At 33.9% G+C, this 107,646-nt stretch overlaps 6 protein-coding genes and 1 long non-coding RNA gene across 13 annotated transcripts; 5 read left to right on the top strand and 2 right to left on the bottom strand.

Moving 5' to 3' along the window:
* The first annotated feature begins 46,447 nt into the window (after nucleotides 1–46,447).
* Nucleotides 46,448–49,067, top strand: LOC109167563 (RNA-binding protein 24-like). The gene is made up of 6 exons (XM_019316595.1): nucleotides 46,448–46,916; nucleotides 47,605–47,737; nucleotides 47,915–47,951; nucleotides 48,241–48,427; nucleotides 48,556–48,720; nucleotides 48,784–49,067. Exons 1-5 carry the CDS (start codon nucleotides 46,589–46,591, stop codon nucleotides 48,651–48,653), a joined length of 783 nt encoding a protein of 260 aa, XP_019172140.1. The 5' UTR covers nucleotides 46,448–46,588; the 3' UTR covers nucleotides 48,654–48,720; nucleotides 48,784–49,067.
* Nucleotides 49,068–51,312: 2,245 nt separating this feature from the next.
* Nucleotides 51,313–53,023, bottom strand: LOC109167570. 2 transcript variants are annotated; one of them, XR_002051874.1, is made up of 4 exons: nucleotides 52,271–53,023; nucleotides 51,891–52,095; nucleotides 51,617–51,815; nucleotides 51,313–51,524 (listed from the first exon to the last, which is right to left on the bottom strand). It is a non-coding gene; the product is annotated as an uncharacterized LOC109167570 (long non-coding RNA). The 2 variants fall into 2 exon arrangements; XR_002051873.1 differs by having other exon boundaries at nucleotides 51,617–52,095.
* A 3,548-nt stretch (nucleotides 53,024–56,571) lies between these two features.
* Nucleotides 56,572–63,156, top strand: LOC109167676 (trafficking protein particle complex subunit 11). The gene is made up of 9 exons (XM_019316763.1): nucleotides 56,572–57,058; nucleotides 57,220–57,287; nucleotides 58,343–58,457; nucleotides 58,554–58,668; nucleotides 58,931–59,011; nucleotides 59,125–59,463; nucleotides 59,835–60,001; nucleotides 60,105–60,937; nucleotides 61,483–63,156. The coding sequence occupies exons 1-9, from the start codon at nucleotides 56,718–56,720 to the stop codon at nucleotides 62,958–62,960; spliced, it is 3,537 nt and encodes a 1,178-aa protein (XP_019172308.1). The 5' UTR covers nucleotides 56,572–56,717; the 3' UTR covers nucleotides 62,961–63,156.
* A 5,360-nt stretch (nucleotides 63,157–68,516) lies between these two features.
* Nucleotides 68,517–83,553, top strand: LOC109167749 (MORC family CW-type zinc finger protein 3-like). The gene is made up of 18 exons (XM_019316876.1): nucleotides 68,517–68,650; nucleotides 68,773–68,820; nucleotides 68,975–69,040; nucleotides 69,318–69,365; nucleotides 70,103–70,184; nucleotides 70,700–70,853; nucleotides 71,191–71,329; nucleotides 71,472–71,802; nucleotides 72,006–72,189; nucleotides 73,417–73,518; nucleotides 73,628–73,957; nucleotides 74,034–74,117; nucleotides 74,196–74,354; nucleotides 80,153–80,236; nucleotides 80,959–81,096; nucleotides 81,678–81,790; nucleotides 82,858–83,021; nucleotides 83,222–83,553. The coding sequence occupies exons 2-18, from the start codon at nucleotides 68,781–68,783 to the stop codon at nucleotides 83,344–83,346; spliced, it is 2,343 nt and encodes a 780-aa protein (XP_019172421.1). The 5' UTR covers nucleotides 68,517–68,650; nucleotides 68,773–68,780; the 3' UTR covers nucleotides 83,347–83,553.
* A 1,931-nt stretch (nucleotides 83,554–85,484) lies between these two features.
* Nucleotides 85,485–88,967, top strand: LOC109167660 (AT-hook motif nuclear-localized protein 10-like). 2 transcript variants are annotated; one of them, XM_019316739.1, is made up of 5 exons: nucleotides 85,485–86,087; nucleotides 86,941–86,999; nucleotides 87,558–87,689; nucleotides 87,888–88,125; nucleotides 88,472–88,967. In XM_019316739.1, the coding sequence occupies exons 1-5, from the start codon at nucleotides 85,661–85,663 to the stop codon at nucleotides 88,495–88,497; spliced, it is 882 nt and encodes a 293-aa protein (XP_019172284.1). In that variant the 5' UTR covers nucleotides 85,485–85,660; the 3' UTR covers nucleotides 88,498–88,967. The 2 variants fall into 2 exon arrangements, with proteins under 2 accessions (XP_019172284.1, XP_019172283.1); XM_019316738.1 differs by having other exon boundaries at nucleotides 85,515–86,087; nucleotides 87,964–88,125.
* Nucleotides 88,968–93,278: 4,311 nt separating this feature from the next.
* Nucleotides 93,279–96,683, top strand: LOC109167659 (plant intracellular Ras-group-related LRR protein 4-like). Of its 3 annotated transcripts, none has more exons than XM_019316734.1 (5): nucleotides 93,279–93,322; nucleotides 93,747–94,410; nucleotides 94,605–95,518; nucleotides 95,601–95,758; nucleotides 96,223–96,683. In XM_019316734.1, exons 2-4 carry the CDS (start codon nucleotides 93,756–93,758, stop codon nucleotides 95,745–95,747), a joined length of 1,716 nt encoding a protein of 571 aa, XP_019172279.1. In that variant the 5' UTR covers nucleotides 93,279–93,322; nucleotides 93,747–93,755; the 3' UTR covers nucleotides 95,748–95,758; nucleotides 96,223–96,683. The 3 variants fall into 3 exon arrangements, with proteins under 3 accessions (XP_019172279.1, XP_019172282.1, XP_019172281.1); XM_019316737.1 differs by lacking the exon at nucleotides 93,279–93,322 and adding an exon at nucleotides 93,335–93,348; XM_019316736.1 differs by lacking the exon at nucleotides 93,279–93,322 and adding an exon at nucleotides 93,656–93,667.
* Nucleotides 96,684–96,946: 263 nt separating this feature from the next.
* Nucleotides 96,947–99,677, bottom strand: LOC109167661 (mitochondrial phosphate carrier protein 1, mitochondrial). Of its 3 annotated transcripts, none has more exons than XR_002051888.1 (7): nucleotides 99,251–99,677; nucleotides 98,221–98,576; nucleotides 98,078–98,121; nucleotides 97,760–97,974; nucleotides 97,548–97,672; nucleotides 97,176–97,443; nucleotides 96,947–97,097 (listed from the first exon to the last, which is right to left on the bottom strand). XR_002051888.1 is itself a non-coding variant. In XM_019316741.1 (7 exons), the coding sequence occupies exons 2-7, from the start codon at nucleotides 99,392–99,394 to the stop codon at nucleotides 97,395–97,397; spliced, it is 933 nt and encodes a 310-aa protein (XP_019172286.1). In that variant the 5' UTR covers nucleotides 99,395–99,397; nucleotides 99,429–99,677; the 3' UTR covers nucleotides 96,947–97,394. The 3 variants fall into 3 exon arrangements, 2 of the variants coding, with proteins under 2 accessions (XP_019172286.1, XP_019172285.1); XM_019316741.1 differs by having other exon boundaries at nucleotides 96,947–97,443; nucleotides 99,251–99,397; nucleotides 99,429–99,677; XM_019316740.1 differs by having other exon boundaries at nucleotides 96,947–97,443.
* Nucleotides 99,678–107,646: the final 7,969 nt, after the last annotated feature.

Raw genomic sequence — 107,646 nt, forward strand, 5'->3', positions numbered from 1 at the left:
ACATCAATCAATATGGTTGTCCATCAATAACAATGGTGGTTTTTCCCCTTTAAGTTTGAGTAAAGAAAAAAATATGATATATATAGTGTTTAGCAGGTACAAAAGAGATATCTGACCTGAAAATCAGATTAACAATAAATTACTATAAGCCTATAATATGTAATTTATAAGCAAAAAAAGACCATTGCTCTCCCTCTCCCTCCCCCCTCCCACCCAATTCAAGTGTTTATATGAAATCAATTATAACTCGGGAGTATAATTACTTTTTTTTTTTTTTAGATAATTGAATACTTAATTATGAGAAAAATCGGATGAAAGGACATTACATTTGTTCAACTTGCTCATTATAATACATTCATTATCTTGAGCACTTCATTTTTATTAATTTTCCATATGATCAATGATTTGTGTTGAATTGTTAATGGGTTGTTGATATTAATGGGTTTGAACCCTCCACAGTCCCCCCTCCCCCAACTAATTTAAAAATAAAAAATAAAAAAGTGTTTGACCGTTGATAAGTAATGTCGATTTGTGAATTAGGTGCATGTAGAATTTAATTTATATTTTATATATGACAATTATATTTTAAATTTTATTAATTTAATATCAAATATTTACGTTTTATGATAATTACTAGTTTTTTACGCGCATTGCGCGATTGGAATAATGCCCAATATTTTTCTTTTAAATAAGTACTTTAAAGTATATCAATGCAAGATTATATTGAAATTGTTCATGAATAGATAATTGAATGTTAAATTTGCGTATTTAAATAGGCAATTCTAAGTTTACAAATGCAAGATAATATAGTCAAGATTGATTATAATTGTCAATAAAATAATTGTATAGGTATGGTTGAAACCAAATACGGGACATAAGGGATAGCAAATAAAAATTAGGGCATAAAATATTAAATATATACTAATATTGAAGAGTTAACTGCTGATTGCCAAACAATAACATTGCGAGATAGTTGCCCACTTCAATTTGTTGTGTGATTTGAATACTCTTTTGTCAATAAATTCCCCAAGTAGTTAATATGATTGACTTAATTGTATTTTTTATTTTTTTAAAACAATTATTATTATTATTATTATTATTATTATTATTATTATTATTATTATTATTATTATTATTATGTATACCCTTAGGTCATTTTACATGTTAATCTAAACAGCTAAATTTTTTCAATTATCTTTTTATCAACCATTGATGTAATTCACTGGTCAAATTCGCTAATATGATCCGCTAACGCTAACCGCTAACTGCTGATTGTCAAACAAGGACATTGCGAGGTAACTCTCAATTCAATTTGTTGAGTGATTTGAATACTCTTTTTGTCAACAAATCCCTCAAATAGTTAATATGATTGGCTTTATTAATTATATATATTTTTTAATTTTTTCATTGTATTAATAAAATACTTGGTAAATAAATATATAGCATTATTTTGTATTATAACTTTGATATTTAATAGAAAATAGTGTACAAAAAAGATAATAGACAATGTAGTGAATATAATCAATTGATGAATTTTGAATGTAAAGAATTTTTACATGGGAGAACTATAAAGACAATATAACTAATAAAATTATTTCTCTTAATTAATTTATTGATAATAAATTTTTTTTTAAATAAAGACATCGTAGGGACAATGTAGCGAATATAATCAATTGATGAATTTGAATGTAAAGATTTTTTATATGAGAGAAAAATAAATACAATATAACTAATGAAATTATTTCTCTTATTTAATTTATTGATAATGAATAATTTTTGTTGAATAAAGACATTATAGACACATAATTCTAAATTAAAGAAATGCATATGTATTATTTTTTTGTTGTAGTTACTAAATTATTATTTTTATTATTTTAATTTAATAAGAGTAAAATAAAGTACTAATTATGTCAACTTTGATTGGGATGGGATTCGAACCTAAGACCTTTCTTATTGAAATCAATGAGTAAGTTAACGGTGAACTAACGGAAAAGATAATATTTAACGAAAAAGTTAACGGAAAATCATATTCATTAAGGATAAATTAGTAAATCTTAAGGAAAAATTTAAATCTGATCAATCTGAGCCATTCATTTGATTAAAAAATTATATACAATATTACTATCTTATCCTGTTTGGATATTTTTTTTGAATGCATCTAGCTCTATTAGAGTAGTATCTGTTCATATACTTTCTCAACCTACTGAAACACAAAGAGCCAATAACGCCTCCACTGAAGCTCGAACTCACAACCTTCCAAATGGAAGTCTAACTCGGATACCATTAGACCACATAGTCCTGGTATACTGCAAACATTTGCTTGACGAGAAAGCCCACCGCACAATCACTATCTGAATATACTTTATGAGTGAACTCTTCTTATGACCCTAATAGGCAAAGGATCACAATGAGATAAACTAGAAAGTTATCTATACCTGGTCGACTCAAACTGAGAAGATCAATAAACAGCTCTCAGAAAGTGTCGAACTTGAAATATCGTGATTACCAAGCTTACTGTCCAAAATGGTTGTCCAATATTATACAAATCCAAAGACCAAATTATGTTGAATGTGGCATTGACCTTGTGGTCACCAAGTTGCTCTCCCATATGGGATGTTATTGGTTCGAGTCTCAGTGTAGGAGATATTGACTCTTTGTACTTTAATAGATTGAGAAAGTGATTATGAACAATATTGTATTGTAACAAAGTCAATAGTACTTAAAAGAAAAAATGTTGAATGTATAATTAAAATATTGATTTATAAGTTATAACAAACTCAATAGTACTTAAAAGAAAAAATGTTGAATGTGTAATTAAAATATTGCTTTATAAGTTAGAGAGTAATTTCCTCATTATATTGGTCAAGGTCATTGAGGAGCACGACCCGAAGACTGGGTTACAAAGAAATATTATATATATATATATATATATATATATATATATATATATATATGTATATATATATATCATATCATATCAAATTAATTAATTAAATAGATAAAAACTTTGGACTATTTATTAATCCTTTCATGGGAGTGGGACATCTATCTTACCGGCCGGCCTCCATTAAATTAAAATGTCTTCTTTTTATTTTTAGTTTTTGGGTCACAAGAGGAATCTATTTCCATTATATTTGAGGGTGTATATGGGATAGTTATGCTGTGGGCTCGTGCCCAGCGTGCTTCATGGGCACGGATAACAGTGTCGTCAGGCACCATTATCTTTCCTTTTTTTTTTTTTAAATTTAATTTCAGACCGCTTCGTTATAGAAGCATATATTCACAGCTTTGTGTTCATAATTTCATAACTGTACATTCATAATTCCATAACTGTACATTCATAATTCTATAACTGTACATTTATAATTCCGTAACTGTACATTCATAATTCAATAACTGTAAATTCATAATTTTCGAAGCTCTATGTTCATAATTGTAAGTTCATAATGTCAGGGTTCTATGTTCATAATTTCATAACTGTACATTCATAATTCCATAACTGTACATTCATAATTCCATAACTGTACTTTCATAATTCCATACTGTATATTCATAATTCCATACCGAACATTCATAATTTTCGAAGCTCTATGTTCATAATTCCATAACTATACATTCATAATTCTATAACTGTACATTCATAATGTCATAACTGTATATTCATAATTTCATAACGAATATGCCGTTACAATTTTTTTTTATAGTTAAAACAGCGTCGTTTTCACGGAAAACGACGTCGTTTTAGCGCCGTGCGCATAGCATAATTTGCCGTGTATATGCACAGAATAAATTTCGCTCATATATAATAACTACGTAAATCATATAGGAGAGGTAAATCGCACTAGTAAAATTCAGTCCCATGCGACAACCTCAACCTATAAAAGTGTGTTGGCAAGAATCTAACTCGTGATCTTTATGTACAAGAATCATGATCCACACACTTGCTCATTCTTTTCGGAGCTTCTTTTTAATTTTTATTTTTAATTTTTAATTTGATGAGAAGCGGGATAATAAAACCCTAATTCATAATATATATATATATATATATATATATATATATAAAGAAATATATTCATAGGCTCAAACCTTGTAAAGTGTACATGTTAAAAAGCTCTAAGCTAAGCCAAATCCCGGTACTTTTTTTTTTTTTTTTCTTTTTTAGTAAAAGTCAAATTTTGCGGTCAATATGCTTCTCCATCTACTTAATAAGATAAATACAATAGAAGTACAAGAAATAGGACTAGACTGTGCCAAACCTCCCAAAACTAATGCTAACTTAACCAAAGCAAATAATATATTACGGCCAACTAATGCTAACTTAACCAAAGCAAATAATATATTATGAGAGATTATAGGTTCGATCCTTAATAAAGATGACTCTCTCTCTCATGTGGGAGATTATGGGTTAGATCCCTAATAACGATAGTATTGACTTTTTGTGCTTCAGTAACTTTTTTTACCTATTGAAACACAAAAAGTCAACAACGCTTCCACTGAAGTTCAATCTCATGACCTCCCATATGGGAGAGGTCACTACATGTCATTTAAGCACAAAGTGTTTGGCGTGCTTCAGTAACTTAATTGAGAAAGTAGTTATGAACAAATTATTACTCAAAAAATTATCTAACTTCAATTCAATATATATGTGTGTGCGCGCTATTTAATAATAATAATAATAATAATAATAATAATAATAATAATAATAATAATAATATATTTACACTATTTTTTTAACGTTCATTTTCATTTTTTTGGGGAGTATATTGTGTACATGATAGTGAGTTTTCCCTACTCTGCAGCAACAATAATAAAAGGACAAAATGAAAGCATCAATAGTAAGGCTTGTGCCTTATTAGACCTTGGAGTAGATGACAATTTGACTAGTTAAGTTGTCTTATTTATTACTGACTTGCAACACAATACCATTATTACAGTAATGGTATATTATGTCACTTGATATATGGCAAATTTTTTATTAATCATCGTCTAATATATAAGGTTATTATTATTTTTTAAATATCTATATATATGGTGGTTATAATATATAACTGTCGTATAAACCTTAATTTATTTTTTTATTTTTTAAATTGAAGTATATACGGCTGTTAGTCTTATAACCGTCGTATATACTTTTTTTTTAAAAAAAAAAATTAAAAATATTTATAGTATATATAACAGTTATACGCCTAACTGTCGTATATATAATATATGATTTTTAAATTTTTTTTTAAATAGTTAAAGTATATACAACAGTTATACGATAACTACGGTATATATCATATTTTTTTAATTATGAGTTAGAATAATGTACTTTGTATATTTTTTGGATTGTGGTCTACACAGCTAAGTAGACCATGATCCACACAATAATAATTACAAGAAGCAAATTTTACTGTGGATCATGGTCCAAAACGGTGCCGTTTCATTAAATGAAAAGAAATGACATCCATTTCGTCTAATTAATTATGTTTGTATGGCGTATTCAATTTTATTTTATATATATTGCAGTTTCATTTCAGTACAACTAAAGTATCATTTTGTTCAACTACAGTTTTATTTGACATTATTCGTGCACTCAATATGAGAGACATGTTATTGAATTTCATTTTATTCACACTGCAGTCTTATTACAACACCACTAAAGTGTGATTCTAAATATACTACGGTTTCATTGGACAATATACATTCAAATATGTGAAATTGTTATTCACTTTCAATTTATATACATTGTAATTTCATTACAACACAACTAAAGTATCATTTTGATATAATTACAGTTTCATTTAACAATATACACTTAATATGTGAGATTTCTTATTCAGTTCCACTTTATACATACTATAATTTCATTTCAACACAACTAAAGTATCATTTCAATTCAACTATAGTTTTATTTAACAATATACACTCAATATATGAGACATGTTACTTAGTTTCATTTTATACTTACTGTAATTTTATTTCAGCAAAACTAAAATATCATTTCAATTCAACTATAGTTTTATTTAACAACATGCACTCAATATGTGAGACATGTTACTTAGTTTCATTTTATACTTTCTATAATTTCATTTCAGTACAACTAAAGTATCATTTTGTTCAACTACAGTTTTATTTGACATTATTCGTGCACTCAATATGAGAGACATGTTATTGAATTTCATTTTATTCACACTGTAGTCTTATTACAACACCACTAAAGTGTGATTCTAAATATACTACGGTTTCATTGGACAATATACATTCAAATATGTGAAATTGTTATTCACTTTCAATTTATTTACACTGTAGTTTCATTACAATACAACTAAAGTATCATTTTGATATAATTACAGTTTCATTTAACAATATACACTTAATATGTGAGATTTCTTATTCAGTTCCACTTTATACATACTATAATTTCATTTCAACACAACTAAAGTATCATTTCAATTCAACTATAGTTTTATTTAACAATATACACTCAATATGTGAGACATGTTACTTAGTTTCATTTTATACTTACTGTAATTTTATTTCAGTACAACTAAAGTATCATTTTAATTCAATTACAGTTTCATTCGATAATATACACTTAATACATGAGACATATTATTCAGTTTCATTTTAAATACACTGTAATTTCATTTTATATTATAACCGTTGTGGTTTCTTTATGCTGTTTTTAGCATGTTCTACCGTATAACCATTGTATTCATGATGTACGGTTCAATAATTAAAATATGTGGGCTAAACTTGTACTTGGCGCAGTGCTTCAAACGCCTTTATGTCGTACTTTAGTAGATTTAGTTGTAATTTTCGCCTTTCTATTTGAGAATAAGTTATTATATATAGGTGTGTAGGTGTTATAACTTACACGGTATTTAAAAAAAAAAAAAAAAAAAAAAAAAATCTCGTGCAAATAGCAAAAATTCATATATATGCTTCTAGTGCATGAGAATTACGTGCTTGTATATAGTGATATTTATTTTAAAAATAGAACATTATATGTGTGTGTGTGTATGTATATATATATATATATATATATATATATATATATATATATATATATATATATATATTTAAGATCATATGAGAATATGTGTTTAGGTGAGAACGTGAGAACACATCATGTGCATCCATCTAATATTTTTTAATGGTTTAGATTAGATTAAGTGTATGCGAACGCGCATTAAATGTGTGCAAATGCGATTTAGTGTGTTTGCACACATTTAATACGGGTTCGCACACACTTAATATAATCTAGACCATTAAAAAATATTAGATGGATGCACATGATGTGTTCTCACGTTCTCACCTAAGCAAATGTTCTCACTGGAACCTTACCATATATATATATATATATATATATATATATATATATATATATATATATATATATATATATATATATATATATATATATATATAGAGAGAGAGAGAGAGAGAGAGAGAGGCGCGATCAAGTGCAACCATGTTGTTAGGTGTGGTCATATGGTCAATTACATGTCATTAGATTTTCGCGCACGTTCTCCTACCCAGCGAAATGCAAGGGTAAACTCGTCATAGGGCACCGGAATAAGGGAAATCACATTGTTGTGTGTTTTATTTGTGTAATTGGTGCATTATTAGCCTTACTCTGGTGTATACATAGATTCCCATTGGTGCCAAGTTCAGGTGCGGCAACGCCTTCCCGTGTGGTCAGTGCGGCCGCACCAATTGTTATACAAATATAAACCATCCATGTTATGAAATGCACATCAAAAAACATACACAAATTAGGTATGCATCACCAAAAACACGCCATTAGATATGAATAAATACACCCTACAGTGTTCGGGAATATACTATTGGTGTGTTTCATTGTGGTGTGTTTTATTACACTATTGGTGCATGTTGTCAACACTGTTGGTGTATTCGGGAACCAGGCCGCTATAAATGTCCACTATAATTACCATAACACCCCCACTTACCAAACCGCACGAAAATCCTCAGAATTAGTCACTGTCGTTAAATTAAACTGATTCAACGACACAAATACGATCACACCGCTACACCTAATGACATGACCACATATGAGCGCTCTTCTATATATATATATATATATATATATATATATATATATATATATATATATAATATTGTATTTTAAAATTGAGTAAATACTCAAAATGATCCCTCGACTATAGCTAAATTCATAAATTGGTCATCCACTTTTAATTTTAACCAATTAAGTCCTTAACTTTACAATTTTAACACGATTTGATCCTCTGTCTATTTGACCGTTTGTTGACTGTGATTTTTGAGGATATATATGTAATTTCATGATCCATCGTCGGTTTTTTAAGGTTCCAGTTGCATTTCTAGACCGCACTGTTACATTTGAATCCACTGCCAAAAGCAATATGCTAAATTCTGTCGCCTTTCTTCATCCTCCCTTTGGATTCAATGTAGTTGAGTTCGTACCAGAGCGAAGAAGACGACGTGTTTCCAAACCGGTGCAGCGTCATCCTGGAGGCCTCCACATGCTCCGACGAGAACTGCAGGTTCTTCTGGAGATCGTCGATGACGGTGCGGCCGCCGGCGTTGATGCAGAAGTGTTCGAAGGTCTGTTTGAAGTTGGGAATGTAGGGTTTCCATTTTGGATTAAAGATTTTCCGGTCGATAGACTGTGTTACGACAGCGAATGAGGGCGGGCGGTGATGAAATTACATATATATCCTCAGAGATCACGGTCAACAAACGGTCAAATAGACGGATGATCAAATCGTGTTAAAATTGCAAAGTTAAGGACTTAATTGGTTAAAATTAAAAGTCGAGGACCAATTTATGAATTTAGCTATAGTTGAGGGACCATTTTGGGTATTTACTCTTTAAAATTTATTTGTATCTAATGTGATAAATATACACAACACTATGGATTAACTAATGAATATAATATAGCTTGAATAGCGTACGAATAAATATTTTTATTTATAATAAACAATATGATACACTATGGAGAGTAATACAAGTGGACAAGCAATTAATACGAGTGGTTAAATTATTAGTGGTTATATGGTTCGCGATTCATGATGATTCGAGAAAGGAACGTTAGCCTGTGAGATAAAGAGAACAATATTTGGTCGGTTGGTCCTGTTGTTTAATAATAGTATTGTTAGAGTTTTAGGGTCATTATTTGTTGAAATTTATTAGTTTAGACCAAAATTAAATGTTGACTTTTAATCAAAATTAAATGTTGACTTTTAATTTGGAATTAGTCTGCCCACTCGTCACTGTATGTATGCATCATTACATTTATAGTGACATGTTATCAACCCATAATACTTGTTGGGTTAATAAGAGCATATCATTGAGAAATTTTTATTTATTTATTTATTTATTTTTGAATGCTACTGATTCTATTACAATGTAGTATCTATTTATAAACTACTTTCTCAACCTAATAAAACAGAAAAAGTTAATATCGCTTCTATTGAGATTCGAACTCACAACCTCTAATATAGTGTAAGCTTGGTGTCAATAGAGAAATTTTTATTTACTTATTTAGTCTAAAAAGATGGCATGAAAGCAAAAGGTGAGGAAAGAGAAAATTCAATGTGTTCTACAAATTCTGTTTTGTGCATAATTTTAAGAAGAAACAAAAGTGGTTGCGGTGAAGCCACTCTCACTCCTAGCAAGCGTATGCATTTCACGCACATGTTAAGCGTTCTAAGAATATATATATATATATATATATATATATATATATATATATATATATATATATATAGATTTTGAATCCGCACACTCCCTAGTCAGCTGAGCCCGTGAGCACACTTCTTGATCGTTGATTTTAATTTTTTGACGATTCAAATTGATTACCACTTGGATCCCATGTTATACTGATTTTAGATGAAGCATGGGTCTTTTTGTCCTTAAGCACTATATTTATTACTTTCCATTTCATTTATTTCCATGTTTATAAAGATTTGTAGCGTTATTTCAGCTCTCCTTAATCAATATTTCTCTCTCTCTCTTAGTGATTTTCTTTGAAATTTTACGGCGATGTGTGCGTGGGTGTGGAATGGTGTGTGCGTTTTACTGTAACAGGGCTCGTACATCATGGCATGCTGATTTTTTCATAAAATTATGCGTTTTGGTATGTGCGTTTCGTGATACAGGCATGTACATTGTGGTTTGTGTTTTACTAGTTTCGAGCGTGTGCGAAACATAGATATAGTATGGGGCTTGTTTTTTTTTTTTGTTTAATTGTGGGGAATTTTACGATGGTGTGTGCGCGGGTGTGGAATAGCGTGTGCGGTTTTTTGTAACAGGAGGTGTACACCATGACAAGCTATAAAACGCACACACCATTCCACACCCACGCACACGCCGCCGTAAAATTTCCCATAATTTAAAATTTCAGATGTATAAAATATAATTAATTATTACCATTGATAGAGTCCCTAATAATTTAAAATATCAATTTTCATTCATAATCTCCCTAATATAATGCTTAAGATTCCAATTGAATTATATTCATTTTTTTTTTGAAAACAACTGAAACGGTTTATATTAGAGATATGCTGAAATATTGTCAGGTGGGAAGTCATTCCAGTACATAATAGTAGAGTGCTCGAAAGCTAAAGATGCTAAAGTATGAGCTACTAAATTATCTGATCTAGGTACAAAGCTAATAAGACTGTAATCAAACGAAGTAATAATAGACTTGCAACTATCTATGGCATAGCTAACATACGAGCGAACTGGTGCATTGTTAGACGATAAATAATTCCTTAGGGTCAGGCAATCCATGTAGAGGTGCACACCCCGTTGTCCACGATCCCTGAGCCATGATAGAACCTCTTTGCATGCATAGGCTTCTGCCATCAATGGCGAGAAACAATCCGGCAAGGTGGTACTAAGTGCTGTAACATACTCTCCATTCTCCTCGCGTAACACCGCCCCAGCAGAGTCTCTGTTCGTTGTGGGGTGTTATGTCGCATCGAAATGGCATGATCGGATCCCAGTTGGCGCACCGTTCGCGGGATCGGCATGCAGCGGTAACGGTACTCCAGGATTGGGCAGGGCAGCTTGTGGCGTTCCAGCGTGGTGGACAAGTCGCCACGCGTGAATAGCATTCGTGGCCATTGTTACTAGCTTCCTCGGAGTGGGTAGATAGGCATCCCAAACGGCTCTATTCCTGGCTCTACAGAAATAATATAGGATTGTTGTTGTAAACATAATTCCATCAATATCTAGAATACTCATCACTTTATCAAACCAAGAATGAAAAACATTTGTTGCAATAATGGGGATTGGAAGGTTGGATTTTTGCCATATAGAACTTGCAAAAACACATGTAACCAAAGCATGCATGGTATCCTCATGAGCAATACCACACATAGCATATGTCAGATAAATCTCCACTCTCTTTATATTCAGATTGGTGGTAGTAGGCAAAATATCACACAAAGCTCTCCATAAAAATGTCTTCCATTTTGGGGGGATTTTGAGGTTCCATAATGTTCTCCATTTATCAAAGGTACCCTGTGTTGGGACATAATTACCAACAATAAGCCTCTACACATGCTTAGCAGAGTAACATCCACTTATGTCTCCATGCCAATACCAATCGTCTTCATAATCTGGTGAGATAGGTATCTTTAAGATACGGGCCACATCAGTAGGTTCGAAAATATCTGTTAAAATTGAATGGTCCCATTGACCTGTGTCCTGATCAATTAATCCTACCACTTTTGCTCCTGCAAGTTGAGGGGGCATTTCAGTGTGTATCATTGGGTCCTGGTCATCCTGGAGCTATGGGTGGTCCCATATTAATGTTTCCTGCCCATTCCCAATCCGGCGCTGACCCCATTACATATCAAATCCTTAGCTGCCATAATACTCCTCCAACAATGGCTAGGATTATTTCCCAAACATGCTTAATACTCCTCCGACAATGGCTAGGATTATTTCCCAAACATGCTTCTGAAAAAGACTGCTTAGGATAATACCTGGCTTTGTATATCCTGGCTACCAAAGAATCTGGCCTTGTGAGAAAGCGCCACGCCTGTTTTCCCAACATGGCTAGGTTGAAAGCTCTCAAATCTTTGAAACCCAAACCACCATGACTTTTCGGGATACACAATCTATCTCATGCCTTCCCGTGTATACCACGTTCATCCCCACTACCCCACCAGTATCTATTCATGGTTCGTTCAATGGCCGTGCATACAGAAATAGGCAATAGAAACACACTCATTGAAAACGTAGGCATAGAATGAGCCACACTTTTCAACAAAATCTCCTTACCAGCTTGGGAAAGCAATTTTGTGTTCCAAGACCCTATTCTCTGTCTGATTTTATCCTCTATATATGCAAAGACTGCTATTTTATTTCTTCCAATAAAAGAAGGGAGGCCCAGATATTTTCCAAAGTTGGTTCCTGAATTACTCCCAAAAGCTGCGCCACTGCCTCTCTCTGGGCTTCACATGTATTCTTGCTAAAACACATACTAGACTTATGGTAATTCACCATCTGTCCAGATAAACTCTCATACCTTGATAGACAATTTTTTATTTCCCCAGCCTCCTGTATGTTAGCTTTGAAAAATAAAAGACTGTCATCCGCAAAAAATAAGTGAGTAATAGGGGGGACTCCCCTTACCACTCTACATCCATGTATAGAACCTCTAGTCTGTGCCTGCTGTAATAATAATGACAAACCTTCTACACAGATAATAAACAAGTAGGGAGATAAAGGGTCTCCTTGCCTCAATCCTCTCGTTGGTAGAACCTGTTCACTGCGATTACCAGTTATCAAAATTTGTTATAATAATAATAATGATATTATTATTATTAGTAATATATTAAACCAAGTAGTTAGCAGTTAATTTGTTAAAAAATAAAAGGAGGTGTGTGAACGTGGATGCATGCATAGCACTACGTGAAATGGAGTACATGGAATCATGGCCTCTAATTACTTCCTAAACTTTAGCATTGTTGCTTTTCTCTTTCACTATAAATATGTGGCTTTTGTTTATTCATAATCATCAAGTGAAGTAATAAACATTTACTTCTATTCCTCTCTCTCTCTCTCTCTTCTCAATATATAAATATAATATATAGATATATTATATTTAATATATATTATAGATATATTATATTATATTTAATATATATTATATTAAATATATTATATTTAATATATCTAACATTTGGTATCAAAGCCAGTCAACCTTTCAACCCCGAGATATTTCCCATAGTGAAATATGGCTGCAAATTTCAATATTGTATGGACGGGTCCCAAATTGGACGGGAAACTCGATTACAATTATTGGCAAATTATGATGTCCACACATTTGCAAGCTCAAAATCTTTGGAGCTTTGTTGATCCCGGTCTACCCGAAGGAGCTGAAGCAGCCGCTATACGGCGAGATAAATTGGCCTTGGGTCAGATTCACCAAGGTGTTCATTATTTCATTTTTGGGCAATTAGCTCGTGCTCAAACAGCAAAACAAGCTTGGGACATCTTAAAGGTGTCACACAAAGGAGTCGATCGGGCACAGAAGTCTAAGTTGCAGTCATTGAGAAGGTTGTACGATAATTGTGAGATGACCTCTACAGAAACAGTAGATATGTATTTCACTCGTCTTATTGATATGGTGAATAAGATGAGGTTATACAGAGATACGATTGAAGATGGTGCAGTGGTTGAAAAAGTTCTTCGAACTATGCCGATGAAGTATGACCATGTGGTGGCTTCAATAACAGAGTCACACAAAACCGAGCTCTTATCAATTGCAGAGCTGAAAGGTATGGTAGAAAGTCATATTGACAGGATTGCGTCAAAATCGGAACCGCTAGCAGAAGAAGCTTTGAAGAGCCAAGTCACCCTTAATGTGACTGGCACTAATCAAAGAGGTGGAGGATCTGGTAGAGGTCGTGGAAGAGGAAGAGGAGGTTCTAGTGGAAGAGGTCGTGGTAACTTCAACCAAGGAGGAGGACGTGGTAACTCCAACCAAGGAAGAGGTGGAGGTAATACCAAACAAGGTAAATATCCATTTCATTGCTACAATTGTGGCAAGTATGGCCACAAGATTGCAGATTGTTGGTATAATGAGGACAATAATCGTGGAAATCAAGCAAACATTGCTGAAAATACTGCTGAAAAGTCTGGTGAGAATTCTGAAACCTTACTTTTGGCCAGTGATAGTTTTTCTGCTGATAAGAACATATGGTTCTTGGATACTGGGTGTAGTAACCATATGTGTGGGAAGAAAGAATTGTTTTCCGAACTAGATGAATCAGTCCGGTCTGAAGTAACGTTTGGCAATAAGTCAAAGGTGCCAATTTTGGGAAAAGGTAAAATCTCTATTCAGTTGAAGGATGATACTCACAATTTTATATCCGATGTGTTCTATGTTCCTGAACTACACCAAAATTTGTTGAGTTTGGGTCAGTTGTCAGAAAAAGGATATAAGATACATATTGCTCAAGGGTGTTGTACCATTGAAGATGCTAAAGGAGTTTTGATTGCAAAGGTAAATATGTCCCAAAATCGACTATTTCCTTTGAAAATTAAGCATACTCTCCCCGATTGCTTTAATTCTGAAGTTTGTGATGATAATTGGTTATGGCATATGCGGTTTGGGCATTTTCATTTCTCTGGATTAAACTATCTTGCGAGAAAGGAACTTGTTTCTGATTTACCTGTTGTGAATGTCCCTGATCGTATCTGTGAGATTTGTGTGATTGGGAAGAAGCATAGAGATCCCTTTCCCGTGGGCAATTCAAGGAGAGTTACAAAACAGTTGTAGATTGTTCACTCAGACCTATGTTCGTTGGAGGTTCCCTCACATGGAGGTTGTAAGTACTTTATTACTTTCATTGATGATTTCAGTAGGAAAACATGGGTTTACTTTCTGAAGCAAAAGTCTGAAGCATGTGATGTTTTCAAACAATTTAAGGCTTTTGTTGAAAAGCAAAGCGGTTATGAAGTAAAAATCTTGAGAACTGATAGAGGTACAGAATATATTGCTTGTGATAATTTTATGAAAGAAAAGGGTATTCAGCACCAAATGACAGCTAGATACACTCCACAACAAAACGGAGTGGCTGAGAGGAAGAATAGGTCTATCATGGATATGGTAAGGTGCATGTTGAAATCCAAGAATCTGCCTAAACCTTTTTGGGCAGAAGCTGTTGCTTGTGCTGTCTATGTGTTGAATAGGTGTCCAACTAAGAGTGTCCATGATAAGACGCCCGAAGAAGCTTGGAGTGGGAGAAAACCCTCTATCAAATATCTCAAGGTTTTTGGATGTTTGGCATATGCCCACGTGCCGGATCCATTGAGAAAGAAGTTGGATGATAAAGGTGAGAAATGCATATTCATTGGTTATAGTGACGCTTCAAAGGCTTATAAACTATACAATCCTGAAACTAAAAAGGTTGTTATAAGTCGTGATGTCACTTTTGATGAATATGGTGCCTAGGATTGGTTAGCTAAAGATGAAAGTTCAGTTGTTATTCCTGCTGTTGAAAATATTATTGAAGAGCAACCGATTCCAGATAATGTCAAGTCTCCTTCACAGCCAGAATCGTCAGTTCGACGATCTCAGCGCGAGCGCCACTTACCAGCTCGCTTGCAAGATTATGTTTTGGGTCAAGATAATGACCTGTTTGATGAAGAGATTATTCAATTTGCTCTCTTTGCAGATTGTGATCCTTTAACTTTTGAGGAGGCTGCTACAGAAACTCATTGGCTTAAAGCGATGGATGAGGAGATACGAGCCATTGAAAAGAATGGTACCTGCGAGTTAACAGATTTCCCTCCTGGGAAGAAGCCAATTGGAGTAAAGTGGGTTTACAGAACGAAATACAAGTCAGTATATCCAACTTGAAGACGAAGACATTTCTTAAATTGAAGAAGGAAATTGGGATGACCAATATATCCAACTTGGTTTAAAGGAGGCAATGTTATAATAATAATAATGCTATTATTATTATTAGTAATATATTAAACCAAGTAGTTAGCAGTTAATTTGTTAAAAAATAAAAGGAGGTGTGTGAACGTGGATGCATGCATAGCACTACGTGAAATGGAGTACGTGGAATCATGGCCTCTAATTAATTCCTAAACTTTAGCATTGTTGCTTTTCTCTTTCACTATAAATATGTGGCTTTTGTTTATTCATAATCATCAAGTGAAGTAATAAACATTTACTTCTATTCCTCTCTCTCTCTTCTCAATATATAAATATAATATATAGATATATTATATTTAATATATATTATAGATATATTATATTATATTTAATATATATTATATTAAATATATTATATTTAATATATCTAACAAAATTCTATAGGACATAGTTGTGACACAAACCATAATTAATTCAACCCATCTTCTGTCAAAACCCAGGGCCAGTAACATGCCACGCAAAAATGACCATTCCATTCAATCGTAGGCCTTAGCCATATCCAGCTTTAGAGCACCCCCAACCCACAGCACCACATGATTTCCTGTTTTAAAAATGCCCTGCCTCAGCAGCTATTAGGATATTATCTGTTATTAGTCTATCTGGTATAAAGGCACTCTGCGAGTCAGAAATTATCATTCATCATTGGCTTCATTCTATTAGTCATCATCTTGGCCATTATCCTATATACCACATTACTCAGAGCTATAGGCCTTAGATCAGAAACCAACTCAGGGGTTGATTTTTTAGGAATTAGAACAATATCTGTATCATTCAGTTTTGGAGGCAGCATGCGTGATTCCAGGCACCCAATAACAAAGTCCGAGACATCCCCTCCTACTACCTCCCAGAAATGCTGATAAAAACCCGGATGCATTCCATCCGGGCCAGGCGCTTTATCAGGGAACATGGAAAAGAGAGCTGTCTTAACCTCCCCCAATTCAAACGGACGGAGCAAAGATTCATTATGGGCTTGTGTAACCCGTGGAGTAATATTTCCAAAAAAGTCATCCCCATTCTCCGGCATATTAGATTGAAATATCATATTAAAATAATCAAGAATAACCTTTGACATGACATTTCCTTCCACCCAATCCCCAGCATCATTCATTAATCTAGATAATGAGTTCTTTTTCTTACGGTGAGAGGCATACCTGTAAAAAAATTTCGTGTTCATGACTGCGTCCTTGAGCCAGTGCTGCTTAGCTCTTTGTTTCCAGTATGCATCCTCCTGGGTTTCAAGGCGACCCAGGCGTTCCTCGAGCCTCTGATATTCTGTAAGGGAGGCCGGATCAGAACTCCCTCTCAACCGCAACTGCTCTTTCCTTAGATTCATAATCTGCTTCCCAAACTTATGGAAACGGTCCCCTCCCCACTAGGCTAGACGGCCTCCACAATAACCAATACAATCCTGCAACCCCATACCCCTTCCTTCATCCCAAGACTTTTCCACCACCTCCCTACACCCCTCATCATGTAGCCAGACTATCTCAAACCGGAAATCCCTCCTCCCATTCCTTCCCTGATTAGGACCATGTATACTCAGAAACAGTGCCGAACGGTCAGCTTTTCGGGTGAGTAGATTAGCTACCCGTGCCTGTGGTACCGTACTACGCCATTCTTCTGTAACTAGGACCTTGTCCAATTTTTCCTCAATCCAATCCATCGTACTTGAGCTCTTTTCCCATGTAAACTGGTATCCCTCCATATGCATTTGAGATAAACCACATTCCTCAATAGTATCCCCAAAACCGCGAAGGAGACTATTCGGATGCGGATTTCCTCATCTTTTCTCATACTGATAGAGGAGATCATTAAAGTCACCCACCATAACCCACGGGAGATTTGAACGTGGTGCAAGCGACTTAATAAGGTCCCATGACTCTACCCTTCTGTCACGTTGTGGAAAGCCATAAAAACATGCCATTCGCCAATCTGCAAAGCCATCCATGGTCACCTGAATATCAATATGATTCTTCGAATAACTTAAGAGCCTTGCCGTATTATTCTTTCTCCACAACAAAGCCAGTCCACCACCTGTACGCACTCGATCAACATAAAACAAACCATCAAACCCAAGCTTGACCGGGACACGTTCAGCATGTATCCGTTCCACCTTGGTTTCCATTAGAAAAATAAAGTCGGGTTTCTTACGGGACGCTAGGTCCAAAATTTCTCGAACTGTCCGTGGATTACCCAAGCCACGGCAGTTCCAACTCAAAGTACTCATTGGGTTGGGCGGGTCTGGCAACCAGATCCCGCCATATGCAAGTTTTTTGACCCATCAACCATAGACACATCCCCCATACCTTCATGCGGCACTCGGCTATCAATACCATTACTTCCCCGGCGTCTCTTAGCCACCGCCACCACTCCGGCCTCTTCCTCATCCGCCATCAAGGTCACCGGCTCGGGTTCATCACGCCCCCTCGTCACCATACCGCCATCCACATCTTTCGGCCTCCCCCCTACCGGGATCAACCACGGCGCACCCACCTCTCGAGGTCCACGGTTTCCCCCTGCACGTATCGCATTAGAGTATGGGAATTGTGCTACCGGTAAAGCCGCATTCCTGGCCTTCAAACAGAATTTATACGAATGTCCAAGCATGCCACAATAAAAACAGAACGTATGCAATCGCTCATACTTGAAATTAACCCAACATGTTGTCTTGTCTCTCTTCAAGAGATTCATTCGTCGCTTAATAGGCTTTGTAACCGGTATTGTCACACGAATACGGTAGAACGATAGCTATGGTGCCCCCGTGAACCGGTCATCAAACTTTACAAATGTTCCAAGGAATCCCCCAATCTGTTCCAAAATCGGTTGCGACGTATATCCCATGGGAAGATCATGAACCTGGACCCATATATCAATTGAGTCTAAGGGTATATTCAACGGAAGCACTCCATCCAGAACCTGTCTGCATACTAAGGTATGATTCTCAAACGACTAGGGCTCCTCCTCCAGCACATACTGAACGTCTGTGATATGATAGAACACGAACAAGAACAAATTAGGTTGTAGCTCCGAAACCTGAACACCCCGTACCGGCTGCCACACCGATGCAAGAACTTGTCTCATATACTCCAATTTGATCAGCTTGGTTGTCAGAAATCGCCCGACAACCCCCCAAGACTGCTCGGCCTCAATATGTTCGTCGTCATCCCCCCCACCGGCCGTGGGGTCGAATGGCTACTCATCCTCCTCTTCCAGCGCCAAGTCAGCCCATCTCGCCGCCAAGCCTGCTACGTCGCTACCCTCCATCAGGGCTGCCTTAATGATCGATCAGAAAACCAGCAAAATCTCGCCAGAGAAAGTTGATGAATGCCGAAACCCTAGCAAGAATGTCTAGGAGAGAGAAAAACCCTAGACTTTAGGCTAGAGAGAAAAACGTGTTATAACTCATTTATTTTATAAAAACTTTTCAATTGAATTATATTTATAATTAAACATATATCTACAATTACTATTTAATCTTTTTAATTTAAATATATCCTTAATTACTTTCACAATCTCTTATAATCTCAACCATTTATGGAAAATAAATCAATGGATATCATGAGATCTCATGATCTCATCTAGTATAGGGGTTGCACCAGATTCGAAGCATATATATATACTAGTTTTTTACGCGCATTGCGCGATTGGGATAATGCCCAATGCTTTTTTTTTTTTTTTTAAATAAGTACTTTAAAGTATATTATGGCAAGATTATATTGAAATTGTTCATGCATAGATAATTGAAGGTTGAATTTGCGTATTTAAATAGGTAATTCTTCTCCCAAAGGTTGAGTCCCCAACCCCAAGGGCCCCCCACACTCCGACCCGACAGAGCATTGTGGGAAGTTGTAAATCACAGTGACTCAATGGTTCAGCAGACAGGACCAAATGCTGATACGCACAAGGAATCTGCCCACTTTGGACATAATTCCCGCACTGCCGCTGCCGAGGTTCAAACCTTGGCCTCTTCTCCCAAATACTACCCACTAAACCATTGAGCTAAGCCCGTGCGGGTTAAATAGGTAATTCTAAGTTTACAAATGCAAGATAATATAGTCAAGATTGATTATAATTGTCAATAAAATAATTGTATAGGTATGGTTGAAACCAAATACGGGACATAAGGGAAAACAAATAAAAATTAGGGCATAAAATATTAAATATATACTAATATTGTTTGAGGAGATTCCGACATTAGGATTTGTGGTTAAGTTCTATTAAGACTTTAATATTAGAATTAGATTAATGGTGTAGTTATAATTCTATATTAGACTTTAATATTAGAATTAGACTAACGGTGAATTAACGAAAAAGTTAAATGGATAATCATATAATTAAGGATAAATTAGAAAATCTTAAAAGAAAAAAATTAAAACCTGAACAATATGAACCATTCATTTGATTTAATAATTTGGCGGTCATTTTTTCTACCCAATGTTAATAATTAAATAAATTCGCTGGTCAAATCCGCTAACACTAACCGCTAACTGCTGATTGTCAAACAAGGACATTGCGAGGTAGTTCTCACTTCAATTTGTTGTGTGATTTGAATACTCTCTTTGTCACAAAATCTCTCAAGTAGTTAATATGGTTGGCTTTATTAATTATATATATATATTTTAATTTTTTCATGGTATTAATAAAATACTTGGTAAATAAATATATAGCATTATTTTGTATTATAACTTTGATATTTAATTAGAAAAATAGTGCACAAAAAAGATAATAGATAATGTAGTGAATATAATCAATTGATGAATTTGAATGTAAAAATTTTTACATTTGAGAAAAATAAAGACAATATAACTAATGAAAATATTTCTTTTAATTAATTTATTGATAATTAATAATTTTTTTTCACTAAATAAAGACATTGTAAGGATAATGTAGCGAATATAATCAATTAATAAATTTGAATATAAAGAATTTTTATATTGAAGAAAAATAAAGACAATATAACTAATAAAATTATTTCTCTTATTTAATTTATTGATAATGAATAATTTTTTTTGAATAAAGACATTGTGGACACATAATTCTAAATTAAAGAAATAAATATGTATTATTTTTCGTTGTAACTACTAAATTATTATTTATATAATTTAATAAGAGTAAAATAGAGTACTAATTATGCCAACTTTGATTGGGATGAGGTTCGAACCTAAGACCTTTTTTTATTGAAATCAATGAATAAGTTAACGGTGAACTAACGGCAATTCTTAAAATTTTAACGGAATTAGTAACGGTGTGTGGGTATTTTAGAAAATTTTAGTGTAAAATTTAAATCTGATCAATCTTTTAATCAATTTGAGCCATACATTTGATTAAAATATGTGACCGCCATTTTTTCTACCCATTATAGCCCTAACTCTCTTGGGCTCTTATTAGTATAGTATAGTAGATTATTAGTATAGTAGATATATATATATATATATATATATATATATATTCTTAATTAATTAAGTAGTTTACTTAATAATTATTGCACTTACTTATTGACAAAAAAAAAAGTTTTAATATCTTGATTTTTGTAGTACTATTGACTCTGTTACAATGTAGTATCTATCTATACATATTTTCTCAACTTATTAATGTACAAAGAGTCAATGCCCCACTGAGATTTGAACGAATGACCTCTCATTTGGGAGAGTCACAGCAAGGCCGGATTTTGGACTATGCAAGCAGCCCAACAGCACAGGGCCCCAAAGTTTAGAAAGCCCCAAATTTTAGAGGCTCAAAATATAATTTTTATTTAACTAGTTACGAATTAAAAAAATCAAAATTGCATTTAATCACAAAGGGCTACACATGTAGAGATGGTAGAAATGCGTTATTGAAGGCTTTCTTAGTAGAAGGATCCTTGTTTCAAATCTTGCCATGCGCACAACAATTGTTTTTTAAAACCTTTTGCCTCCCACCTTCCATTTTACCTTGTTATTAAAAACCTTTTGCCTCCCACCTTCCATTTGACCTTGTTATTAAAAACCTTTTGCCTCCCACCTTCCATTTTACCTTATTATTGTTATTATTATTACTATTATTATTATTATTATTATTATTATTAGAAAAAATTACGGTATTGATTTTAGGGATAAAGTACAAATAAGCCACTGAACTATTTGGAAAAAAGCAATTAAGCCATCGAACTCAAATAACCCACAAATAAGCCATTGAACCCGGAAAAAAGAGCAATTAACAGTTTTAACAGGTTAACTCCAGGTTTTTGCTGACTGTATTGCCAAATGTTTATTTTATTTACATTTTTTTATTATTACAATTCATCTACATAGTAATATATTTTAAAGTAATTATAATCAAAGTAGTTTTGTATTGTCTAGATCTAATTTATTTATTTATTATTATTTTTTAAAACAAAAGATCTAGTGAAAAATAATAATAAATAAACAAGTAAAATCTCGACAAGACAAAACTATTTTGATTATAATTATTTTAAAATATAATACTATCCAAGTGGATAATATTAATAAAAATAATAATAAACGTAAATAAAATAAACATTTGGCAATCCAATCAGCAAAAACCTGGAGTTAACCTGTAAAAAATGTTAATTGATCTTTTTTTCAGGGTCCAATGGCTTATTTGCTCTTTTTTCCGAGTTCAATGGCTTATTTGAGGGTTATTTGAGTTCGATGGCTTAATTGCTGTTTCTCAAATAGTTCAGTGGTTTATTTGTACTTTATCCCTTGATTTTAAAAATTAGGCTTTTGGTAGGGCCTCATTCATTTACAAGAACGGGACCACAAAAATCTAAAAACCGGCCCTGAGTAATAGTTATCTCGGTTTGATTTGGTGTGTATAAATTCTAAAAACATAGATTTTTGTGCAGAGATAATCAATTCTAGATAGCTAAAGACAAGAACTAACAACCCATGAAATGAACTTGCGCAAATTTCTTGCCCACAAACTTGGTCAAATTTTAGAGAACAATATTTCACAATACCATACGTTGTACGAAAGCAAACAAGAATTTGATTTCTTTAGTTTGCATGGGAAACTGGTCGGTTGAAGAAGTTTAGGTTTAGACGGTAAGGAAATTTATTTTTAAAATAATAATTTTTTTTTCCAAAATAAATTCATAGAAAAATTACAAATAATAATGAATTCTTCAAATCCATGAATCAGTAATTTTTGAAAAAAGGTTAAACAAAGGCCCATGCTACACAGTTTTTTAAAATTAATTCAATATGCTAGGAACGTTGAAACGTCAGTTCCTCATTATTCAATGGTTTATGACAAGTATATTTTAAACACTTAAATATACTGTTTAGCGAAATTGAAAAACGGAAGAACGCTTGTAATTTTGAAGAACCGGGTGCATAATTTTTGTAGAGCGAGTATGGACAATACGTAGGAGAGGGAAACAAAATTTTCAAGTGTGCTCAAACCCTTCTTCCCAACACATTGTTGATAGGAATAATTCTTAAATTAATTAGCATTCAACATATTTATTTTATAATCGGACAAATTATAACCACCACATTGATTTAATCGAATGACATTCATATTATCATATATATTCGTAAGTGGATCATATACCCCTACATCATTCATTATACTATCCATTTGAGATGCATCGCCAAAAGGTTGAAATTTTCAATTTTGAGGCCCTTACTCGCACACACTCAGGCTCGACAGAGCATTTGGGAAGATGTAAATTAATGGTAACTTAGTGATTTAATTGATGATGCACACAAGGGATATGTGTAGTTTGGACATAATCCCCACAATGCAGTTATTGTGTTTCGAATATTGGTCTCTTGCCTTAAATATTGTATACTGAACTAATGAGTTAAGCCTGAAAGCATTTCGTTAATTAAATTCGTAATATATCATGTTAGCATCGATAAAAGTATTTATTTACTTTTTTTTTTTTATTTCATACCCGCCGCTCCAAAAAAAATAATCTATATTTAAAGTGAATTGAAAAGATAGATAACATCTCGAAAGAAGTGCTAAATGAATATAGCATGATTCTCGTATTTAGAAGTTATGGGTACAATTTTTGCAAACACACTCTTTGTTGAGTCCGTCACACGAATTTTTCCTAGTACAAACCTCTCTTATATAGTTTGCAACCTTTAAACAAAAATAGAGTTTACTCCATGCACATTTTTATATAGTATCTACAGGTTAATCAACAAGGATTGACAATTTAATAAACGCCAAATTGCAAAGCAACCATCAATGTGTAACTCGTGTATCACCATTTTAGCTAGTGATTTATCATAATGTTACAGACCTAACAATATAATGGATATTTTCCGTTAAAGAGATTTTCCACTTCTAATCTTCCAACTATTATGTTTCCCATACATTTAATTTAGTCATTGGCTATAAACTTTTTTTCAAATTTGATACATAATTTTTAAATTCATGTCACATTTAATTCTTACGATCAATTTTCTAATCAATTCTGTATGATCTTCATCAACGCTACCCAAGACCATTATATTCTACTGTGTCGTCTACATTATGTTCATATTCAAATATTTTAATTAACTATCATGTGGAATATTTCGACTAAGGTTGGCTGAAAAATTCATCAAATTCAATATATAAGACAATGTGGTAGGAATTTTATAGACATGTACCAAGTGTCAAATTCAATATACTAAGGACCTTGTGGTCCAATGGTATTCGATTTCTCTCTTAAGTAGGAGGTGATAGATTCGAGCCTAGTAAAGGCAATTAGTAGTTCGGGTGTCCCCATATCCTTTGTAATAATAAAAAAAAGGATAATTAAGAACTAAATATGGAAAAGGTTGAATATTCAAAAATTAAAAGTGGAAAATACTGTTTTCTATTTTTAATTTAAATTGTGTGTAGTTTAGATTGATCGGCGGCTGACTTGTTTTTTCCTCAATAACAAGTACGTTTGAAACAATGTCAATGAAACTTAGCTTGAAACCATAACCAAATTAAACAGACAAAATGTGTTTGTTGCTACAAAAGTAGAGTTGTGTATTAACCATACATTCACACACTTGATACTTGTTACGAGAGTACGTAATTCAGAGTTAAATTAAAGGAGATTAATTGCTTTATTTGTGTTCTTGTTTGGACAATTTTGGTTTGAAACAATGTTCTTGTTTGCTTTAATAATCATTTATAATTGAGTTGTAAACATAATCTTTCGTCTAATATAAACATCAATTTCCATTTGGAAATAGCTAGGATTTTGTGAGAGCATTTTTATGACTTTCAAGTTTCAAACTCTTCATTCTCAGCTATTTCCTTTGTTTTCCCTATTTGCAGTCTAATCCTATATATAATAAAGTCATATGGTCTTGTGAAAATTAAATAGTGATAATCAACATTTAATTTTCACAAGACCATAATAATATTGTTAATTATAATAACAATAACAATAATAATAATAATAATAATAATAATAATAATAATAATAATAATAATAATAATAATAATTGCAATAATAATAATGATAATAATTTCCACTGACATTTTCTTTTATATATATATATATATATATATATATATATATATATATATATATATATATATATATATATATAGTGTGAATGATGGTCCACATAATTGTATGGATCATGAATATCAAATACATTTTTAATATATTAAAAATGCATTATTTTTATATTGAAAGTACCTTACATACATATATAATGTACCTTTAGTATATTTAAAATATACGTTTTATTACATGCAACCCCAAAGTTCATAAGTTTGAAATTAATATATAGCTAAGCGGCCTAATATTTAAGATTGTTGATGTGCATATTGGGGACTACGGAGACAAAGATGCGTTATTCGTGGATTCAACGGATACTATCCAACAACACTATCCAACTTAATTGACGTGAAGTAGGCTTAGTAACATTAAGATCATATTCTCGAATTATTAGTTCTCATCTTTTATTGATTACACACTTAATTCGATAGTATTTGGAAGAAAAAATCAATTTTCGAACTAAGATTGTGATTTTGGTCTTTAAAGGTCAATTGTATGTTGCTACATCTAGAGTTAGAAATCTCAAAGGTCTACAAATTTTGATCCGTGATGATTCTAAAATTGTAATTCAATTACTATTGTAGTTTACTAAGTCCTTAAAAATTTGTAATATTAAATACTATGTACTAAATTGTTAATATAGTTTAAGATTTGTAGTAATCACCCACCTTAAATATTATTTTAATTGTAAATATATTTATGTTCATAATTTTATCATAGGAATTCACACATAATAATTATTAAATAACAAAAATTTTATATATTAATAAACCTCATATAGAGTATATTTTTATAACATATTTTTCGTGCATCGCACGGGACAAATACTAGTATATATTCTAATTTCATATATACCAAAATAATACAAATAACATGCAAAAACCCTAATCTCAGAATTCAGTTACGAACGTATTTAGTGGCTTATCCACTTATTATTTCATTTATTGTTAAAGTAATCAACTTTATTAAAATTAGTCCAATTATGTTTGAAAATATATATATATATATATATATATATATATATATATATATATATATATATATATATACAGGCAAATTAGATACTAACACAGGTTTAATACCACATTAGATACACCAAATTAATATATTTATTAGACTTAAGTTGTCAACAACAACAAATGCATTTGTTTCTATCTAACACAGGTTTTTCCAATCACGGTACACTAAAATGAGTAAAATCTCACACACCAAGTCTTTAAGTTGTACGTCAAGTCGTCAACAACAAATGCATTTGTTTCTATCTATCCAATTATGACCTCGAATGGTGGTAAAGCACTCCCTAATGAATTTTAAGGTACCTGGATTCTCAGGGTACGAACTCAAAACCTCTAGTTAAGCTTGAAGAGACGACATTTCATCCACACCCTATATTAGCCATCTAGTTAAATTATTACAAAATATTTGTTTTTTTTTTTTTTTTTTGAAAAACCTAAAAAAAAAAAAAAAAAAAAAAAAAAAAAAAAAAACCTAAAGCCAACCATTTTAATAATGAAAAAATGCTAATTATGTAAAATTTTAGACATTAATTTTAATTTTAACTTTACCAATACCTAAGATTTTGCTATATCATGCATGAAGCGATTGGTTTGTTGGTTTGTAAATGATGATAAAATTATGCACGTAAGTCACTAATTCAACAATATAATGTCTCATCACTCTTATCACAATATTAATGAGTTTCATATGCTTGTAGTCTTGTCTAAGTTGTCTTGTTAATAAGGTAGTGTGTATTATGTGAGTTTTAATTTCTAAAAGGAGCAAATATCAATTTTAGTCCTACAAGTATTAACAAAATGACAGTTTTAGTCCATATGTTTAATCCCTATTGATTTTCATCCACGCCTATTGTTTTAGTGTCAAAATTCATCATGATGGTAACCCCCCTGTTTAAGACATGCCAAAATATAATCTAAAAATTTTAAGGGTATTTTTGTCCTTTTCAACTTAAGATCCCAATTTGAGCATGAATAAATGGATTTAAGCCCTAAGATCGATCACAATTCGCAGTTCTCCTCCTCATCTTACCTTAACAATAGGCCACCAATAGATTAACAAAACTAGAAAATAATGCATGCACGAATGGCTCGGCCTTGCAAGCCCAACCAACAGACTAATTAACCCACTTGGAAACTGGTTGGAAAGTGCAAACCTCAATCCCAAAGAACGAAGACCAACATTATCAAACAAGGTAAAGATGTCAAGTTGAAAATGATTTGGTTTGGGAGGGAAATACCCCTTCCTCTCCCACCACCTTTTATACTACTCCAAAAGGCTGAAGGCCTAGGTAGGTTTATAGACCTGAATGTCCAACAAACCACACCCCACAAGAGCCTTTACCAGTTGCCAAACTTCCAACTAAGTTGCCACATAGCATAAAAAACTCGAAAGGTCACAATCTGCCAACCCTACCCCGTACCCTCCTCCACCCACGTTCACCTCCTCTGGCTAACCTGACCGTGGTTTAGTTAAAGTCCTAGTAGGGCACCTTATGACCCAATCGGGCGCTTGACAACGACCCATCGCTGGCAGAGTGGCAGGCTAAGGGGCGATGGCGAAGCTGTCATTTGGTGTCTCGCCCTTGCTCGCGGATGGCAGCAGCCAACTCCAGACCACCGTGCTCATCGTTGGCTAGTTGCCATCTTACCACCCCTAGTCAGACTAGCACCCAGGGGTGGAGGTGCTAGTCTACAACCTTGCCGGCAAGGCGAAGGGCCAAACACTCTCCCCCCCACCTCCCCCCCCCCCCCCACGCCCCTCCACCTCCTTTATCCGTTTCCCAAATTTCAACCATTTCTTTTTTGTTTGCCAAATTTGTCATAGCTTAGTGCTCCTTTTCCCAGAAGTCTTTGTGCTTTAGAACCCTATACTTCTTGGTACACCTTAACCCCCAAACCTTTTTTCATTCCTTTATTTGTTCATCATCCTTCCAATATTTGCACCCCGACCCTATAACTTTACGTACTTCTTTGTGCAATTTGCACTCCCAATTTTCTTCTCTTCCAATTTAAGCTTCAAAAACCTTGCCCATATACTCTATTTATTTCTTAGATCCAATTAACTCTCACATCTTCACTATCTGGCCCAATTGAACTTTGGCTCAAGCCCTATGACTCCCATCAATATGTTTTTTTTTTTTTAAAGAAAGGTTAAATTAACACCACTAATAAATAAATAAATAAATAAATAAATAAATAAATAAATAAATATATATATATATATATATATATATATATATATATATATATATGGGTCACAATATAAATAAAAATTATAATACTCCAAACATAATTATAAAAAATAAACAAAAACACAATAACTAAGGATTGAGAAACTGTAAACGCCTTATATCTTTTACATAGCAATTTCCTCTACTCTCTCAAATCGCAATAGCAATTGGGTCAATTCAAAAAATTAGGAATCCAACTCTTTACCTTAAAGTAATCTTAATTTATTGTGTAATATTAGTACATTTTAGGTTAGATTATGAAGGTAGAAGCTCAAATTAAAGGTGAGAATTACTTCTTTTAATATTTTTTTATTGCTATTTTTAAATTTTATCTATAAGTTAGTATGATTGCATGAAATCTATGAAGAGTTCATTTCCAAATGAAGATATTTATCAATAAATGTAATTTATATTTATGTTTTTATGTAACTGAAATAATACTAAATTAGTACATTGACACCACTACTAGTTATAATGCTAGTTCTCCCCATATGAAGGACAGGATAATGCATCCTCTGTCAAGTCTAGGATGAAAGAGGTAATGCTACCCGCATTGGCAACTCAACTGATCATAGAGGTAAAAAGTTAGAAGAATGATTAGGGACTGAGTCTTACCAGCAGCAATGTGGGAGCTACCTTTCAAAGTGAGGGGAGCTCCTTGTGCGCAGCAGCCTCTGTGGCTCATGTTCAATTGAATTACCATGATTTACATCCTCCCAAATGCTCTGTCGAGTCGGAGTTTCGGTTCAATTAACCTTTTGGAAGAATGAATGAGGTAATGCTTCCTTCGTATCTGATAGATATTTACTATGTGAATTACATAATTTTTCTACGTATTCAAAAAAATAATAATAATAATTTTTCTACAGTTAAGGTGTCACTTATGTAACTAGCCAATACTTATGCCCTTTAATTTCTATAATCATGCATGTCTCCTATGTTTTTTCGAAGGGGGAGTTTGGTTGGAGATTTTTACACTCTATTATGAATTTTGATATTCATTATCATGTTTGTTTGTCTATATTTTTGTCATTTTATTATTGTATTTAAATCCTTTAGTATTTACAAAACTTATTACCATTTTACTCCTCTACTTTTGAACAATGGAATCAAAAATAAAGAGAAAAATGAAAAATAAAATAAAATAAAAAGGTCATTGTCCATACATTATGGAAGTTTAATATAATATAAGGGAAAATGGCACTTTTTCTCCCTTTGTTATATACTTATAGCACTTTTTTCCCCTAAATTATTTAAGTGGCAGTTTTTCCCCCTAATATATTAAATGAACATATTTACCCTTAAAATAAATATTTCATTTATTTTTATTCTCCAACAAATTATAACCACGATTTGAAAAAATAAAATACATTAAGTGTTAAATTTAGAATATTTTAAAAATAAAAAAATAAAATTTTAAAAGAAAGTTTGAACCAACCGTTCAAATTGGATCCAAAATCGTGAACCGACGGTTCAAAATAAAACTCAAATCGCGATTATATATACTTATATGTGAGAGTCAATATAAATGCGGAAAAAAACATACACTATTTGCAAATATTATAATTCTAATTTAAGCTATTGCTAGTAGTTGTTCCGATTTGAACCTCCGGTTCACGGGTCAGGATCCATTTTTTTCCAGTTCACGATTTTAATAAACGAAAACCCAAATATTGGGTTATGTTATGAATCATAACCGAAATTTTTTAATTTAATTGCTATAGTGTTTGGTTCAGTTCGAACCGTACCGTGGTCATCCCTACGTATAAGCAATAATTTGGTGAAGAAGAGAAATAAATAAAATATTTGTTTTAAGGGTAGAAATGTCCATTTAATATTATCAGAGGGAAAAACCGCCACTTCTATAATAATTGAGGGGACAAATGTGAATGCATGAATAACTCAGGGGAAAAAAGTGCTATAAGCATATAACACATGGGGAAAAAGTGTCATTTTCCCTATAATATAATGTGTGCTTGTGTGTGTAGATTAACCATCATATGAGAATCCATTTTTCATGAGTAGCTAGGTTAGAACTAATTGTGACCTTTGATCTTGTGTCTGTGGATGGTGGTGATTTGTTTTGTTCTTATTGGTTATTTATGTAGATGTAGGTTGGTAATTTTAAGTGTACTTAATATCTTTTAATTATTATTTTATGAGAGCTATGCATGATTTTAGGAGTAGTATTTTTGGTATATTGAGATTCTTCGGGTGCTTCCTACGTCTTTTAATGATCGTGTTCATTGTTGGTGTCAATAGTGTGCATTGTATTACAAAGACACGTGCATCATTAGATGTGTGCATTATTCTATCACTTAAACTATATGACGTAGCATGTTTACTTCCTATATATAAAGTCATATATGGGAAGGGAATCCCCCTTTTTTTTTTCAAAATAAAAATAAATATATGGGAAGGGAATCCAGTTTCCAACTTACATTATACTCCATTTCTAAATATTTTTCTAATACACACACAATCGGTCCATGCGTCAATAGGGGGTGTAACTGAACACACCACTTTAGTTGAATCAGTTTTAACTCAATCATACTTCATACGTACAAAATTAAATCCACCATCTTTTAAAATTAACGTAAGACGTCATACAATTAAGGTGTGTTTGGTTGAAACATGGGAATAGAAATTGAAATGTAAATTAAATATTTGATAATTAGAATAGATTTTGGTGAAAGTATTTTGTATGTTTGGCAGCAGGGTGAAATTGCAATGATTACCGATATTAATAGAGTTAATTTCAGCAATGGTCCTCTGACTATACTGATTTTCCAAAATTAGTCCTCGACTTTTAATTTGGACACTTTAGGTCCCTTGACTTTCAATTTCTTTCCAATTGAGATCCTTTCGTCAGAATACCATTAATTAGACTTTAAATGAAGGGGTAAACTCGTCCTTTCACCTGCCTATGTATTATTCTTCGTATAAATGGGGAACGGCGAGGAACATTCTAGGACTTCGACTGAGATTATCTTCATATATATCGCTTATACAAGGGAGAAATATGAAGAATAATACATAGGCAGGTGAAAGGACGAGTTTACCCCTTCATTTAAAGTTCAATTAATTATATTCTGATGAAAGGACCTCACTTAGAAAGAAATTGAAAGTCAAGGGACCTAAAGTGTCCAAATTAAAAGTCGGGGTCTAATTTTGGAAAATCAATATAGTCGGAGGACCATTGCTGGAATTAACTCGATATTAATATTTAGTTAGTTATGTATGATCCTATGATCAGAATAAAGGTTTTAAAAATACAAAAATAAAAAAAATCAAGGCAATTGATTTTAAGAGTGGTGATGAAGTGAGTAGACAATGCAGTGAGGGAATCAATGAAGTGGGGAGGCGACGAAAAGATGAGAGCTAAGGTTGAATTAATGGAATGATACATGATTTAAATCTCCAGGCCAGTTGTCTCACCCAAAAGATGTGCTTACAATTCAGCGGGGGATTAGTCACTGTGTCCGATGGTAGAAATCCTAGGTACACAAAAAAAAAAAAAAAAATGATATATATGTGTTTTAAAAAATTATCAACCAAACATTCATGTGTATGACTTTTATTCTCATTCCTTGTGTTTAATCTCATGAACCAAACTCATTTCAGGTTAGTTGATCAGTTAAGTTATGCCCCAAAATCTAGAGCGAAGTATAATGACTAGCTGAATGAATATCACTAAGTAATAAATAAAGTAGGATGATAAACTTTAATATAAATACCCTCCGATCCGTTTTCGACAACTTATATCGTGCACCGCGGTGCATAATTGATTATGCACCGAGTTTCAAAACGACATCATTTTGTTTAATGTAAAGAAACGGCGTCCGTTTCGTCCGTTCCGCGTTGTTTCGCAAAAAAAGTAACTCTGTTATTCAGTTTCATTTTGTACACACTGCAGTTTCAGTTCAACACCACTACAATTTCATTTCGATATAACTACAGTTTCATTCGATATTTATACACTCGAAAATGTTATTTAATTTTATTTTATATACACTATAGTTTCATTAAAACACAACTACATGATCATTTCGATATAACTACAGCTTCATTGCAAAATATACACTCAAATATGTAAAATGTTATTCAGTTTTATTTTATATACACTGCAGTTTCATTTCACCACAACTACAGTATCATTTTGATATAACTGCAGTTTCATTTGATAATATATAAAATAATATGTGAGGCAGTGTCGATTTAGATACACTGTAGTGTCAGCTTAGATACACTGTAGTTTCAGTTGGTAATTAAAACACACAAAAAATGCATTCTCCGTTAACAGTAACGGTGCGCCGTTTTGATCGTGTTGCACGTACACCGCAGTCCATGATATAACGACTATCTATTTTCGTGTGAGTCTATGGGTGTAAAAATATATCCGTACAAAATTTGATAGATTAATTGTTATTCAAGAAATCAAAATTAATAATGATATTTAATTTACAAATCTAATAATAGGGAACCTAACCAACTAGATGAAAACACTTTTTTGCACACCGTGGAAAAGAGAAAATCAACAAACTTCAATAAAGTGTGGACAAATCACTCTTACATAATTAACTGATATAAGCAGCTTAATCTTATTGGACAGATCCTCTAGTCCTTGTCATATTTATTGTCATCCCGTCTACAAAATATCTTATACAAATAATTGAACTATCACAATTGTACTTTCTTATTTAAAACTTGATTCACCAATGTAACGAAATTGAGTCAACCAATTGAGATACAATGCCACATTGTTGGAACAACTATATATCTAGCCAAAATAACAAGTTTTCAATTTAAAGACTTGTAAGATTATTAAGTTTTAATTGGATAGAGACTCGTTTCAAAAAAAAAAAATTGGATAGAGACTTGTAGACATGTGATACATGTGCTTTATTTTTATAACAACCCTACCTCTAATGTACGTTATATCATGGACTATATAATACATGTTGCTACATGTGAGTCATTTCTATTTTCTCTTTTTTATTTTTGTTTTTCTCTTATTTTTACAAATAAAATTAATTTAAAAAAAATATATCATTAAAAAATTATTTTTAATTAAGATCTTTTAAATGACAACTATATTAATATTTTATTTCAATTCTTTTTCTAAAATAAACCTATAGGTATATAAACTCACTACTTTATGTACATAAAATCAATATATTACTATTGATTTATAAAGTCATTACTGTTAATGTAGCTTCCATGTGTAACTTTATTTGTATATATGCATTCCATGTAAACTATTTTAATTGTTTAAAAATATATTTCTTTATTTAAAGAAAATTATAATTAAAAGTTATGTAAATGATGGCACTATGGGACTCCCAAGGTCCGGTGCATTTTATTAGGAAAGTCTTTATCTAAATGAGGGGTCCTTTTTTTTTTTTGCTAAGAAAGAAGGAAACTTGGTGGCCCAAAATGAAGGAATAAAAGGTTAAGCTAAAGAAGTGAAACCAATAGGATTCAAACTTGCACAGTTGCACCCTATGGGATAACAACACAAGCACCAACCATCCAAACTACCCAAATTTCGTATATTAAAAGGCATGATGCTCTACTTACTTATGTGAAAATCGTTGGCATCCAGGTAGTAAGGGGACACCTGTATGGCCAATAATGAAGGCAAGTTAGAGCCGTACATTTGTCAACCATCCGCAAGGTCCTCAACACTATCTAATAAGGGGCTTAATATCTCCCTTTAGACATCGCCTCTTGAACCATTATAACACTAATTGTTAGTGACTTGTGGTCCTAACCTTTAACCATACATATGGGTTTGATTCATTATCAATGACATATTATTTCTAGTTTACTGTTTTGAGTTATAGCTTGTATTATTTATTGTTTGGATTGCCATTTTCGATCAGTATCTCACCTAACCTCGTTTAAAAATCATCAGTTAACGTGACTTTCACATAGCATTTATGTATATAATAAAAATTACACATAGAAGTCACATCAACATAACCCAGAATAGTCATATAACTTACAAGTAAAATAAAATTAATTATACTTTTTTAAGAGTTCGAGTACTAATGTAAAATTTTATTATAGTTCAATAATGTAATTGAGTTTTCTTAAATAGTTCCATATCTTATTTAGTCATTTTCCCTTAATTATTTGACTACACTTTTAGGCAAAGCCTTTTTTAACAAGAAAAATATTGAAGCCCAGACCGATGTATAATGGGTTTCAGTGATGTATGGGAGATTGGGAGATTTAGCCTTTCACAGCGAATTCTTATCTCAGATGATAATTTATGAGTAAATACCTAAAATGGTCTCTCGACTATAGCTAAATTCACAAATTGGTCATCAACTTTCAATTTCAACCAATTAAGTCCTTAACTTTGTAATTTTAACACAATTTGGTCCTCTGTCTATTTGACTATTTGTTGACTGTGATTTTTGAGGATATATATGTAATTTCATGGTCCATCATCGGTTTTTTAAGGTTCCGGTTGCATTCCAGACCGCACTGTTACATTCGAATCCACTGCCGAAAGCAATCTACCAAATTCGGTCGCCTTTCTTCATCCTCCCTTTGGATTCAATGTAGTTGAGTTCGTACCAGAGCGAAGAAGACGACATGTTTCCGAACCGGTGCAACGTCATCCTGGAGGCCTCCACGTGCTCCGACGAAGCTGAAGGTTCTTCTGGAGATCATCGATCACAGTCAACAAATGGTCAAATAGATGGAGGACCAAATCGTGTCAAAATTGCTAAGTTAAGGACTTAATTGGTTAAAATTGAAAGTTGAGGACTAATTTGTGAATTTAGCTATAGTTGAGGGACCATTTTGGGTATTTACTCATAATTTATCAATCCATAGTCCAGCATGAATTTGGGCTCAACAAGCCCAATTCTGTAAATATATATATATATATATATATATATATATATATATATATATATATATATATATATTTAATGTGCAAAAAAAAATATCTAATATTAATACTCAATGTTAAAATTATAGTTACATTAAAATATTTTTAAAAAATATGAATATAATTTTTTTAATTCATAATTTTTTTTTTATTACAAAGGAAGGGGGATACCCATACAACCTATGCCTACACTAAGACTCGAAACCTAGACCTCCCACATAGGGGAGCAATCCAATACCAATGGACCACAAGCCACCGGTTTTTTAATTCATAATTGAAGAATTCATATGATATTACAAAATACAATTAATAATTTGGATAATAATTATGATATAATTAATAAATTTTAAGGTAAGAATTTTAGATATGATAAATGATCATGATAAAATATAATCTTGGTACTATTTAATACATATACATACTAACGGATTTTGTCATATGAAAATGATAGAACAATATATGTAATGCAATATATATATATATATATATATATATATATATATATATATATATATATATATATATACACACACACACACACACTAATAAGAGCTAAAGAGAGTTAGGCTTATAATGAGTAGAAAAAATGACGATCAAATTTTTTAATTAAATGAATGGCTCAGATCGATCAGATTTTAATTTTTCATTGATATTTACTAATTTATCCTTAATTATATGATTATCTGTTAACTTTTCCGTTAAATATTATCTTCTTTGTTAATTTCTGTTAGTTCACCATTAACTTACTCATTGATTTTAATATAAGAAAGGTCTTAGTTTCGAACCTCATCCGAATCGAAGTTGGCATAATTAGTACTCTATTTTACTCTTATTAAATAATAATAATAATTTAGTATCCACAACAAATACATATGCATTTCTTTAATTTAAAATTATGTGTCAACAATGCCTTTATTCAAAAAAAATTATTCATTATCAATAAATAAAATAAGAGAAATAATTTTATTAGTTATTTTGTCTTTATTTTTTTCAATATAAAAAGTCTTTATATTCAAATTCGATTATATTCGCAACATTTTCCCTACAATGTCTTTATTCAAAAAAAAAAAATTATTCATTATCAATAATTTCATTAGTTATATTGTCTTTATTTTTCTCCAATATAAAAATTCTTTACATTCAAATTCATCGATTGATTATATTCGCTACATTGTCCATACAATGTCTTTATTCAAAAAAAAATATTCATTATCAATAAATTAATTAAGAGAAATAATTTCATTAGTTATATTGTCTTTATTTTTCTTCAATGTAAAAATTCTTTACATTCATATTCATCAATTGATTATATTCACTACATTGTCTATTAACTTTTTTTTTGTGCACTATTTTTTTAATTAAATATCAAAGTTATAATACAAAATAATGTTATATATTTATTTACTAAGTATTTTATTAATATCTTGTAAAAATTAAAAAAATATATAATTAATAAAGCTAATCATATTAACTACTTGAGGGATTTGTTAACAAAGAGAGTATTCAAATCACACAAAAAAATTGAAGTGGGAACTATCCCGCAATGTCCTTGTTTGACAATCAGCAGTTAGCTAGCGGTTAGCATTAGCGGATTTGATCAGCAAATTATATCAACGGTGAGTAAAAAGATATTTGAAAAAATTAGTTGTTTAGATTAACATGTTAAATGAACTAAGGGTATACATATATTTAATAATAATAATAATAATAATAATAATAATAATAATAATAATAATAATAATAATAATAATAATAATAATTGTATTTAAAAAATAAATAATAATAATAATAATAATTTAATAAAAAATAAAACTAAAAAAATTAAAAATTAAAAATTAAAAATAAAACATATGGGGAGCCGAACGTTCGTCTCCCCTTAGTTTTGTCACTTTTTTCACACGGTGAAAAAAGTGGCATGGGAACCTTGAGGCTCCTATAAAAGGAGCCTTAAGGCTCCAATTTAAAAATTAAGCTTACCAATCCGTTGATGGACAAACAGTGAATTAGCGAAACTGGCTCTTGTTATTTAATGAGTCGAAATGGCTTTACAGTATACTTGTTTATATATATATATATATATATATATATATATATATATATATATATATATATATATATATATATATATACACTACAAGAAAAATGCACATAGACAACGGTTATTAACCGTTGTCGTAGGGGTATAATTTCTGTTGTTGAAGCCGGTGTTGTTGTAAGTCCCGCGCATAGACAACGGTTTTTTAACCGTTGTCTTTTCTAGAAACAACAACAGTTTTTTAACTGTTGTCTATTAAGTGTTGTTGAAGCCGGTGTTGTTGTAAGTCACGCACATAGACAACGGTTAATAACCGTTGTCTTTTCTAGAAACGACAACGGTTTTTTAACCGTTGTCTATTAAGTGTTGTTGAAACCGGTGTTGTTAAAAGTCACGCACATAGACAACGGTTATTAACCGTTGTCTTTTCTAGAAACGACAACGGTTTTTTAACTGTTGTCTATTAAGTGTTGTTGAAATCGGTGTTGTTAAAAGTCACGCACATAGACAACGGTTATTAACCGTTGTCTTTTCTACCAACGACAACGGTTTTTTAACCGTTGTCTATTAAGTGTTGTTGAAACAGGTGTTGTTAAAAGTCACGCACATAGACAACGGTTATTAACCGTTGTTTTTTCTACCAACAACAACGGTTTTTTAGCCGTTGTCTATTAAGTGTTGTTGAAACTGGTGTTGTTAAAAGTCACGCACATAGACAACGATTATTAACCGTTGTCTTTTCTACCAACGATAATGGTTTTTTAACCGTTGTCTATTAAGCGTTGTTGAAACCAGTGTTGTTAAAAGTCACGTACATAGACAACGGTTTTTAACTGTTGTCTTTTCTTTAAAAGACAACAATTATAAACTAATGTCTATTGTGTGTTGTTGAAATCGCTTTTGTCACACCCATAAACTGTTGTCTTTTGTAGAAAAGTCAACGGTTTCTAACTGTTGTCTATTGTAAAATAGACAACGGTTTTTAACCGTTTTTCACCTGCTTAAATTATAATCGTATAAAAAAACAATTTATCCATTCACCATATGTTGCAAAGTGTAGTTACATAATTGTGCACAAGCTAATTAGGTTCAAAATAACAAGTCAAAAGACTTCCATGACCAATTCTAATTATCATCCAAGTCATAATACTACTACACAAAAAACAATTCCACGAACCAATTCAAGTCCAAATGATCACAACGTTCTAATGACCAAATCATACCTACTCTATATGACTTGATAGAATATCGGTCCATTCAGATCGCACCAGATCAATAACCGCTTTGTCATAATGAACTTGTTGAAACTACATGTAAAAAGTAAGAAAATAAATTAGTATAGATATAAATAATTTGCAATGAAATGCAAAATAAGTTAGGAGTAATTCGGACTATTATAAGGAAAAAAATAGATAAATAAGTAAATGCTTACACACATGATAAGGTAAGATGTTGCAGGCTAAGCTTTAAATCCATCATGTGCAACAGGTATCGACCCTCAACTAATACATATTAAACAATTACATATTATTAAAAACTAAAATATTCACTGTGCAGGCAATTAATACTGTCTTAAACCCCTGTGCAAGAACTCTTAACAACCATTGGCAAACACATACTCAAAAGTGTATAAAAAACAGAATCAATCTTTTCTACAAACGAAACAGTAACAGAATTTGTAAAAAAAGAAAAACATGAAGGTAATTGAGAATGTCAACTGTGGTTACTCTTGATCCTCCCTCTTGTAGCCTCAAGATCCACTGGTACAACTTCTCCTATTATATATTTAGAGAATAACCAAAACAAGCTAGACTTAGTTTGGTTCCTTTACATAGTAAAAGAGAAATCTTTCATGATAGATTGAGAAAAAAAAAATTAAGAGTCAATTGACAACAGAAATAAAGTCACTTGTAGCCATGTGACAAGTTACCAAACTTCTCTTCAGGATCCAAAATTGCTAACAAACAAAAGGCAGAATGTGGGGCAAATATCATCGCTAAAATACATTCTCAAACCATCTTTACATAGAAGTGCATTCTGAAATCCAATCACAAAGCACAAAAACCCAAATGAAATAGGAACCAAATATCCCAATAGCACTATAAATGAGTTCCAATTTACAATCCATACTGTTCCAAGTATCCACTAGGGTAAACTTCCACGTTTGAACACCACAAAGTCAAAGATGACAGCTCCCTTAGGTGGTCATTGTCGTGCATCGTATGCTAAACATGTTGATAGGTTACACTAGAGGATGGTTTTATTCCCAATTATGCCAAGACCAAAATAAGGTTTAGCCTCCCCAAACTCTTATCATTATGCCAACATTTTACCTTCAAGAAGACAAGAAGTACAACTTGGCATGACAAGATAATTCGATTTCATATGACACCACACATTAGATGAATGTTGGATGCCAAATATGTTTTCTACATCTCAATCTCAATATAATAACAAAATGGGAGAAACTAAAAAAACGTATTTACAAGGAACTTCCAAGTTTAAAACAGAAAAAAAGGCTATAGTCAATCAATCAAGAACCTAAATGCAAATGTGCTCTAGTTCTTGCTAAGACTAGTTAAAACTAGAAGAGTGAAACTTGTCATATTACAAAAAGTTCCACCCCACATCTGGGTAAAACCAAGCTGAGAATTTAAAATTCCTCTGTAATGGTTACAGAAATTTCTAAGGGATAGCACTCAAAAACCCTATGGGATATGTGTCTGCAAGTACCAGAGAGCGCATAAAAACCTCAACTTAAAAAGAGGATAACATCCGAAAACTAAAGACTTTGTTCAAATATGAACAAAACGCCACAGCAAAACTAATTCAAATTAATAGAAAAACAAAGAAGTTATCATTTTTACTAATGGAGTACCAATAGAAGCACAAGTTTTGATAATTCCAACAAAAAAATATTAATATTTATTTAAAAAAAAAAAACAAATATAATCACACCAAATAATAAAGAAATCCCCCATAAATAATCTTTATCTTTATGGGGAGACAGAGGATTACCAGCCCTTCGCGTTCACCCGCTTGAAAGGAAAGCTTCTGTTGGTTCATGGATTGAGTGTAGAGCTTTGGCGATGGCGGAAGAGATTGGGCTTTGGCGACGGCGTCGAAGCTTGGACGCGGCGGCGTTACACGGTCGGCGGAGATGGCTAGTGGCGGTCGGCGGAGAGCACCCACTGCGGAGATGGCTAGTACCGGCCGGCAGAAACCCCCCTGACGAGAGTGGCGGTCGGCGGAGAACACACGGACGAGCAGTTAGCGGAGAGCGGCGGAGAGTGGCGGAGAGTGAAGGACGAGCAGTTAGCGAGCGGAGAGTGAATGAGGAAATTTTGGACTAGACCTAATTTTGACCAATTTTGTCTTACAGGGAAGATAAAAATTTCCCAATTTTGTCTTAGAGGGAAATTTTAATTGGTCTTAGCTTAGAGGGAAATTTTAATTGGTCTTAGCTTAGAGGGAAATTTCGTAACAAAATATTAATTTAATTACTCGAGTCGCTACATCCGGTCAATTAAAATAAAATCGGGTATATAGGTACAGAACACGAGATTCATAGATTTCTATAATGTAGATTCATAATTTCTATACATTATATTTCTAATTTAAATACAGTTGTATAGATTAATAATTTCTATACAGTAAATTCATAATTTCTATACTGCAGATTCATAATTTCTGTATTGTTGATTCACAATTTCTAAAATGTATAGTTATAAACACTTGGGAATATGAACATTGCAAATTATAAACACAAAGTTCTGTAATTGTGAATATAGATCAGAGTTATTTAATCATTATGAATATGCATTTCAATTCAAAAATTATGAATATATAGTTTGGTAATTATGAACATAGAGCTAATTAAGATCGCGGCAAAAGAAATGGGATATAGCAAACTGTACGGCATCGATCAACTACTCTTTCATATCCATTCTCAACGTGTCCCAGGCATGCCGGAGGGGTCGATTACCAACAGTTTCAACCTTGTGGCGCTAGCCAGAAGGGTCGATTACCAACATATAGCTAACCTTAGCTTGTTAGTCATGCGCTAGCCGTAAGGGTCAATTACCAACATATAGCTAACCTTGTTAGTCATGCGCTAGTCGGAATAGTCAATTACCAATCCCGGCACCTATCATATATACCGCCCTAAACCCCTACACATCATACCGCACCATTATGAACACCACCCCATATTGTTTTTTATACTTTATAATTATTATTATTATTATTTTGAATTCATAGATTGGTCTTTATTGTAATATAATTGAAAATAAAACTTTAATGAATTTACTTTGAAATTTTGGTGAATAATTTTATATTTAAATATGAACGAAAATATAACTATTTTGGTAATATACTAGATGTTGCGCTCAAATACATAAGTATTGTTGTGGCTTAGTGGATTTAGTTTAGTTTATTATGTTAGAGGTCTTAGGTTTTATTCTTCTTGGGGGGAATTCTTCAACTATTTTCTAAAATTGTTGTTTTGGTTTTCACAAACAACACAGAAGCAACCCAGTTATATACAGATGTTGCACCTTAAGATATAAGAGGTTGTGTTGTGTTGTTGGTAAAATCATGTACTTGTTAAGTATGAGGTCATAGGTTCAACTCTTTTAGTTAACATTTTTATTTTATATACCTGTTAAATAATGATGCGCAACGACAACGGTTTTTTAAAACCGTTGTCTTTATAGTGTTGTGTAATCAAATACACTTAAAGACAACATATCTAAGACAACGATTAAATAAAACCGTTGTCATAACAAATAAAGAACATGCAAAGACAACGGTTATATAAAACCATTGTCGTTTTAGTGTTGTGTATTCGATTGCGCTTAACGACAACACACCAACGACAACGGTTAAATAAAACCGTTGTCTTTTTTTTAAAAAAAAAAAGAGCGCACAAAGACAACGGTTTTAAACAACCGTTGTCTTTCTAGTGTTGTGTATTCCAGTGCGCTTAAAGACAACACACCAACGACAACAGTTAAAAAAACCTTTGTCTTATTTAAAAAAAAACGCACATAGACAACGGTTTTTAAAAACCGTTGTCGTTGTGGTGTTGTCTTTTCACAAAATGCACAAAGACAACACACTTATAACAACGGTTAAGTAAAAATCGTTGTCTTTGACAAAAGTGTTGCATCAAAGACAACAGTAACGGTTTTGGACCAAACTGTTGTCTTTTATACAAAAGACAACACTTTTCTTAAAAACTGTTGTCTTTCTAGTGTTGTCTATGTGCATTTTTCTTGTAGTGATATATATATATATATATATATATATATATATATATATATATATATATATATATATATATATATATATATATAGGTGTTTTGGGAAAATCATTTCCAAAAACGTTAAGTGAAATGCAATGTTTGTATTTTCAGTGGTTTGGAACAAATTGTTTTTTCAAACCGTTGATAACCAAACACTTTCTTTAGTATTTTGATCTTTGGGTTACATCATATTTTTACCAATCGTCCAATATATTTGGGTTACATTATAATTAAAATTTTTAAATTTTTACTACATCTAAATTTCTTAAATTAAGAATTTCTTTATCCATAATAATTTATTCAACAGTAATAGTTGAACTAAATGAACACGGGTACCGTTGATTCATTCATTAATCTTGTATATATGTGCATTCATTAAATGTATTAAAACCCTTTGCAACAAAAATACTTGGTTACTATTTTAAAAAGTTTAGTAACAATTATAATAAATATCATATATTACATTGTATTCATATAATATGAGTTACATATTCATATGCAGCAGCAAACCACACCCATTCACTCGTATGTTGGGGTCATGATTGACCAATGCAGAACTATTATGTCTTTATTTAGTTCTATTTCGTTAAGCTATGTTCCTAGACAGATTAATTTGCATGCTCATACTTTAGCTTCATTAGCTTTTGCTCAGGATCATTCTATGTATTGTGATTCTATCCCGCCTGACTCTATTACAGCTTTGATCAATTAATACAATCAGCAGATTGGTTTTTTCAAAAAAAAAAAAAAAAAAAAAAAAAAGAAGACAAATTCGACATTAAATTTCTTATGTATGAACTTCTCATATATAATCTTGCATTGATATATACTTTCAAATATTTATTTAATTATAAACATTGGGCATTAACTCATTCGCGCAATGCTCGTGTAAAACTAGTGTATATATATACTAATAAGAACCAATAAAATTAGGCTTATAATGGGTAGAAAAAAGTGTCCGTCAAATTCTTAAATAAAATGAATGGCTCCGATTATTTAGATTTTAATTTTTCCTTGAGATTTTCAAATTTATCTTTACTTATTAACTTACTCATTAATTTCAATAAGAAATGTCTTAGGTTCGAACCACATCATAATCAAAGTTGGCATAATTAAGTTCCTCATTCTATTTTACTCTTGTTAAATTAAATAAATTAGTAGCTACAACAAAAAAAATGATACATATGCATTTCTTTAATTTAGAATTATGTGTCTACAATGTCTTTATTTGAAAAAATATATTCATTATCAATAAATTAAATAATAGGAATAATTGCATTAGTTATATTGTCTTTTATTTTTTCCAATACAAAAATTCTTTACATTTAAATTCATCAAATGATATTCATTACATTGCCCATTATTTTCTTTTTACAATATCTTGTAATTAAATATCAAAGTTATAATACAAAATAATGTTATATATTTATTTACCCAAGTATTTTATTAATACCATGAAAAAAAAATAATTTGAAGCCAATATTAACTACTTGGGGAATTTGCTGACGAAAAGAGTATTCAAATAACCCAATAAATATAAGCGGGAAACTACCTCGTAATATCTTTGAACTACATCATATTTAAAATGTTCAAATTTTTGCTACTTTATCTAACCGTATTCCTTAAACTAAGGATTTCTATATATACAATAACTCATTCACACAATAATGGTTGAACCAAATGATCCCAGAGCAGAACACCTAAAGGACTTATATGCTTTTATGTTGATAATAATATGTAAATATTAATTATATCATTATCTTACGTAGCTACATTTAAAACTAATTATTAAAACTATCAATGTAGGGCAATAGAACATTGTAACACATTTGATGCAGTGAAAAGATGCCGAGACTACAACAATGTTGCAATCAATTTGGCAAACCTAGAAAATGAAGAAATTTCAAAATAGCCACCGTTGATTCAATCATTTATCATGTATGTAAAATACTTATTGAGCATTCATTAAATATATTAGAAGAGAAAATTACACATTTGGTCCTTGTGACTATTGTGGTCTTGTTAATTTGAGTACTTGACTTTAGAAACTATTAATTTAACCTCGTAACTATGCAATTTTTATCACATTTGGTCTTGCCGGCCAAATGTTGCCGAAAAAATGTAAATGCTTTTAAAGTGTTTATTAATAAGGGTAAAATAGTCATTCTACGTTAAAAAAAAAAAGTGGGGGGGGGGGGGGGGGTATTCCATTGTCCATTGTTTCTCCATTGCAGGTACAGTCTAAGCGAGCCTCGCTAGTGCGCATGTACTGGTGAAGCAATCTCATCAATCTCCCAACGCTGCAGCCCCGAGTCGAGCAGCTTGCCACGGTTCTCTTGTGGAAGGATTGTAAGATGTTTGATGGAGATATTGGACCCGACCTAAGTGATAAGACCTGGTGAAAAGAAATTCAAACAGGAGATGTCCAAAACTAAGGCGAGCGAAGACAACGATAAATGTTGATGTTGCAATAGTTATTGTGTGGATCGTGGTCCACATAGTTATGATCAAACGCGATTCGTTGCAATATACATGTTTATAACTCGTAATGTACAAAATTCTAACACATAATTATTTATGAGTAATTCTACATGAACTCCCAAATCATACTCCCTATGACGACATGACATGCCTTGATTGCTTAATTTAATCAGGGGTCATAATGTTTATCTATTATTTTTTTTCTTCCTCCAATCAAATTTGAACACAAGTGGGAGTAAAAGTTAGGAGTATGTTTTTGAGAGTACATTGAAGTATTTTTCTTTACATTATTTTACCCTCAAAAGTTTCATTATTCTAACATATAAAGTATATTATTCTAACACATAAAGTATATTATTCTAACACATAATGTACATTATCTTACCCTAAAAATTTAATTGTTCTAACACAATGTACATTATTCTAACTCATAAAATTCAGCACCGTTGTTTTGAACCGTGATCCACACAGCTATATGGACCGTTAATTTGCCGTTGATGTTAGGATCAGCCACGACATTAACTCGACCAAAAAGGCCGGGAGAGGCTCCGAAATCACGCTATGAAATTGTTAGACAACCATGTATAAATAGATAAGATTTCCAATTGTTATTTTGGGTTAATTAATTGGTTTCGTAATTTTGTCCGTGAGCAAAAACAGAAAGGAAATGGAAGCTAGCTTTCAGGTAGCGACAGAAAAGCGATCAACAAGAAAACCCAGCAGTTTCATTTATATACATATGCTGTCGTTAGCGGCGGTCGTTTTCATGGTGAAATGAAACGCAGCTTCCTCGTCATCCTTAATCCTTATCAACTTCACTTCCGGACTACGTTTTCTCCTACATCCCACGCTTCACCAACACTCTTCGATCACCATCAACTAACAATAACGAACATTCATGAAAACAACCTATTCCTATTCGTTTGAGAGACGAGCTAACGAGGGTAATCACAGCCACTATTCGAGGGTGTAACTTGAATAAATATGACATTATAAGCTGTGAGCATAACCAACAAAAGACCAGAATGAGTTTCAACTTGTCAATAACTGATTAGCTCAGATCAAGAAGGTCAATGGGTGCCCGGTGTTACACACTTTCTTTAATCCTTTAGTTTCATTTCATTCACATTCCTTTCTCCATACCCAGCCTGGATGGTCTCGATAGGTACTCAAACTGAAGGAAAGACGATGCGCAGGGCGTTGGGCGACACAACGTACACCAAAGTGTTTGTGGGAGGGCTAGCCTGGGAGAGTGGGAGCGATTCGTTGCGTGAATACTTCGAACAGTTTGGGGAGATTGCAGAGGCGGTTGTGATCATGGATATGCGCAGCGGCCGCTCCAAAGGCTACGGTTTTGTGACATTCCGTGACCCTTCAGCTGCATCCATGGCTTGTGCCAATCCAAATCCCACCATTGGTGGCCGGAGGACCAACTGTAATTTGGCCGCACTTGGACGCCCTCCACCATTTCCTCTTAATGGTATGTATAGTCTTCCCAGTTTTAGGGTGCTAAATCATTTTCTGAGTTTCCGTGTTTGACTAGAGGGTGAAAATAGAAGTCAATGAAAAATTGGAGTTTGGTCCATGAAAAATAGTGGAAATTTTTTGGAAAATGACTTTTTTTTTTTAAGAAGTCATTTTCTGTTTGCAGCAGTAGAGTAGCAAATCACCGGCCGCGGCCACCACCTCTACCATGGTATATTTTAAATATTTAAAATTAAAAATAATTATGCTCATTTTTCATAAAATGAACCAAACACACCAAGACAGTTTTCTGGAATGCCACCAAACACTTGGAAAAAAAATATTTTCTAAAAAATGAGTCATTTTTCATAAAACATTTTCCAAAAGTTATTTTCTTGTCTTCCAAACACACCCTTAGATGAAATGAAAGGACCATATACATACTATGTTTTTTTTTTTTTTTAATACTACTGACTCTATTACATACTATGTTATTTAGTTCATGTTTTTTGAGTAAACCCTGCCTTGCGACTCTGATCGACAAAGGAGGTAAATCATTCTAAGTTGTCTATAGCTAACCGGTTTAAACTAAGAAAGCTGATATTTGAACCCGTGGATTTATATGCTTAGCCATCTTGACTAGGGTTACCATCAATTAGTTCATGTGTTCATACAATATAATGTTGTTTTTAATTTAATGACAGGACATCTAACCTCAACTCTGCCCTACCTAGGAGTGCAGGCTTTGAGGGGGCTGTATATGGGAAGCCCCTTTTACCAGCTACTTCCAGCTCCTTATTATGGCTATCAATCTGGAACCCCATATCTTCCATATAGGTTAGTTAAATCACTCGGATTAATCATCTGATCTCAACATTTCTTGAGAAATAAATGAGTTTATAATACCATGAATTAGACAAACATATATGCTTTTAAGTGTCAGTTTAGCCTATGTGCATTATGATTTATGATCCAGTTTTAATCTTAAATTTTGACGATTCATTGGTTTAACAGGAACTCTGCATTTGCCACAGAAAATGCTTACCCTCAGGCAAGTTAGTTTGTACTTAATTGATCCCAAACTCATATTGCAATTAATATTTTTTTTTATGACAAGAGAAACATGTAATTACTATCAGAGGGTGTGTACTGGATAAATCTTATCTTGTCACAAACAAGCATAAATCAGGTTAATAAGCTGATCTCATTGAAAATCAAATTTGAAATATTGTAGTCCCAAAAACTACTAGTTTGGAACTGAAGATCAAAGGGTCCTATGTGAATGGTTGTTTTATGTTATCATATTCATTATGGCTCCTGAAATCTGAGATTTCCTTCAGATCTATGACATGGCAAGCACAGTTGGCACAAACACACTGTCATTTGGACACGTGGGCAGCCAACCTGGCAGTCCTGGGTATACAATGATGCGAGGCTATTTTGTGTCTTCTTCTCATATGGTGCAATATCTTAGACCTAATGTCAACGGAGCAATCGGTAACTACAACATAACACCATATTACTCCGGTAGGATTTCTTGAGAAAATATTTAAAAATTTACACGATTTGGGTTAATATATGAACGCAGAAGATCGATCTAATAACTGTTCATCATTCATAACAACGTTATTTAACTTACTGTTTGTTTTTTTAAGGTACGATCACACCATCTTTGGTGCAGTCACATACTGCAATTCCTGTTCATTCTCCCCGGTTTACTCCGAGCAATAACTCTGAACAAGCCTCGGATTGAGTGAAGGAATGTGAAGTTTATATCTCGATGTTAATGTATATTGGTGCATCATGCAACGTCTCAACGTTAATGGTGACTTTCTTCTTCATTACAGCAATTCAAGAAAGTTTAGGAACAGAAAATGCAGGTCCATCATGCATCATTATTGGACTACAGGCCTTCCAAGAAGTCAAGAATTACTGATCTGAATTGTTCGGAAGAGATCAAATTAAATCTGCTGTGATCTGATAAGAAACAATGTATAGCAATCCAGAAATTGAACCTATTACAACGTTGGAACAACATTGCCACAATCAAATTCAAATATCGATGCTCAAGGAAGATGCTACGGAGTATTTGAATCAAGGTTTTTTGTATCAAATGATGTGATTTGCAATAAATAAATATTGTATAAAGGAATAAGGTTCAAATTGGTTATTAAACGAAACCTGAAAGTGTAATTAGGTTACTCAACACTTTAAATGTATATAATTCCATTTGGTTGCAAGTTAACACTTCATCTAGCAAGTTGTATGTTGACGTGGACGATGACTTACATTTTTTTCTTCTAAATTTCGTTTTCATTTCTTCTTTTTATTTTTGAAAACCAGTTTCTTACATAAAATCTGTTGCAGTATATATTCAGTTTTTTTAAGATATATATTCAGTTTATATAATAATTAAAACGTTAATAAATAGAATGAAACACGATCCCATTGACAGTGCACTACTTTGGAGCTAAATTAAGCAAAAGGTGGACCAAACACTACTTGGGTGCTAAAACCTCTCTTCACAGTGCACTTCATATCATTACAAATTGCAAAAAAATCTGTTGCAGTACCTAGTTCTTTTGTCTAAAACTGCAAATTGATGAAGCTACGAACTGATACACTTCAAACTAACTGATGAAACTCCGAAGCAACAACAAATCAATAGGAATTTCAGTCGTAATTGTTGATTTGGGAATTTCTGATTGAAGCTTAGTTTGCCTAGCTAGTACATGGGGAAGAGAGAATGAAGAAACAGTAAAGAAAGAAAGGAAATGATCAGTGCGTACTGAACAGGGTTTTCAAAAAACTAGTAATTGTCCCGTGCGATGCACGGATACGTATTATAACTATTGTTTTAATACTATAGTAAATAAATCATTAGACAATTAAATTGTAGTTGTTTAGTGCAAAAGACATTTAAGTATTGTAACTGACTACATGATTTCAATCAGTTATTCCCAGTAGCTGATTGCACTCTTTGTCCCACAGCAGAAAGGGTGCATTTCCTTCGAGGTCTGCAACTCTGATCTTCAACCTGTACCTCAAATTTCATTCTCTCCAGCTCCAATCACACTTTTGACAGTAATATTGCCCACCTTTCAATTCAAGCTTCTTGTTGCAATTAGTTGTTCTTACGTAAATAAATACTATGTATGCATATAATTTAACTATATATATAATTATTTTTTTTTTACCATATTTAGAAGTTGGGTAACTATATATAACACAAATATATATAACACAAATATATATATACATATAATATGTATTTATATATATATATATATATATATATATATATATATATATATTCTGTTTTTTCGTATAAAATATACGGAGTATAATATTATATATTATATATTACATATAATACATACATATATTGTGGTTAGAAGGAGTTGGACTGCGTGGTTGATTCTAGAAACCATGCCACCTCTGCTCTCATTCCTCTGCATCTCTACTTACAAGCAAGTTGACTTCTCAGACACATTTATGGGTCGGAGAAGTGCTATTCAAAGCTCTATCACGCAAGAAATTGATGTTCCATTTCTCTGATTTTGAACACCGATCGTTGTTCATATACGTTTAAGGAGAAATTTCTGGGCGATTCAAGGTGTTTCAAAATAGCTTCGATTATGAGATTCATCTTTGAACTCCATTTCTACAAATTCCTAAAGTTTGTTGAAATTCATTTCCATATTATATGTCCTGTATTTCTTACAGGCAAGAATGAACCCATGCATGTCGGATCTGAGTACAGATCCGGGTTTTTGAACTGCAAAGGTCACCTAAGAACACATACGGAGGGAAGTGTGGATGATCTACGAAAAGGTAAGTATCGTTTAGGCTTTTTTATTTGTGTGTTTATTCACTGATTTTCATACTGATTACGCATGAATACAGAATTACTATTGTTTTTTTTTTTCTGTATGCTAAACTTAGTACTAAAAAGCATTATGTTTTAGTCAACTTGCCCATTAGTGTCTACATATTTATATTGGCATTATTTTTGTAATTAGCTTCATTCCAACTTCTTGATACTTACATAATTGTCGAGCTTGATACTTGCAGAAATGTAATTTTTTTGAAGAATGCAAGACACCAGTATGCATTCTATCACAGTTCTTGGTGCCAAGGTAATATGATCTTTATATTTTTAGTGGAGAAATTTTGAAATATGGACACCAGGTAACCTTTTTTTCCAACTTAACATATTTTGCTTTGTTTACAATGCTGGGTTAAATTTAAAACTTTTATACACTTATTTTTCATTTCCAATTTTGTGGTTGTAACTTGTTTTTTTCAGACTTCATTCTAACTTATTACCTTTTACAAACGATGAGTTAACATTCTGATTCACTATTTTTTTGAAAACAGCTTACTGTATTATTATTAGTAGAAAACCATATGAATACATTTTTTTGCTAACACGCATATTTTGTCGCTCATGCATGGTATATCACACTAACCTTTAGGCCCAAAACATCCTAAATTACATATTGTCCCTAGATCTTTACATGTAGACATCTGCACGTTGCCAATTTATAGAGGATTATGGTCATCTTCACTATGTTCTCCAAGTTTCTAGGCAACTACATCTGTGATTATCTTGCGTAAAGACCTGCAAGAGAAACATAAACCACAACAAAAACAATAGATTCATAGATAAGGCAATAACTACCAGGATAAGTTAAACATTCATAGATAAGTTACCTCAACCACTCTAGATTGAATCTTTTCTCTCTACTCTTTCAAGCTTAACACTGACCACTGTCTTGTTCTTTGAAGATTGAGTTTATGAGAACTCGTCCAGGACACGCCTCTTTACAACAGAACTATCCCCCACAACCACTTGATTGTCAGCAGCACCAATAGCGCGAGGGCTTTCACTTTCATCACCCTCGTCAAAGTCCTAAAACAAATATTAAGTTGATTATTAATAAACATAGTATTTGACATCGTCATCATCCACCATCTTATTTTTCACCTTAGAACTGAAATCCTTGTCGTGAACTACCAATAGCTCTGGTGCATGAATTTGGATCAATTTTTGGTCATTGTTTATCCTCATGACAGGAAAGGCATTGTGCAAGTTCTGAAATTGTTCTTTCCGAACAACAACCAAAAACAGCATGTACTTTGGACATTTAGACTTCAAGTCTGCAACAATTATTCCCAGTAGCTGACTGCACCTTCAATTTGGGATTCACTGTCAGAACCCTTCCAATATCAGTGTTACTCATTTATATTCTCTCTTTTCTTTCCCAATTTAATTTGCTCACATTTACATCAACACCAAGCACCAAGAAAAAGAAAAAAAAAAAAATTTCTGCTCAAGAAAAAGTGAAAGTGGATGCAAAGCTTTACCAAATCTGCAGCCCAGATTTTGCAGCAACAACTACTGCTGGTTAGACCTCCTTTGTGGACTTTGCGATTTCCATCATCCCCCTCCATTGTCAGCCTCCATTCCGAGCGACCTCGATGGCAATTCCATGCCCCCATCCACCAGATAATTCCAGAGAATTCCTTCGCCTACAACCATCACCTTCTCTGCCCTAACTCCACCCAATCCCCTCCTTCCCCTCTGCCATTGACACCTCCCTCTTATTTCCAGGATTACTTTCTCAAGCAAATGCTCTTCCATGTAATATTTGAGGGTCCAAGCAAATGCTCTTCCAAGTAAATTTATTGTTTATTTTGAAGAGAATTTAGAATACAAAAATTTATTTTAAGCTGTTTAGATGTATTCATTCATCTTTTGAAGCAGGGAATTGGGAATTTATAAAAACACAGTATAAAGAGATTAAATAAAACAATTGAAACAGTGATGAAGTGCAATGCTTTACTGGTAACATCAAAATAAAAGGTTAGATATCTTCAACATACCCTTATCTGATGTACTTTGCTTCCTCTTCCCTCCTATAATTGTTGAGCGAATTAATTTCCTCATTATGTTCTTGTGCTATATAGGTAGTAGATTGTTACTTATCATTCTTCTCCACTGATAGTTCCATTGGCTACCATGTGCTCCGATACGGCAGTGGAGTAGGTTCTAGACGTTTTCCCTTGGCCGGCTGCTTCCTCTCCGGCGACGCTTCTGGCATCTTGGGCTGCACAGCCTAATTCCAGACTTATTTATAGTGTAAGACTTATTTAGCTTTGATATCTGAAAAATATCTGCAAAATTGAAAAGACAGATATTATTATTATGAGTTAATACCCAAAATCATCCTCGACTATAGTGGTTTTTCTCAATTTCGTCCTAAACGACTTTGGTGACCTAATATCGTCCCAAACTTTTATGTTTCGCTCAATTTCGTCCCATACTTTTGTGTTTTTGCTCAATTTAGTCCCTCATTTGTTATTCTATCCATTTAGTGTTAAATAAATAGACAATTAAGTAATTTTAATATTGGCATCTCTTTACTCATAGACATGTGAACTGCAAAATCCTTTTTTTTTTTACGAATTAGTCACAGAATTACTCCTAAAATTGCGAATATAAAATTTAATTTGCAGGTTCGCGAGTAATTCTGGGTGTAATTCGTACAAGAAAGAGGAATTTCGCACTTCACAAGTTGAAAGTAAAGAGAGATCAATATTGACATTACTGAATTGTCCCTAAATTTAACACCAATTTGACGGAATAACAAATGGAGGACTAAATTGAGCGAAACACAAAAGTCTGGGACGATATTAGGTCACCAAAGTCGTTTAGGACGAAATTGAGAAAAACCACTATAGTCGAGGACGATTTTGGGTATTAACTCTTATTATTATTATGTATTGAATTCTAACTGGTGGATTCTCGAAAAGGCACATTGAATTCATTTGTTTAGTTTATATTTATATTATATGTATTATAATAAATAATAAATTCTAAATCTTGGATTCTCGAAACCACACATTCAATTCATCTGTTTAGCTTACCAAAAATCATCCCAAAACACTGCGTTTTTACTTGGCGGGAACAATAGGTTCTGCTTTATTATAATAGAAGACTATGAAATGAAAATGAATTTTTTTTCTTTTTTTTAAAGGATAAGGGTCAAATAGTCCCTTGAACTATAGGCAAAAGTGCAATTAGACCCTTTAACTTTTAAAAAGGTCAATTAAGCCATTCAACTTGTTATTTTGAGTTAAATAAGCCTAATTACATGTAACCAACAGGTTACGGGTAAATTATTGATGTTGACCGCCGGAAATCACCGTTGACTGTCGAGAAAAAAAAAAAAAAAAAACTTCTCCTGGAGAAAACGACGTCCGATCTTCTTCTCCAAGAGAGGCTGGTCGCCTTCTCCAGTGGAGAGGACGACCGGACTGGTCGCCTTTTTCACCGGAGAAGACGACCATATGGTTGTCTTCTCCGGTAGGTCATTCAAAAAAATAATAATAATATTGTCGCCGAATTTTTTTCACCGGAATTCTTACTGGAAATGTTGTCGGATTTTTTGACCAGTTATTGCAGGTGAATAACCTATTATTGGACTTATTTGACTCAAAATAACAAGTTGAAGGGGCTAATTGAACTTTTTAAACGGTAAATGGCCTAATTGCACTTTTACCTATAGTTCAAGAGTTTATTTGACCCAGTCGTTATGCTGTGGGCTCGTGCCCAGCGTGCATCATGGGCACGGTAACGGTGCCGTCAGGCACCGTTATCTTCCCTTTTTTTTTTTTTTTTTTTTTAAAAAAAAAAAAATTAATTTCAAACCGCTTCGTTATAGGAGCATATATTCACGGCTTTGTGTTCATAATTTCATAACTGTACATTCATAATTCCATAACTGTACATTCATAATTCCGTAACTGTACATTCATAATTCAATAACTGTAAATTCATAATTTTCGAAGCTCTATGTTCATAATTGTAAGTTCATAATGTCAGAGTTCTATGTTCATAATTTCATAACTGTACATTCATAATTTCATAACTGTATATTCATAATTCCATAACTGTACATTCATAATTCCATACCGAACATTCATAATTTTCGAAGCTCTATGTTCATAATTGTAAGTTCATAATTCCATAACTGTAAATTCATAATTCTATAACTGTACATTCATAATGTCATAACTGTATATTCATAATTTCATAACGAATATGCCGTTAACGGCGTTTCGAACAATTTTTTTTTTAGTTAAAACAGCGTCGTTTTCACTGAAAACGACGCCGTTTTAGCACATAGCATAATTTGCCTTATTTGACCCTTATCCCTGTTTTTTTTTTTTTTTTTTTTTTTTTTTAATTCCTTTTCATTTCATTTGTTCTTTTAAAACCCTATTCAGTACGCACGTGATCATTTCCTTTCTTTAGTGGTCCCACTTTCTACAAATCACTCGACTCTTGCAGGAGGATATTTTTCTCTTTCTTACCCTCTCTCTTCGCCAAGTCATGATGCACTCTATTATTCTCCTCAAAATATGCTCTGCTATTGATACTCTAATGGCCTGTTTGATTCACAGAAAAGGCCAGAAATGGCATAAGGGAGCAGTCGTTATATTATAGACCGCGGTGCATGTGCACCGCGGTCAAAAACGGCGCCGTTTCTTTAAGTAAAGAAACGGCCCGCCGTTAGAGTTAACGGAGTCCGCTTATTCGGTGTATTAAACACCAACTGGCACTATAGTATATCTAAACTGACACTGCAGTTATATCAAAATGATACTGTAGTTATAGTGAAATGAAACTGCAGTGTATATAAAATGAAACTGAATAACATTTCACATATTTGAGTGCATATTGTACAATGAAGCTGTAACTATATCAAAATGATCATGTAGTTCTGTTTTAATAAAACTATAGTGTATATAAAATAAAATTAAAGAGAAATTTTCAATTTTGGTTATTTGACTATAGGGGCTTTGTTAATTTCAGCACTTGACTTTCAAAAGTATCAATTTAGTACCTTGACTATGTAATTTTTATCAATTTTGGTCATTCTGGTCAAATTATCGGTCAAATTTTGCCGAAAAATTTTAACAGTTAAAAGATGAATTCGCCGGAAAAGATGAATTCACCAGAAAAAATACCCTCATTATTTTAACTGTTAAAATTTTTCGGCGAAATTTGACCGGCAATTTGACCAGAGTGACCAAAATTGATAAAAATTGCATAGTCAAGGTACTAAATTGACACTTTTGAAAGTCAGGTGCTGAAATTAACAAAGCCCCTATAGTCATATGACCAAAATTGAAATTTTCTCTAAAATTATATAACATTTTCACATATTTGAGTCTGTAAATATCGAATGAAACTATAGTTATATCGAAATGAAACTGTAATTGTGTTGAATTGAAACTGCAGTGTATACAAAATGACACTGAATAACAGAGTTACTTTTTACAAAAGGGTGTGAAACGGCGGAAACTAACACTGTTTATTTTCATTTAAAAAAAAAAAAGACGCGCGGTGCATAATCGATTATGCACCGCGGTGCATAATATAATTTGCCATAAGGGAGTTGGTGGGTTGGGCTTTGAACTGCTACAAACTTTTAATCTAGCTTTCTTAGGTAAATCGGTTACAGTTATACAATGGACCAAGGTGGGCCCAGATCCACGGAATAATTTGCCCACCAATTTAATCTGGGCCGCTGGTCCAGTACGCGGGCCTTACATTTCTTTATGAAAATGGGCGGTCCTTTAGAAACCCGACCCAAGATCTGATCTGAACCGGAAAGTCCCCCGAGTCAACTTGCAAGGATCCCATAGTCCTATCTTCACTGCATAACCAATCTGAATTCCGGAGTTTCATTTCATTAGCGCCACCGCTCCTCCGTCGTTCTCCGCCGCGCCGTAGTTAACAACCATGGAGGAATATCCAGAAGAACTCCGTACCCCACCGGTTGCTCTAGTATCTCTAGTGGGCTGTCCGGATCTGCACGCAACGATCACGGCGCACCTCCACGCGGAGCAGCCGCCGATAAATACGCTGGCACTGCCTGATTTCTCAAAGATCTCGGTACTCGCGAAGCCTCCGAAGGATAATCCGGCCTCATCTCAACCCGTGGGCGGCATCTTAAAGAGAGATTGGCTTCCCAAGCACCGGACTAGAGTTCCTGCCGTCGTCGCTGCCTTCTTTAACTACGATCACGTCACCGGAGACCCCGCTCAGTGGCTTCAGGTCTGCACCGATCTCGAAAACCTCAAGTACGATTCCTTGGTCCCCTTTTCCGTCGCTACAGTACTTCACTGGTGATAGAGCAATGCTTGCCTTTTGTCTCCACGTGAAAGTCTGTACTTGTGTTCGTATTAGAATGTTATTTTTGTGGCATTGGAATTACTTGTGATGATATGTGGAATGTGGACAGAGCTGTGATACGAGGAAGGAACAGCAAATTGGTGGTGGTGGTGGTTGTAGCTCATTCAAACGCCAAAGGCATGTTTGTTAGCGCTCTAGATTTCTTACATTTCTATGTATTTACATGTTCATAGTTGCGATAACTGAAAAAACTGGAGTTTTGTAGAGATCCAAATGATTCTGAGCTGCTATTGCATCATTCATTTTGCTAACTTGGTATAGCTCTCCAATTTAATGTGCATATATCTATCCAGGGATATTCTGTTTGTTCTTGACAGTTTTGTTTGTGGTGTATACCCAAAAATTCTTTTTACATTGAGAATATTGGTATATGTTGGTTGAGGCTTCCTTTGGTTCAGAAGTTTGTGATTGGTTCTTTTGGTGGTTATAGGCATTATGACAGAGAAAAAGAATGAATGTGAGCAGAATTTTCACATGAATGCATATCCCAAATCTTTATGGAGTTGTTGATATAATGTTTATTTATATATATTTATATATGGGAAACATGACAAATATGCCCCTACTTTTAGCAAAAATGCAATTAAAGTTTTAAACTTCCAATTTCGTGCAGTTAGGTTCCAATCTTGACAGGCCAACTATCTCCTTCCTAGTGGAAGATAGGCATCCTTCGGTCAAAATTGGAAATTTCTTGTACAAAATTTGTCAATATTGGAACGTATTTGCACAAAATTGGGAGTTTAAAGCTATTATTGCACTTTTTTAGTTGAGGTACCCGATTGCACTTGCACTAGAAGTAGGAGCACGTATTTGACCCCTTTTCATTTACATATTCTTGTTTGGTTCAGAGGTTGATTTTTGTATTACTCTTTGAGGTTTGTCGGTGGTTGTAAATTTAATAATGTGAGAAACCAAATACATGCAGAATCTTCAACACAGCACATATATTGATATGTTATTGCTTGCATTGGTCTAGTAGCTCTTCTTGTTGTAGTAAAAAAGTATTGGTAGAATTTGTGCAGCTGACTGATCAGTACTTGTGGTTAAACTAACCAAGTTTAACTGATTAGTAGCTTACCCATATGGTTATTCTGTTTTTCATTTTTTTTTTTTTTTTGAAAACCACCATATCTTGTGCTGCATTCATAATATAGTCAATTTTTTACATGCAGATGAACTTAGTGAAGATCGTATGATTGCCTTGAGAAAGCGTGCAGAATTAGACTCAAAACACCTTATCATTTTTGTCCCAAATGAGCCTTCGGAGCTTAACCAGTCCTTGAACAGGCATGAATTCTGTTCAGTAATACATCTTTACTTAATTGAATTTGCATATTTGTATTATGCATTCATGCATGTTCATAACTTATGAATCTATTACAGGCTGGGGACCACATTTGCAGAACTGGCAAATGGATATTACAGAGATGAAGGGCGAAAAGTTAAAGCACGCATTGAGAGGAGAAACTTAGAGTTAAATATCCGATACTGTTTCAAAGTAAGCTTTTCTCTTTTATTTGATTTGCTGCTGGAAATTTGTTGCAACTTGATTTTGCTAATTTTCATGCTTTTTCATTGACCAATTAATGATAATGAGCTTGCTTACTTTTAGGAGCTCAACCCATGTGTTAAGCCTTTGTTAGTGGGATTCTAACTAGTTACTTTAAAAATAAAAAATAAGAAGAAGAAGCACCATTTGCTTAGTTTTCCATGTCCCCTTTGCTTCTGTAGTTGTGATATTATCCTCTGTGAATTGCTAGGTCGCTGTATTTGCAGAGTTTCGCAGAGATTGGGTTGAAGCTTTGAGGATGTATGATGATGCCTATCATGTGCTAAGAGAAGTAAATTCTCCTTCTTTGTTAAAAATTACAAGAATTCTTTTGGTTTCTTCTGTACCCATTCTTATTCAAATACCTTCTCTTTCATATTAAAAGGTGTCCTTCATATAATACAGATGGTTGGTACCTCAACAAGATTGCCTCCAATTCAACGTTTAGTTGAGATCAAGACCGTTGCTGAGCAACTGAATTTTAAGATTTCGACATTGTTACTGCATGGTGGAAAAGTTTTAGAAGCAATTGCCTGGTTTCGCCAGCATAATGCTTCCTACAGGAAGCTTGTTGGGGCACCAGAAGTTACCTTTCTTCACTGGGAGTGGTTGAGCAGGCAATTTTTAGTATTTGCAGAACTGCTAGAGACAAGCTCTGCCACTAATCAGAACTTATCCTCTGCAGTTTCAGACAATGCAGAAAGGCCAACTATGTGGGAATTTCATTCAGCTTATTACTTCCAGGTTTTGGAACTCTTCTCATAAACCCCTTTTATTACAGCTCATTTATCTCCTTTGCGGAAATATAGGATGCTATCATGTTTATTGCTTCCATCATTTGCTATGCCTTAAATTTCTTCATGGTTCTCTCCCAATCCACTCTTCTCTGTCTCTTCCTCTTTTTAATTTTTCATAGAATTGTCCCAACCTTCTTATCTTAAAACTCTGGAACTCACTACTTATAAGCTAACCTGTCAATCAATGTTCATGTTCTCTCGTGAATTTAGACATATTTCAATTTGTAAATTGTGAGTGAATGTGTTCTGACTTGCTGTGCTATGGAAGTTCAATGGCCATCTATATTATGCTGAGTCTTAATATTTACTTTCAAACAGTTATCAGCTCAGTACATGAAGGAAAAGAGTTTGTCTTTTGAACTTGCACTATCTATGTCAGAGCATTCTGATGAGATAGATAGCAGTGCAGAATCTGTGACAGCTTCCACTTATATTGGTCAGTTTGGGAGGCTTCTTGAGCTTGGAGAAACACTTACTATGCAACCGTGAGTTTACTAGTTAAAGATACATTCAGGAATTCTTTTCCATATTCTTTTACCTTGATTCTAACCACTTCCCATCAACTATCATCTCAATCTGCTTTTGCAGTATTACTGATGAAGAATATGTCCGTTATACTCTAGCAGAAGGGAAAAGATTCCAGGATTCCTATGAAATTATTGCTCTCCTTAAAAAGTCATCGGAAGCATACAAAAATATTAAAGCCCTCAGAATGGCATCCTATTGTGAATTCCAAATTGCTAGGGAGTATTTCACTATGGGTGAATTTGATCATGCAAAAGAGCTCCTAGACAGTGTCACACGTCTCTATCGACAGGAGGGCTGGGTTACCTTATTATGGGATGCCCTATGTTATTTGCGAGAATGCTCAAGGAGGTGTGGAACAGTGAAAGATTTTGTAGAGTACTCACTTGAAATGGCTGCACTACCAGTATCAAGTAATGCTGCCTCTCAGTTGTTGAAAGATTGTGGCCCAACAGTGCCTGCAAGTCTTTCACAGAGAGAAATAATACACAACAAAGTCTTTGCAGTTGTCAGAGGGGAATCAGGAGGTGAATCTAGTGAAGAGAATGATAGACTGAGAGTATATGCTGATAAGCCTCTTTATCTTGAGATTGATGTAGTCAGTCCCCTCAGAGCAGTACTTCTTGCATCAGTTGCTTTTCATGAACAAATAATTAAGCCTGGTGCACCGACAATGATTACGCTGTCCCTTCTGTCGCGATTACCCCTTAATGTTGAGGTTGATCAGTTAGAAATTCAATTTAATCAGTCAGAATGCAATTTTATCATTGTAAATGGTCAAAGGTCCCATTTAGCTTCAATCTCTTGCGTGCAACCTGGTCGCCGAGTTGAGACGGCTCCTACCTTGGAACTCATTACGAACAAATGGGTACGGCTGACATATGAGATAAAATCTGGTGAGTTGGTTGTGTTCTTTAATACTCTCTGAGTCTGCAAGTCAAAGTAAAATGTCTTTAAAATTGTGCCTCTGTGTTTTTAGGTAAATTAATTTTCTTCCTACATGTGATCTGCAAACATGGGTACATAACTGAGTCTTCAATAATGAGATATAGTTTAGATTGAGGAAGCATTTAAAAAAAAATTCAACTTCTAACATAATAAATTCATGTTCATATTTGTAGGGTTGACTATCTTTGATATGAAAAGAGTGTTCATAATCAAATATCCATAGAACTTCTCTATTTAGAAAGAACTTTCAATATGTATTCAACCAAACATATTGAAAAGAAAATTTCAACAAGTTTATTACTAAAAAGCTCTTTTCAAAATAGATATTTTAGAGAAGTTGCAGCCCTAGCCAAACAAGCAAGTAGAGATACCAACTTGTGATTGATGGTTAAACTAAAATCTAGTCTTGTCTATTGGTTAAACTTAAAATTTTTAGTACTCTTTACCTTTTTTGGATAAAAATGCTGTAAGCTGACTTTCGAAAATGATACAGAGCAAAGCGGAAAACTGGAATGCATATATGTAATTGCTAGGCTGGGGCAGTATTTTACAATCTCTTGCAGAGCTGAAAGTCCTGCCTCGATGAATGATTTATCACTATGGAAGCATGAAGATAGAGTTGAAACTATACCAACCAAGGATCCTGGTTTAGCACTTTCTGGTCAGAAAGCTGTCCAGGTTGAAGAACCAGATCCACAAGTGGATCTAAAATTGGCTTCTTCTGGCCCAGCATTGGTTGGGGAGAGATTTATTGTTCCCGTGATTATTACTTCCAAGGGTCATGCAGTTCATTCTGGTGATTTGAAGATGAATTTGGTGGATACTAGAGGTAGTGGCTTGCTTAGTCCAAGGGAATCAGAACCATCTACTACAATAGATAATCTCCATGTGGAGCTTGTTGGAATATCTGGACAAGGTTGTGAAGATCAATCTGAAGCTAATTCTGAGAATATTCGGCAAATCGAACCCACTTTTGGATGGATCTCTATTCCCTTTTTAAATGAAGGAGACTCGTGGTGTTGTAACTTAGAAATTAGATGGAGTCGCCCTAAGCCTATCATGCTTTATGTGTCACTGAGTTACTGTCCCCATGGCACAGAAAAGAGTACACAGAGAGTTAATGTACATAAAAGCTTGCAGATAGAAGGCAAGAATGCTATTGTAATGAGCCATCGCTTCATGTTACCTTTCCGACGGGAACCCCTTCTTCTATCGAAGACCAAGCCAGGTTCTGATCCTGATCAAACACCGACTCTGGCTTCAAATGAGACTAATATGCTCGTCGTTACTGCTAAGAACTCCACAGAGGTGCCTTTGCTCTTGATGTCGATGTCTATTGAGGCAGATGAAGATGGCCCCCCGTCCCCTGTGCAAAGCAGGAATGAAGATGCCATGGAACCTATGCCTCTTGTTGCTGGAGAAGAGTTCAAGAAAGTTTTCGCAGTCACTCCTGAGGCAACTGTGTCAAAATTGAGGATGGGAACAGTGTGCTTGAGATGGAGAAGAGATTCTGGAACTATTCCTGATTCTACGAAATACCAGGTTTCGTCAAAATACAGCCTCCCAGATGTAAAAGTCGAGGTGCCTCCTTTGGTTGTGAGTATAGATTGTCCTCCTCATGCCATTCTTGGAAATGCATTTACGTCTTCCATCAGAATTAGCAACAGAACACCATTCCTCCAGGAGATTAAATACTCATTGGCAGATTCACAAACTTTCGTCCTGTCCGGTTCCCACAATAACACAATCTTTGTCCTCCCAAGATCTGATCATCTTCTCAGTCACAAACTTGTGCCACTCGCCTCAGGATTTCAGCAGCTTCCTCGAGTTACTGTGACCTCAGTGAGACACTCAGCTTGCTTTCAACCTTCAGTCGCAGCTTCCACAGTTTTTGTATTCCCTTCGAGCCCTCACCTTAAGTCGAATAATGCGGTGGAGGAGGCAAGAATAGAGTCTGTTGCAGCTGAATAGATTGCTATAAACAAGGTGATTGCGGGTACTTCTCCAGTTTTGTTAGTGTACACAACGATACAAAGTTGAATTACTCCTGTACTGGTGTGTAGAGATTCACATTCTTGTACCTCATTCATTTTGTTTTAACTTCATTGATCATATAAGAGCACGAAATGGACGTACATAAAAAGTTTGCTTATCATTCTGCTAAAAATGAAGTCATAGCTCCGATCAGGCGCCTAAACAGGGCATAAACACATTCGTTTCTCTTGTCGGCATATGAAACTACCTCGGTCAAGGCGAGCCTGATCTAAAACGAATGTGCTTATGCTCTGATGCAATATAATATACATTACGTGTTAGAATAATGAAACATCTGATGCAATATAATGTACATTATGCTTTATAATAATGTATGTTATGAATTATAAAAATGTATGTTGCAGTTGGGTGCGCGAAAAAATAAAATTAAACAAAACGACGTCGTTTTTGTATCGTGGTCCACGCAATAACTATTGGTCATTTTTTCTTCAGACGAGACATCATTCTTAGACATGAAAGGACATTTTTACCCTTCATTTACACAGTTCTAATGGAGGAAAGTAACGATAGGATTGCAGATGGTAACATTTTAAAATTCAGAGAATCACGGGTGATTAATTTAAAAGTTTAGGACTAAACATTGTGAGACCACCTTAAATGGTATTAACTCTGTTGTCTTTTATAGTTTTATTTGAGATGTTTGAAAATTGAATAAATGTTATTTAATTGGTTACTAAATATTTAAATATATAAAATTACAAACGAATTAAATGATTAAAATCATATATTCTATTTTTTTAAAAAAATTTCATGTAATCATGTCTTTATTTAAAAAACGGAACGAGGAATCACTGTCCTAAAAAAAATCATGCGGGAACGGGAATGGAGGTAATTCCAAATCTCCATCAGGGAATGGGGCGGTGACGGGGATGGAGACCCCACTCCCTACCCCGTTGCCATCCCTACACTCAAGTTTCGTATTCTGCTTCAATTTTATTTCAACAAACATTTCCCTTCTAATCACGTCATATGCTACACTACGGTAAAGGTTATGCATTTTAATTTTTCCCAACTCTTGACCATTGTACTCTTTTGGGAACCATATGAAGCAAGCTTTGGTTCTTTAGCTAAAAGAAGTAATCCCTTGCTATGTCCTCTACTGTGTTTGAGTTTTGAGAAGTATTGAGTTACATGTTAATTCTAAAATTCACAATTATTATCAGAATTCGCCTCTATATTATTGGAGAAATAAGGTTGATAATGTGAAATTAAAGAAATGCTATATTGTGGAATAACCATTGCCATATATGTGAATTTGCCGCTACAAATGTAGGCTCACAATAATGGTGTCACTCCATACGGTTAATACATCAATATAATCCCTATCTTTGTGCACGCAGAGCAGAGATTGAAACTTGGACAATATTCTTAAAGTGGGAAAAAGAGACAGTACAATAGAGATATCAGACAATGTTCTTCTGTTTGTTTGGACTCAATAATATCCCATTTAAATAGTATATGCCAAACGATACTAACTAACAAATCTTAACCACTCACCAACTTGTGGTGAAGATTGAATCACCAAGGTACTGAGAACCATATAAATGGTCCACTGGCTTGCATTTTCTCTAACACTAGCAAAACAAGGGTCGAGTTTTATTACCTCCCTAGGCTCACTAGTGTTGTGTCTCTATAATAAGGCCAGGTAGTTCCCAAGGTGTAGCTTTTTAGAGGTGGAGATTGGTCCTAACCCAAGTTATGCGTGTCATAGTGTATGAGCAACTTAAGAGTTCATGTAGAGTGGCCTTGCGAGATGTATAGGGGATGGAACGATAGTATTGTATCAACTAGAGCTTATGTTGGCTAGTTGGTTGATGAATGGTTGGGAGCTATGGAACGGCTAAGGGACATGGTGCAAACTTCATCTTCTACAATCAACTAGCTCCTTCCGCCACTTGGAACGCTTAATGTAATGTGATTGTTACAGTGTTTATAGAGCAAGGGGAAGCTGGCTCAATGGGTGTACAATGCTTAAGCGATTGCTTGCTAGGAAGCATTGTTTTGGCTCAAAGACAACTGAATGGGCAACGCTATTCTCGATACATACATCCTTGATTTTTTGTTTGAATTTTAGGGGGGTGTATTCAATCATGACTTTCATAGAGTTTTAAAGACTTTTATGAACTTTAAAAGTTTAGAGGTATTCAATTCAAACTTTTAGAGAGTCTTTAAAAGTTATGCGGTATTCAATCAAGATTTTTAAAGAGTCTTTAAAAGTTGTGTGGTATTCGATTAAGACTTTTAAAGAGTCTTTAAAAGTCATGTGGTATTCAAAAAGTTATGAACTTTTGTAGACTTTTTAATTTTAAGACTTTTGTAGACTTTTCCTTCTCAAATATAAATAATTGAAATCCAACCCTCAACCCCAAGATTTCAAATTTTCTTTCTAACAACTTTGAATGTTTTCTCTCTTTATTTAAACTCTATTTTTTCCTCCTATTTAAACTCTATAAACCTATTTAAATTCAATAAAATTATTTTTTCTTCATTATCCTATATTTTCGTCATACCTAAACTCTACCAATTTTTTTCTCTCCTAAACTTTAAAATCTTCATCTAAAAATTCGAAATAATATTATTTTTGCTTCATTATTGCTTGTTTATATTGGTTTTTATTCTTTTCTATGAATTTTTTATCCCTAACTATCTCTAATTCTCCCTAAATACATGAACAAAGCAAATTTTTCATCGTCAAATTTTAACATATGTTTCATAATATTCATATAAATACTTATATATTTTTTGATTTTTATTATTTTTCCTATTTTTTTATTTTCATATTTTTATTCAATGTTTTTCATGTTTATATTCGTAATATATATTTTTCTTTTTTCTTTTTAACAACATGTTACTACGTATAGCGAATTAATGTTTTGTAAGAAAATTGTAAATGATAAGAATCAAAATCATTGAAAGTTTGTAATGATGTATTCAATTTAGAATTTCAATGACTTTTGTAGACTTTTTAAAATAAAAAGTTGATAAAAGTCTATGAATGTTTTTCGTATAGACTTTTAGAGAGTCTTATCAAGTTTTAAAAAGTTTTGAACGACTCTATGAAAGTCAATCAAAGTTTATTAAAATCTATCATTTTAAAAGTCTTTAAAAGTCTTTAAAACTCTACAAAAGTCATGATTGAATACACCCCCCTTAATAATTGTTGGTCGAGCTAGTTGTACATTGGTTTCATAGTTGAAAGTTGTAAGCTATTGGTCGTGTCAATGGTTAATGCGTGTCACACATGATGGTCGATCAACGAATCAGGTAACCCACATGCTAGCTAGCTAGGACTTCTGATTCCTAGTCTGGTTCGAATGAGTGGGTGTCATTCCCCCACCCGGTGTTGCTAGTTTGCTAGCTTTGCCTTAGGGGGCGTTTGGTTCATGTAATTTTAAATTACAAAGGTAATATAACATATGTAATTTAAATCTGGTAATGTTATATTACCTTATTTAGTTCAAGTTATAAGATTATATTTAGTAGTGATTATATATGTAGGGATGTTAGCAAACAGAGCTTTCGGCAAACTACTCGTGTTCGGTAAGCGTTCGTTTGTTAAGGTAAACGAACCATTAACAAACAAAAATTAAAGCTCGGTTAATAAACGAACTATGCTCGTTTGCTAAAAGATCGTGAACAAGCTCGTTTATGTTCGTTTAATAATGTTCGTGAACAAGCTCCTTTATTGTTCGTTTAATAATGTTTGCAAATATGAACGTAAATTATTTCTTATTCACGAACGAATTGTGATCATGAACATATGCAGGTGTTTGATTATTAAAGGTTCACGAACGTGCTCATGAACGTAAACCAACATGTTCGCGAACGTATTTGTTAACGAACATGTTTGTTAACGTTAACGAACACGTTCCTGATGTTCGTGAACGTGTTCGCAAACATTGACAAACACGTTCATGAACATTAACAAACACTAATGAACGCTTAACAAACGAACACGAACATGATTTTAAAAAATCTTAACAAACGAACACCCCAAAATTCTTAACAAACGAACACGAACAACTTTCGTTCGTTTATGTTCGGTTCGTTAACAACCCTATATATATGTCAGCAATGAGTAGAAAATGGAGAATTTGAATTCGGAAATGAAATAATATATTAAAAAGAAAGTAAATTTAAATTTCAAACTTTAAGTCTTTTTCTGATTTTTAGATTTAGATCAAATGCAAACATATATTTAGAATATTTGAATATAAACAAAAGATTTTTTTTTTTTTTTTTTTTTTTTTTTTTTTGTTGAAAAACTAGATATAGAAAATATGAAAGTTTTCTATATTTTTCATATCTAGTCTTTCAAAAAATTTCAAATTTTTTGTTTACATTAAAATTGGTTCTTAGGTGATACAATTGTGGATTATAACATATGATTAAATAGTTGTAATATAGGTGCTTCACACTTTTGTAGAATTTATTATAGTACCATACACTAATCAACACACCTAATAATTTAGAGTAAGGAATTTTGCCTTAATGTGGCCACGTGGACAAGAAAATGTAAAAGTTTTTATATAAGAGTTAATACCCTATTTGGCATCTCGATTATTAAGATTTCATCATTTTGATTCTCGATTTTTAAACTTGTTAAATTTCATCCCAATTATGTAATTTTTTAAAATTTAAAATCGTCTTTTTTTCAAACTAAAATAGTTTCGATTAGGACCATTTTAGTTAATAATTGCATAGTTATGATGAAATTGAACAAATTTAGAAGTCAAAAATCAAAATGATAAAATCTTAATGAGTTAATACCCAAAATCGTCCTCGACTATAGTGATTTTTCTCAATTTCGTCCTAAACGACTTTGGTGACCTAATATCGTCCCAGACTTTTGTGTTTCGCGCAATTTAGTCACAGACTTTTGTGCTTTTGCTCAATTTAGTCCATCATTTGTTATTCTGTCCATTTGGTGTTAAATAAATAGACAATTAAGTAATTTTAATATTGGCATCTCTTTACTCATAGACATGTGAACTGCGAAATCCTTTTTTTTTTTACGAATTACTCCCAGAATTACTCCTAAAACTGCGAATATAAAATTTGATTTGCAGGTCTGGGAGTAATTCTGGGTGTAATTTGTACAAGAAAGAGGAATTTCGCACTTCACAAGTTGAAAGTAAAGAGAGATCAATATTGACATTACTGAATTGTCCCTTTATTTAACACCAATTTGACGGAATAACAAATGGAGGACGAAATTGAGCGAAATACAAAAGTCTGGGACGATATTAGGTTACTAAAGTCGTTTAGGACGAAATTGATAAAAACCACTATAGTCGAAGACGATTTTGGGTATTAACTCAAATCTTAATAGTCGGGGGAGTAAATCAGGTACCAACTCGTCTACATAACTAAACAGGTGCACACTCGCGTACTATATACTTCCCCACTTTCCCCCTCTTTCCCCCCTTTCTGCCTCACCGCCTCGTTCCATCTGTTATACGACTACACAACTTCTGAGTGCTGCCGCACGACGTCCAACGTTCTCTCTCTCTCTCTCTCTCTCTCTCTCTCTCTCTCTCTAAATTCTCGACTTCCGTTTTCCGGCGCCGGAGAAACTCCATTACTTTCTCCTCGTAGTTCGTCCGGTAAGCACTAAAACGCGCTCTGTTCTGTTAGAGAGTGTGTGTGTGTGTGTGTTTTTTTTTTTTTTTTTTTTAAATTTTTTATTTCTTTTTTATTTTTTATGTTCTGTTACATGCTCTTGTAGAATTTGTGATGGGACACATTGACTTCAAAGAGGAGCCTTCACACGAAGGTATTTAAATGTAGCAGTCTTGAGTTTCAACCATTGTTTTTGTTGTTATTAATGGTGAGCTTGTCTTAAGGACATTGCAGATTTTTAAAGATTATGAAAGAGATACCAATCTTTTTTGGGGTGTCATCCATCTTATGATTTTGGTTTTATGCAGTAAATTCAAATATTGCAGATTTTGTGATAGTACACATTGACTTCAAAGAGGAGCCTTCACACGAAGGTATTTAAATGTAGCAGTCTTGAGTTTCGACTATTGTTTTGTTGTTATTAATGTTGAGCTTGTCTTAAGCACATTGCAGATTTGTAAAGATTATGAAAGAGATACCAATTTTTTTAGGGGTGTCATCCATATTATGATTTTGGTTTTATGCAGTAAATTCAAATATGAAAATGATTTGTTAAGATTATTACACTTGTAGCCTTGTAGGAGATTATTTGAATAATTTTCTCAAAATTTAATGTTATTCTATTTTCTTTCCTCTGGCATGCTCCTGCAGATTTTGTGATGGGACACGCTGGCTTCAAAGAGGAGCCTTCAAATGAAGGTTTGTAAATGTAATGGTTTTGAAGTTCAACTATTGTTTTTGTTGTTATTAATGTCGAGCTTGTCTTAAAGACATTGGAGCTCCTCCATATGTATACTCACGGATAGAATGGAGTATTTGAATACTTGATATTCATTAAAATGGCTACTATGGGTTTACAAAACGATGGCTGATTTTGGGATTTGAGATGCTTGATATTATCAGCATTTGGTATGCATATTTTGAGCCTTATGCCTTCTACTCTAGATGCACATTTTCCTTTTAGGGTCCCGTTGGAAAATGACTTCTGGAAAACGTTTTCCGAGTTTTCAGTGTTTGGATGCAACAGGAAAATCCAGTCAACGGAAAACATTTTCCGATGACTAGGGAAAATGAAGCCATTTTGGTGGAAAATGACTTCAGCCAAAATGTTTAATTATACAAATTCTACTCATTTTTCAGAAAATAAACCAAACACACCAAGTTTTCCAAAATGCAACCAAACACGGGAAAGGAAAATGTTTTTTGGAAAATGACTCATTTTCCAGAAGCCATTTTCCTGCTTTCCAAACGGATAATTTCAAATTAAAATGAAAAATAATTTTCCTTTTTATTTGAATTTATTGTTGTTCCGATATTGATATTTTGCATGAAGTGCTATATAAACTCAGAGTCTTACATTTTGGAAGCCATTCCACTTCATTTCTCCAGTTTTGTTAAATCCTTCAGAATTAAAGGATGGTAATTATCTTTTGTAGATGGTTCTGGACAATATGTTATGCTTATGAAGGACAAGAAAATTATATGCCGAACACGGTGCAACAATCTGCCTGGTAAAATGTATGTTATATTTTGGAGTAAAATCTGTTTTCTTCTTGGTAGTATACTTTGCATTGTGGAATTTCTTTCTTTTTCACTTGTCATTGTTTTACAAATTGTAGGTTTATGCCCATTTTTCATCTCTTAACTGTTAATATCTCCATGATTACCAATTTTGGTTGCAACTGTGACCATTTGGATTATGAAATGTGTTGGTGGTTGTGATATCCCAATCCAAAATGGGAAGCTCTGGAATTGTTCTTATATTGTAAATGTTTTTGTTAGTATAAACATGGTTTATCACTTCTCCTTGTATACAACTATATATACACTATACAGTAGTTATTTTGATGAGAAATTCTAGGAGAGGGTATGACCATCCTTCACTGTCTTTTTAATCTACACTTTACAACTTTACAAGAGAGTTTAGGTCTGTTATTTCTCATCCTTGATTATGCTATGATCCCCTTTCTGGCTTTCCCTTTTTGTTTTTTAGTGTATATTTTGATGCCCACTAACTGTGAAATGCTTAGCAGTCCTGGAGTATGGAGTATATTAAGGTTTGCACGTCAAAGTTCTCTAGAGTTTCTCTCTGGATCATCACATTTCCTCTTGGAGTGTGATCCTGAAAATGCTGGTCAAAGATGTGAGTGGAGACGATTCATGAATTTCCTTCAGAAAAATGAGAGGGTAAAAATCTTTTGTCATAATGCATGAAATAAAGTGTTTCTTATATTCTTTCCATAACAGTGCTAGCCAGCCAAGCTTCTTTAGCTTTGTATTTCTCAACTGAAATGTAATATGTAGTTTAAATCATCTGTGCTTGCTAAAGAAACCAGTAATGGTTATTACCTTCTCGTCTCTTACTATTTTTACTTTTTTAGACTTTTAGTCTTGGTTAGTTGGTTTTGGAAGGGGACTAAAATAGAACATTGCATACTTTTTCATTACCTGAAGCCACTTTAATCTAGTTATTTGTTTATTTTTTGTTATTTCTAATGGTTTTTACTATTAAATGACTTTGAAGGTTGCTATATGCAAACTTGGTACCTATGATCTCTTCATAGTTGCTCCTCTACAAGACACAAATTTCAAGCATGCAGCTGTTATGTATCAGAGGGTGGAAAACCCTGCCTTTCATGGTAGTAACATGCATGATGCAGTGGGTTAGTTTTTCTTTCTAGTCACTTTTGGGAAAGGGAATTTCTGGATGTTTCCCTCATTCACATCTAGTTGTTTCTTTACCTTCCAATACTTGTATACAGTAAGGACATATGTCCTCTTTATCTTGATTCTCTTGGTCAACAGCTAGGATTCCACCGATGTCAAGAGAACAGGCTGTGAGTGCTCATAAACCAATTAACACTCAGCAACCTAGTGGGGAACCAGGAAAGAGTCACGGCCAGAGTAGACATAATTCTTCTGCTGAGGCTGCGGTATCAAACTCTGCGGTGGTTGAGGACTTGAAGGTCAGAAGTAACAGAAGTCCTGAAGAAGCAGAGAGCAATGGTTCATTAGTCAGAAATTATGTACGCACTGATCCTAGTTATTTGAAGACACTAGGTCATACGCATTCTGGCTGGATCTTTGGTGCGATTGCAGAGCTTGTTGATAACTCAAGAGATGCAAAAGCGACTAAGTAGGTGGACACAATCCTTTTACGTTTTGATGTTTGTTTATTTTCTTTTGATTTCATTTTCCCTTTGCTTTTAGCCTTTATGGTACTTGGTGGGTGATTATTATTAAAGGGAGAAAGATAAATGTTCCACAATGATTATTTTGGTTGATTTTATTATTATGCTGTGTTGTTTTTATTTATGCTTGTCATTCTTTTTGGTGCAGACTCGAAATTTCTATTGATTTGATATATTTGAAATCTGTTGGTGAAGAGATTCCTATGCTGTCTGTTATAGATGACGGATGTGGTATGACCCATCAGGAGATACTGCAAATGATATCATTTGGGCACCGTCAACCAGAGGAAGATGATCGTAATCGCATTGGGAGGTTTGGTATTGGATTTAAGGTAGCATATCTATACTTCTGTTTATTTTTATATAGTAAAACAAGGTTTTGTAATGCTTAGGTGGTTTTGTCTCATTGGTTAACAACACTTTTATTTTTCATCCAGCATTTAAAATTTCTTAATCATTTAGTAATTAAAAAAATTAAAATTAATACTTATTAGTTTAATAATTGAAATATTAATTCACTTGTTAGTGGGTTTATTATATTTTAGTAAGTTATTAAAATTGAGAGTTACATTCCAAGTAAGAGAGCTTCTACAATGCCTTGTTACCCTTGTACTACAATTTCTTTTTGTCAATGGTAGATGGTGTTCTAAAGTTATGTTGACATTGCCTCGTCTCTTGTTGCTTCGGTATGCCTTGCTACTCTTCTTGTTGCTTCGGTAGCAATGACCAGAGCTTCTGGTGTTGGTGTTGGCAGATGGTCATGGCAGTTACTGGCCGAGAGAGGAATGCAGTGGCGCCCTAGTTTGTCACTCATTCTTCTTGATGAAGAAGATAATTTTAAAATATATTATGGGTTTTAAATTGTCTAATTTCCAAATAGAGTAGTAATAATATTATTATTACTATTAGTTTTTTCACTTGGGTTTAGATTCCATGGTTGTACATATCCAACTAACAATTTCTGGTTCTCATTCTAGTTTCCTATCTGTTAAGAGTCGCACATTGGAAATATAAGCGAGAACATATGGGCTTATAAGGCCATGAGTTAGACTAGCTAATTGATTGGATTTAATATTTTAGTTTGGCCAATGTGCATTATAGTCCAGTTCAGTGACCTTGGCCCAATTTTAGACTACAACATGGTATTAGAGCTTCGGTCCACTTTGTGTTCACCTGGTTGTCTACCCGTGGTATTAGTGGCGTCTAAGCTTTCGTTTCAGGGGGAGGGTCCAATCACAAGCCTGCTTGAACGGTCCATTTTGGTGGTGTCCAGAGCTTTCATTTTAGGTGGACCCAAATCGCCTGGTTGTCCATTTGAGTGGGAGGGTTAAAAGTCCACATTGAAAATATAATCGAGATTATAACACTATCAAACAGAAATAGTCTATTTTTGCTAGAATCCATTCCCCTATTGCTTAATTTTTTTTTTTTTTGATTTCTTTGTTTGAGCCAAATGCCCCTTAATGTGGAGTTGTGGACTAGGCCAATGAGAATTGGAAAGGATGCTTTAGTTTTTGTACAAACTTATAATAACAAAGCTTTGGTTATTCTTTTTGCAGACAGGGGCAATGAGACTTGGGAAGGATGCTCTAGTTTTTACACAGACTACAAACTCAAGATCAATTGCTTTTCTCTCCCAATCCTTAAATGAAGGGAAAGATGTATGCTAAGAAGAATATTTTGGATTTCTTTTGGTCATATTACTCATGGAGTTTGTATCTTTTTGATCTAATGTTTTCACATTATCTTTCTTTGTTACATATGCTCTAGAATCTTGAAATCCCCATTATAAGTTACCGCAAAATTGGACAACTAATGGAGCTGGATATAAGTGTTCAAGATGAGGTTTCGGCAAAGTGCAATTTGAAGACCATAAAGAATTTTTCACCATTTGATAAGTATTTTATTGGTGAAAAATCAGGTCTTTTCAGTGACAAAGGCACAGGAACACAAATATATATATGGAATTTGGACAAGTGGGGATCTGATTATAGCTTGCAGTGGGATCCTGGGATGAGTGGTGGGAGTTCGTTCCATCAAGGTGACATCCTTGTACGTTCTAAACGGATCAGAACACGTCCGGGACAAATGACTCAAATGGTTTGTTATTGTGTTTCCTATTCATATGCAGAACTAAGATTTCCCATTTTATTGAGTTGTAATTATCTTTTTTCAGGTGCCATTGGACTATTCGCTTAGGTCTTATCTAGAAGTGATCTTTTTTAATCCTCGAATGAAGATGTATGTACAAGGAGCACAGGTATTCCTACATATCTATTTCATTTGATTGTGATTCTCTTTCTCTATGGTTGAAGTTAATCATTAATTTTTTAAATAGGTAAAGAGTTGCTCATTAGCACGGTCTCTTAATAATACTGTTGTAGAAAAAGATACTATTTTGGAAAAGCCAGTTCGACTTATCTTGGGCCGGAATCAAATAGAATGGGAACGAGCTAATTGTGGTATTTTTCTTTATTGGCATGGCCGCCTAATTGAGGTGAGTTTGAACTGTTATCCTTTTTTTCTTTGATAGTTGAGTTGTCTATAGAGGTTATAAATCTTTCAATTTTTAAAATTTGTATACACATGATGTGATGCAAACTCACTTGAGACTTACCATGAAAACTTGAATTGCATTTGGAACAACATAGAATCAACCCCAAATACACATCTATAGGAACTTGAACATTGTTAAACAATGAACTAAACTTGTATATTACTATATGTTCCGTGTAGATGTACAAGGAAATGTAGAGCTATTTATACAAGACAAGAGAGATCCTCTCAACTAACACCCTATTCTTCTAACACTCCCCCTCAAGTTGGAGCAACCAACTTGTTACATATGTATCACATGAACGATAGGACTCCACACCTAGACTCATAACTTCCAAGGCTAACGCCTAAGTCTTGAACCACTCGAACAACCTCCGAACCACGCTGTGCCAAACCAGTTCACAACGCACCTTGTCGCACCAACAACGCTTCTACGGAGCCAACAAAAGCTAGGCCAATCACAACAGCGCTGCACCTGCCTCTCACACCCCACACCCTTATCACCGCTGCCTAACACCACAGCCGTACCTGCCTCTCACTCCACAAACCATTAGCGCTGATAGACCACAGTGCACATGTCCCTTTCACCATGCACCCTTATCAACGCTGCCTAACACCACATCGTTTCCTTAGTGCATGCATGTAAACCGATTCACTCTGAATCGTTCTTCAGCCGTCGGCCTCCCTCGCGGCATATGCTAGGTCCGCCCCACTCTTGGCACCTGTGCTGCCCACTCCTGCAGTACCCCTGTTTACGCACACTGAACAAGCTGCACTTGACTCAACTCAGACCCTAGAATTGCTCCCATACCAAATTAACTTAAAGCGACAAACTATGATAAACAAAACACAAAGTTCAAGACTTATTAATAATACGATAAACTAAAGAACCTACTACCTAATTATTCCTTGTCCGCAGCACAAACCTAACCACACATTATGCTTCCAATCAATTTCCAGAAGCACTCATCAACTAGACCTCCACGCCATTTTATTTTGTAGCCATGAGACCACCCAGCTTCGTGGACCTCATACCACCCAGCTTTATGGACCTCCCCTACCATCCCTCTCGGTTATCTCTCTCTCGTTGCTTTCTCTCTCTTGACCAGCAGCAATCTTCAATTTTCCCAGCTGGAATTTTCGCACCACTTACGCAGCAGGAGATGAAGACATTGCAGCCATCAAAAATCTCCTCAACACCGGGCTACACCACCACTGCAGATGTGTCGGGCGTACAAAGATGAGCCCAACAGTGCAAGTCGCGACCGGAGAAGACGCCAGACCAGTGCGCACGCGCTGGCGCGTGAGGACTCCGGTGGCTACTCCTCCTCTCCCGACGGCGTCGCCTCCTCATTGCCTAGTCACCCATAGTTATCACGGCGCCCTGTTAAGTCGCGGCGCCCCCGGACCGCCTTGTAGCCGCCTAGGCGACAAGTTAAAAAATAATATATATATATATATATATATATATATATATATATATATATTACAAGTGGCAGGCAGTGAGCACTGCCTCTGCCCACAGCAAGCATAAAGTAATAACCCCATTGCCAGCCTTAAAGTAATAATTTTATTGGGTTTATAAACCCAAACAAAGACAAAGAATGCTCTCAAGTCAACGAGAAAGAAGACTGCGTACTGTGAAATGAAGAAGAAAGAAGAAACACCAGTGGGACGGCGACGGAGCGGGAGGGCGACGTTCTTCTTCTCTCTTCTCTATGCTTATTAGGGTTTTAGGTCTACCATTTTTTATTTTTTATTTTTTTTAAAAAGGTTTAGGTTTCCGCAGCTGGATGGCGGTTCGGCGTCCATGGCATCGCCAGGCGCTGGCGACGCCGGAGCTCGCCTTGCCACTTTCAGGCGAGGCGAGCTCTCCAGGCGTCCTATCTCCATCGACAGGATGCCAAGGCGTAGCCATGATAACTATGTAGTCACCTCAATCTCGCTTTGATACCATGTAGAACAATGAACTAAACTTGTATATTACTATATGTTCCGTGTAGATGTACAATTGTAGAGCTATTTATACAAGGCAAGAGCTAATCCTAGCTAGGGTTATCAATGCGCCGCCTAGGCGTCTGGGCGGTCACAGCCTTGCGCCTAGTCCGCTCGCCTCGCCTAAGTGCAAAATACAACCCAAAACCCCACAAAACATTCATGGGTAGAACCTACACACTAAGGCGAGTTGACCGGTGTAATTTTCAGCCGGAGAAGACGCCGAATCTGCCTCACGCGTCGGAGCAGCGACGCGTGGAGGCGCCGATGGCGGCGCGGTTTGAGCTCCGGCGTCGTCCTCCTGTTCCGAGCAAAGCCCAGTACCTCACCCTGACATGTTATCTGTTAGAAATTCTGAATTGTTTTTTCTCAATTGAAAAATACAAGCCCTAATTTATACAAAGAAGAGGATTGATTATAGGGAAGAGAATCCTATAATCAAGGAAAGTAAATAAAAAGATCACTAAACTAGGGAAAGAATAAAATCATATCACTAATTACAGATCCTAAGAATATATGCATATCAATCTAATATTTTCACATATCAATTCTAATATTTCCACATATCAATTCTAATATTTCCACATTATCAATAAATACTAGACTTCTCACTACTCTAGGAAAAACTATTTATCTTCTCAAAGATGACTTGAAGTAAATAGGGTTCAAAAAGGCTTCCCAAGACAAGATATTTCCAATATATACAATAAATACTAAACTTCTCATTATTCTAGGAAAAACTATTCATCTACTAAAGGCAACTTGAAGTAAATAGGCTGCCCAAGACAAGATATTTTCAATATATATGTATATATTTTATTTATTTAATACTCATCGCCTAGGTGGTCGACTAGTCGACTAGGCAGTTGGTGGCATCTCGCCTAGAAAGTCCGCCTTGATAACCTTGATCCTAGCCATAGATTTCAAACACCTAAACCTAAGGCTAAGAGAGATCCTCTCAACTAACACCCTATTCTTCTAACAAACATGATGCGTGATCTACTGTTGATAAGAATTTGAATTTGATGCACGATCTACTGTGACCCGTGAGAGCTCAAGGGTTTTGGAATTTTTTTCAAGAAAGATAAATTTTTTTAAAGTTGTGTTAGAATCTAAGGTTGAGGCGTTGAGCTGAGGTCACTCAACTGGGCTGCAATGCACATGGGCCACACCACACTAGAAGATTGAATCCAATCAACTAGCTAGTCTAATCCTTACCATATAAACATGTTTCTCTCTTAATTTTCAATGTGGGACTCTTAACGCTTTGCATTGGTTTTCATAAATTGGTTGAACAAGGTTTGTAGGGAAAAAGGCTTCTAAGGTGTGGTTGCTAAATGTCTTAATTGATCATTATAATTAAAAAACGGGTTATTAAAAAACAAAGAAAAACATAGGGGGCGTTTGGTTCACGGAATGTTAGATTACCTTAGGGAGTGTTAGATTGCTGGGAATGTTAGATTCATGTGTTTGGTTTAAAACTAAGGTATGTAAATAAGACATCGGTAACAAGACAAATTGATTAAAATGGCAAAAGTCCAAAATTAGTAATAAGACAAGGGAATGTGAGATTACCTAAGAAATTGGAGGCTATCATACATTCCCTTCCAATAGCTAAAAACTTAATGTGGAGGTTATGTGACATTCTATGGGAAAATTACATAACCTGAACCAAACATGGGAATCTTATATTCCCAAACAAATATAACCTTAGTTATCTTATATAACTTGAACCAAACATCCCCATTAATGTTAGTTTCTATTAGCACTATTTATAGCTAGCTATTAAGATGTAGAAAGATATCAGAAAGTAGTGCCATGTGTTGTTTATTATTTCATTGCTGGAATAACACTCCAAGCTTCTAGCATTGTAACTTGCCATAGTTGTCAACCTTGTTCTTTGGGCATTCTCACTTTATTAACTAGGAGTGTGTCTTCTTTGCCCAAGCACAATGCTTTGATAGCATTCTTCACCAATGCTGTAAAAATTACTAGGCACCGCCCGGGTGCGCAGTTAAAAAAAACCTCCACTTTATATATACATTTTCCTTCCCCCCTCCCAAATATGCTCATATTTGAACCCTAAACATTATTATGCAAACAAAATTACAGAAGTTGTAGCAAAACTTGGGAAATACACAAAAAAAGAGTTCAGAGTAGAAGTGTTACACATGTTCGCTATTGGCTTGTTGCGTCGGTGGAAGGGCTACTGTGAACAGATTCATGATGCAATGCTGTTGTGCTAGTCTGCAAAGGGTGAAATGAGGCTGAGAGTCGCGATCGGGGTTGCTGTGTTTGTCGGCTTGAATGGAGTCATGGTTGAATTGCTAAGGGTTGCTGTTGTTGTGCTTGTCTGCTCAAATGGAGCTGTGGTCAAAGTGTGAAGAGCTAATTCTGTGGGAGTGAAGATTAGGTTTTGTCGCTCAACTATATCATTTTGAGCGAAATAAAACCTAATAAAAAACGATTCGGCTGACTAGTTGGCCGAGTGCTTAAACTATTGATTTCCCATTATTTCCCTTGGCCTAGGGGTGTATAGCGCCTAGGCAGCCGCCTAGGCCTGATTCTTTCAACAGGATTCTTCACAGTTCAGTTTGAAAACTTATTTTATAGATGTGGGACTCTTAACACTCCCCCTCAAGTGGACAACCGGGTCATTTTGAATCTAACCGGTTGACCACTTGAAATTGGACCAGACCCTTCCCTGAAACGAAAGCTCTGGACGCGACCAAAGTGGACCGAACAAGCGGGCTTAAGCTTGGACGCCACCAATACCCATAACCGGGTGAACCCAAAGTGGACCGAACAGGCTCTGATACCATGTTATAATTTAATATTTGGGCCATGGTCACTCAATTGGGCTATAATGTAAATGGGCCAAACCACACTAAAAGATTTAATCCAACCAATTAGCTAGTCTAATCCATGGCCTTATAAACCCATATGTTCTCTCTTATTTTATAGATGTGGGACTCTTAACAGTGGGAAACCATAGCGCTCTTGTTTGGACTTGGTGGTCCTCTGGGCACACACCCAAGCTATTAACTCCTCAATGACAGTCTAAGAGTAACCTACACATTGGTTTGTATCATCATTCCCTTCTTTGAGAAGTTTTGCCTATGAATTGACCCCTACATCGAAGAGTGAAAACCATGTTTTCTCTACCATGAAGGTTTTTTTATTTTTTGAGAGAGATTCTGAGAAAAACCAACCAACGAACTGACTCTTTTCTTTTTTTTTACTATACACAAACAAGTAGCGAAACACGAGACCTTTTCTGGGTGCATGCATTTTGTTCAATTTTGTAAACAAATTCCTAGTCTAAAGAAAACATAAAAACATAGCATTTTTGCTTCATTGCTTCCATTTCCTCTTTGCTTTGTGCAAACCACAAAAACCCTTGAGGGAAAAAGGTAGTGCTGTTATGTTTTCTTCTGACTAGGATTTGTTTACAAACCTGAACAGACAAAAATGCTTCTCAATGACTCAATTATTTTCAATTGCCAATGTATTGATGAATTTGAGTGAGTCTTATCCATATTAATGGTCATAAGGACCAAAAGTGGCAGAAATATGATATTCATGCACAAAAAATGGCAAGAGTGGAATAGGGATCAAAATTGTCATGGGTATAAAAATCGTGTGACCAAAAGTGGAAAAAAAAATTATAATTTGTATGCACAAACTGTTTTATTGAACATCAATCTAGTATGTTTAGCAGCTTACATTCTTAAGTCATTACAGGCTTACAAAAGAGTTGGAAGCATGATTCACAATGGAGATAAAGGTCGTGGAATAATTGGTGTTATCGAAGTTATGGATTTAATGGTACACCTGCTTTAAAGAATTTTGCTTCTACTTGCTAGTTTGTTTGAGATGTTTACAAAATTATGGTTTTCCTCTTGTGTCTTGATTCTTTATGATGAACTTTAGGTCTATGCTGCTTTTGTGATGCTTTAGTTTCATAATCTCCGCCAAACTTGTATTGTTCTTAATATGAGCAAACTATAGACAGTTTTGCTTTCAATTGTTTTCAAAAGTAGGATTTTGGTTAAGTTCAAGTAACATATTATCCATTCTATGTTGTAGTCGTCTTTCACAATGGCTAATCAGAGATGGTCTGTTTCATATGATGATGAGCAACTAATGCTCTTAATTCTGTCTGTCTATTGGTACACTAATCATTTATGAGTGAAATGGATTTCCTGTATTGGGTTCATAGAATGATGAGTTGGAATACATTGCATCTGAAACTGTTTTGGAGGACTTGATTTTGTGCTTGTCATGTTATAAAAAAAAAAGATGGTTGAAATTTGCCTAGTTGCAGTACTTCATTGCTGGAATGATCTCCTTGGTCTTGTTTGTGTTGCCACTTGGTTTGTGTGTTTTGTGAATTATCTTCATTTTGTAGTGATGCAGTACAATACTACAGTTATAGATCAATAATTAGCGTATACAAATATACAACCTTTGCTTATACAATTTCTTTGTGTTTTTCTATTTTTTACTTCTAGGTTTGTCTTAATCTTGTGTTCTTTTCCCTGTTACAGGATGATGGTTGTGGCCGTGTTTCGGTGCATAACAATAAACAGGGATTTTTAGATTGTGAAGTCTATGCTGAACTGGAGAGATGGTTGGGTGAAAGAGTTGACAGTTACATTGATGATTATGTAGATAAAGTTGAATTGGTATGCTACTATTTTTGTCACCAGTTTATAAGTTTAAAGTTATCTACATTTACTGATCTTTGGTACCTTTCCCTCATTTAATGAGTTCTGTATGACTAGCTGATGAGTTGGATTTTACATATGTTTTTCTATTACATAACATTATAGTGTTTTGCTGTCACCTTATTCCTTTTATGTCTCAGATTTGCGGTTTACTTGAAATAGAATGTATCACATTCTCTTTCTTTTTCTCGTCCTTTGTAACTTTTTACTCTGGTGATTCTTTACTAAATAGTGATTTACTTTTTGATATGGAATGTGAATGGACTTGAGCCAATGATTCTGAGATGCATTTTCACAAGCACAAGTATTTAAATGTGGTTTTGGGATACTTCCTGACTTCCTGTTGCATTATTGTATCACAACACATTGGATAGAAGTAATGATTTTAACTTGCATATTTCCTTTGATTTTTAATTTGGACAAGTGTTGGAATTCTTCATTTGAGTAACTCTAAGAGTCAATAACAATTATTAAACTTTATTTCTTTGAAATTGATAACGTCATCCTTTTGATTAACATGGATTTTATTTTTCTAACAGAGAAAGGGTAGTCGTTTTTACAAACCTGATCATGATTGGGTTCAGTGTTACAAATGTAGAAAGTGGAGAATGCTGCCTTCTGCCTTCGACATCAGGGCTTTACCAATAGAATGGTATTTCTTTTATTTTTGCATGTGTCTGGATTTATCTGCTGATTTTGTCACTGCTTTAAGTGAAGCTTATGAATGAATATGTGCTACTGTCTATCATAATTTAATTTCTATCATGTTTGTGAAGCAGCTACATAAAAGATCTTTACAATTTATTTATTTGCGCAGAGTACATGTATTTAGCATTTTGAAACTCAATAATTTGCATATGCAACCTATTGCCATGCATAATAACCAATTGTTTTAACATGAACGGAACTCAAGGTAGTTGTCTGCAAATATGTTGCTGATGTTTTTTTTTTTTTTTAAAAAAAATTGTTTAGATTTTTATAAATCAAGATAGAAAATTCCTTGCTTATAACATTGGCTTATTGGTGAAAAAAACTTGATCCTTTGTGGTAATGATATTTATATTCAAACTTAAAATGTGGTATTTAATACCAAATCTTTGTATCATGTGACAAATATAGCCAATGTTATTATTCAACCCTAGAAAACAAATTCAGCCTTCTTGAGTTGGTTATTAGTAGGTTGCTATAATGTTTCATTTTGATTTGATTTTCTGTGGAATGTATTTTGGAATTTTAAAGTTGTATAAAGTTGAAAGTTTGATACATTATGTTGGTCCAGTTTTTAAAATAATTTCCAAATTCTAAAGGTTTGGATATTGTTATGCGCAATTGGAAATAATTGTCTATGAACACAAATGTTTTGGATACAATTGTTAGGTTCTTTTTCCACCAAAGCCAAAAGTATTATTATTATTATTATTATTATTATTATTATTATTTTAAATCTTCTTCACGGAAGCTTGTTATCAATCCATTCCATTTATCTCTTTTTAGGTAATAAACTAATTGTGCACAACTTCTGTATTTACAAGTTGAAATTGCATTATTATTATTATTATTATTATTATTATATTATTATTATTATTATTATTATTATTATTTTCTTGTAAGTGCGGTTGTGTTTGAAGGTGCGAGTATGTGGTGCATTTATCAGGGATTGTTATATGTTTCTTACTAAATAATACTACTAAATTTGATGTTAAAATTAATGCCTTATAGGTTCTGCTATATGAAACCATACAACGGAAACTGCGAAATGGCTGAACAAATGGTTGAACATGGTGTGATAACAATTTCTTCAAAACGTACTGAATTTGAATCCAGAGAGGATCCTTTGAATGTTCCACATGGACTGTCTAGAAAAGGCACTAATGCATCAAAAGGTTATGATTATGATTTCTGCTCTTAGTTCTTTTATTTACTCTTTTCTTTGGTGACCAGCCTGTACAGGATGGAATGACTTATTTGATAGATAATAGATTTATGTACCTTAAAAATGAGTAAGCTTGTAGTGTACCGTATATTTAGTATTACTTTTCAATCCTCATTCCTCACGGTTATCGTCTTGCCATGTCAAGTGCAGATGCAAGCAAGAATCGCAAGCATGATTCACCCGACCTGGCATTGGACAACTATGATGAGCAGCTGGAGGCAGTCTCCTTCAAGAGACTTAGAAGAGGACCTGCAAGGAGTTGTCGAAAATCTTGAGTTTGGTACCTTGTTTAGAAAACACAAGCCCAAAAAACCTATGTACAGAGTTATAATTTTGACCCTTTTTTGTCTATAAATTAAAGAAAATGTATTCAGAAACCAACTTTCGTGATTGTGCATGGTGCTTCCATGCTCTCGAAATCAAGCTTTCTGTAGGAGAAATCAAATGATAAATGCATTTTTTGTTTTCCCAGAAAAATAGAATGTTTTTCTTGTTAGCTATAGTAAGCTTTTCGTTTGTGGTAAAATTATTGGAGAATTGCTACTCACCCTTAAAATTGTTCTCATTATTTTCCCTCTTGGTATGGTATTGTTTGATTTGCTGGTTTATTTTTTACTTTTTAATTAATGGGACGGTTAATTCATGACACTAAATAATTATAAGTTATGTCATGGAGAGTGATGTGTTTAATTCTCTCGTATGCACAAGTTAAAGTATACTTCTCTGATTAGAAATTATGGAAGCAAAGTTGGGTAGGTTTGGTCCGGATTGACAAGCTTTCTAAAGTCCTCACAAATTCACAATAAATGTGCTTTATATAGGCGAGTCTAGAGACACATATTGAGGATCTAGCATGTCCTCTACGTGGTGGGTGTAAGTTCTTCGGTCAGAGAGGCATTGTCAAGTGTTTGACTAAAAAGTGAAAAAGGTAGACGAATAGGTAGAGAAGTAGTTCGCTTATTCTAGTCAGTCTAACTAGAAGATTGAAAAGTCTTAAAGATTACGTAATTTTTTCTTTTTTCGGTAAGTAATCGGCGTTGTCAATCCCGGTCTTGGGAAGGAAAACATTAGAAGGGTAAGAAGGATTTTCCAAATTATAGAATAATATTTTATTTGTTTTATGTAAATTTTAATTTTAACTTTTTTCTTGTGTCTATTTTTTCTTTAAGTTATTGTTTAAATAAAAATAATATTATGATAAAAAAAAATACGAATATATTAAAAAAAAAAAAAAACAGAATTGTTTTGAAAATTGAAACCTTTTCCCTCCCTCTTGGGGCGCTACCCCGGCCTTCTATTTTGTTTTATTTTTACTTTTTTTTTTTGTTGGTTCGTTTTCCAATTTATTACTATTCCGTAACACTCGTGAGTGGTTGTTTGATAGGGCATCTCTGCCTAATTCATCATAGGATTCCGTTTTTTTTTTTTTTTGGGAATTATAACCTTCTATCCTGATTAGATAATCTCAATTAACCAAGATTAATATTTAATTTATCATACGTAATTACGAAAAAAATGTTATTTACATATAAAGTTACATACAACTGATATAAGAGTTAATGTCATAACAGTATAGTAATTTGTCATGTTTAATCCTAAACTTTAAGTTGATTACTTGTGATCTTTTGATTTTAAAATGTTATCATTCGTGGTTCAAATTAATCACTTATGATTTTTCAACTTTTAAAATGTAACTAGTTTTGATCCTCTTAGAATGACCATAGGGGTTTAAAATTAAATAATTGAAAGACAATGAGTGATTATATTAAATCGGGGATGGTAACAATTTAAAAGTTAAAGAACCACGGATATTCAATTTGAAAATTCATAACTAAATGCGATAAAATTACTATACTCGAAAGATTCTAAATGGTATTAGCTCATTGGTATAAAATTATACCGACTCTACATCCCGATCATCATAATTACTATGGCCCGGTTTTGTAAAATAGTTAGCTTATAGACCAATTTTGACTTATTTGACCACTATTAATTGTTTGACTTGGTTTAAAAATAAATATAAATATTTGGTTAATTAGATTTTTGTACTCCAAAATGCTAAAATTCAAAAAACTACTTAAAGTAAATTGTTCAATTAGCTTTTTGAGAAAAGAAATCATATCAAACAACTATCAGCTAACAACTAATTTACCAAACACCTCTCTACAATCAAGGCATAGTCGCCTCATAATTACAAGATCTTGGTTTAAATAGATATGGATAAGAACCACAAGACTTTGGTTTGAATAGTTATAGATAATTTATGTTAGTTTACCTCATTATAATCTTTTGTTGACTAGAATTACAAGATTGAGTTTATTCTAATTACTTCAGGATTTGATAATCACTGTCGGGAGAAAACTAGATTAAGGAGAAAGATTAGTGATAAAATCCTGTTTAATGTTTGATTTACAATCCCCAAATCCGAACCAAACGTGGAGAATTACAGACCTAGTACATAACCTGCTTCTTGCTCCTTAATCATCAGCAGTAATAATAATAATACTAAACTACTCGTAGTAGAGTAGAGGAGCATCACTGTATCTTTTTCATCCCAAAAAAAAAAAAAAAAAAAGTAGAAATTGAAGGATGTCACTGGGGGAGTCTAATGGAGTTCATGGCCTCGGATCAAGCTTCCTAGAAGATGGTACGCCTATGTACAACCTTATGATGCCGCCGCCGGTTTCCTCTTCCCCCTCCTCTTACCAGCTCCCCGCCGGAGGAGAACCGCCGCTGATCACTTCAGCTCAGCCTTCCCTGAACCCTAGCGCGCCGGAACCAGCGGTTAAGAAAAAGCGAGGGAGGCCGCGGAAGTACGCTCCCGACGGCTCCGCCAACGCTGCGATAATATCCCCGCCGCCGCCGCCGCCGCTGGCTGTGCAGTCTGCTGCCGGTGGATCTTTGTCGCCCACCGGCGCGGCGGCGGCGGAGACCGCCGCCGCGTCTCCGAAGAAAAAGGGGAGGGGCAGACCTCCCGGTTCTGGGCGAAAGAACCAAATGGCTGCTGCTTCTTTAGGTTTGCTTGCATTCTCTGCCCCCATGTGCTTTATATATATATATATATATATAACTATTATAAGAATCCATTTTTTTTAGTTACTAGGGAGTTGTAGTAGTGTTAATTTAACATTCTCCTAGGATTTTCTTTTTATTTTTTTTAAGTGAATGCCTTTTTAAATTAGTATAAATTTATGTTTGTTTATAATAATGCATAAAAAAATATATACCACTAGTTAAATTTTTTGGGGAAAATTTAAAATCTTTTCATCTGGCTGCTAATTTCTTCTTTCTAAGTCCTAGTAAATATGCTTTTCCCATTTCCAGTAAGCTAAATTTGGATTATTGGGGATTGGGGAAGTAGATTTTTCAACATTTTTATCCAAGTTGGCAGCTTTTATTGTCCCAGAAAAATATCTGCTTCTGTCCCAGTTCAATATTTTTGTTTGCATCTTCTTCTTCTTCTTCTTCCTCAGGCATTGTTCTTGACATCTTATTAGCTCAATTATAAAAGATAGAAAGAGTGTAGATGAAGAAGGATGGTTTTTTTTTACTCAAAAGATTACTGATTCCTGCAAAACCTTCTGCCATGAATTTGAGTCTGGTGTTTCTCAATACAGAAGAGTAGAAGAGTAGAAAGAACAAATTTTGCTCATTTTCTTGATCAGATTGGGAGGATATTAGCATACCATCCAAATCATGAAAGCATGTGAGGGAAAACTAGGATAGTCCTTTGTGTGAGAGACACGCGTGATTTCCCATGTTACTTGTATTTGATTGACAGAAAGAGTCCAGCTGCTTGCAATAGTTTATTGATGGCGTTAATTGGTATTGTCTCTGAAGCCGTCACTTATGGGATGCAAAATGTGCAGGATCTGCAGGGGCAGGGTTCGGATTTAAACCGCATGTTGTCACGATAAAAGCGGGAGAGGTGTTAGTCTTATTACTCTCGTTCCTACCCCACCCCCCACCCCCCAACCTATCTTTATCATTCGAAATTTGGCATTCTTCATATCGTGCCTGCATTTCCTATGCCATATGTTTTATAATTCTTGAAATCTCGTGATAATTCAACATATTTCCTACATTATGTTCTTGTATGCGTTTTCTGTGCCATATGTTTTGATTATGAATTCCCGATGACTCATTGGTGCTCTGCTCATAATTGAACAACTTATTCTCTACATTTCGTTCATGTTTGCATTTCCCGTGCTGTATGTTGATAATTTGCACTTACTGCTATAACACGCTTACTCTGTATTATTCTTCTTGCAATTTATCTTAGAGATATCTTTTCCAGAAAACTACAACAATCTTTAGAATTAGGAATGCCCGAAGTATGCAACTTTGTTGAACAGTATGAATGTCCAATAATTTGCACTTACTGTTGCCTATAACACGTTTTCTCCGTATTATTATACTTGAACTATGCTTCACGTTGCTTTGTGTTTGAACATACAGCTAAGTATTTATCGTTTTTGTTTGACAGGATGTGCAGGCAAAATTAATGTCGTTTTCTCAGAATACCTCGCAAGCCATCTGTATTCTGTCAGCAAACGGTGCCATATCTAATGTAACACTTCGCCAAGCAGCAACGTCTGGTGGGACTGTGACCTATGAGGTTTGTATTTATCGTGTATAGTTAGATTCCAACAACTCATAAAACAAAAATCTTAAGTTCTTTCATTAAAGAACTTCATATGCCTTCATTAAACGTGTTTATGTTTTGGTCTGTACTAAGGTCTTAAGGGAATAGAGGTTGATTAGAATTGCATTGTGTTCCAATAATTTTTCGTGTTCAATAAATCACTACAGACAGACATATCCTCTCGTGGTTGAAGGGCATTGGGTTATTGCATTGCACAAGGAGGTTCATTATTTTGATGGTTGTACAGGGACGATTCGAGATCCTGTCTCTATCGGGATCCTTTCTACTCTCGGAACTGGGTGGTCAGCGCAGCAGAACGGGTGGTTTGAGCGTGTCCCTAGCCGGACCAGATGGTCACGTTTTAGGCGGTTGCGTTGCAGGTCTTCTAACCGCTGCATCTCCCGTTCAGGTCTTTGTCCACAACGCGATTCTCTATACTTACATTACAAACTTCGAATGCCTAAGCTGATAGTTGGATTGCACATTTGTGGTTATGTTATATTATATGCTCAACACGCCCCACGCCCCCCTCACGTGTGCGGGCTAATACTTTTGATGGGCTCCAAGCAGGACCTTTTTTTATTGTGTGGCGCTGGGCATGGCTCTGATACCAAATTGAAGCATGTGCTCCATCCCAACTAAAAACCTAAGCTGATAGTTGGATTGCACATTTATGTTTATGTTATATTATATGCTCAACAACAACAACTATAAATTTTCTCGAGTTTTTCTTTGACATCTTTTATCGGTTCCAGGTTATTGTTGGAAGTTTCAGCATTGAAGTTCATCAACAGCAAGCAGGCAATTGTGAAGGGCTAGCCAGTCCAGGCATGCTCATTTCAGGAGGAGCCGCCAAAAGCCCACCTTCGCTCGGAACCCTAAGCGCGTCCAGTGGTGGCGGCCCCGTCAGCCCTCATAACCACCACCTCGAAACTTCAAATAGCAGTCCGTCTGGAATCGCGAGCATCCAGTGGAGGTAGAACAACTCAAAATGTAACTCGGGATCGCCCCCCGGCCCCGCCCTCCACCCCACCCCCTCCTAACTCTGTTCTAGGAAAACCTGTCATCATAATTCTCTAGGAACCTTAGCAATCTAGTTTATTATGTAGTATGTAGGACTCAGCTTTGTGTGTGTGTGTAATGAAGTGTGCAATTTAGGTTAAGTGACACCTTACAACTGCCTGTGTGATTTGCATTTTACAATGTCAAACCACTTATATGTTGTTATATGCTATTTTTGTTTCTTTATAACATCTCTTGCTATTTTAATTCTCATTTTTCACTTACATACCAAATCAAACTAATTATCCCTACCCCTTAGCTTACACAATTATAATATCATCGGATGTAGTCTACCTTGCAAAGTAAATTACTGACATACATGTTCATTTTTAGTATATTATATATTATTTTCTGTATAATTTTTAATACATTAAAAAATGAATGTTCAGTATATTAAAATGAACATTTATCAAGAATTCATTTATATGAACTAATTTGTCTGTCTAGCTCACATGACTCCATTCACAAATTAATAATAATAATAATAATAATTTTTAATTCAAATTTAACGAAATAATCGAATAAACTTTTTTTTTTTTGATACATTAAAAAATGAATGTTCAGTATATTAAAATGAACATTTATCAAGAATTCATTTATATGAACTAATTTGTCTGTCTAGCTCACATGACTCCATTCACAAATTAATAATAATAATAATAATAATTTTTAATTCAAATTTAACGAAATAATCGAATAAACTTTTTTTTTTTTGAATGTTACTAGCTCTATTACATACCTACTGAAACACAAAGAGTTAATAACGTCTCAACTGAGGCTCGAACTCACAACTTTCCAAATGGAAATCCAACCTGAATACCATTGGACCACATAATCCTGGTCAAATAAACTTAAAACTTAAAATAGATAATCTCTTTCAATTTAATAATAATAATAAAATTCAAGTTTAACTGCCTTAAAATTTGTTCTACCCAAAGTAGCAAATTATATCGTGCACCATGACGTACAATGTATTGTGTGCCCTAATCAAAACGACGTCGTTTTTTATTTTTGCCGTTAACTTCTAAAAAAATAATCTCTATTTCGCATGTACAGAATTGTATAATAGAATACACACAAACTCATAACATAATATATAATACACAAACTCTTAACATAATACACATGAACTCTTAACAGAATATACATAAACACAAGTGTTAAAAAAATTGTAACGAAATCAGACAGACATAATAGTGTTCGTCGTGTTAACTCCCTGCACAATTTATAAAAACGGCATCGTTTTTGGTCAAGATGCACAATACATTATGCACCCTAGTGTATGATATAACGATTGACCCAAAGTTACCAATTTACGATTAAAGAATATAAGTTAAAATGAAGGAGTGTTGGGGGCCTATGATTTCGCAAATTATGCTGTGAAAATGTGTTCACTATGCGCATGGTGAACACAGGGGTAGATTCATAATTTATATACTGTAAATTCATAATTTTTTTTTTTTTTTTGAAAACGTAGATTCATAATTTTGTTTTTCATTTGTTATTATAGAAATTATAAATCTACAGTATAGAAATTGTGAATCTACAGTACAAAAATTATGAATCTACAATATAGAAATTATGAATTTACAGTATAGATGTTATGAATCTACAGTATAGAAATTATGAATCTACAACTTAGAAATTATGGATCTATCCCGTTAACAACAAATGAAAAATAAATTTATGAATCTATGTTTTCAAAAAAAAAAATTATGAATTTATCACTGTATTCACCATGCGCATGGTGAACACGTTTCCACAACATAACTATTGCTATGATTTGAAAACCAGCTGGTTAGTAATGGGCTAGAAGAAAAATGGGCCTATCAGCTAAGGGCCCAAGGGTAGGGACGGGATGCAGCATATTATTAGAATAGTTGGCATTACCTCTCTCAATCACCGAAGACAGCTCAAAGCACTGCCATGTGAGCCAGCCTATTTCCAAAAACTCCCCATAACCAACTATTTCCACTTTTACCCTCTTTGAGTTACATCTCATAATTTTATTCTTTAAAAAGAATCACTTCAATTTAAAAAAATATATATTTTCTTTAAAAAAAAAAAAAAGTCTAAGTTAATAGTGAGATTGAATTGAGTATGCATAAGTCGATTCAAGTGTGAATTAGCATTTTTGTAAAAACTGTAGACATGCATCCCACAAAATTATAAAATATATCGGTTCTAATATGAATGTACTTTTATATATCATTAAATGTACTTTGTAATTTTGTACATCACACTTTTAACATTTAAAAGTTTATAAATATTTATCAAATTGTGAGCGGTGCATTTTCTCTTTAGTTTAGAGTCACTAATTATCCTTACATTACTCCATAGTTTCAGACTTTCTGTCACATTACTCTAGAGTAAATGTAGTATTCACCTTTGGATTTTTTATTTTTTATTTTGTATTTATTGGTTGTGTTAAATTTGAAAATAATGTATAAATTACCGAAAAATATTACGTACACTTTTACTTTTTACTTTCAACTTTTATTTTCGTTCACAAATTCTTGATGTAAATATTTTTTTTGTGACTCATATAATGAAAATATCCTATTATTGATTGTCACATCATAGAGTAAAAGTGATTGAATAAAATTTGAGAGTACATGTAATATAACTTTAAATTAATATATTTGCTTACATTAATTTTTATAGCAGTGGAGAGATTATTTTTAAAATTAACTTTTTAAATTAATAAATAATTCCTAGTAACAAATAATTTTTTTTTTTTTTTGAAAAAAATAAAATAAAATTACAGTAGCAGCCAGAAGGGGAATTTGGCATAGGGAGTAGAGAGTCTAGAGACCCAATACCAGAAAACTATAATAAATAAATAAAGTTCCAGAGGAAAAAAAAAAAAGAAAAAGAAAAAGAAAAAAGTGAGGTACGAGAAACGGTTATGGCGTGAAGGGCAAAAAAGGCCAGGCTGGATACGGTTGGACGTGGCTTTTATCCAGCAGAACTGTCGACACGTGTCATTTCTGGGACATGGTCACCTGGGCTTCATTTATTGCAGCGCCCACTTGCATTTATTTTCCAGAAAACCAGTTTATCCCTTCTTATCACCCCTCAATTTACCTTTATGCCCTCCTCTTATCCATTATTATTCAATTATCACCCCCCCAACAGTTGACCTACTTTTGCCCTTAAACTAATCATCATTCTAATTTAATGCTCATTTTTCAATTCCATTTTTCAATTATTACATTTTTTTTTTACCAAACGTGCCTTTTTTAAAAAATAAAAATAAAAATTACATTATATATCCCATCTTACGTCAGTCAAAGTGTTAGACTAATACCAAATTTCTAAAACCCTGCACAAGAGTCATTGAAGGAGATAAATTATAAAATTCATTTCAGTTTTTAATTTTTATCCTCGCATGTATATTCCGTGACTAAAAGAACTCTTTAATATTTGATAATGTTGCACACTACTCCTAACATGTCATTATGGGGTGTTTGGTAAATAGATGTTAGCTGATTGTGTTAGTGGTTTAACTAGTTGATAGCATTAATTAATTGTAGAAGAATGTTTGATAAATTATCTAATAGCTGATTTCATAGAAAATAACAAAAAGTTGGATCAAAAAACTGCTTTGATTAGTTTTTTGAATTTTAACATTTTGGAACAATAAGTTGTTACAAAAAGTTAATTAATCAAATACTTACATTAATTATTTAACCAAATCAAACAGATAATAATAGTCAATTAAATTAAAATTGACTAATAAGTTAAATATGTTACCAACCAATGGGCTAACGAAATTCTTTAATAGACAAGGTCAATTAACTTATAGCCTTATAGACAATAAAATAAATTGTATTATGAGAAAAATACTATTATTTTTAATATTTATTCTGTTATTATAATATTAACATTTTTAATTATTACTCCGTATATAAACTTTTTACAAGTATATGTGGTACTAAAAAGTGATTTTTAAATGGAATTATATAAATGAATTCGTTAATTAATGTGGGCATTAGAGTTCAATCATTATTGTGTAAAGTGTAATTTATATTATTAAATAATATATATTTAACACATAAATAATATATTTTTAAAATTTTAATATATTAAAATATATATTGTATTTAAAAAATACATTATTTTGTATAATATATATTCAGCATATAAATAATATATTTTTAATATATTAAAGATATATTTTTTGTTATGGTATTGTGTGAGCCGGTCCACCCAATAATTTGCGATTAGGAGTGCATGTGATGTGATTAAGTTTTTATTCCATTTTAAACAAAACAAGAAAAAGTATCTAATTCGTTAATTAACGTTAAACGCGATTAGTAGATTGTAGGTTAGATTCCTGGATTAATAAAGTAACATAAATAGGTGGAATTAAGGATAGTATTTAGCAAAAATCAGAAAAAATAAGTTAAAAAAAATGGGGATTTAGCAGTCAGGGTATTTCGGGAATGTGGGGTGGGTGGGTGTGGATCTTCTTCTGATAAACCGATGAGTCACAGTCGAGTTCACGGCGTTGCAGATCAAAGAAAGTATCCGTGTATGATGTATGTATATATATGTATGTATGTATGTATGTATGTATATCACTCTCCATTTATAGTTGTTTTTTCCACTTTCAATGCTCTATATTAAAGCTCAGAATCCCATAATTTGAACCCACTGATCTGCTCTGCTCTGCTCGACGCCATTATTGCTTAGATCTTTTCTTCTTTCCGTCGGCTCTATAGGCTCTGCCCATCTCTTTCTCTTCCACTTCACACACATTTGTTTGTTTAATCCTTAAAAGTTTGAATTTTTGTTGGAATTGGAATTTAGAAACGCTTCCATTTGTCCCCAGGAAGAAGGAATTTATTGTGTTCTTTTAATCTTTTAAAGTTTGAATTTTTGTTGTGTGGTGTTAGAATGTTGTAGAACAGTTGGGTGTAAAATAGGTAGTGAATTTTTTGAATTTTTTTGTTTGTTTTGGAGTTGTGAGAAATGGGTGCGAAGGCGATGTCGACTGAGGAGGTTGTGGATGAGATTATGAGACTTCACCGATCTCTGCCGGCGCGGCCGGGGATAGAGGAGGTGGAGGCGGCGAAGGCGTTGCTCGCCGGAGTGGAGAGGGAGGATCAGGTGAAGCTGGAGGCGATTGCGCGGCAGAGCAAAGGGAAAGACGTCCCCGAGGAACTGTTCAAGGTGTTGCAGGAGATGCAGAGGAGCACGGTTCATTTGCAGAGCAAAGAGCAGAAGAAGGAGGCTCTGAAGCTCTTGGATCTCGAGCACGCTCATTACGTGTTCGACGATTTGGTTCAGAGAGCTTCCAAATGCTTGCCTTCCAGCTCTCAGCCCTACGCGCCCTCCAATTCCTCCAGGAATTCCAGCAGTTTGTCGTTGGCCAACTCCGCTTCCATGTCCGGCAGCAGTTTCAGCTCCCCGGCCACCGCCACCGCCATCGCTACGCCGCCGTCCGTCTTCTACGCCGAGAGAGAGCCCGCGAAGACCTTTGAGTTTCACAGCAAAGACGACAGTTTTCTGAAGAAGCCTAAAACGGCGTTCCATATGGACGGAGTTGGCGGTGGTGGAAGATCTGTTAATACTCCTCCGGCAACCATGATTCTTGATTCCACTTTAAAGCCTGCAATTAATTCAAGTAAGTTCCAATCCCTTCCCTTCTTTACTTTCTAGCATATTCTTTTTTCTTGGTATTTAGTTGAGTTTATATAATGCTTGCCCAGAAATCTATTACACAAATCATGGCATAATCTGAAGAATCTTATGGATTAGGCATAAATGATGCATTGATGTTGATTTCAATTTTGTTTTTTCTGAATGTTGACTTGATAGGTAGAGATGGTGACAAACTGAGCTTGATTAAGCTTGCTAGTTTAATTGAAGTGTCAGCTAAGAGGGGAACTTCAGATCTTATTCTTAGAAGCAAATTGTCTGACCAAATGGACTGGCTTCCTGATTCAATAGGGAAGTTATCAAGTTTGATTACTTTGGATTTGTCCGAAAACCGGATTGCTGTTCTTCCAGCTTCTATAGGGGGACTTTCATCATTAAAGAAACTGGATTTGCATGGAAACAGAATCACCGAGTTGCCAGATAACATTGGAGATCTGCTCAAGTTGGTATACCTCGACGTGAGTGGAAACCAGTTGAAGTCGTTGCCAGTTTCGATAGCTAGATTAGTCCACCTTCAGGAACTTGATTTGAGCTCGAATATGCTCTCAGTCCTCCCCGAGAGCATTAGTTCGCTCGTGAGTCTCAAAAGATTGATCGTGGAAACTAACGATCTCGAGGAACTTCCCCACACCATTGGTCAGTGTTCTTGTCTCGTGGAGCTTCGTGCAGACTATAACCGGCTCAAAGCGTTGCCTGAAGCTGTAGGACGAATCGGGTCTTTGGAGGTTCTGTCTGTGCGCTACAACAACGTCAGGCAGTTGCCTACCACTATGGCATCGATGGCGAGTTTGAAGGAGCTCAACGTTAGTTTCAACGAGCTCGAATCCGTTCCCGAGAGCTTGTGCTTCGCAACCACGCTCGTGAAACTGAACATTAGCAACAATTTTGCGGATCTCCAATCCCTGCCAAGGTCAATTGGCAACCTCGAGATGCTTGAAGAATTGGACATGAGTAATAATCAGATAAGGATTCTCCCCGACTCATTTAGGATGCTGTCCAAATTACGAATTCTAAGAACCGAAGGGAACCCGCTGGAAGTGCCACCTGCAAATATAGTGGAGATGGGAGCACAGGTAGTTCCTGTCTTTCTCGGCTTTCTGAATTCTGCCCGTATGGTCTTTTTCGTTCTCTAATTTTGCATTATTTTCTCCTCAGGCTGTTGTTCAGTACATGGCTGATCTTTACGCAAAGAGGGATCTGAAATCACAACCGGTCAAGCAGAAGAAATCATGGACTCAAAGATGCTTCCTCTCAAGGTCCAACAAGCGTAAGCGCAACAATATGGAATATGTGAAAACCTAAATATTTCTTAGGTATGTTATTTCTCCTCACAATTCAATATTAGATCAACAAGTTGCCAACTGTGCTTCATTAAAATAATGTGCATCACATTGCCCTGCCAGCTGCCTAAGAAATGGTCGATAACATTGAGTAATTCTTTAATAAATAATTAGCTCAGATCCTATGTGATTAATGCATGCATACTAATCTCTCAATCAGGACTCAAAAAATAAATCTACTACTTTTTGTAAAAAAATATTGGAATAGTAAATTCTAAAAAGAGTAGTTGACTAATCATATATATGGATTCAAAATTTGCTCACATTTCAACTTTCACACACATATTGCTTGATGATTGGGTATTCTCGATTTTTTTGTAATGGCTTAAATTCCCATTTAACAAATGTAGATGTTAGTAATGTTGTGTGTCCTGTACTATTGATTAACTTCTGGGTCCTAAAGGACTGTCTCACATGCTACATTATCCATTGTACAGGAAATGTGAGCTGCCATTGGGCTGGAGATGCTAACATGTTGGTTAAATTCAACCATTCTGCGGAAAAATCAAGCTTCTTTTTTCAGATATGGCCCTGAACCTTCATATGCAAATTGTAGATATCTTCCCCCTTTTTTTTTTTTTTTTTTTTTTTTTTGGGTATAATCTTGTTATAGTTCATTTTTATTTATTTGTTTATGTATACCTGTATTCTTGCTTTGATGATTTAAATGACTGAGATGTACAATTGAGCTGAAGCAGTGACAATGAGGGCAAAGTATCTTGCAGTTTTAAGTCCAATTTAAAATTTTAACGACTCAATGACTAGATGAGCTTGTGTCTGTGCCTTGTGGCTACATTTCTGTATTATGAATGATTATTGAGTCAAATTATCAGATTTTTTTTTAACTTGTATTTTTATTTAACAATAGTTGAGCTGCAATGTCATAAAATTTGGTGTACATGATACATTTTTCCATATCCTGTACTTTACAGGTTGTTTCCAATTTTATTTGATATGATGTTTTTACATCTTAGCAAATGACCAATGAATCATGCCATCAGCCATTTTTTGTATAACAAGAGAAATTTGCAGTCATTACTTAAAAGGATAAGTTGTTCATAAATGGCTTGTAAAGAAAAAATGCTACAAACATATAATTTATTGTCATTTTCCCTTTGATAATGAAAAATGTATGCAGCAAAAGAAAGTAGAGGCAGAGTATTATGCAGCAAGGTATAAGCAGAACTCAGACGTTTTGGTCAATCGGCATAACTGTAACTCTCGACTCTCCTAAATGGGAGGTCACAGGTTGCAGTATAATAAGAATTTCTTGCATGGACCCAGAATCCGACCTTCACCAATTGTCATGTTTCTTACTTTGTAGAATCCTTCGCAAATAACTGTGTTTGGACTTAGTACCTAAACCCCACAGGACTAATATCTTGCAAACCGTACACAACTATGTATTATTTCTCCCCAAACACTATTTTGCGATATCTATGTACTTATTCTAGTACCCTTAAACCGAGTCCGACTAAACTCGTCAACCAAGCAGCCTCTGAGACAAAATTCTCGAGCCAAAAACCTCGGTGATATGGTTTGTAACTTATTCGCTACATCTATCAAAATTCCCCATCCATGGAGTTACCTTAGCCATTACCTACAAACATCAACACTCATCTCCTTCAATACCTCTGCTCACATGCCCACTTGTTGGCCTGCACAGTTTATACTTATTAGCCAAACAAACATATTGAAATAAACACACAATTTTTTCATTTTTTTAAGGATAATTTATTCGAGGATGGAAAACAGTTCTTACAATCCATTCAAAACTTTAATGGTATCATAGAACAGCCACTGCAAAGTGAGAGACGGACCAACCAGCATTATCCTTATAGGAAGACTTCTCGTAAATAAATTAAGAACCCCGATATTTTTCACAGCCTGGAAGCGAGAACACCAAAGTTTATATAGCTCGAAGAATACATATATACAACAATACACAAGAAAATACGAGCAAAACGTGTTTACCAATTTCAGGCTCTTAGCCTTCTTGTTATAAAGGGAGGCAACGATGTTGTCAGCCGGATTGGAAACGATGCTACCAACAGATCCGGCAGCATATCCCGCTATACATGTCACTCCAAGTTGTTGAGATCGTGAGCACTCATCCTTACGTTTCTGAATTATCTTTTGGTACAGAAAATCCACCGTGTGCTCGAAGGTCGAAAACATAACCATCGAAACTGCAAAAGGAATATATCACATTAATACAAATTACTAAAATTTAAAAGCATATAAGTAGAATGCAAAAACAGAGAATTATATACGGTAGAATTTACTCTGTACATGGTAGGTTACGGCCCAACAGTGGTATAAGCCCTTTGTATAAGCTGGAATCCGACAAAAAAAAAAAAGAAAAGGAAATGTGTCAATACCGAAGGAAATGGTAATGCATAGAGGGAAACGAAGTTGAAGAAAGGAGTTTGTACCCGCGAACTCCTTCAGAAGCGTATAACTTTGGGAATCCATCGGCAAGGCCTTTCCCGAAGTGAGGCTGTGCTTGAACACGAACTTTGATGGCCTCAAACGGGCAGAGAGCGAGATTAGCAATCATTTCAGACGATGCACTGCTCAGAAAGAATACCAAACTCTTCTTTTGATCCACATCCACCAGCAAATTCGAGTACACCTTCTTGAAGTATTCATATAGACCAAACCTACAAGCACCTTGAGCACCATACCCAAAAAACTTCCCGCCCCATCCCCTCCAAAAGACCGAGGGACCTTGTTCTCTTAGGAGAGTGCTAAAGCATGTTGGTATACTTTTGTACTTGAGCGGGTGCACCTAAACATTCAAAAACCAATTTGAACTCAAAAGTTCTGCTACCCAAGAATGAAGGAAAAAGACTTTTGGTCTATCTGCAACCAATTTGAACCCATGACTTTTGGTCTGGCTCTGATACCAAATTGAAGCATGTGCTCCATCTCAACTAAAACTTAAGCTCATAGTTAGATTGCACATTAATGGTTATATGCTCAACACATCAAAAGTCTAATTCAGAAAATTTTGCAATGAAGGCGCAAGCATCATAGCATGGTGCAAGTGCCTTTCTGCTCCTCCTGAATAGTAGTACTAATTTCAATTGTATAGATGTTTCCTTTCACCAAAATCCTTATAGGATATAGTTACAGATCCCTTGATTCCTTGAATTTTCACTCATACCATCAAAGAATACTGAGATCATATTTACTGTGTACTTCAACTGAGTTATGCTAGAACAATTAACAATACTCAACTAAGTTTTGTGAATTCCAATCACCAAATATTTAGTTTCAATCAATCAGATAGTACAAGTATTAGGGATATGATTCTGGAAAATGCAAACACTTTTTAGCATAAAATACTTGACATCCAAATCAATGAGTCTTTATAGTTTATACTCTAACTTATTATGATTGCATCAATGAGGTATTAGAAAGATGAAAATGTTAAGGGTGTAAAAGAGGGGAAATATGAACCTGCATATTGACTTTGAGTACATCAAGAGGGGTCATGGCGAGATGGGTAGTTCCAGCACTCAACATTCCTCCAATGGCGCACACTCCATAATACCCTAGCGAAAATTCTTCGCAGATTCTTCCTCCAACCACAGGGCTCGCCATTTTCTCTCTCTTTTTTTTTTTTTTTTTTTGGGTTTTTTCCCCCTTTTGATTCAGTAATTCTTCTTCTTCTTCTTCTTCAACCCATCATCCAAGAAAGCAGAAAGATTCCAGCTTTGTGCTCCACTTCTGCAATCTCGCTGTAAGAACCGAGTTCCAGAAAGTTAGGAGCGAATACTAAGAAAAAGCTCTCGTGGCTCCGCGAGGACCGCGACTGAAGGTTTAGTCTTCAACCTAAAAGGCGCCGTGGCAATTTCCTACTTGGCTACTTGTCATCGTATGATCCCTCTCTCAACAACGACTTCTATTTACTGCTCCATTACTTATTACTATTTAATTTTAACATTTGTGCACTTATACTTTTCATACTTTTAATTTTTTTTTTTTTTAAATATTTAAATTTCAGTTTAAGAATAGCGATACTTGAAATAAAATGTGAAGTAATAGAGATGGAGAGCAATTAAACAAGAGAGTAAAGTTTCACTCAATAAATAAATAAAAACAAGAGAGTAAAGTTGGTAGCAAATATATCGTGCATTGGGGTAAAAATCTTATCAAAGAAAATTCAATGAAAAAACTTTGGTGAAGGGAAAAAGAGTAAATAAAAAATCATTACTCCCCCTGAGAATCACTCCCCCTGAGAACAACATCCTCTAAGGTTTTTCAAATGACGCAAGTCAATCTTATAAACCAATTTCTTGAAGGTTGAAGCAGGTAATGCCTTAGTGAACAAATCATCTAAATTATTGCACGACCTAAATTACTGGACATTGATTTCACCACTTTCTTGAAGATCATGAGTGTAGCAGAATTTTAGTGAAATATGCTTCGTCCTATCACCTATGTATCATGGCTTTAAGTGGGCTATGCAAGCAACATTATCTTCAAATAATACTGTTGGAACTTCTTTATATGTTGTTAATCCGATTCGCAAGTTCTTTTACAGGGTGTTTGGTTGAAGGGAATTTAAATTCTCTTTCCACTTAATTCCCACCTAATTCCAAATGCCACAAAATTTCCTTGTTTGGTTGAAAGGAATTGCAATTCCATGGAATTGCAATTCTCTCATTTTCATGGAATTAAAATTCCATGTCCCCCCCCCGCCCCCCCCCCCCCCCCCCGGGATTTTAGGAAGAAAAAAAAAAACAGTGATGTGTCAAAATTACACCTTCCTTTTTTAACCTAAAATTAATGTCTGACAATAACAATGGACATTTTGGACTTTATACTACTTATTCCCTTTCAATTCCCATGTATACCAAACATTGTAATTGAAATTCCCAGTAATTCTATTCCTGTAAACCAAACACTGGAATTTAAATTCCCACTTTATTCCCAGTAATTCATCTCCCATGGAATTGCAATTCCTTTCCCACGTAATTCCCCCTCTCCAACCAAACGCCATGTTAATATATTAAGATATAGATCTCAACCACACGCGTTCACGACTTGCCCCATGAATATAAATTTGTTTGCATGGTTTGAAGAAGTAGCCACCAATGTTTGCTTTGTAGAACGCCACGAAATAGCCGTCCCTCCCTATGTGAATATCCTGCCTGGGATCGGGCTTTACGAGTATCTTATAGGAACCCTGCATCTGCAAAACCAACTAGATTTGCTTTGTCCATATTGGAATAAAATAAGCTCATATCCATTATTCCTCACATATATCTAAAAATATGTTTAACTCCATTCCAATGCCTTTTAGGCGTGCTAGTGACTCATTAGCATTTGTAGGTTTTTCTTCTGGGATTTCAATTTTTTTGGAGCATTCACAACTAGAATATGATATTTTGTCATTTTTTGGGGTCAGAAAATGTATTTGGCAATTGATTTGCAATATTTTGTAAATGAATTAGCTTTTGAACTTCATGTTCAAATTGATTTGTTCTAGGATCTAAAGAATTTAGTGATAGATAGTTCATTTTAAGAAATTTCATTTTCCAACTATTTATTTTTTTCCACCTAATGTTGAAAATTTATATTCATCAAAATGACAATCTACATATCTTGCAGTAAATAAATCTCCAATTAATGGTTCAAGATATCTAATTATATATCCAACATATATTCCTATCATCCTTCAATAGTTATGTTGTGCAACCGTGTGCACACGGTTGCAAAACGACGTCGTTTTGACTAAAAATGCGCGTCCCATTTAAAAAAAATCAATTTCGATTTCTTTCAACAGCATTATGTTGTTCATTCATTGTGGATTTTTAGTTCATTCATTGTGGATATTTAGTTCATTCATTGTGGATATTTTTTTTTTTGAATGCATTCATTGTGGATATTTAGTTTATTCATTGTGGATATTTAGTTCATTCATTCTGGATTTTTAGTTATTCATTCACTGTGGATATTTAGTTCATTCATTGTGGATATTTAGTTCATTCATTGTGGATATATAATTCAAATTATGCACAAAAAAATGCTATTGCCGAAAATCGAACCTGTTTTTTTTTTTTTTTTTTTAAAAAGTGGGACATGCGTTTTTAGTCAAAACGACGTCGTTTAATATGATGGAGTAACGGTGCCATTAGTGGCACCGTTTAACTCCACCAATCTTTTTTTTTTTTTTTTTACAAAAACTCCAATCGACATGTAATTATGAATATATAGTTATGCAATTCTGAATATATAGTTACGAAGTTATGGATATATAGTTATGAAGTTGTGGATATATAGTTATGAAGTTATGGATATATAGTTATGAAGTTGTGGATATATAGTTTTGAAATTATGAATATAGTTCTCTGTGAACAAGCACTTTAAGAATTCTGAATATGGAGTTATGTAATTATAAATGTCTAGTTGTGAAATTATGAATATATGGATATGAAATTATGAATGTGTAGTTATTATCTCTGATTGTACTGTTGTCAAATTATGAATATATAGTTATGTAATTCGATCTGGATATATAGTTATGAATTTGTGATATATATATATAAATTTGTGGATATATAGTTATGAATTTATGGATATATTCTACTGTTTGAATACGAAAGGAAACCGTCTAACGCCGTTAACTACAATTCGAACGGAATTTTTTTTTAATGAAACGGCGTCGTTTTGCAACCGTGTGCACCATCAACATAACGATTGCCTTTAGGGTTTGTAAAGATTTTGGGCCTCTTGGTTCTAGCCTAAGGCGTTTGTAAGACTTTATGTGTCCTTTTTCTTTGAATAAAAGCTACGGTACGTTTATTTCTATATATTAAAAAAAAAAAAAAATCATCTTTGTGCATTATGGTGGGGCATGAGATTCTAATTTCATAGTTCACGATATAATTTACACCGATGGACAACAAGTGAGGTGTCGTAGTAATTAACTCATATATATCTTTACTTCAATTTGATATAATCTATAATGTTTTTTTTTTGTTTTTTTTTTTTCTTTTTGAAATCATTATAGTATTATCTATTAGTGATTTAACATATCTCACCCTTATGAATCCCTTGATTTTTTAAATCACTTTTGAGTGGGAAACACCATTTTTGTTATATTTTTAAAATTTGGAAAATTATTTCTGGGTATTACTAATCACTTTGCCTAGTGATAGGTAATATCCACTATTTTTTTTCAATAGTTAAAAAATTTGTTTGGTTAAAAAAAACCCAAACAAAAACTGTTTACTAAGTTTCTTTGCTTTTTCCATATCCTTCTCCACCCCCTTTATTGAAGACCACTGGTCATCCATATCCATAATAATTATTAAAGTGCCAGTCATTGCCCATTTGAAGGCGAAAAACCTTCTAATTGTCGCAAAAAGTGTAATGTTTCATCAATGAATAATGGAAAAAGAAAAGGAAAACAACTCTGATATTTTTGGAGTCAAAAGCAAAATTAACATAGGAAACAAATATATAAAAGAAATACGGAGTACAAATTTTCGATTTTTTTTTTTTTGTTGAAAACAATCACCAAAAAGTTCTTGATTGGTCAAAATATCAGGCTACCTTGAAAATTAGGTTTTCTAACATGATAAAAAAAAATAAAAATCAACCATCTTTAATTGATGGTTGGACATTTCGACCATCCGCCACAAGCCGTGGTTAAAAAAAAAAAAAAAAAAAAAAAAAAAAAAAAAAAAAAAAAAAAAAAAAAAAAAACTTCGATTTTTAGTTACATTTTTTAGTGATAGTGATGAATTTTATTCAGTGTCTCATCATGAGAGCCGTAATTAGGGAGAAAAAAAAAATTAATTTTCGATCCACATTGTTGAGTAGTAAAAATAAATGAACCGGTATTGGCAAATTTTAATCAGTCTCATCAATATCTCAAGCCCAATACGAATTGGGTTTGGTTTGGTTTGAATACTAAAAAAAAAAAGTAAGAAAGTAAAATGAAAGATGAAATGATTTATTAATCTTTCTATAATTTAAAATTAAAGGAATCATTTATTAAAACAATAAATTATTAACTCAGCTCATCAGCTCATGCATGATTATAATTGCATGGCTGATGGCAACATGGTATACTCTTGTATTGTTTGCAACATGCTGCAGATTTTTATAGTATAATAATAGATTTTGGTTCTAGATTTTTGTGGATGGGATAATTTTTTAATCATTCATAAAAAAATTTGTCACATTTTGGTCATTCTTATTGTGACAGTGCCATTTTTGACCTTCTGTCTAAATTCTCGTCTGTTGTCCGTCTAAATTAGAAGCATGGTTAATAGTTATTTGCATTTTTACCGCACACTACAACCATGATACACTTGTAGTGTATTATATTGTTTATGTATATTAAGAACATATAAAGAAATATAATGAATCTACTACAGGGTGAATGTAATTAAATATATGATGTATCTCTAGCTAGTTTTCTGTTTATGTATTAAGGGTTTAGATTTATGATCATATAAAATAAACATTATGAACATAGTATTAAACATGATGCACTTGTATTGTAATGTTTATTGTACATTAAACTTCAATTTTATGAAAATATAGAATGAACATATATTATGAAGAGTTAAGAACTTTTTTGGGATTTGATTGCACCCACTCCTAGCACGAGAAAGAGCATCTATGCATGATATACAATTCAAATGGCCTCTTTCTAAATGGCTGCGCTCTTGGATATAGAGTAGTCTCTTTTTTTTTTTTTTTTCCAATGTGGGACAAGTGCTTGTTGCAAGCCTTTCCATCTCTATTTTCCAACTCAAATGAGTCTAATTTGAGAATCAATTTCTCATTCACTCATTATTCATTTTTTTAGCGTACAATATATCAACTTCTTCGTCTCACTACAAAGAATTCGAATCCACTTTGACCCGACCTAAATCAAAAGTGGACCACGCATATATTTGTACTACAAAATAGCCACTTACGATGTCATTTATGTTATTTTTTAACATATGTTTATGAATATATAGAACAAATATTATGAATATAATACATAATTAATATTATTAAACATGATACACTAATTGACGTTATTAACCACTTAATATAAAATAACACTATTTTTGAATAAGATCTACAATACAACGTGAATCATGATAAATTATTGTGTGCACCATGAATGCAATATACATTTTCAATATATTAAAAGTACATTATTTGACAATATATAAAAAATAATGTACTTTATGTATACAAATAATGTATTTTTAGTAAATTAAAAATGTATTTTTGATTTATAGTTCACAATTTCACATAAATGTGTAGATCATGATCCATGAAAGAATGATTGATGAATCATGATTCACGATATGGCCTCTTTATTACTTTATTTATATAACCTATATCTCCTGACATTTGTTGTAACTATCGTCATTTTTGTCCCCAATTTTATTGGGTAATGATGGAATTAATTAAACCGGGGTCCGACTTAACTAACCCGAATAAGGATACGAATAATAAATAAGTAGTACGAACGTTATAGCAAAGGCCGTGAGACCGTAGATTGTATTAAATGCCGTAGAATTGGCTATTACAATAGTATTTCAGGACAGAGTATGTAAGAACAGTAGATCGTGTCTTAACGAGACAAGGTGGGGGGCTTTTATACAACCCCCACCCCTAACCGCCACCCCCTAAGGCGGGGGGTGGTTAGATCCGGGTTGACCGCGCCCGGTCTCGCGACCGGGCCGCACTGTGGGGCCAGGCCGAGCCCGTGTGGAGGTCGGCCCGGCCTCCAACGTGGCCCGTGCGAGGGCCACGTGGCGAGGTCGAGCCGAGGCGGGTACGTGGCGCCGCCCCGGGACCCGTTCTTGCTTCACGCCTTCGGTTCGGTTCGGGTCGATTCCTAATATATCCGTCAGGCAAATATTCACATTTTTTAGCATTATTTAACTTCTCTCTCTTTGGTTGCCTATAATATATTTTATTGAAAAAAGATATAGAGAATATCATACGCGAATAATTAATATTCTTTCATTTTAAAACCTTTTAATTCTATTGGGTTTCATAATCAAGTATGGGCACCAAATACTAACTTTTGGATGACAAATTATGCCCTGGAAACGTGTTCACCGTGAATGGTGAATACAAGGCCAAACGACGTCGTTTTTAGGCCAAAAAAAAAAAAAAATCGCGGATGTGGAGTTAACGGCGCGCATTGATCAAATTATGAGTTTTCTGTTATGAGATTATGAATTTTCATAAAATTCATAATCGCATAACAGAAAATTCATAATCGCATAACAGAAAATTCATAATCGCATAACAGAAAATTCATAATCGCATAACAGAAAATTACAGAAAATTCATAATCGCATAACAGAAAATTCATAATCTCATAACTGAAAATTCATAATCTTATAACAGAAAATTCATAATCTCATGATTCCAAAGTGAATGTGCAGGCATGGATTCATAATTTATGAATGTCCGTAATTTCGGACGGAAATGTGTAGGCATGGTTCCAAAGTGAATGTGCAGGCATGAGTTCATAATTTATGAATGTCCGAAATCATTATTCACCTCAAATTAAAGTGAAACCGCAAAATGTGAAAATGAAGAAGAAAAGTCACGCAATTAAAAAAAAAAAAAAAAAAAAAAAAAAAAAAGGTAACGGTGTACTAACACCGTTGGAACCGTGTTCACCATGAATGGTGAACACGGTTCCATGGCATAACGCTCCCTTTTGGATCGGATAGATGTTTTAAAATTAAGCCCTATGTCATTGTGCAAATTTTGATGTGAATCATAAAAAATACATTTTTAATATATTAAAATATATTATTTGTGTATTGAATATATATTATATAAACTAATATATTTTTTCTGAATACAAAATATATTTTTAATATACTAAAAACACATTATTTGATATAATATGTAAAATAATGTATTTTTAGTATTCAAATAATATATTTTTTATTTATGAGCCAACCAATAATGATGGGTATTATTGAATACTATGCATGTTCTAAATTACAAGTTGTGACAACCTGACGAGATCAAATTTCAGGGTTTCCTCCCCTACTTTATGTATTTTTATGCATACAGGAGTAGATCCACCACTGCCAAGTGTATTAAGCTAATTTTGTAATGACAGTATTAAATCTTCATTATTTAATCGCCTAATTGAATTGACAACCTCTCTTATCAACGTCTCACGTGCATTGTGCAATCTTTAGGTGCCATAAATATACAAATTAAATCACAATTATTGAGTCTTCTGAATCCAATGTTATAAGTTTCAACTTTCTTAAACAAAGTGTATCCGAATGACCGCGAAAAGGGTATCCAAAAGGCCAGGTGCAATCGTTATACCGTGCACCAGGACGCACATAGCAATGTGCGCTCCGTGCCTCCCAAAATGACGTCGTTTTGTTAATTTCAGGTATAAAATTCTGTGCATTTTATTATATAATTTTGTACATTCAAAACATGAGAATTTTCAATTATAAAATTCTGTGTTTCCATGTATAAAATTATGTGTTTTCAAGTATAAAATTATGTGTTTCCATGATCCTTTAGGCAAGTTTTAAGGGGATATAAGGAGTGGTCAATACTCGCATCTAATGCGAGATGGGTGCCCACATCGCCTGTTACGACAATTGGGTACTCTCATTTTTACCATCTGATCCCTTTTAAAAGAAGTATAAAATTTTATACATTCTATTGTATAATTCTGTACTTTCGAAGCACCGATTTTTTCTTTTTAAAGAGTTAAGAATTTATGTGTATTATGTTAAGAGTTTATGTATATTATGTATTATGTTAAATTATGTATATTATCCTTTCAAAAAAAAAGATTATGTGTATTCAGTTATAAAATTCTATGTTTTCAG

Source organism: Ipomoea nil, unplaced genomic scaffold (assembly GCF_001879475.1).
Source record: "Ipomoea nil cultivar Tokyo-kokei standard unplaced genomic scaffold, Asagao_1.1 scaffold3169, whole genome shotgun sequence".
NCBI classification, from domain to species: Eukaryota; Viridiplantae; Streptophyta; class Magnoliopsida; order Solanales; family Convolvulaceae; genus Ipomoea; species Ipomoea nil.

Excerpts from the sequence above, each read along its gene's own strand:
- LOC109167563 (XM_019316595.1), top strand. The coding sequence starts at position 46,589 with ATGGTCTCGATAGGTACTCAAACTGAAGGAAAGACGATGCGCAGGGCG. Across the intron at positions 46,917-47,604 it reads TCCACCATTTCCTCTTAATG|GACATCTAACCTCAACTCTG; the intron begins GTATGTATAGTC and ends ATTTAATGACAG. Across the intron at positions 48,428-48,555 it reads CATAACACCATATTACTCCG|GTACGATCACACCATCTTTG; the intron begins GTAGGATTTCTT and ends TGTTTTTTTAAG.
- LOC109167676 (XM_019316763.1), top strand. The coding sequence starts at position 56,718 with ATGGAGGAATATCCAGAAGAACTCCGTACCCCACCGGTTGCTCTAGTA. Across the intron at positions 57,059-57,219 it reads ACCGATCTCGAAAACCTCAA|AGCTGTGATACGAGGAAGGA; the intron begins GTACGATTCCTT and ends GAATGTGGACAG. Across the intron at positions 60,938-61,482 it reads GACATATGAGATAAAATCTG|AGCAAAGCGGAAAACTGGAA; the intron begins GTGAGTTGGTTG and ends AAAATGATACAG.
- LOC109167749 (XM_019316876.1), top strand. The coding sequence starts at position 68,781 with ATGGGACACATTGACTTCAAAGAGGAGCCTTCACACGAAG. Across the intron at positions 72,190-73,416 it reads GGTTTGGTATTGGATTTAAG|ACAGGGGCAATGAGACTTGG; the intron begins GTAGCATATCTA and ends TTCTTTTTGCAG. Across the intron at positions 83,022-83,221 it reads AGGCACTAATGCATCAAAAG|ATGCAAGCAAGAATCGCAAG; the intron begins GTTATGATTATG and ends TGTCAAGTGCAG.
- LOC109167660 (XM_019316738.1), top strand. The coding sequence starts at position 85,661 with ATGTCACTGGGGGAGTCTAATGGAGTTCATGGCCTCGGATCAAGCTTC. Across the intron at positions 86,088-86,940 it reads AATGGCTGCTGCTTCTTTAG|GATCTGCAGGGGCAGGGTTC; the intron begins GTTTGCTTGCAT and ends CAAAATGTGCAG. Across the intron at positions 87,690-87,963 it reads GTGGGACTGTGACCTATGAG|GGACGATTCGAGATCCTGTC; the intron begins GTTTGTATTTAT and ends ATGGTTGTACAG.
- LOC109167659 (XM_019316734.1), top strand. The coding sequence starts at position 93,756 with ATGGGTGCGAAGGCGATGTCGACTGAGGAGGTTGTGGATGAGATTATG. Across the intron at positions 94,411-94,604 it reads AAAGCCTGCAATTAATTCAA|GTAGAGATGGTGACAAACTG; the intron begins GTAAGTTCCAAT and ends TTGACTTGATAG. Across the intron at positions 95,519-95,600 it reads TAGTGGAGATGGGAGCACAG|GCTGTTGTTCAGTACATGGC; the intron begins GTAGTTCCTGTC and ends TTTTCTCCTCAG.
- LOC109167661 (XM_019316741.1), bottom strand. The coding sequence starts at position 99,394 with ATGGCGAGCCCTGTGGTTGGAGGAAGAATCTGCGAAGAATTTTCGCTA. Across the intron at positions 98,577-99,250 it reads TACTCAAAGTCAATATGCAG|GTGCACCCGCTCAAGTACAA; the intron begins GTTCATATTTCC and ends TTGAATGTTTAG. Across the intron at positions 97,673-97,759 it reads AGGCTAAGAGCCTGAAATTG|GCTGTGAAAAATATCGGGGT; the intron begins GTAAACACGTTT and ends TCTCGCTTCCAG.